We start from the raw sequence: 130,251 nt of genomic DNA on the forward strand, positions 1-130,251 counted from the left end.
CGTGCCTAAGAGGAGCACGTGTCCAAGTTTATCCCTAAGGAGCCAAGAGATAGCCCCCTCCCCTCAATCCTGGGCCGCAGGCTTCCACCCTGTGGCCAAGCACGCAGACGTTGAGTCCCTGGGCTAGCCACAGGCAGAAAGTAGATCCCATGTTCTTCTCCGGCTCTAGAATAGACTGAGCGTAGCCTGTTGAGGCATGTGAAACTCAAGGAGAGAAATTTGCATCAGGCCTGCCTGAAATAGAACACCCATGTGTTTACCGGTGTTATTTTAATAGTGTCCAGGATGGCCCAGATTCTCCGGGAGAAGCCAGGACGGGACCAGTCTGGTGTCCTTCCGAGTTCAGAGAAGAGGCCCCAGGTCTCCCTCCCAGAGCGTCACCGGGGGACAGGGACAGTTAAACAACGGTGCTGTTCTTTTGCCACATTCTGGAGGGGCAGTAGCTGGGAAGGGCACCAGTTGCCCCACTCTCTTCTCCCTGGAGGATTCTGAAGGATTAATTGTGGTATTTGTTAAACACTTACTCTGACCCAAGCACTGTTCTAAGCCCTGCTTTAGGTACAAGTAATCAGGTTGGACACAGTGCCTGTCCCACATGGGGCTCACAGTGTTAATCCCCTTTTTACAGATGAGGTAACTGAAGCACAGTGAAGTGACTTGCCCAAGATCCCACAAGCAGACAGGTGGCAGAGCCGGATCAGAATCCACGTCCTCTGACTCCCGGACCCGCGCTCTTTCCGCTGGGCAATATGACGCAGCTGCAAACCCTGCGTAGATGTAGGGGGACCCGCCCGCAAATTCCAGCGCCTGTGAAAGCCGGTGCCTGCCACCTTTCTCCTGGGCCCCCCGACCCAAACTTCGCTTTCTCAGTGTTTCGATCCTCCGGCCACGTGGCCGGGATTACACTTCCCCACCCTGCTCTTTCCAGATGAAATGTCGGTCAACTGCCTTGTTTCCCTGAACCTGAGAGTCCAATATAACAGAGTTGGACTTGATTCTCTGGCCATTCCTTCTCATTCCCTTTCACCCGTCTTTTGCGCCTCTTGCTCGCGAACCGCGGCGGTCAGTTCTGGGACCCCTTCTTTTCTCCATCTACACCCGCTCCCTTGGGGAGCTAACTCGCTCCCACAGCTACAACCAATTAATCAATCAAAGGTGTTTATTGAGCGCTTATTGTGCGCAGAGTGGGGGAGCACAATACAAGTCCCACTTCTACATGGATGATTCCCAAATCTACCTCCCTAGCTCTGTCCTCTCTCCCCTTCTGTTCTGGTATTTCCTTCTGCCTTCAGGGCATTTCCCAATGAGTTTACAGCTTTGAGCAATAAGGATGTAAGGAGTTGCCCGCCTTCAAGATGGAATTGTTTTGATTTTATGTTTCTATTTTGGGAGGAAGCTGGAGTCGGGCTTCCTGCGTCTCCCCGACATCATCACGGGGTTGTTCGCAGTTGACTCAGGGCAAAAATGTGGCCTCAGTTTCCCCATGAGGAATGTCTTTCTGCCTGGGGGAGACGCTTCCAGGATGATTGGGACTTGAGACGCGGAGGCCTAGCGGATAGAGCACGGGAGTCATAAAGGACCTGAATTCCAATCCCCGCTCCGCCACGTCTGCTGTGTGATCTTGGCAAGTCACTTCACATCTCTGTGCCTCGGTTCCATCATCTATAAAATAATAATAATTATGGTACTTGTGAAGCTCTTACTAGGTGTCAAGCACAGTTCTGAAGACTGTGAACCCTATGTGGGACAGGGACTGTGTCCAACCTGATTATCTTATATCTACCAGGCGCTTAGTACAGTGCCTGAAACATAGTAAGCGCTTAACAAATACCATAAAAACACCGTCTCCATCTCCCTCTCCCCCGCTGCCCCCTCTGCAAGGGATGGAAGGAGCCGATCTAGATATGGGCCGCCCTTACCAATGCCCCTATCGGCCAGAGAGAGAGCTGGACTTGGCCCGTGTGGCCGAGAAAATGGCAAGCGGATCCCAAATGGGCGTAGCCAAATCGTGTTGGGGAATGTACTGGGGAGGGAGACGGGCCCTGCGTGAAAACCCTGATTCTTCCAGTAGAGTTACGTTTCCTTCCTCCCTGACTTTATCGCCTCTTCAAGAGGCAAGAGGAAGCCGCATTTCTGAGCTGCTGTCAATATCGGGAGAGAACTCCTCTGGACTGTAAGCTCGTCGTGGGCAGGGAACTTGTCTGTTTATTACTAAATTGTCCTCTCCCAAATGCTTAGTACGGTGCTCTGTACACAGTAAACGCTCAGTAAATACGACTGAGCTGACTGAGAGGTTGTTGGCTCGCATCTGCAGGTGTGCAGTTAACCACACACCCCTGGACCTAGCAGTGCTCGGTCCTGAGAAGGCCTTGGGGCACAAGGAGGGTGGTAATAGCGATAATAACTGTGGTGTTTGTTAAGCGTTTACTATGTGCCAAGTACTGTACTAAGCACTGGGGGGGGGGATACAAGCAAGTCTGGTCGGACACAGTCCCTGTCCCAAGTGGGGCTCGCCCTCTCGATCCCCATTTTACAGATGAGGGAACTGAGGCCTAGAGAAGTGACTTGACCAGGGTCACACGGAAGACAAGTGGCAGAGCCGGGATTGGAAGCCATGACCTTCTGACTGCCAGGCCCGGACTCTATACTCTGCGCCAAGCCTGGCCTGGACCTAGCTGGGTGCTAGGTTGGCTCAGTCTGCCCTCCCCTGCCCACGAACCAAGTCTATAAAGGGTGAAAGCCAAAATGCAACACTCTCTAGCCTGTTCAGCTCATCTCTAGACCGTAAAATCCTTAGGGCAGGGAACGTGTCTGCTAATTCTGTTTTATTGGACTCTCCCAACTGCTTAGGACAGAGCTCTGCACATAGTAAGCACTCAATAAATACCACAGATTGATTGATTAATCGATCTTAGCCGAACTTTGATTCTCCCAGCCCTCACGATCCCATCCCAGCCAATAGGGGATGTTTTAGTGACCGCCTAACTCCGTCCCAAATTACAGGCCGTTATTAAAACTTTTATGGGATGCCAGCTCTGTCTGAAATAATTGAGTCAAAATAAAGATGACTTTTTGCAATCTCCCGCATTCCATTACATGCTCATTCTGGGGAATGTGGAGGAACGGGAATTAAATGAATGAAATATTTTAATTGAGCTTATTGTGTACTATTGTGTGGAGGCGTGATGGGAGGAACGGAGCTGAAACCTCTGGAAGGAGAAAAGGAGTCATGATTTTCCTTAAGCAAAATAGCTTCTCCAAACAACCGAGAAGCAGCTTGGCCTAGTGTAGAGTGACCGGGCTGAGAGTCAGAAGGGCCTCGGTTCTAACCTGGGCTCTGCCGTTTGACCTTGGACAAGTCACTTGGCTTCTCTGTGCCTCGGCAACTTCTTCTGTAAAATGGGAGCCCCATGGGGGACGTGGATTGTGTCCAACCTGACTAGCTGCACGTAGTAAGTGATTAATAATTACCATATTATTATTATTATTTCCCCAGTGCTTGTTACAGTGCCGGCACAAAGTAAGCACTTAGCAGTTACCTTAAAAAAAAACAACCCTCCCCACTATAGGACTACGTAATGAAAAGAACGAAGGAAAATATCAATCAATCACTTATTGGAACTAACTGACAGCGCTTACTGTATGTTCTTGGGAAATGGATCCATGCAGGAAACTTATAGTAAGGCCAGGTTTTGAAAGTGTTATCCATCAGCAGTAAGAAGAGTAATAGAAGGAAGTAGAAAAGCAATGTTGCCTAATGGGTAGAGCACAGGCTTGGGAGTCAGAAGGATCTGGGTTCTAATCCGGATCTGCCACTGATCTGCTCTGTGACCTGGGGGAAGTCACATTACTTCTCTGTGCCTTGGTTACCTCATCTCTAAAATGGGGATTAATACTGCCAGAGAAGCAGAGAAGCAGCGTGGCTCAGTGGAAAGAGCCACGGGCTTTGGAGTCAGGGCTCATGAGTTGGAATCCCAGTTCTGCCACTTGTCAGCTGTGTGACTGTGGGTAAATCACTTAACTTCTCTGTGCCTCAGTTCCCTCATCTTTAAAATGGGGATTAAGACTGTGAGCCCCACGTGGGACAACCTGATTCCCCTGTGTCTCTCCCAGCGCTTAGAACAGTGCTCGGCACACAGTAAGCGCTTAACAAATACCAAAATATATAAATATAAAATATATATATATACTGCGAGCCCCAAATGGGACAAGGACTGCGTCCAATCTGATCGGCTCGCATCCACCACAGGGCTTAGTATGGTACCTGGCACATAATAAGTGCTTAACAAATACCTTTTATTAAAAAAAAAAATCCTCATAGTTTGGGATTGAAGAGCTGAAGTGCACACTGCTTCTGTGACCTTTTTCTTATTGTTTTCTCCCCAAAAATTCATTTGAGAAGGGTCTCCTTCGCATTCCAGCCTAGATCAGTAGTCCCTAAACCTGTCACCTGGTCCCCCAGTCAGGGCCAATTTAGAGGCTCATACCACTCTTTCTCTGGTTAAGACACATGCATGGAGGGTCCACTTGGTCACAAAGCCCCTTTATGTGCCGAAGCCCACCGAACACAAACCCACACTCTCTCGTGACAGCGAAAGGCTTCTCCCAATCCTGACGCAACAGGCACTAAACTCGGGTTGCGTGTAGAGTCTCGGGTTGGCCTGAGCCCATATCTGGGACGACGTAGAAAAACTCCTAATGACATTTGTTAAGCACTTCCCCGTGCGCCAGGCACTGTACTAAGCGCTGGGATGGATACGAACAAATCGAGTGGGACACAGTCCCTGTCACATGTGGGGCTCACAGTCTCAATTTACAGACGGGGTCTCTGAGGCCCAGAGAAGTGAAGTGAGTTGCCCAAGGTCACGCAGAAGACAAGCAGTGGAGCTGGCATCAGAACCCAGGTCCTTCTGATTCCCAGGCCCACATTTTATCCATTAGACCATTCTGTTCCTCTGCTCTGATTCACCGTACTCATCAATCCCAACAGCCCTTTCCACCAGGGCCAAGCCAATGCCAACGACAAAACAATGCCAGCGATTTTACTGGGGAAGCAGCGAGGCCACCCTAGGCTGCCCGTCCGTGGCCAAAGAGCAAGGAAAGAGTTGGCGACTACTCCCTCCAAAGCTGGCACTGTGCAATCCTCTCCTTAGAGGGTGGATGTTCCCGGCGAAGAATCTCAATTAAAACCTGGCCCGACACACGAAAGGTAGCTCAGAGGACCTGTTTCGCAGGTTTCTCTGGAGGGAAATAATAACAGCGTTACCACTGTCATTTGCGAGCCGATCGAGGAGAGATTTCTGAAAAGAGTTCAGAGGTTTGCCGGAGCTTTCTCCTATCGTTTCTGAAGAGCTATTTCAAGGATTACAGTCTCCTCTCCAGGGGAGAGGGGCTCGATGGTGGAGCAGGAGATGCTATTATCATGCGGTTATCCACAAGAAAACTGTAAGTAACCAGTTCAGATTGCTTTGGGAAAACATGTCGGAAGTGAATGAGCTTAGCGTGAACTGCTGGGAAGGGTGATGGCGTGAAAGAGCCCTGAGTGGGAAAAGACGGAGGAGAAGTATTTTAAAATAGGATTTTGTTTTCTAGCTTGCTTCTGCGGTAAGATTCTTGCTTTAATTAGCAAGGTATTCGTTCCTCCTCTGAACGTTTTGGGAGAACTCCATTTTATCTCCAATTTATTGCTCGTGTTTTTAAAGAAATATGGAATGATCGGGTTTATGAAAAAATGTGAGCTATCTTCTCGGTTTTCATGCAATTCAAACTATTTGAGTAACTTCTGGGGTAGCATGATCTAGAAAAAAGTATGTGATAAAGGCAATCATGGTGTGGACAGAGCTATTTCTCTGAGAAATCAAATCTATCTTTCTACCTGAATGCATGCAAGCTATTCGAGGAAAATGGAAGGCATTTTCAGAAGCACAGGCGATAACTGAATTTCAGTAAAAATACATAGTAATTTTCCCTAGAAAAATCCAGCATCGTTATTGAAAAAAATATAAATGAGGTCGAGAAAGTTTGGGAAACATCTTAGGAGAACAGTGTCTTTGATGGTTAGGGGTTGAATTCTGCTAGCTCATCATCATTCTCTGCTGTCTACTATGGGGATTTAGTTTTTTTGGTTTTTGTTGCTTTTTTGTGGTATTTCTTAAGCTCTTACTGTGTGCCAGGCACTGTTCTAAGGGCTGGGGTAGAAACAAGGTAATCAGATTGGACCCCATCTATGTCCCACATGAGGTTTAAAGTCTTAATCCACATGAGTATAAATTTAAAGCCATTCTATGTACCTACATAATCCTGTGTGTGTGTGTGTGAGAGAGAGAGAGAGAGAGAGAGAGAGAGAAATCTCCATTCTCACAGTCCCAAAGCCACACCAAGACACACAGACTCAGGTACACAAAGTCCACAGCAACTACACACAAGATAGAACATGCACAAGTCAGAGACCTTCGCCCTCCTCCTCCTCCTCCTCTCCCAGCTCCATTCCCCCAGGAGGAAACTCCCTTTCCCTGGATTCTTGTTTGTTGGTATTGGCAGCCCAGACAGCCCATTTTCCTAGGAAATCTGCTTGTAGTGCAAGAATCGGTTTTGTTTGGAAATTAAATTGGGACTTCTGACTGACTGACTGACTGACTGACAGGAAACACGCTCTAATGTGGAGCAACAACAGCTACTGACTCAGTCGATCCTGCCTTTGTTTGTGCGGTGGCAAAGAGAGATGTGGGTACACTAAAAGAGCAGACTCACAAGTTGGCGAGCTCTTTCCTCCTGCCCCGGCCCAGCCTCAACTCATCCTGTTAATCTCTATCTCCTGAGAAACCAGCTCCCAAGCCCTGGGCCCCCCCAAAGTAGATGGCTTCATGCCTACCTCAGTTTACCTCCCTCCCATATAACCTTAGGCAGGCAGGCATCCCTTGCCAGTATCATGTAAAGTGACTGCAATCATCATATCAATCAATCATATTTATTGAATGCTTATTATGTGCAGAGTACTATACTAAGCGCTTGGGAGAGGACCGTAGAACAGAGTTGGTAGATATGTTCCCTGCCCACAGTGAGCTTACAGTCGAGAGGATTTCCAAAGAAATCTAAGCATCTTTAGAGGGATGAAATGATTTTAAATAGTGGTAACCTCCCTTACCAAAATGGGGGAAACCTCTGTGTTAATAAAATACATCAATCCATGGTGTTTACTGAGCACTCACTATGTGCAGAGCACTGTACTAAGCGTTTGTATTGTTGCTCAACAAGATAGTCAACATGTTCTCTGCCCACAGTGAGCTTAAAAGTCTAGAGGAAGAGACAGACATTAAAATAAATAAGTAATTTATAATATATAATGAAATCTCCTGTATTGGGCTCCCGATGAATGATTATTTCACATAAGAATGAATCTGTCTGTTCATATCCTGCAGACTGGTCAATGACAACTCCTTTGAAATACCTCACTAATGAACCTGTGAGAAGAAGGAAAACTATGCATCTCTAAGGAGAAAATGTCATGTACTAACTGTCCATCTGGGATGGAAATTGAAAACCTGGATTTTTTTCAGGACTGATTCATCCTAGTTTAATATTCCGAGAAATATTGATTACCGAAATATGGGAATTTGATTTTCTTTTTTTACCTGATCTTTCAGCTTCGAAGGGACAGCGGGGTTTTGAACAAAAATCCCCTTTGACTCCTAAACTGGACCTAAACTTCCACCGAGATCAAATCCTGGAGGTATTCAGGCTTGAGCTCTTCTTGCCGATTCAGTAATCTGAATTTTCTGTGAACTGCTTTCCTCTATTCCCTCCAGAAAGCTCAGTATATTTTTCTTGCAGCGCTGTCTAGCTGGTAATAGGATCTTGAGAAAGGATGAATTCTGAATTCAAGAATGCACTGAGCACTTGGGACAAGTTAGAAGAATTTTTCCCATGAATAGAGTTTAAACTTATTCTCGACATAACACTAGTAAGACTCAGAGACAAAATCTAGGTTAGGAGAGGACGTTTTTCTCCTGACAACTCTCTGAAACCGGACAGTTTGGGATCACTACGAGCTCATTACGGGCAGGGAATGTAACCGCTAATTCTCTTTTATCTTCTTTCCCAAGTACTTAGTACAATGCTATGCACATGGTAAATGCTGAATAAATACAATTGACTGATTGATCACTTTATGCTTACGAATCGCTGTTCAATGGAGCCATCGGGGCAAAGGATTTCCAGTGGTAGTAGGTACAGTTCATTTTTCTCGCCGTTTTCCAAGATTGAGTCTGCATGTGACAGGAAAGAAGGACACAATCTAGTCCATCAGAAAGTGGAAAGAGCAAAAGGCAACTCCAAAGTTTCCACTAGCCCTGGGGCAGGATGAAAATTCTCCAATTACTAATTACAATGTTGCCCATCAAATGGATCTTTTGTTCCTCAAAACCAGCCACCTGCCTCACTGTGGTGACAAGGCCCCCGTGACAAATGTTTGATTTTTCACAGTGGTAACGGTGAGAATTGATTCTAGTAATGCAGCAAAAAGATCGGATGGTTATTGGAAACTCACTCGATCAATCGTACTTTAGTCACACAGTGGTGTTTTTTTGAGTGCTCACTGCGTTCAGAGCACTGTAGTAAGAGCTTGGGAGAACACACAGTAAATTAAGCCCCACTTTTCCTCATCTCCCACTCCCTTCTGCGTCGCCCCGACTTGCTCCCTTTGCTCTTTCCCCCTCCCAGCCCCAAAGCACATATGTACAGATCTGTAATTTTATTTATCCCTTTGCTCTTCCCCCCTCCCAGCCCCAAAGCACTTAGGTAAATATCTGTAATTTGATTTATTTGTATGGATGTCTGTCTCCCCCAGGCTGTACTGTAAGCTCATTGTGGGCAGGGAATGTCACTATCTATTGTTATACTGTACTTTACCGAGCAGAAGCAGCGTGGCTCAGTGGAAAGACCCCGGGCTTGGGAGTCGGAGGTCATGAGTTCGAATCCCGGCTCTGCCGCTTGTCAGCTGTGTGACTGTGGGCAAGACACTTAACTTCTCTGTGCCTCAGTTACCTCGTCTGGAAAATGGGGATTAACTGTGAGCCTCACACGGGACAACCTGATTACCCTGTATCTCCCCCAGCGCTTGGAACAGTGCTCTGCACATAGTAAGTGCTTAACAAATACCAATATTATTATTATTATTACAGTGTTCCGCACACAGTAAGCGCTCAGTAAATATGATTCAATGAATGAATGAGGTTAGTAGACGGGATTTCTGCCTTCAAAGAGTTTCTAATTGAGAAGCGGCATGGCCTGGATAGTGTACAGGCCTGGAAGTCTGGAGGACCTATTTTCTAATCCCGGCTCTGCCATTTGTCTGCTGCGTGACCTTGGTCAAGTCACTTAACTTCCCTATGCCTTAATTACCTCATCGGTAAAATGGGGATGAAGACTGTGAGCTCTATGTGGGACATGGACTGGGTCCAACCTGATTGTCTTGTATCTACCCCAAGGCTTAGTACGGTGTCTGCCACATAGTAAGCGCTTAACAAATACCATATTTTAAAAAATCTAGCAGGATACCTAGATCAGCATTTCTTGACCAGTGAAATTCCTCCTGCTGTTCCCTGTCTGGGGAGAAGGGTTCTAGAGAAAAACCCAGACTTTTCTGCGTTCCCAATCAATCAATAAATCAGTCAAGGTTATTTATTAAGTGCTTACTATCTGCAGAACACCGTACCAAGTGCTTGCTCCCTTCTACTTAGAATGTGAGCCCAATGTGGGCTAGGGACTGGATCCAATTTGGTTACCATACACCTACACCAGTGCTTTGTACAACATTTGGCGCATAGCACGTGCTTAATAAATACCTTTTTTAAAAAGGGGGATAGGGCATTAGACACTGTGCAGTCAAACTGGGCTGTGAAGGCAGAAGTTTCTAGCTGTTACTGAAAACATAATAATGATTATAATAAATATATCTGTTAAACGCTTAGTATGTGCCAAGCACTGTTCTAAGCACTGGGGTAGATACAAGTTAACGAGGTTGGATAGTATCCCTGGCCCACGGAGGGCTCACACTCTTAATCCCCATTTTGCAGATGCGGACTGTTAGAAACGCACACCTTCTTTGGCAGTAATCCATTTTATTCAGAGATGAAAATAATAATTAGTGCTTCAGCTTGACAAACCAATCTCTTCTGGCAAACTGAAACCAACTATTTCAGAACGGAGGAATGATGGCGATTGGGTCAAAACGCAAGAGAGGATGTTTTCTTTTGGCGGGAAAGAGAAATGCCGTTGCCTGTCCGCCCAGCCCAGCCCCAAGTGAGGGGAAGGATTTGCGGGCACAGTATTTAGAGAACAGCCAACCTGGCTTCTGTCCCAGATGACCTCAGATGTCTGGCCACCACTCCAGTTTTGCTCACTTCTCAGTGCAATTCCCCATTGTTTCCGTGCAAACTCGTCCCAGGAGCAAAATCGTTTTTCGCGATAAAGCACAATGATTCCGATGTCCATGCCGATGCAGCGCTCCTCACAAAGACCTCCACTGTGCTCCTCGCCACCCTCGGCTTGGCCTTTCTCCCGCTTTTTCTCGGGCAGTGACGGTCCCTGAGCCCTGGGCTTGGTGCTTGTTGGGACGGACCCCCGTCCCCACCCGACCCCCCAGAGCCCCACTTACTAATGATGACGGTATTTGTTAAGTCTTCACTATGTGCCGAGCACTGAACTAAGCGCTGGGGGGACACAAGCAAATCGAGTTGGAACCGGGGCCCGTCCCATGTGGGGCTCACAGTCTCCATCCCCCTCTTACAGATAACTGAGGCACAGAGAAGAGAAGTGACTTGCTGAAGGTCACACAGCAGACAAGAGGTGGAGACGGGATTAGAATCCATGACCCTCTGACTCCCGGGCCCGTGTTCCATCTACTACACCATGCTGCTTCTTCCCCTCCAGCTCCTTACCGCTCTGACTTCACCCTTACCGAATCCCGGCTCTCCCACTCGCATCTCGGCTCTCCCGCTCGAATCCCGGCTCTGCCCTTGTCAGCTGTGTGACTGTGGGCAAGTCACTTCACTTCTCTGTGCCTCAGTTCCCTCATCTGTAAAATGGGGATTAAGACTGTGAGCCTCACATGGGACGACCTGATTACCCCGCATCTCCCCCAGCGCTTAGAACAGTGCTCTGCACATAGTAAGCGCTTAACAAATACCAACATTATTATTATCATTATTATTAGGGGCTGGGCAAGACACTGAGAGTTCCTGTTTGACCTTTTTTAACGAAGCAGAGCTGAAGCCCTCGGTCTTCATTATTTGTATTTTTTAGCGGGGGAGGCTCAGTTCTCATCCCAGCTCTGCCACTGGTGTGCTGGGTGACCGTGGGCAAGTCTTTTTGCTTCTCTGAGCCTCAGTCACCTCATCTGCAAGAAGGGGATTAAGACTGTGAGCTCCATGTGGGACATGGTCCATGTCCAACCAGAGTAGCTTGTATCTACCCCCGTGCTTAATACAGTGCTTGATATGCCATAAGTACATAGCAATTTTTTTTTAAAAAAGAGGACATGACGAGCAGATTAAGACCCTCAGTAAATTGTACCTGACCGTGACCTCTGTGGAAGATGGAACCCCAGTTGGAAGGAAAGGAGGTTCACCGATTTGGAAGATTTCATTACGCAAATTTAGGCATACAATTTCTCCTGGAGATGAAGGAGTTCAACCCTTGGGCAGCCATATTTTTCCAGACGTCCCAATTTAATTCACAGTTCGCCAGACACACAGCCCGTCCTTTCTCCAGACAAGAAACTCCAGCTCAGCCAGTGTGGAAACCCAGAAAGATGCGGCAGGATCTTCGATATCATTCCAGGAAGGTGATGTTTTTGGGTAGAACATCTTCCCAGAGGGAACAGTACATCCTGAAATACCCCTCATGGACTCTGTTGGCAGACCCCTCCCTAACTGCTAGGACAAACTGTGCAACTGCGCAGGATATTTTCTCTCCTGCCCTTCCATCAAGAAGCAGCATGGCCTAGTGGAAAGAACACGGGCTTGGCAGTCGGAGGACCCGGGTTCTAATCCCGGCTCCGCCAATTCCTTGCTCGGAGACCTTAATTTCTCTGTGCCTCAGTTCTCCCCCAAACTTAAACTGTGAGCCCCACGCAGGACAGGGGCTGTGTCCAACGTAATTTGTATCAATCCCAGCGCTTAGAACCGTGTTGGACACTTAGTAAGCGCTTCACAAATGTCGTAAAACAAGTGAAAGATAGACACTAGTGGTTACGGACTTCACTGTGGGCAGTGTTGCCTTTGAATTCTATCTTTTGAGATATTTGGAGAAACCCAGAATCCTCAGATTCTAGCCCTAGAAGGGTCCTGGAGGGATGGAGTCAGACGGTTCATTGATTCAGTGGTATTTATTGGGCATTTATTGTGTGCAAAACACTGTACTAAGCACTTGTGAGAGTGTGATAGAGCAGTAACGACACATTCCCTGCCCACAGAGAGCTTACAGTCTAGAGAGCCTAGCCCATCTGGGCAGATGGAGCAGTCAATAATATTGGAGAAGCAGCATGGCCTAGTGGCTAGAGCATGGGCCTGGGAGTCAGAAGGTCAGGAGTTCTAATCCTGACTCCACTACTTATCTGCCATGTAACCTTGGGCAAGTCACTTCTAGACTGTGATCCCCTCTGTGGGCAGGGATCGTCCCTATTTGTTGCTGAATTGTGCTGCCCAAGTGCTCAGTATGGTGCTCTGCACGCAGTAAGCGCTCAATAAATGTGATTGAATTGAATTAACTTCTCTGTGCCTCAGTTCCCTCAAGAGTAAAATGGGGATTAATACTATGAGCGCCACGTGGGACAGGGACTTTATCCAACCCAATTATCTTGTAACTACCTCACTGCTTAGAACAGTGCCTGACACATAATAAGCGCTTAAATATCACAATTGTTATTATTATTATTGACCACTTTTACTCTGAGCAGAACGTTGCTAAGCATTTGAGAGAATACAGTAGCATTAATGGACACAACCTCTGACCGCTAAGAAATGCGGGATGTGTGCACTGTTTTGTTTTTTTTAATGGTATCCGTTAAGCGCTTCCTAAGTGCCAGGCACTGTTGTAAGCGCTGGGGTAGATACAAGCCCTTCTTCCTATCCAATCTAAATTTCTCCAGCTTTTACTATAACCCCATTTCCTTTCGTTCATTCTCTGTCAACCGGGAACCCCGAAAGCCACCAACCTCCCCATCGAAACCCTTCTGTTTTTGGAGACACTTGTAGTCATCACTCAACACTCTCATCCCCAGGTTTGAAACCAAGCCCTAGATTCTTGTATTTTCTTCTTGTACCCAACAAGATTAACTGGGGGGTTTTGAGGTTAATGACTTCAAGAGGAAAAAAGCCTCACATCATCTTTGCCCTAAATCCACACACCTCTTTCAGAACTCTTCCACAAAAAAAGCAATCACTGCATCACCTTCCACTAACACCATCACTCTTGCAATCGTATTTATTGAGCGCTTTACTGTGGGCAGAGCACTGTATTAAATGCTTGGGAAAGTACACTGTAACAATAAATAGACAAATTTCCTGCCCACAGTGAGCTAAAAGAAGATTTATTTCTCCAAATGTGGCCTGCGAGAGTATTCAAGATGGCCCTAGAAAAGGTTTTCTGAAAAGCTTTGGAATGATCTTGAAAAAGAGGGAGGGAGCTGGCTTTTAGAGAAGCCACGGTTAAAGAAATTCAAAGCTGCAAGCAAGATTCTGGCATCTGGGCAAGGAGAGTCAAGATATCTGCAGGACAGAGGTCATGCCCTCTTCGGCTTTCTTTTAACGAGGGCTTAGTACAGTGCTCTGTACACAGTAAGCGCTCAGTAGATATGATCGAATAAATCCTCAGACTGAACCTTTGTCCGAGCCCACTGGACACAGCAGCCCTGGAACGATGGGGCTGTGGGGAGAGGAGGTGGATTTGGAGTCACCTCTACACTCAATCACTGATGATGATGATTCTGATGGCATTCGTTAAGCACTTACTGCGTGTCCAGCACTGTTCTAAGCGCTGGGGTACATACCAGGCTAATCAGGTTGGACAAAGACTCACAGTTTTAATCCCCATTTTACAGATGATAATAATTGTGGGTTTTGTTGAGCACGTATTCTGTGCCAGGCAATATTCTAAGTGACGAGGTAGATGCAAGGCAATCGGGTTGGACACAGTCCCTGTCCCACATGGGGTTCATATTCTTAGTTCCCATTTTCCAGATGAGGTAACTGAGGCCCAAAGAAGTGAAGTGACTTGCCCAAAGTCACACAGCAGCCGACAAGTGGCAGAATCGGGATTAGAACCCAGGTCCTTCTGAGTCCCAGTCCCAGACTCGACCCACTAGACCACGCTGCTTCCCATGAACCCGGATTAGAACCCAGGTCCTTCTGACTCCCGGGCCCGGGCTCGATCCACTAGACCACGCTGCTTCCCATGCTGAATCCCACTGGATTCAGCTCTGCTGGCTCCAGCGGTCAGTTCCATTTCCAGCCCTGCTCGGAGGGTCAGTATGCCCCAGCCAATCCATCCGCACTCCCCCATCTCCCAGGAGGTGGATGAGTAACCGGAACGTCACGGGTTCATTTTTCCAGCGAAGATCAGAGCTGCCGGAGCACCGAGTCAGCTCGTGATCCGGCCACACGCCTTCTTCCCAGAAGGATGCCGCCTAAGAAATGGAATCAAATCCAAGAGGTTGAAGGATGAGTAATGAATCAGAAGGCGGGTCACGACGGTTCCAAGAGATATTCCTGCCGAGGCAGAGGGACCACTTGCAAGGAAGCCCCGTCTCTCGGCCATTGGCTAACAATTTGAGAGAGACGCCAAGGTGTTCCCATCCTGCCAACTCCCCTTTAACTCTCCTCAGGTTTCTGAGGTCAGTGCTCTGGGTGACATTTCCCCAGAATGCAGTGCCGTTACTTCGACGTCACCCTCCTCCTCATCCAGATGTCCTGAGTTCCTTCTGTGTGCAAAGACCTGTGACAGCTGTTCAGGAATTGCCATTGGTTGGTTTCTCATTCTTCTCTGGTCTCCTGCTAGCTCACACCGGTTTCTACTGACGACATTCAGGCTGCCAATCCTCTTTTTTTATGGTATTTATTAAGCGCTCACTATCTGCCGAGCACTGTGGCGCCGGGGCAGATACGAGCTAATCAGGTTGGACGCAGTCCAGGTCCCACACGGGGCTCACAGTCTTCATCCTTACTTTACAGAGGAGGTCACTGAGGCCCGGAGAAGTGAAGTGACTTGCCCAAGAGCACACGGGAGATAAGTGGCAGAGGAGGGATTAGAACCCAGGTCCTTCTGACTCCCAGGCCCGGGTTCTATCCTCTAGGCCACGCCAAGAGTCAAGCATTTGCGTCTTTGCCTGCGCTGATCCAGGACCCCGACGAGAGATGCTCGGGATGAGGGAGAGAGGCAAGAACCGACAGAGACACAGGGCAGAAACTCAAGTTTTCCTCTTGGCACACTCACTGGGCTCTGAGTCTCTGCCCTCTGCCAGCTGTAAGCTCATTTTGGACAGTCAGTCGTATTTATTGAGCGCTTACTATGTGCAGAGCGCTGTACTAGGCGCTTAGGAGAGTACAATATAACAGGCACATTCTCTGCCTACAGCGAGCTTACAGGGAACGTAAATTGCTAATTCTGTTGTACTGTACTCTTCCTAGCGCTTAGTACAGTGCTCTGCAAGTAGCACTCAGTAAATATAAGTGGATTGATTAGTGAAGATGATGGTATTTGCTAAGCGCTTACTGTGTGTCAAGCACTGTGTAAGAGCAGTATTAAAACAGCACAGTGTCATTATGCCTTTCCAGAGAGAGAGATTTCCTTTTCTCCTGATCTGCTACAAGTCTGCTGACCAAATAGACTGGGGTTGGAAAGCCAAGATGCAATCATTTCCCTCTCTCAGTTGCCCAGATACCCAGACGCTTTTTCTTTTTGGAGCGTGGAGGTGATCAAGAATCGCTGCGTGTGAATCAGGAATCTCATCTGATGGTCATTCTTCTCCTCCAGTGAGGATTTCAAGTATGGGAAATGCTGCACCGAAGGTGGAAATAGAATGTTCTTGACCACCCACCTCCCCCCCAGAGGAAATTAGTGTTCCCAGAAGAGTAGAATTTGATGACTTAGATTTCGAGCAATTAATCGGGCTCAAATTAGCTAGACATTTAACAAAACCCAATCCTGCCACAATAATTGGCTCTATTTTACTTACGGCAAGGGATTTAGCAAACCGGTGACCTCGTATATCATAAGCGAAGCAGTGTCATGGGGGAGCTAAATCTACATTTTCCTTAATTTCTGGGTCTTCTTGCTGGCAGTAAGGCTTGGGCAAAGAGAGATCTTATCTCCAGCTTGGTTCTCTCTTTAGTTGAAGGGCGTGGAAGTTGGGGTTCAGCAGGGGCTCGGTTCAACTGGTTTGTCCAAAGCCGACCTATGTTTCCAAGAGGCCCCGCCCCTGATGCCTTCACTGTGGCTGTGATCCGCCCTGATCCCCCCTCCAGACTTGGGAACCGCTTCCAAAGGAAATGCTCCCTTTGAGATGCAGGGCTTCGGGGATGAACCCTGGCACAAAAGCGAAGGCTTTTGTTGGCGATTATGGTATTTCTTAAGTGCTTACCGTGTGCCAGTCACTGTACTAAGCACCGGGGCGGATACGAGCAAATCGGGTTGGACACAATCCCTGTCCCATATGGGGCTCTCAGTCTCAAACCCCATTTTACAGATGAGGGAACTGAGGCACAGAGAAGAGAGGTGATTTGCCCAAGGTCACACAGAAGACGGAGTGGGGATTAGAACCCAGGTCCTTCTGGCTCCCAGGCTCCTGCTCTATCCACTAGGCCGTGCTGGGAAAACTTGCCGAGTTACCAGGGGATCCCATAACCCACCATGCATCGCTTATGGTTGCCATCTGCTCCTCCGCTCAGTGTTTCCGGTGCAGGAGGTTCTAGAAGGGTGGGTTGCATTTAACAGTGTTTGCTAAGTGCTTACTACGTGCCAGACACCATACTAAGCCCTGGGGTCTCGTCTCATGCCGTCGGGTCGTCTCCGACCCATGGCGACACCGCGGGCACGTCTCTCCCAGAAGGCCCCACCTCCATCTGCAATCGTTCCGGTAGCGGATCCAGAGGGTTTTCTTGGTAAAGATCCAAAAGTGGTTCACCACCGCCTCCTTCCGCGCAAATAACCGCGAGTCTCCGCCCTCGACTCTCTCCTGTGCCGCCGCTGCCCAGCACGGGTGAGTTTTGACTTGCAGCGGATTGTCCGCCACTCGCTAGCCATTGCCCAAGCTAGGAATGGAATGGGAAGGCCTCAGCTTGACTCTCCTTCCCATAGTCAAGATTGGTAGAGGACTGGAAACTCTCCAGCTGCCATCCTGAGAGGAGCACTGGGTAGATAAAAGTTGATCGGGTTGGATACAGTCCATGCCCCACTTGGGGCTCACAGACTTAATCCCCATTTTGCAGATGAGGGAACTGAGCCACAGTAAACTCATGAGCAGGGAATGTGTCTATGGTTAGTTGTTACTGTGGGAGCACAGTGCTGTGCACACAGTAAACCCTCAATAAATGCAATTGAAGGAATGAAGTTCAGTCACTTGCCCAAGGTCACACATCGGTGGACAGATGACAGAGCCGGGATCAGAACCCAGGTCCTTCCGACTCCCAGGCCCGTGCTCCGTCCACTAGGCTACGCTGCTTCTCAGCTGCTTGTATTAGTATTCCTCATCTCCAAAATACTTGGGAATTTCCCACCTCAATTTCATATCCTACGTCAGGCTCCAATCAATCGATCAGTCAATCAAGCGTATTTGTTGAGCCTTACTGTGAGCCGGTCATCATCAACGATGGTATTTATTAAGCACTTACTATATGCAGAGCACTGTACTAAGAGGTTGGGAGAGTATAATCCAATAGAGCTGGTAGACGTATCCCCTGACTACAAGGAGATGTGAGTCTAGAGAGAGGAGAAAAGGAGAGAGGAAACTGGTCTGTTCTTAGAGATTCAAGATGAAAAAGAAAATTTTGATTTGGAAATGGGTCCATCTTTCGAAGGAAAACCAAATGGGGGTCAAAATAAGAACCGGCCCCAAGAGTCTTCTCTTTCCACAATTAATAAGGCTCTTGCCAAGCCAAGAGTTCGGATACCCGGGGCCCCGAGCCAAAATATTCCAAGGGGCTGGAAGCGGAGGAGCTTTGGAGAAGCACCACAGCCTAGTGGAAAGAGCATGGGCCTGGGAGTCAGAAGGACTGGGTTCTAATCCGGCCTCCATCACTCATCTGCTGTAATAATAATAGTATTAAGCATGTGCTATGTGCCAAGCACTGTTCTAAACACTGGGGTAGATACAAGTTAATCAGTTTGTCCCAAGTGGGGTTCACAGTCTTAATTCCCCAGATGAGGGAACTGAGGCACAGAGAAGATAAGTGACTTGCCCAAAGTCACACAGCTGATAAGTGGCGGAGCCAGGATTAGAACCCACAACCTCCGACTCCCAAGTCCATGCTCTTTCCACTAAGCCACACTGCTTCTCCTGTAGAACCTAGGGCAGGTCACTTCACTTTTCTGTGTCTGAGTTCCCTCATCCTTCAAACGGAGATTTAGACTCTCAGTCCCATATGGGACAGGGACTGTGCCCAACCTGCCCTACCTCAGTGCTTAGTACAGTGCCTGGAACGTAGTAAGCGCTTAACGAATACCAACAATACTTCACAAAAAACAAGGATTGATCAATCGATGGTTGCCATTCCATCGATATGTCTGGTCCGGGAAACAAGGAGGACTCGTGCGCCTGCTTCTAGTTCTTGGACTGGCAGCAGAAACCCCAGAAGAGGCCTTCTTTGGGCTGTAACGAGCTTCTCTATTTGCAGGCTAGAACACCCCCAGCTGCAAGTGTGTTTTCTGGACGTCCGGATGGTTTGGGGGAGGTGTGCAAAAGGGAGTGTTCCTTGGCACAGCTGGTAGGAGCCGGGCTAAGCTTTCCCCCGCTAAATGTCAGCCTTTTTATAGCCCACGCTCTGCTCCGCTTCCAGTGGAGGGAAATAAATCCCTCATTAAAGACACACTCTGAGACGAATTGCTGAGAAACACAGGGCTATGGTCCTTCCCAGGTGGAGGAACCGAAAGGTGCCATTTTGTTCCCCCGGGGGGGAACCTGAAGGCGCTGAGGTGAGGGAATTTGCTGCAGCTGAGGGAATTCCCTGCAGTGTGGGACGAGGGTCGGCTGCTGGATCTAAAGCGAGGCACGGTTCAAGTGTGGCTAGGAAGATCTCTCCCCCGGGACAGAGGGTAGAACCGGCTCAGAATGACAGAGAGACGTCTTGGAATAAATATTGAGGGGGAAGTAGAAGAGAGGTTGCCGTTTCCTGTTATCCATCCTTCCCCATCCATAGCCCCGGGGGCAAGTCCTAAGAGGGGCCTAGCTGAGGAAGGGAAGAGCCGAAGGAGGAGCAGAGCCAACCGGAATGAAGCAGCATGGCCTAGTGGATAGAGCACGGGCCTTGGATCTAATCCCGGCTTCACCACTTGTCTGTCGCGTGGCCTCGGCGAGTCACTTCACTTCTCAGGGTCTCAGTTCCCTCATCTGTAAAATGGGGATTAAGATTGTGAGCCCCATGTGGGACATGGACCGTGTCCAACCTGATTAGCTAGTAAGGGCTGAACAAATACCACAGTTATTACTATTAATTTTTTATACCCTCCCGAGACATCCGCCGTCCGGGTTGGAGGACATCCTGGGTGGAGGGGAATAAGCAGAACAGGATTCCACCCTTGGTCCAAGCACAGCCGAGGTCACAGTTGGTGGTCATTTTGAGGTGAGCCAGGATGGCCTATTGCTCTGGTGGTTCGGAGCCGCTCAGGAAGATCAACTACTACAAAGCCTGTGTTATTTATGGTATTTGTTAAGCCCTTACTATGTGCCAGGCCCTGTACTGAGCGCTGGGATAGATACAAGCTAGTCGGGACTCCCGCATGGGACTCCCAGGCTTCATCCCCATTTTAAAGATGAGGGAACTGAGGCACAGAAAAGTGAAGTGACTTGCTCAAGGTCACACAGCGGACAAGTGGTGGCGGAAGGATGAGAACGCAGGTCCTTCTGACTCCCACACTGCTTCTGTGGCCCTCCTCCAGTCAGGTTTGAACTCTGTTAATCAGAAAATCCAAATCTCCGATGTGCCTTGGGATCGTCCATTTATAGAGCAGTTCACCAAGGAGGACAAAGTGTCTAACGATTTGTTACTAATTTTAAAAACCCAATTAATTCTCGCACATCCCTGTGAAGTTGAGCTGAGTGGGTGTCATTAGCCTCATTCCGTGGATGAGTAACTAGGAAGACAGAGGTCGGGTGCCTTGCCCAAGGTCACACGGCGAACGCGTGACAGAGATTTGGCTTAGAAAAGAGCTTCCTGTCCATTAGGTGGGAAGTTCCTTGAAGGCAGGGATGATATATTCTGTTTGATGTTGCCCAAACACCAAGTAGAAGTGCTCTGTCCCAGAAAATTTATCTATCACTTGTATTTACTGAGCGTTTTTTCAGTGCAGAGCACCCTTTCACTGCTGTTAGTGCTGTGGCCATACCTGGCTTGCAATTTGATGTCATCTATCTCGCCCCCGACCCCTCGCCCTCGTCCTCATTTTGTCTCTGGCCTGGAATTCCTTCCACTTTCATATCCGATAGACGACCCCCCCCTCAAACCTCCTTTGAAGCCTTTTTAATAGCCCAACTCTTACAGGAGGCCTTCCCTAAGACTTCATTTCCTCGTCTCCCACTCCCTTCTACATGGATTTGTACCCTTTATTCACCCCTCCATCAGCCCTACAGCAAGTCTGTATCTGTAACTTATTTATTTATATGAATGGCTGTCTCCAGCTCTAGATGTTAAGCTCATGTCTGTCAACTTTACTGTACTAAGCGCTTGGGAGAGGACAAAACGATAGAATGAACGGATATGTTCTCTGTCCATAACGAGCTTAAACTCCGAACCGGAATAGGTTTCTTAAAGTAAGACCAAGACTCTTCCACCCATATCCTCCTCACGGTTTCTCCGACTGCCAGCTAAAGCTGTAGGCATCAATCAATCAATCAACTGTATTTCTTGAACACTTACTGGATGCAGGGCACTGTGAATTCAAACCTGCAAATATAATTGTCTAATAACAATGCTCAAATATGCAACTAGAAAGATAAGTCATTTCAAATAACCAGAGATGAATGTGTAGATTTGGGTTTTCCATTCAAAACACACCTCGAACTCAAGACGTGTTTCTTCAGTTTGTGTGTTTCCCCCGAATGATGCCCTGGTGATTAAGCTACTTATATAATTCTAATGCAAGATGCTTCTATCTGGGCCTCAGCCAGGAGAGAAGCAGTGTGGCCTAGTGGATAGAGCACAGGTCTGGGAGTCAGAAGGATGTCGGTTCTAGTCCCTACTCCACCTTTTGTCTGCTGTGTGACCTTGGACAAGTCACTTGGCTTCTCTAGACCTCAGTTATCTCATCTGTAAAAGGGAGAAGCAGACTGTGAACCCCATGCGGGACACGGATTGTGTCCAACCTGATTAGCTTGTACGTATCCCAGCGCTTAATATGGTGCCTGGCACATAGTAAGCGCTTAATAATTATCATAAAATAAAAGTGTCAAGCCCCTTAGGTCCAGTAGAGCTCTTTGGGGTACTCTTTCCTGTCACACACATGATGTTCACCTGACAAAATGCCACGAGGGACAGCGGAACATTTTATTTCCCTGTGGACGGGTCTTGTCCACGAATGCTGGAAACCCGTGCGTGGGAATGGAAAAACACATTAAAGGACAGGGGAGATGGATGTTCTAGTTCCCAAAAGGGAGGGTTTTCAAAGTCCGCCTTATCAGCCACATACATATGATGAGCGTCCTGCCGGGGGGGGGGGGGGGGGGGGGGGGGGGGGGGGGGGGGGGGGGGGGGGGTTCTGCCTAATCGTAGCAAAAAGAACTATACTCTGAAAATATTTAGGAAGCCCTGTTTTAGAAGCCAGTGTCCACGTTGGCTGGAGTAGAGAACACGCCCGCACGCTGAGTATACAGATTAGGATCCGACTAATCACGGACATTCCAGGCCTCGTTCGGAAGGTCAAAACGGCCTGGGAAATGTAGGATGGGCCCTTTCATTTCAGACTATTTTCCAGCTTGCTAAGTCATTTTGCATGGCACGGTGTCAATAGAGCCAATTGATGTGTTGCCATAAATAATGGTATTCTAAGCTGAGATCCATGTTAGGAAGGCAACGGATGAAGTCACTGGAAGACCCCAGGCGATCTTTTTAGGGAATTCTCGGCAGTCTGGAGAGATGTCTGGGGATCGGATAAGGCGAGCTGAGGCGGGAGGGCAGGAATGTAGAGGAGAGACTCGGAATTCCAATCCACATTGGTTTAAGAATGTCAGAAGAGCCATAGCTAGACTCTGACAGCAACAACAGGATATTTGGAGCAACTCTGTAATGAGGACCTCTTAAATCTTTCTCTCCTCAGCAATTATGCGTCTTTTCTTGTCTTATGCCATCAAGTCGCTTCCGACCCATAGCGACACCACGGAAACGTCTCTCCCAGAACGCCCCTCTCTCCATCTGCGATCGTTCTGGTAGTGGATCCACAGAGTTTTCTTGGTAAAAATCCAGAAGTGGTTTACCACCGTCTCCTTCCATGCGGTAAACTTGAGTCTCCCCCCCTCGAATCTCTCCCGTGCCGCTGCTGCCCAGCATGGGTGAGGTTTGACCTGTAGCGGATGGCCTGCCACTCGCTAGCCGCTGCCCAAGCTAGGAATGGACAGGCCTCTGCATCGCTGGTCCCTCCGTAGCCGAGACTGGTAGACGACTGGAAACTCGCCAGGTGAGACCCTGAGAGGGGTACTTATGTACATATCCACAGCGTATTTATTTATATTAATGTCTGCTTCCCCCTCTGGACTGTAAGCTCATCGTGGGCAGGGACTGTGTCTACCAACTCTGTTATATTGTTCGATCGTCCTCTCCTAAGTGCTTAGTACAGTGCTCTGCACACAGTAAGCACTCAAAAAATACCTTTGCCTGATTGATCTTCAATCCATGCTTAGCGATGGATCACCTAACATTCCTAACTTTTCCCCTCTACATCCCTCATTTGCTCTTGGGTAACCCATTAAGATGTTGTACTGTGCTATTCCAAACGCTTAGTACAGTGCTCCTCAGAGAGGAAGCAGTCAGTAAATACCACTGTTGATGATGCTGATGCCGATCATGATGGGGGCTCATCCATCAAGCTGGCCAAACTCTTTGCAAACCTACTGATGTTTTTAGCCCTCATAATAATAATGATGAGCATGATGATGATAGCATTTGTTAAGCGCTGACTATGTACCAAGCCCCATGCCAGGGCTGCGGTAGACACAAGATTGCCAGACCATTCATTAATTCATTCATTCAGTGGTATTTATTGAGCACTTACTGTGTGCAGAGCACTGTACTAAGCACTTGGAAAGTACAATTTGGCAACAGATAGGGACAATCCCTACCCAACAATGGGCTCAGAGTCTAGAAGAGGGGGAGACAGACAACAAAACAAGTAGACAGGCATCAATAGCATCAGAATAAATGAATAGAACTATAGTTATATACACATTATTAATAAAATAAATAGAAAAATAAATATGTACATATATATATATACACCTATATTCAGACCAGACACAGCCCCTGTCCCAAATGGGACTTACAGTTTTTGAGGGAAGGAGGACCCCATTTTACAGATGAGGAAACTTAGGCAAAGAAAAGTCAAGCGAGTCACCCAAGGTCACGCAGCAGGCAAATGTTGGAGCCGGGACTAGAACCCCGTTCTCCAGATTTCCTGTCCTGTGTTCTTTCCATCTGGCCACGCTCGAATAAATTCCATTTGCTAACCACCCACAAATTGGGGAAGGATCAGCAATTAGCCAAATGAAATGGTTTAGGAGCAATCAGTCCATCCCCAACGGTATTTGTTGAGCACTTACTACGTGCGGAGCACTGTACTAAGTGCTTACGACCAGGGCCGTCCACTAAAGTATTGCAGGTCGGGAGAGGTGAATGACTGACCTAATTTAGATAGAACCAGCCTTAAATTTCTTCAAGCGTCATGAAAAATGAAGGATCCTTTTATCTGTATAAAAATAATCTCCCATTTAGAACATATGGGATTAGCCATCCTGAACAAACACCTTATTAGTGCCAGAGTTTACAGTTCACCCTGAAATTAATAATAATGTTGGTATTTGTTAAGCGCTTACTATGTGCAGAGCACTGTTCTAAGCGCTGGGATAAACACAGGGGAATCAGGTTGTCCCACGTGGGGCTCACAGTCTTAATCCCCATTTTACAGATGAGGGAACTGAGGCACAGAGAAGTTAAGTGACTTGCCCACAGTCACACAGCTGACAAGTGGCAGAGCTGGGATTCGAACTCATGAGCCCTGACTCCAAAGCCCGTGCTCTTTCCACTGCGCCACGCTGCTTCTCACTGCGCCACGCTGCTTCTCACTGCGCCACGCTGCTTCTCGGGATCACGAGCTCGATTGCTAACGACACTGTGAGTGCCCCAATCAGCTACTTTGATTTTTTTTTTTAATGAAGACTTCAGTCGACTGCATTTTGAATGAATTTGTCAATAAAAGTATCCTAATTCGGTGCATTGCTCCAAAACAATCACCTCTTAAAATGAAGTCATTTTTCCAGACCTCAGCATTGTAGGTTCAGAACGCTAAACAAAATACTTCACTCACCTAACCTGGTTTTAATTGACGAGGCATTGAGTCAGGAAGGCAGGTAGCTTTTATTCATACTAGTAATCTGATGCTGAAGGGCAAAGATACAGGAAACAAATTAAGGCAACGCATCGGCCAGCAACGGCTGGGCTCGGCAAGCTGTCATTAAAGTTTAAGGCCTCCTTCCAGTTTCGAACGCAAAAGCCGCGCTGCCATTTAGCTTGTAAAAGTGGCTGGTGGGTGTTTTACTGGAGGTCAGGCAGTTTCCGACGAGAGTGGATGAGTTCAGATCTGGCTCCGTGACCTCAGGGGAACATTTCGCATCACTTAAGTCACCCTCTCTAGACTCTAAGCTCTGGCCGCCACATTCAGTGGCTCGAAAGCAGCGTGGCGCAGTGGATAGAGGTCGGGCCTCGGAGTCCGAAGGACCCGAGTTCTACTCCCAGCTCTGCCACTTGTCTGCTGGGTGACCTTGGGCAAGCCTTTACACTTCTCTGGGCCTCAGTTACCTCATCGGTAAAAGGGGGATTAAGGATGTGAGCTCCACGTGGGACGTGGACTGTGTCCGACCTTGTATCCACCCCGGGGTTTAGTACGGTGCCTGGCACATAGGAAGCACTTAGCAAATACCATTAAAAAAATAAATTCCACTCTCTGGACTCACCCCTTGGGGTAAGTCAGAACTGACTGGCTCTGCCATCTGGGGGAAGAGAAGAGTGACTTGAAAGAGGAGGCCTTGGTCCTGGAATCCCGATCTCGCTCATCCAAACGATGGGGGGACTGAATAAAGACCAGGTGGAATTTTCATTTTAACGTTTGGAAAAGTGAGTTCGTGCCTTGTTGGAGGGGAACAAATCCCATCTTATTCAAGGAGTACGTTTCGATCATCCGAGTTTGGACTGATTTTGATTAACTGGCTTTTCCGATGACCTGGTGTCTGGTTTTCCGGAGAGTGCCCCGGCATTTCGCACAGCGTTTGGAACGTACTAAGCGCTTAAAAAAATAACACCATTATCATTCTTCGTATGGTTATTCTTTCTGTCGCATTTGGCGTTTCCCCCTGCATCCTGGTAAAACTAATTCAGCAGCAGAGGGCGGCAGAAGACTGAAGTCACATACAGCAAGGCGCCCTGAAAAACTGAAAGCATTTGCTCCTGATCAGGGCCTCAGCGAAGGAGTAAACCACACCTCTTCTCGTTTATAAGGATAATAATAATAATGTTGGTATTTGTTAAGCGCTTACTATGTACAGAGCGCTGTTCTAAGCGCTGGGGGAGATACAGGGTAATCAGGGTGTCCCACGTGAGGCTCACGGTTAATTGCCATTTTCCAGATGAGGTCACTGAGACACAGAGAAGTGAAGTGACTTGCCCACAGTCACACAGCTGACGAGTGGCAGATGGGGGATTCGAACCCATGACCTCTGCCTCCCAAGCCCAGGCTCCTTCCACTGAGCCACGCTTTAGAGGTTGGGGTTCTTCTGCATTCCAAAACAAAGCCAACGGATCATTTCCAGCACCAGGACTTTCCTTTTCTTTTTCAGGAAAAGTGTGTTTATTCTTCCTTCATCCACCTGACAGTCAGTCGCTCCATCTAAAAGCCGGCCAGCTGTGTAGCTAATAGTAATAATTGTGGTATTTTTTAAGCGCTTACTGTGCTTAGTACCTAGCACTGGGGTGGATATAAGAAAATCAGGTCGGACACCGTCCCCGTCCCAAATGGGGTTCAGTTTCAATCAGTCGGGTTCAGTCTCAATCCCCATTTTACAGATGAGGGAACTGAGGCCCAGAGAAATGAAGTGAGTCGCCCACGGTAATACAGGAGCCGAGTGGCAGAGCCGGGTTTAGAAGTCACGACCGTCTGACTCCCAAACAGGACGGTGCTTTAACCACTTGGCCATGTTGCTTCTCTCAGATACAGCTAATCAGGTTGGACACCATCCCTGTCCCACATGTGGCACACAGTTTTAATCCCCATTTTACGTATGAGGTAACTGAGGCACAGAGATGTCAAGTGACTTGCCCAAGGTTACATCTGAACTAGGCTAGGAATTGGAATGAAGAGAAGGGAGGTAAGAGGAAGAGAGGAAAGGAAAATAGTACAGAGAAAGAAAAGGGAGAGTTTCAGCTGAGTTATCAAGGTTTCCAGAGACTGGTCTGGCCTCAGAATCAGGTTTAGCACAGGCCTGGGAATCGGGGAACCTGAGTTCTAATCCCAGCTCCTCCCCGTCCCTGCTGCGTGACCTGGAGCAAGTCAGTTAACATCTCTGCGCCTCAGTCTCCTCATCTTTAAAATGGGGATTCAATACCTTTTCTCCCTCCTACTTAGACTCCGAGCCCCATGTGAGCCGGGGACTGATTGTCTTGTATTTACCCCGTTGCTCAGTACAGTGCTTGGCACCTAGTAAATGCTTAACGAATACCATTAAAAAAACACAAAAAACAAAACAAAATTTACAGCTCTTCCCACCTCCCCAACCTCCAGAGAGATACTTTGCTCCAACTTGTGTTAAAATAATACACTTCAAGGCTATTTACAACTATGGCTTTGAAAAGTTCTGCAGACAGACTCCGGTGTCTTTTAGGAAGGGTCTATAAAATATTTTTACTGTCAAATGGGCTAGTCGATTTTCCAATGTCCATATGTTAAGATTGGAGCTTGTGTCTGGGAAACTGAGTCAAGTCATTTTTCTTTTGTTTTGTTTCCTTTTGCATGACAGTCCTTTTCATTTCCATTTCCTTTTTGGGCCGGCGTGCAGAAGCACCGGAAAGCCAATTTTCGAGCTTTTATTGCCCTAGAACTCTAGCATTCCTAGATAGGACCTGTCCCTGTTCCCATCAGAAAAGAGTCTCTCTTGTCAAAACAGCCATAACACAATGGGAAAAAAAATTCCCAAATCTGGGCTAATCCTTGGCACTGAGCCTTTCAACCAGGCAGAGCTTTAACTATGAACGCACGTTGTCTCTTTTTAAAATAGTCTAAGGCCCTTTGGAAATTCCAACAGGTTTTCACGCCAAGCTGTGATGATGACTGGGCCTATGAGTAATCAATCCATCGATATGAGCAGAGCACCGTACTAAGCACTTGGGAGAGTCAGATACAATATAGTGGCAGACGAGAGCCCCGCCCTCATGAGGAAATCATAATAATAATGATGATACTTGTTAAGTGTTTTCTATGTGCCAAACACTACTTCAGCACTGGGGTAGATACAAGCTAGTCAGGCTGGATGCAATCCCTGTCCCCCATGGGGCTCACCGTCTTAATCCCGTTTTACAGACGAGGTAACTGAGGCCCGGAGAAGTGAAGTGACTTGCCCAAGGTCACACAGCAGACACGTGGCAGAGTCGGGATTAGAACACGGGTGCCTCTGACTCCCAGGCCCGTGCTCTATCCACTAAGCCACGCTGGAGCTCACATCTAACAGGGGAGCCAGACAGTCATGAAAATATGTTACAGCTAGGGGAAGCAGAAGGGTATAAAGATAAGTATTGATTCATTCAATCGTATTTATCGAGCACTTATCGTGTGCAAAACTCGATTAAACGCTTATGTTTCTGCATAAGTGCTGGGGTTGCGGACTTGGAGGTTGGAGGTGAGTATCAAAGTGCTTGAGGTGTGTGGACCCGAGTTCAAAGGCAATGCAGAATGGAGGGTGAATAAGATGGGGAAGCAGAGAAGTGTCTACCAACTCTCTGAATACTGTACTCTCCCAAGCGTTTACTACAGCACACAACAAGCGCTCGAAAAATTTGACTCCTTGATTGACTGATTGAGAAGCAGCGTGGCTCAGTGGAAAAAGCCCGGGCTTGGGAATCAGAGGTCATGGCTCTGCCACTTGTCAGCTGTGTGACTGTGGGCAAGTCACTTAACTTCTCTGCGCCTCAGTTACCTCATCTGTAAAATGGGGATGAAGACCGTGAGCCTCACGTGGGACCACCTGATTATCCTGTATCTACCCCAGCGCTTAGAACACTGCTCTGCACATAGTAAGCGCTTAACAAATGCCAACATTATTATTATTGATTGGGTAATGAGAGGTTGGTCAGGGAAGGCTTCTTGGAGGAGCTCTGATTTTAGTAGGGTTTTGAAGGTGGGGAGAGGTGATCCATCAGATTCAAAGTTCAGGGAGGTCCTGGACAGAGAGAGGATGTGAGAAAGTGAATGGTGGCCAGAAGGACGAGATGGAGGTGCAGTGAGTAGATTGGCATTAGAGGAGAGAAGTGTGTGGGCTGCCTTGTAGCAGGAAGCCAGTGATCTCGGATAGGAGGGAGCGAGTTGATTTGAATGCTTTAAAACCACTGGTAGAAGTTTCTGTTTAATACCGAGGTGGAAGAGCGATTACCGGAGAGTCTTGACGAGTGGGAAGCAGCCTAGTGAAAGAGGGACAGGAAGCAGGGAGGTCAGAGAGGAGGCTAATGCAGTTGTCGAGGCCGGATGCCTCCAGTGCTTAGACCAGAGTGGTAATCTGGACGGAGAGGAAGGGGTGGATTCTAGAGATATCACGAAGGCAGAGCTGACAGGATTTGTTGACAGACTGAATATGCAGGTCGAATGAGAGATATGAGTCAAGGATGAATCCAAGTTTGGGGGCTTGTGAGGCAGGATGGTGGTGAGGCCTACGGTGACGGCAAAGCTGGGGAGGAGAAGGGGCTTGGGTGAGCGATGAGGAGTTCTTTGGTTAAATGTGAGGTGTCGGTGGGACCCCCGAGGAGAGAAATGTCTTGAAGGCAGGATTCTAGAAGCCGAGGTGCTAATCCCAGGTCCACCACTTGTCTGCTGTGTGACCTCGGGCAAGTCACTCCACTTCTCTGGGCTTCAGTTACCTCACCTCTAAAATGGGGGTTAAGACGGTGTGGCCCATGTGGGACATGGACGATATCCAACCTGATGAGCTATTATCTACTCCAGCGCTTGGTAGAGTGCCCAGCACATAGTAAGGGCTTAACCAATACCATTTTTTTAAAAAAAAAGGTGGAAATGTGAGACTGCAGAGATGGAGAGGGGTCAGGACTGGATTTGGGAATCTTTTTTTTTTTTTATTAATCATCCATGTAGAGTTGATAGTTGAAGCCGTGGGAACGGATGAGTTCTCCAAGGGAGTGGGTGAAAGCAGAGAACAGAGGGAGATCCAGAATGGAGCCCATCATCTTTTTTGCCGTGCTTCATGGTTGTAAAAACACCAAAGTACACCCAGTCCACTCTTCTTCCTAGGAGAACCTCTTAGAAGAGTGACCTCTTTGGAAATAGGATAGTCGCACTCAGTCATTTAAAATGATCTAGATTAGGCAGACCTCAAAATATCCTTTAGCCTCAATTATTTGTAATATTTCACTGCAGCAGTCATTTTGAGGGACTTCACGTGCAATTGAAGCCCAAGTTTATTTCTGGGTTTGAATGATCCGAATCATGTCATCAGGAGTAAATTCAGTCCCCCCCTCCTCTAGCTCTGAAAACTCTTAGTAAAAATATTAAAGCAGAACGTAAAATAAGGCTTTTTATCTGATTGTTCCTTTTCCATCTAAGAAAAAGTAAAGCAACTGGAATGTAATGTTCTCTGCAAAGGTACATACGGAACTCTGAAAGCCATTCAACTTTTTTTTAAAAAAAAAAAAAATCTAGTAGCCAGCCAAACTGAAGGGAAATTAATTTCCTGCTGTTACAAGTCTTTTCATGCCAGCCCAATTCCAGAACTGAAATCAGAGCTTTGCGGTATTAGACTCCCAAAAGCAAACAGAAGAAGACTGTCAATTCCTCTTAACAATAGATGATTCCTCTAAGCAGAATTGGAACTTGCAGGTAGACGTAATACATACTCGAATCTCTTCGGTTTCTGAGCCAAGAACAGTTTCCACTCCTGCTCTTTATCGGGTGAGGAAATGATCTGTATGGCTGTGATACTTTTCATTTATGAACAAAAATAAGTAACTGCTAAGGAAACTGGAGTTAACTTCTGTAGCGGGGTCCAGGTCTCGTGGCTGTGTGATAGCCACGGTTACCAGGGTTTTAAAAAACCTTCAACCCGGTCTAAAGCTTCATGAAGCTCTAGAAGTAGCATGGCCTGGTGGAAAGGGCAGGGACCTGGGAGTCAAAAGACTCGGGTTCTAATCCTGGCTCGGCCACTTGTCTGCTGTGTGACCTTGAGCAAGTCACTTAACTTCTCTGGACCTCAGTTACCTCATTTGTAAAAGGGGGGGGGGGTTCAATGCCTGTTCTCCCTCCTACTTACAATGTTACCCCCGTGTGGCACCCGATAATTTTGTATCTACCTCAATGCTTAGTACAGTGCTTGGCACATAATAAGAGCTTAACAGATACCACAATTATTCTTATTATTTCAAATTCCCGTCCTATTCTGTCCAACAATATGTCAAAATGAATTAATTATGATATCGGTTAAGTGCTTACTATATGTCAAGCACTGTTCTAGGCGCTGGGATAGATACAAGTTAATCGGGTTGGTTAAGGATCCTGTCCCACATGGGGCTCACAGTCTAAGTAGGAAGGAGGAGGATTTAATCCCCATTTTATGGATGGGATAACTGAAGCACAGAGAAGGTAAGCGACCTTGTTTTAAAGTTATTTGTTTAGCTCTTACCGTGTGCCAGGCACTGTACTAAGCGTTGGAGCAGATACAAGGTTGGACACAGTCCCTGTCCCACATGGGGTTTACGGTCTTAATCCGCATTTTACAGACGAGGAAACCGAGGCCCAGAGAAGTGCAGTGACAGCAGACAAGCGGCAGAGCCGGGATTAGACCCCGATCCTTCTGACTCCCAGGCCCGGGCTCTATCAGTTAGGTCACGCTGCTTCTCACTCGTCTGACTCCAGCTTCTAAATCCCTTCTTGAATTTTCTGTCTTGTTGACTTGTTGATGTTGCTGAATACAGGGTTAGATATCTCTGCAAGTGGGATTACCACACCAAAATCTACCAGGCCATTTCAACCAGCACATCAACATTTTTATCAGCCCACCTGCGTTCTCCCATCTCGCTGATGATCAGCTACTGTTGATGACCCGAAAGGAGTAATGAAGACGCTCTCCCACCCACACCCCCTCACTTCCACACGGGCCGCAGACACACACCCTTACTCTTACATACTCAAACTCGCTCTCACCCACTCTCACCAACCCAGGCTTCGTTCCAAAGCACCTGTCAACACTTTGCCCTGGGCCACAGAACCACACCGAGCCACCCAAGGACAGTTGCCCAGTCTGGCCCGCATCCAGCTGTTTTCCTAATGGCATTGTGAGAGCAAAATCTCGGAAGGGACAGATACCCCCAGACAGCCACACCCACTCTGATCCTCATCACCAGGCAATTCATTTTCTTATTCATTCAATCAATCCAATTTATTGAGTGCTTACTGTATTAAGCATTTGGGAGAGTACGACAGAACAGTATAACTTGACACATTCCCTGCCCACAGTGAGTTTATAGTCTAGAGGAAGGTCTTCAGTGACACTCCCCCCCAGCGAGTCGCTTCACTGTGCCTCAGTTACCTCATCTGTAAAATGGGAAGTGACACTGTGAGTCCCATATGGGACAGGGGACTGGGTCCATTCCCGATTTGCTTGTATCCACCCCGGCGCTTAGTACAGTGCCTGGCACATAGTAAACACTTAACAAATACCACAATTATTATTAATACTTACTATGTGCCTGGCATAAGCACTTAACAAATACCACAATTATTATTAGTACTTACTATGTGCCTGGCATATAGTAAGTGCTTAAAAATACCACATAGTAGTAGTAGTAGCAATAATAGTAATAAAAGCCTTAAACTCTCCCAGCCAAGGAGGCATCTGTGTTAATATTAAGGTTTTCGGGATGGGCTTAGAAGTAGCATGGGGCTCCAGAGACACTGATTCAATCTGAATGACCCAATCCCTGCTAACCTTAAGTGTGCTCCAGGCAGATGTAAGCCCCCAAATGAATTTCTCTAAGGAAAACATCCTCACGGAAAAAAAATCCCATCTTCCCATTGTAGACCTGGTCAATTCTTTGTGGCTACTAGTTGATATTTCTGTCCCATCTGTGATGTCTCTTCAGAGAACTTTGGTTCTGAGTTCAGCATACCGGCAAGATGTCAGAGAAAATAATAATGTTGGTATTTGTTAAGCGCTTACTGGGTGCCAAGCACTGTTCTAAGCGCTGGAGTAGATACAAGGTCATTGGGTTGTCCCACTTGGGGCTCACAGTCTTAATCCCCATTTTACAGATGAGGGAACTGAGGCCCAGAGAAGATTTGGCAGCAGCAGCATGGCCTAGGGGAAAGAGCTCAGGCCTGGGAGACAGGGGATCGGGGTTCCAATCCCATCTCTGCTAGAGGCTTGTTGTTTGACTTTAGGCAAGTCACCTCATCTGTAAAACTGGGATTCGGTATCCCTTCTCCTTCCTGCTTAATAATGTTGGAATTTGTTAAGCGCTTACTATGTGCAGAGCACTGTTCTAAGCGCTGGGGTAGACACAGGGGAATCAGGTTGTCCCACGTGGGGCTCACAGTCTTAATCCCCATTTTCCAGATGAGGTCACTGAGGCACAGAGAAGTGAAGTGACTTGCCCACATTCACACAGCTGACAAGTGGCCGAGCCGGGATTCGAACCCATGACCTATGACTCCAAAGCCCGTTCTCTTTCCACTGAGCCACGCTGCTTCTCACTTAAATCACGAGCCCTGTGTGGCACACTTAGAAAAGTGCTTGACACATAGTAAGCGCTTAAACAGTACCACTGTAACAATAACTAAAATCTGAATAGCCCTCTTAGCAACAATAATACATTGCCTAAAGAATTTAAACAGAGAGAAACCCAGATTTAAATCCTCGGGATGTGTAGCTTGAGGATTTCAGGGACAATGATTCCCGAGAATATTTTGAGAAGGAACCCTAAGTCCGCCTCTCTTTTGTCACTAGACTATTTGCAGGATCTAAAATAGTAAGAAAAGGCCCAAAAATGTGTGATCTGGAGAAGACAACTTTAAAGCATTAAATGAAATACAGTGAACGGTTTAGGTGCACTCTGAAGAGAAACTGTTCTGACAAGTTGAACGGTCAGATTGCAGTCGAGATCGACGCAAAGGGTACGGAGAGACCGAGGGAATACAGTATTGTTCCCTGTAGCAAACACGCTACCTTCCGATGATTATGTCATGCGCAGAAAGGAATGAGGAAATTTAGGCCAATATTTACCCAGGGGCTCAAATTTTGGCACTGCTACCAATGCACCAAACCGTGAATTGATAAACTTGGTCACTTAGATTTTTTTTTTTCAGTGGTATTTGTTAAACGCTCACTACGGGCCAGGCACCGTACTGAGCGCTGGAGCAGATACAGGATCGATCAACTGTATTTATTGAGCGCTTACTCTGTGCGCAGGGCCCGATCCCGGGCGAGTACCACACAACAGTATAATAGGCACGCTCCCTGCCCACGGCGAGATTCCGGTCTAGACGGGGAGGCCGACGTTAATATAAACAAATGAATTACAGATGTGTACACAAGTGCCGTGGATATGCAGGGAGCGAGTCAGGCTGACGCAGAAGGGAGTGGAAAAAGAGGAAATGAGGGCTTAGTCAGGGAAGGCCTCGTGGAGGAGATGGGACTTCAACAAGGCTTCAAGGGTGGGGAGAGGAATCGTCAGATCGATATGAGGAGGGAGGGCGTTGCGGGCCGGAGGCGGGATGCGGGTGAGAGGTCGGCAAAGAGATAGACGAGGTGGATGTAGAGTGAGGAAGTTGGCATTAGAGGAGCAAGGCGTGCAGCCTGGGTCGTAGTAGGAGGGTAATAATGTTGGCATTTGTTAAGCGTTTACTATGTGCAGAGCACTGTTCTAAGCGCTGACGTAGATACAAGGTAATCCGGTTGTCTCACGTGAGGCTCACAGTTAATCCCCATTAACTGAGGTAACGGAGGCACAGAGAAGTTTAGTGACTTGCCCTCGGTCACACAGCTGACAGGTGGCAGAGCCGGGATTCGACCCATGACCGTAGGTTGGACTAGTAGATAATCCCGTCGGACACGGTCCCTGTCCCAAAATGGGCCTCACAGTCTCCATCCCCATTTTACAGATGGGGGAACTGAGCCACAGAGCAGTCAAATGGCTTGCCCCAGTCCAGAGAGCGGACCAGCGGAGGAGCCGGGATTTCTTCTCGGGGCTAAATCATTTAAACAGCATAACCGGTCGGTCAGTGGTCTTTATTGAATGCTAAGCAGCGTGGCTCGGTGGAAAGAGCCCGGGCTTGGGAGTCAGAGGTCACGGGTTCTAATCGTGGCTCCGCCGCCTGTCAGCTGTGTGACTTTGGGCAAGTCACTTCACTTCTCGTTGCCTCAGTCACTTCATCTGTCAAATGGGAATTAAGACCGTGAACCCCACGGGGGACAACCTGATCACTTTGTATCCCCCCAGCGCTTAGAACAGTGCTTTGCACATAGTAAGCACTTAACACATGCCACCGTTATTATTAACTTCTCTGGGCCTCAGTTCTCTCATCTGTAAAATGGGGATTAACTGTGAGCCTCACGTGGGACAACTTGATTACCCTGCATCTACCCCAGCGCTTAGAACAGTGCTCTGCACAGAGTAAGCGCTTAACAAATACCAGCATTATTATTATTAAGCGCTTAGTACGTGCCAGGCACTGTATTAAGCGCTGGGGGTGGATACGAGCAAATCCAATGGGACGCAGTCCACGTCCCCATCCTCCAGATGAGGGAACTGAGGCTCAGAGAAGTGAAGCGACTTGCCCAAAAGTCTCAGGGGCAGACCATTGGCAGAGGCGGGATTAGAACCCAGGACCTTCTGACCCCCAGGCCCACGCTCTAGCCCGTGGCTCAGCAGCAAAAACAAAGGCTTGGGAGTCCGAGGTCGTGGGTTCTAATCCCGGCCCTGCCACTTGGCAGCTGTGTGACCTTGGGCAAGTCACTTCTCTGGGCCTCAGTGACCTCATCTGGAAAATGGGGATGAAGACTGGGAGCCTCAGGTGGGACAAGCTGATGAACCTGTATCCTCCCCAGCGCTTAGAACAGTGCTCTGCACATAGTAAGCACTTAGCAAATATCAACATTATTATTGATATAATGGAATGAATGAATGAGTGAATGAGTGAATGGATGAATGGATGAATGAATGAATGAATGAATGAATGAATGCCGGCCGGAAACATGGCAACCCTCCCGCGCGGGGGGAGGTGGGAAAAAAAAAATGTGGAAAAAAAAATGGGAGTGAGGACACGCCGCAAGTCCCTCCTTGGCCGGAAGGGGGCGTGATCCGGGAGGGGCTTATCCGAGAGGGAGGTGGGTGGTGGGCGGGGCTTAAAGGGGCGGGGCGCACTGTGATTGGAGGATCTGGGGAGGGCGTGGCGTGGGCGGGGCTGAGCGGGGAGAGAGCGGACAGTGATTGGCGGGGCTGAGAAAGGGGCGTGGAGTGGGCGGGAGCGTACTGTGATGGGTGGAGCTGGGGAAGGGGCGTGGAGGGGCGGGGCCGATCGGGGTGTGTAGTGAGAGGTGGGTGGTGGGCGGGGCTTATGGAGCGGGAGCGGATTGTCATTGGCGGAGCTGGGGAAGGGGCGTGGGGGGCGGGGCTAAGAGGGGCGTAGAGCGAGAGGTGGGCGGTGGGCGGGGCTTGTAGGGCGAGGGCGGATGGTGATTGGCTGGGCTGAGGAAGGGGCGGGGGGAGTGGGCGGGGCTAGGAGGAGGGGGAGGGAGAGGTGGGCGGGGGGCGGGGCCGAGCGGGGCGGGAGCGGACTGTGATTGGCGGATCCGGGGAGGGGGCGGGGAGAGGGCGGGGCCTACAGGGCGAGGGCGGGAGGTGATTGGCTGGGCTGAGGAGGGGGCGGGGAGGAGCGGGGCGGAAGGGGCGGAGCGAGAATCCGCGGGCGGCGGCGGCGGAGGTGCGGGTGGCGTTGCGGGCGCTGAGCGCGGAGCGGAGCGGAGCCCAGGTGTGCGGGACCGGGGGAGCGGTGCGGTGCGGAGCGGAGCGGTGCGGGGGCTCCGGTCCCGGGGCTGCCCCCCCCCGCAGGCTGGCCGCCGCCGCCGCCCGGAGGTGAGTCCGCCGCCGGCAGAGCGCACCGCGCAGGGTGGGCAGCGCCGCCCAGGGCCGGCCTGGCCGCCCTGCCCCTCTGTGTGTGTGTGTGTGTGTGTGTGTGTGTGTGTCCCCGCGGGGGGCGGGGTAAGGCCCCCCCCCATCCTCCTCCTCCTCCTCCTCCTCCCCCCCGCCCCTCCCCCTCCCTGCCCCTCCCTCCTCTTCCTCCTCTCTTTCCTCCTCCTCTCCCTCCTCCTCTCCCTTTTCTTCCTCTTCCTCCTTCCCTTTCTCCCTCCTCCTCCCCTCTTCTTCCTTCTCCTCCTTTTCTCTCCTTTCTCCTCCCCTCCTCCCTCTTCTCCCTCCTCCTCTCCCTCTCCCCACTCCCTGCTCTTCCTCCTCTCTTTCGTCCTCCCGCTCCTCCTCTCCCTCCTCCTCTCCCTCTTCTTTCTCTTCTCTCCTCCCTCCTCTCCCTCCTCCTCCCCCTCTTCTTCCTTCTCCTCCTTTTCTCTCCTTTCTCCTCTCCCTCCTCTCTTTCCTCCTCCTCCTCCCCTCCCTCCTCCCCCTCCTGCTCTTTTTCCTCCTCTCCCTTTTCTTCCTCTTCTCTCCTTCCTTTTCTCTCTCCTCTTCCCTCCTCTTCTTCCCCCCTCCCTCTTCTTCCCCCCTCCCCTTCCTCCTCCTCCTCTTCCTCCTTTCCCTCTTCTCCCCCCTCCCCCTCTTCTTTCTCTTCTCTCCTCCCTTCTCTCCCTCCTCCTCCCTCTCTTCTTCCTTCTCTTCCTCTTCTCTCCTTCCTCCTCTCCCTCCTCCCTCTTCGACCGCCTCCTCGTCCCCGTTTTCTTCTTCCTCCTCCTCTCCCTCTTTTTCCTCACCTCTCCTTCCTTCTCTCCCTCCTCCTCCTCTTCCTCTTCCTCCTCCTCTCCCTCTTTTTCCTCATCTCTCCTTCCTTCTCTCCCTCCTCCTCCTTTTCCTCTTCCTCCTCCTCTCCCTCTTCCTCCTCATCTCTCCCTCGTCCTCCCCCTCTTCTTCCTTCTCTCCCTCCTCCCTCTTCCTCCTCCTCCCTCTTTTTCCTTCTCTTCCTCTTCTCTTCCCCTTCCTCTTCCTCCTCATCTCACCTCCCTTCTCTCCCTCCTCCTCACCCTCTTCTTCCTTCTCTCCCTCCTCCTCCTTCTTCCTTCTCTTCCTCCTCCTCCCCTTCCTCCTCTCCCTAGTCTTCCTTGTCTCCCTCCTCCTCCTCCTCCTTGCTCTGCCACCCCCCCCCCCCCCCCCGTCTCCTCCTTCCCCCTCCGTCTCCTCCTCTTCCTCCTCCTCCTCCTCCCCCTGGCCTGGCCCTTGCCCAGAAGCGGCGTGGCCCAGAGGGTAGAGCACAGGCCTGGGAGTCAGAAGGGAACCGGGTTCTAATCCACCCAGGGCACCTTGGGCGACTGAGTCGGTGCCTGGCCGCTTCAGTTTCCCCACCTGCACGGCGGGGATCCGGTACCTGCCCTCCCTCCTACTCAGACTCGGAGCCCCACGTGGGACCCGCTGAGTTGGCAGCCACCCCTGCACTTAGTACAGTGCTTGGCACGTAGTAAGCGCATAACACATTCCGCAGCTATCGCGCTCATTGTCGGGGTTGCCCACTGTTGGAATCATTTCTTGCCAAATGGGTGAATGTCCCGAAAGGGGAACCATTTCCCAAACTTGGCCCCTACCAGATTAATAATAATAGTCATGATAATTGTGCTATCTGTTAAGCGCTTACTACGTGCCAGACCTCGTACTAAGCGCAGGGGTTAATACAAGCAGATTGGGCTGGACAACGGTCCCCGTCCCACGTGGGGCTCACCTTCTCCATCCCCATTTTACGGATGAGGTCACTGACGCCCATAGAATAAGAATAATGTTGGTATCTGTTAAGCGCTCACTGTGTGCAGAGCGCTGTTCTGAGCGCTGGGGGAGACGCAGGGGAACCGGGTCGTCCCGCGTGGGGGGCTCCCGGTCTTCATCCCCATTTTCCAGATGAGGTAACTGAGGCCCCGAGAAGTGAAGTGACTTGCCCGCAGTCACGCAGCTGACAAGTGGCAGAGCTGGGATTCGAACTCATGACCCCTGACTCCTAAAGCCCGTGCTCTTTCCACCGAGCCACGCGAAGTGACCCGACTCGCCCGAGGTCACACGGCAGACGAGTGGGGGAGTCGGGACTAGAACCCAGGTCCCCCTGACTCCCGGGCCCGGACTTCAGCCACTAGGCCCCGCCGCTTCTGCCCCCTTGAAGGGTGCGACTTAACCTGGGCAGGGTCGGTGTAAAACGGGGCCCAGAGGCGGCGCCTTTTATTTTACCATTCCTGAGAATGGTAGTGATGATGATGACGGTATCTGTTAAGCGCTTACTATGTGCAAAGCACTGTTCTGAGCCCTGGAAGCCACGGCCTTGCTTTGGAACCCCCTCCGCCGCCTCCCCATTTCCCGTGCTCAGTCCTTGGCTCATCGTAATCGTCTAACAGATGTCTGGCTTTGTCAGGATTATGCCACCGAAGCTGTATTTCCTGAAAGTGCAGGTACGAGTTCGGAGCTCTCTTTGGACCGGTGATTTACACCTGCCGGAAAATCCGGGATAAACTGTGGTCTGGGTGTGCGGATTCTCGCCCGTTGAATTGTTGGCTTTTCCAGAATCTAGGTTAAATCGAAAGATTTCACTCTCGCGTTTGTCCGTGGTTTCGTGTTCGGATCGAAAGTTAACGGGTGCACATCCGTTCGTTCAGTTGCGTTTATTGAGCGCTTACCGTGTGCAGAGCGCTGTGCTGAGCGCTCGGAAAGTACGATTCGGCAACAGATGGGGACGTTCCCTACACAAAACGGGCTCACGGTCTAGAAGGGGGAGACAGGCAAAAAACAAAGCAAGTAGACAGGCATCGTTACCAGAAAAGTAGGGAGCGCTTCACCGATGACTTTTCCTCTAGTAATTGCTCCTTACATTAAAGTCTCGCCACCTCTGTCTGGGTAGGAGAGGATGACGGTATTTATGGGCTTTATGGGCCAAGCACTGTTCATTCAATAGTATTTATTGAGCGCTTACTATGTGCAGAGCGCGCCGTACCAAGTGCTTGGAATGTGCAGTTCGGCAACAGACACCGTCCCTGCCCAATAACAGACTCACAGTCTAATGGCTAGGGTAGATACGAGGTAATTAGATTGTCCCACATGGGGCTCGTAGTCTGCATCCCCATTTTACAGACGAGGTAACCGAGGCCCAGGGAAGTGAAGTGACTTGCCCGAAGGCACACAGCTGATAAGTGGCGGAGCCGGGATTAGAACCCACGACCTCCGACTCCCGAGCCCCGGCTCTTTCCACCGAGTCACCCTGCTTCTCTGCCCTCCCCGGCTAGACTGTAAATTCAGTTTGCGTCTGCTAATTCTCTTGTAGTGAACTCTCCCAAGCGCTTAGAACCGTGCTGGGCACAATAAATGCCATCGATTATGCTTTCGGTGGCCGAAATTCATCAGCTCACAGCCCCGCGGGTCGGACACGTAGCCAAAGAGCGCCTGTCACTAGCCACGGTTTGGGGTTTAAGAAACGGATATTTCACTGTTAGGCAATCTGTCAGATATCCTTCTACGCGATTATCCATTTGAGTGAACACCACGTGCGTAAAGTCAGTAGCCTGAAATGCGTTACCCTAAACTGAAAATATTTCCTAAATGGCTGGTTATCAGGACCAAACCGTGGGGCCAATTTTCCAAGCAGTTCTTCTCCGCTGGGTCGGATCAGGTGGAAAATAAGCCGTGCTCTCCGTCTTCAGAGCAAAATGGGTAAACGGTTGGAAGCATTTTCATCCGAGAGCTAAATTGAAATTCGGAATCAACGGAATATCGTAACCCGTTGCGGATGGCCCGCTGTGAGGTTCTTCTTTTCGCCTTGACGAACACAGTAGATTTTCAGAAACGGCGATGGCTGGATAATTTGATTTGTATCACTTAAGCTTTGTTAGGAAAATTTTGGTGATGTAATTACATGTTGTACGTTTTATTCCCCAAACAACTCGCGTGGCTTGCTATTAAGTGTTGGCGGGATTGACTAAATACCTATTTTGCCACCGGTATAAAAAGACAGCGGTATTAAGTTTGTTTTTGGTCTTTAACTCGGAAGAACTGGGAGTTTTGAATAGTCACTTGGTGATTTTTCAAAAAAGCAAAGCGTGACTTCTAAAATAACGTAGAAACCTGAGTGATTGTAAATCGTGTGTTTGATACCAAGCTCTTGACACTTTCCTTAGGTGTTCTATTTTGGCAAAAAAACCCCAACAGAAACCTGAAAAAAACCCTTAATCTTGCATCTTGAAGAAATAACTCCTATCGAATAAGCTATATCTGAGTGCTTTTCTTCGTAAAGCCTATTTTGCCGGTGTTATCGATTTATGGTTATGGTAGACACTAGGAGAGACGGGATAGATACATTGGAACTCTGGTTATCGTTGGATAAATACACAGATGTCTCTGTCGCATACATTGTACCTGACCATCCATTCAAGGAAATGAAACCCTTTTTTTTCCATTATGTTGAGCTTTCAATTTTCGGACTTGCTTTTGTCCCGGTCGGTTCAATAATTAGTTCTACCATCCTATCCAGACACACCTATCAGGAAGATCCAGAAATGAAGGGCCACCTTTATTTTTTTTTTTTTCAAGTATGTGGGGGGAGAGAGTTTGTGATGCTTATTTTAAGTACTTTAACTGTTTCTAGCTCCGATGCTCTGTAACCTAAATACATGAGTTCGGCGACGGAGACTGATGTTGCCAAAGTTGATTGAGTGACCCAGACAGTTGAAAAGTTGCTTGAAAATTACCTGTCCTAATAAACACTTCTAAGTCCTTTATTGGCCCTCTCAGTCAGAATTACAAGATTATTAGAAAATGGTGGTGATGGGTTGTGTTTTTTTATCCCATCAATGGTATTTAAGTGTTTACTTTGCGCAGAGCACTATATTAAGAGGTTGAGAGACTACAATATGACAAGAGTTGGTAGACACGTTCCTTGCCCACAGTGAGCTTACAGTCTAGGGGTGGAAAAAGACAATTAAAATGACTTCTGGCTATGTATAAAGTGCTGTGGGGCTGAGGAAGGGATTAATATCAAATGCTTAAAGGGGTACAAATGCATTCAATTGTATTTATTGAGCGCTTACCGTGTGCAGAGCACTGTACTAAGCGCTTGGAAAATACAATTCCCAGTGCATCAGTGATGCAGAAGGGAGGCGGAGTAGGGGAAAAGAGGGGATTATCGTAATAGATGTCTTAGAGTTGACTGTCCCTAGGGTCTGATGCTATGCTCCGAATCTAGATTTTAAGCTCCCTGCGGGCAAGGAACGTTTCCACCACTCTGCCGTCTCGTACTTCCCCAAGCGCGTAGTACAGTGCTCTGCAAAACAGTAGGCGCTCAGTGAGTGTCCCTGATCGACTGATAGAATAAATGTGGTTTTAATCGGGCTTTGAAGGTGGGAAGAGTGTTGGTCCGGCCTACGTGGAGAGGGGAAGGAGTTTCAGGTCAGAGGGAGGACGGGGGCGAGGGGTCGGCGGTGGTTTGTTCTGTTCCAGCTCCTCGTGGGCTGGGACCTCGTGTTTCCCTTACGTCTCCCGGCCACTCCAGACTGGAAGCTCGCTGTGGGCAGGGAATGCGTCTACCACCTCTCTTGTACTTTTCCACGCGCTCCGTACGGTGCTCGGGACAAAGGAAGCGCTCAAACAATACGATGGATTACTGGCGTGCAGTCAGTACCGTGGCTGTTACTCGGGTCAGTTAGGGTCCTAAACGTTTCGCGTCTTTGGTTTCCCAGCCAGGGCTAGACGCGAGCAGAGGACGGGGATCAGGGCCAGCGGGTTCAGGGCCTGGTAGTCACTGAACAGAAACCGGAGTAGCGGAAGGAAGGGGTTCCTTGCCCGGAAACCGTGGTCCCCAGATGAGTTCAGACTTGGTCGATGGTGTGTATTGAGCGCTTCCTGTGTGAAGAGCACTGAATTAAGCCCTTGGAAATTTGCAGCACCACAATCAATCATCAATCGATGGTATTTATTGAGCACTTTCTATGAACAGAGCTGCGAACTAAGCGTTCTGGGGGAGTACGGGACAACAGATCGAGCAGACTCGTTCCCTGCTCCTAATGAACTTACACTCTAGAAGGGGAGACCGACAGACATTAATGTGAGTAATGTAAAGTATATACTTTAAAGATATGTAAATCTGAGGAAAGAGAGAGGAGGAGGAGGAAGAAGAGGAGGAAGTGAAAAGGCATTTTCTGGCAAAAACAAATCCCCGTTGCCATTGCGGGCAGAAGTTCCGATCAACCGGTTCCATCCGCCTTTGTCTCGGAGCGGGATCTGGACCAACTCGGCCCAAAACTCGTCTCTAATCTGTAAGGTCTCTGTGGGCAGGGAATGTGCCTATTATACTCTTCCAGTCGATCGATCGTAGTTATCGAACGCTTACTGCCTGCAGAGCACTGTATTAAGCGCTTGGAAAAGTTCAGTACCTCATATTTAATTCGTATTCATTTCAAAGCACACATTCAATCTATCACTGAGTCGGTTCGACATCCCAAACGTGGCTAAAATCCGGCCCCTCCTCTCCGGCCAGTCTGCTACCGCGTTCATCCAAGCACTCGTCCCGTCCCGCCTCGATTCCTCCTTGCCGAGCTCCCTGCCCCCTGTCTCTCCCCACTCCGGTCCATACTTGGCTCTGCCGCCCGGATCGTTTTTCTACGGAAACATTCGGGCCCCGTTTCCCCGCTCCTCAAGAACCAGTGGTTGCCCGTCCACCTCCTCGCTATCGGCTTGAAAAAAATAAACTCGCCCCCTCCTGCCGCACCTGGCTACTCTCCTACGCCAGCCCAGCCCGCACACTTGGCTCCTCTAATGCCAACCTTCTCACGGTACCTCCATCTCCCCTCTCGCCGCCGACCCCTCGCCCACATCCTCCCTCTGGCCTGGGACGCCCTCCCTCTTCCTATCTGACAGAAAATTCCTCCGTCCTCCCCTTCAAAGCTTTATTGAAGGCACATCTCCTCCGAGAGGCCTTCCCTGACAAACCCATTTCCTCTTCCACTCCCTTCTCCATCGCCCCCTCCCAGCCCCACAGCACATATGTCCATATCCATAATTGATTGATTTCTATTACTATCTGTCTCCTCCTCTAGACTGTAAGCTCAGTGTGGGTACAGAATATGTCAGTTTATTATATGATACTCTCCAAGCTCTTAATCGTGCTCTGCCCACAGTAAGCACTCAACAGATACAGTTGATCAATTGATTACAGTGTTCTGCACGCTGTAAGCGCTCAGTAAAAACGATCGATCGATCGAAGGGAAAGGAGAGCGTCGTGGGTTTTCTTGGCCTTCTCGTGTCGAGGTCCCGGGTCAGAGGGCGAGGAAGGGTTGTCCTGAACGTTCTCATTTTTGCAGCGGGTCACTCCGGGACCCTTTTTAATCGCCGCCATCTTACACTCAGGATGCTCGTTTTTAGCCTGCTCACTGTGGTACGATCATTTCGATGGGTCTTTCCGATAGCTTTTATGAAACTCTCTGCAGGAGGGCAGCAGCAGGAACTTGTGGCTTAGAGCCCGGGCCTGGGAGTCAGTTCTCATCCCGGCTCCGTCATTCGTCTGCTCTGGGACCTGGGGGCAAGGCACTGCAGGTCTCCGGGCCTCAGTTACCTCCTCTGGAAAACGGGGATTAAGACTGCGAGCCCCCCGGGGGACAGGGACTGGATCCAACTGGAAAAACGTCAATCCACCCCAGCGCTTAGAACGGTGCTTGACCCATTGGAAGCGCTTAAAAAATGTCATTATCATTACAGTTTCAGTCACTGGTATTTCTTGAGCGCTTACTCCGTGCAGAGCACTTTGCTCAGAGCTTGGGAGAGTACAGGACAACAGAATTAGACACTTTCCTTACTCATAACGAGCTTTCAGTCTAGAGGGGGAAAGCGCATACTGTTAATAATAATTATGGAGGCGTTTTAACACTTACTATATGCCGAGCACTGTACCAAGCCCTGCGATTGGCCCAGTATAAGCAGAGTGGACACAGTCCCTGGCTCCCATGGGGCTCACACTCTAAGCGGGAGGGAGAGGAGGTATATTGAATCCCTATTTTAACAGAGGAGAAATTGAGGCACAGAGAAGTTGTGACTTGCCCGAGGTTTCAAGTCTGGGTTTAGCACTCACATCTGCCTCTCAGATCGTATGGTAAAAGGCTCCTTCTAGACTCATTTTTTTTTAAAAAAAAGGTGGCATTTGTTAAGTGCTTACTATGTGCCGGGCACTGAATTAAGCGCTGGGGTGGACAAAAGCTAATCGAGTTAGAGGCGGTCCATGTCCCAAAATGGGGATCATAGTCTTAATCCCCTTTTTTTTTTTTACAGATGAGGTCACTGAGGCACAGAGCAGTTAAGTGACTTGCCTCAGGTCACACAGCAGACTGGTGGCAGAGCCAGGCGTAGAGCCCAGGTCCTTTTCATTCATTCATTCAACTGTATTTATTGAGCACTTATTTTGTGCAGAGCGTTGTACTGAGCGCTTGGGAGAGTACAGCAGAACAATAAAGAGACACAGTCCCTGCCCACAGTGAGCTGATAGTCCTTCTGACTCCCACTAGGCCATGCTGCTTCAAATGATCTCCAAATTAGTAAGCATTAGAAGATTGGTCTCACTGCAAAGAACTAAGTATAAGAATCTGTCCACCCTCACAAATAAAAATGCTCTAGAAGGGCAGTGGTCTACTGGGGGCAAATACCTATTTAATGTCTATTTAAATATCTCCCCCTGTAGACCATTGCAAGTGAACACCTGTTTTAATATCCATTTAATATCTATTTCCCCCTGTAGCCCATTGGGGGTGAACACCTATTTTAATAGCTCTTTAATATCCCTCTCTAGACCGTAAGTTCCTTGGAGGCAAGGGAACATGTCTACTACCATTCCAGTTTTCAAGTAAAATATTACATCCTCCCAAGCGCCGAGTACAGTGCTCTGCACACAGTAAGCGCTCAGTAAATACCATCGAGTGAATGGATTGCAAATCGTTTAAATGGTCACATAAATCTATTAGAGAGAGGGGCCTTCCTCCCGAGTATCTCGCGGCACTTCCCGAGAAAGAACTGTTTGGGACGCAAAATAGCAGCGAGGTGACAGATACTCTTTATCTGCGTTGACCCCAGAGGACTCGATACTTGGTAGGAACAGCAAATATTAGACCTGTGACACAGCGTGATAACGTGAGTTTGCACCTGAGTCAGGGGAGCAGTGCAGAGATGGCTCCAGATGAGTTTTGCTCTCTTATACCAGCCTCAAAATACGACTCGCTCCCCGTCTTGTCAAACCCAGTGCTGGAAAGAAGCACTGACAAAACTTCATTCATTCATTCAATAGTATCTGTTGAGCACTTACTATGTGCAGAGCACTGTACTAAGCGCTCGGAATGGACAAATCGGTAACAGAGAGACAGTCCCTGCCCTCTGACGGGCTGACGGTCTAATCGGGGGAGACGGACAGACAAGAACAATCCTGGGGCGAGGAGCCCGCGGGGATGAGTCGGCAGTGGAAAGCGAACCCCGCCTGCTGCCTGCCGCGTGACCTTGGCCGGGTCACTTCTCTGGGCCTCAGTTCCCTCATCTGCAAAATGGGGGTTCAGTAACAAATACCAACGTTATTATTACCCGTGCTCCCTCCTACTTAAATGGCGAGCGGCACTTGGGACCGGATTATCTCGTACCTTTCCCGGCGCTTTGGCCAGCGGCACGTGGGACCGGATTATCTCGTACCTTTCCCGGCGCTTAGTCCGGTGCTCGGCAGGTAGTGAGCGCTTAAGAAATAACACGATGATCATTAGTATTTGGATTCCTAGGGGACGTTTCTAAGATGCGTGGAGGCGCGGCCGAAAACAGAGTCCGCACCGTGGGCGTGTCGAAGGAGAAGCGGCGTCGCTTAGTGGAAAAAGCCCGGGTTTGGGAGTCAGAGGTTGCGGGTTCTAATGCCGCCTCTGCCACTTGTCTGCTGCGTGACCTTGGGCAAGTCATTTCACTTCTCTCTCTGGCCTCAGTTACCTCATCTGTAAAATGGGGATGAAGACTTTGAGCCCCCCCCCCCACGTGGGACAGCCTGATTACCCCAGCACTTAGAACAATGCTTGGCACATAGTAAGCGCTTAACAAATACCAACATTATTATTATTATTATTATTATTGTGATCCATGACTGTTTCCGGTGTGTTTGATCCGTGCCGTTTTATGCTGTTGTCTTGGCGTCGCCGTCTTCCCCAAGTTCTTTGGATGGGGTCACCTCTCATTCAGGGATTTCAACTGAGCCCCCACTGTGTGCTAAGCACTGGGGACAAGGATACTGTTCCCGCCCCAGCTCCTGGCACAGAGCTGTACACAGGGTAAGCACTCAGCAAGAGCCACTGATAACCGGCCAGGCTAAATAGCGGTTCAGCTGCTGTCTCTCCAACGTCATTATTTTTATTCCGTGCTCCACCATTTCTACCCTCATCCATTCGCTTTTCTGGCTTTCCGTCCCCTTGTTATAGCTGGTTGCGTCTCATTTTCCTCGGCGGTAAATCATCCGGTCTCCTGTCTCAGCTATAACTCTCTGAGCGGTAGTAATAATGCTATTTATGAAACACTTCCTATGTGCTGAAACACCATGCTAAATGCATTACAAAGTAAACAGATTAGTCCTTGGAGCCTCACCAGGGACTCACAATCTAAACGGGGGTAAACAGAAGCAGGGAAATACCGGAAACAACAATGAATTACAAAATCAACAATCTGTCCTAGCAGTGGAAAAAAAGAAACCAAGTAACTAAACAGTTCATAAAAGACAGGAGTCCTCAACTCCTTCCGGACGCTAAGCCAGGTCTTGGAATCCAAACCTCTTGGAAAAATCAGCGTCCGAGGTCAGTTACTGTGTCTGATTCATTCAGTCGTATTTATTGAGCGCTTACTGTGTGCAGAGCACTGTACTAGGCGCTTGGAAAGTACAGCTGGGCAAGAGACGATCCCTACCCAACAACGGGACCTGTATATTCCCCCCTCCCCCCATTTATGGTATTTGTGAAGCACTTACTACGTGACAGGGACTGTACTAAGCGTTGGAGTAGTCACCAGCTGATCAGGTTGGACACAGTCCATGTCCCACATGGAGGTCAGTCGGTCAATCTTATTTATTGAGCGCTTACTGTGTGCAGAGCACTGTACTGAGCGCTTGGGAGAGCACAATATAACACACTCTCTGCCCCAGGTGACCTTACAGTAGAGAGAGGGAGACAGACATTAATGGAAATAAATTGCATAGTCTCAATCCCCATTTTACAGATGTAACTGAGGCCCGGAAAACTGAAGTGACTTACCCAAGGTCATGCAGCAGACAAATGGCAGAGCTGGGACTAGAACCCAGGCCCGGGCTCTTTCTACCAAGCCACGCTGCTTCTCAATATACTTTGTATAGTATTCTGCCCACAGTAAGCGCTTAATAAATACCCTGTATCTCCCCCAGCGCTTAGAACAGTGCTCGGCACATAGTAAGCGCTTAACAAATACTGACATTATTATTATTAATAAATACTAGTACTTCTGGGAGTGATAGTGATGTTTATCAAGTATTTAATATGTGCAGAACATTTTACCAGGCCCTGGAGAAAAAAGGTGGGTAAAAACGAGATGTGGTACAAACACAAAAGTCACATGATATCAATCAAGGACAAATCATTTAACTTCTCTGTGCCTCAGTTAATCAGTCTGTAAAATGGGGATTAAGATTGTGAGCCTCATGTGGAGCGTATACTATGTCCTTCCTGATTTGCTTGAATCTTCCCAGCACTCAGTACAGTACCTGGCCCAGAGGAAACACTTAACAAATACCATAAAGCAAGGCTGACTGCTTACTGGGTGCAGAACACTGTACTAGGTACTAGGGAAAGTACAGTTGGGTTGGTAGACATGATCCCTGCCCTCAGGGGGGGCAGAGGATCTGGGTTCTAATCCTGATCTGCAACCCGCCCGCTGTGTGACCTTGGACACATTGCTTAACCTCTCTGTTAACCTCTTCTGTAAAATGGGGACTAATGATCCCTGTGGAGGAAAGGGACTGTGTTCAACCGATTATTTTGTATCCGCCCCAGAGCTCAGTACGGTGCCTGGCACATAGTAAGCGCTTAACAGACTATTAAAAAAAAGCTTACAGTCTAGAGGGAATGATAGTCACTAATTATTATCATCATCATTATTTTTCAGTGGTATCTTTTAAGTGCTTACTATGTCCCAGGCACTGTACTCGGCGCTGGGGTTGATACAAGACGATAAGGTTGGACACAATCCATGTCCCACGTGGGGCTCAGTCTTGAAGCCTCATTTGTGGCACAGTGGAAAGAGCCCGGGCTTGGGAGTCATAGGTCATGGGTTCAAATCCCGGCTCTGCCACTTGTCAGCTCTGTGACTGTGGGCGAGTCACTTCACTTCTCTGTGCCTGAGTTCCCTCAACTGTAAAATGGGGATTAACTGTGAGCCTCACGTGGGACAACCTGATTCCCCTGTGTCTACCCCAGCGCTTAGAACAGTGCTCTGCACCGAGTAAGCGCTTAACAAATACCAACAGTATTATTTTTACAGAAAAAGTAACTGAGGCCCAGAGAAGTTAAGCAACTTGCCCAGCTTGCGCAGCAGGCATGGGGCAGAGTTGGGATGAGAACCCGGGTCTTCCGACTCCCAGGCATGTGCTCTTAATAATAATGATGGCATTTGTTAAGCGCTAACTATGGGAAGAGCACCGTTCTGAGCGCTCTTTCTACAAGCATGCTGCTCTTCATAATTAGGTACTAATATTGTTGCTTCATCAATACAGTTAGGTCTACCCTCCTTCCCTTCTACCTCCCTCGCCCCCGACTCGTTCTTCACCATCACCACGTTCTCTCCTCTCCGCTTTTCCAAAAAATCTCCCCTTCCCTTTGTCGGTGGATATTTAGGGTTGTGAACAAATTCAAGAGCCTCTCACTTCATCGGGCTTTTTGGACGATATGCCTAATGAAAATAGGAGCCTTTATTTAGAACTAAAAGTATGACCGAGAAAGTATTACGTGAGGAGATTCCTTTGGGGGCTGGGTTGTAATTTTTTTTTTGAAAAAGGAAGGATTCTTTTGCGGATATTGGGTATCTTGGAGGGAGTTAAATATTTCAGCGGCTTCACGGTGTGCTATCAGCTTTCGTAAATTTTCTCCGGAGTGATCATTTAAGTAAGCATTGTTCAATACGGTAGCTTATAATAACAATAGTGCTTAAGAATAATTATGCTGAACGTAAGTGTCTGTTCCTCTTTATAGAAACATTATCCCTTTCCTGAAATTCTCTGAGGCTCATAGGGTACTTGTTGACCTTCAGATAACATGAAAAATAGCCTGAAGCTCTGCGCTCCGTACCAAGCCTTACTCTTGTCTTTTTTACAAGTGCCGTATGGTCTGAAACTCTAAAATAGAAAGTGAATCCAGAGTGAGCAAATTGTATGACATTTCAAAGTTTATATGGGATAGTGAGAGGTCATTGTGTTCCTTGGATAACTGGTTCAGAAGTTGGCTGGCTCCGTTCTGGGAATAGATCACAGACCTGCGTGAGAAGCAGCGTGGCCTAGTGGACAGGGTTCGGGCCTGAGAGTCGGAAGGACCTGGGATCGAATCCCGACTCCACCATTTGTCTGCTGGGTGACTGTAGGCCAGTCACTTCACTTCTCTGGGCCTCAGTCGACTCATCCGTAAAATGGGGATTAAGTCCGTGAGCCCCACGTGGGACATGGACTGCGTCCGACTGGATTATCTTTTATCTACCCCAGCGCTTGGAACAGTACCTGGCTCATTATTAGCACTTAAATGCCACAATCATTATTATTATTTACTAAATATTCCTGTAGACTGTAAGCTCGTTGTGGGAAGCGAACGTATGTACCCACACTGTTGCGTTGTACTCCCCCAGGCACTGTGCTCTGCACACAGTAAGCGCTCAGTAAATATCACTGATAGGGTAAGTCACTTCATTTCTTTTGTGCCTCAGTCTCCTCAACTGTAAAAGGGGATTTAGATCCTGCTGCCTCCTACTTAGGCTGCGAGCCCCCTGTGGGACAGGGGCTGTGTCCGGCCTGATTAACTCATCTCGACCCCAAGGCTTAGAAGCGTGCAAGACACTTAGTAAGGCACGTAACAGATACCGTGATTATCATTATTATCGTTCTGCCTGGGCCAAATCCAAGCCAAAACTCATCTCGGTGGCCTGGCGATTTCTTAATGTCTTTGGCATTTCTGTGAAGTTGTGTGACTGATGAGGTAGGGTTGGACTCTTAACCACAGGAAATGTGATGCCTCTTTGCTTGACCATGTGACTTCTCAAGGGCCTTACTAGGTTGGTTTATCCTTCTTAGGGGTGAAGAGGAGGATGGTTTCCCCGATTTTCCCTCCGCCCCTCAACTCCTTTCCATCCCAATCAATCGGCTGGATTTCTTGAGCGCTTACTACATGCAGGACACTGAACTGAGCGCTTGGGAGAGTACAACATAGAGTCGGTAGGCACGTTCTTTGCCCACAGTGAGTTTTTAGGGTGTAGATGCTAATCTACCATCTACAGGCAGATTCCCTTCCCACAAGGTAGAGCCATTTGTTTAGGATTATCCTCCCCCAAAAATATTTGTATATACCCTATTTAGCACACCTTTTTGGATGTTGTTGTTTTAGATAAGCTGTGTGGTCCAGTGAATAGAGCACGGGCCTGAAGTCGGAAGGACGGAAGGAGCCCCGGCTTGGGAGTCATAGGTTATGGGTTCTAATCTTGGCTGCGCCACTTGTCAGCTGTGTGACTCTGGGCAAGTCACTTCACTTCTCTGGGCCTCAGTTACCTCATCTGTAAAATGTGGATTAAGACTGTGAGCCCCATGTGGGACAACCTGATTACTTTGTATCTTCCCCAGCGCTTAGAACAGTGCTTAGCACATAGTAAGCGCTTAACAAATACCAGCATTATTATTAAGGACTTGGGTTCTAATCCTGGCTCTGCCACTTGTCTGCTATGTGGAGGGGGGTGGTGTGCGTATTCATATATATATACACATGCACATACACATCTATATATGTATATATAGTCACATTAGCTGTGCCAAGACATTCTTGAGAAACATCATCTGCGATAATTAGCTTTTTAATGGAGTTTTTTTATTTTCCATCCACATATATCTTCGTAAAATAGCCCACTTTTAATCAAAGGGAGAAAAATGTTTCTAACTCGGAATAGACTTTGTTCTTCAGCTCCAGAAGATTAAGTGGGGACTGATTACAGGCATATTGTGTAAACACCAGCTTCTTTAAGTAGGAGGTTCTTGGAATGCAGACAGTTTTCATAAAGGAACCGGCTAGGCTTAATCTCTTAGAAGCATTTCCACAGTAAAAGTCACATGGCATGACCATAGCAATATTCAGAGTGTCCCCTCTCTGGCCCTGCCGTTTATACGGTGACGTCGACAGCAGTTTTCCTTTGCGAGTGATGACCGAGAGTGTTGAGGATTTTCTTTTTACCCACTTTGCAATCAGTGGTATTTTTTGGAGCCCTTCCTGTGCACAGAACCCGGTACCGAGCGGTTGGGAGAGTACAGTATAACAGAGCCGGTAGACACGTTCCCTTTCAGCCAACAGTTTATCTTCAGTAATAACCAGTGAGCATATCACAGCAAATTAAATTGAACTATTTCCTGGCATTGTTTTAGCCTCCTAATAGATATTGTTTGTTTATCAGCAAGTCCAGCGCGGAGTGGGATTGTAGGCTGGAACTCTGCGTCAAATAGAGCGGCTTTTCATTGTCCCAGAGTGTTGCTCAGTGTCTTTGAAGACTTAAATCTCCGGAAAGTTTATGAGCCAATCCTCCCACCTCCCCCCCGGTTGCAGATGTTAAAGGGCAAAGGTGAGGGCCGATTCTCAAGTCTGGATTTCCGTGTATTCGTGGGCATTTGTGGAGCCCCCATTGTTCAGCATTTATACTAATTGTGCTATTTGTGAAGTGCTTACTATGTGCGGGACACTGTACTACGCCCTGGAGTGGATACAAGCACATCGGGTTGGACACAGTCCCTGTCCCACGCGGGGCTCACAGTCGCAACCCCCGTTTTACAGATGCAGTATTTGAAGCAAAGAGAAGTGAAGCGACTTGGCCATGGTCAAGCGCAGCAGACAAGTGGCGGAGGGGGGGGATTAGATTAATAATCTTATCTAAATTGAGGCTTAATACTGTCCTAATCAGGGACATACACCCCAAAAGTATGAGAGTCTTAGTGTGGATAATAAAGTAATCCAGTTCTCAAATGGGAAGCAGCGTAGCCTAGGGAAAAGAGCACAAACCTAGGATTCAAAAACCTGGGTTCTAATCCCAGCTCTGTCACTTTTTATTTTTACATGGTATTTAAGCGCTTACTATATGCCAAGCACTGCTCTAAGCACTGGGGTAGGTACAGGTTTATCAGGTTGAACACAGTCTCTGTCCCACATGGGGCTTATAGTCCAAGTAGGGGGGAGTAGGATTTAATCCCCATTTTACAATTGTGGCGGCACGGAGAGGTTAAGCGACTTGTCCGGGGTCACTCAGCAAGCGGTTGGCAGAGGCGGGATTAGGACCCAGGTCCTCTGACTCCCAGGTCCGTGTTCTTTCCACCAGGCCATGCTGCTGCTCCTGATTTATTAGCATTCCCCTGCTTAATTGGAAGCTTCTTGTGGGCGGGGAAGGTGTCTACTTTCTCGTCCGTACTCTCCCAGGTGCGTAGTACACTGCTCTGCACAGAGTAAGCGCTCAATAAATACTATTGATTGATACACTGGCCTGAACAAAACAAGTCCAGGGGAGTATAGAGATTTAGCATCCATAAATACTGTCGACTGATTGATTCCCTCTAGGCGGTAAACTCATGGGCAGGGCGTGTGTCTGTAATATTGTGTGGTACTCTCAAAGCGCTTAGTTCAGCGCCCTGCACGTAGTAAGCACTCCGTAAGCACGATTGATTGGGCCTTGTAAAAATCCTCCCCCACCAGAAGCAAATGCTCCAACCTTTGGAGATGAGGAGGGCATTTCTAAGGGCTCAGTTTTCAACAAGCCACAGCACGAAACACGGAGTGGGTTATAAAGGAAGCCATAGAGTTCCTGAATTCTTCCAGTCAGGCAGCTCAGGAAATGGGGCAATTGGCCATCCTTGTAGGGACCAGATTGTTTTAAGACACAATTTAAAGATAGTTGTTTAAAAATAAATACTCGGTAAAGGCACCTTATTGAATAGAGGCGTTGTCTTTGATCCGATAAGTCATTTTACAGCTAGGCAACTGGAAACTGGAGGCAGTGAGCTCTGGTAAATTCATGGGGGTATGTGTTGTGAGTCACGCTTGTTGAAAAAACTAAATAGTCCTTTTTTTTTTTTTAAGCACCTACTGTGTGCCGGGCACTGTACTGAATGCTGGAGTAGAAGCAGATCAGATGGGACACAGGCCGTGTTCCACACTGGGCTCGCAGTCTTAATCCCCATTTTACAGATGAGGTAACTGAGGCCCAGGGACTAATGATGATGGTATGTGTTAAGCGCGTACTACGTGCTAAGCACTGTTGTAAGCGCTGGGATAAATACAAGGTTATCAGGTTGTCCCACGTGGGGCTCGCGGTCTTAAGCCCCGTTTTACAGATCAGGCAATCGAGGCACAGAGAGGAGAAGCGACTTGCCCAAAGTCACACAGCCGACAAGTGACGGAGCGGGGATTAGAACCCACGAGCTCTGACTCCCAAGCCCGTGCTCTTTCCACTAAGCCACGCTGCTTCTCGAGGGAAGTTAAATGACTTGCCCAAGGTTACACAGCAAACGAGTGGCGGAGCCACGATTAGAACCCACGTCCCTTCTGACTCCCGGGTCCAGTGCTCTTTCCAGTAGGCTACTCTGCTTCTCTATTTTGTGCTGCTAGTTGCTTTTCATAAACTGACTTATCGTTGAGCCCCCTGACATGCAGTGTTGGCTTGAAGTGAGTTGATAAAGCAGCTCCAATATTTGATTTAAAATTAATCTTCCTGTTGGAAAAAAAAAAAATGGGTGAAGATGTTTCTTCTGGTTGTGTGCTTGCCTGAATTTGGCACCCACTTCATTTAGAAATCCCTTGATCTTCGTCCAGGGGTGTCAGTGTTAAGCAGACACAAGATCTTGTTGTGTCAAGTTATCCTGGGACTGGATGAGGAAATTGAAATTCTTTCTCTCAGCCCCAGGGATTCTGAAGCTGATGGGTTTTGAGTAGCAGTACTAGTATTTACTAAGCTCTCACTATATGCAGAACACTGTTCTGAGTGATGGAGGGAAATACGCAGGTAGGGATTTGTCATCGTCACTGTCCTTGGGGGCACACAATCTAACAAACAGCCTCAGCGAGCGATAAAAATCTCGAATCAGCCTTTGGATTGAGCGAGTGGAGGAGAGATTTCATTTTATTTTATTCTTTTCCATTTCTTCTCGAAATGCCCCAATGGGGTTAACAATAATAATAATAATAATGTTGGTATTTGTTAAGCGCCTACTATGTGCAGAGCACTGTTCTAAGCGCTGGGGGAGATACAGGGTCATCGGGTTGTCCCACGTGAGGCTCACAGTTAATCCCCATTTGACAGATGAGGTAACTGAGGCACAGAGAAGTGAAGTGACTCGCCCACAGTCACACAGCTGACAAGTGGCAGAGCCGGGAGTCGAACCCATGACCTCTGACTCCGAAGCCCAGGCTCTTTTCACTGAGCCACGCTGCTTCAAAAAACGGATTCTGTCTGAGGAGCTGGGCAGGGGTGAAGAAGCTGCTGGACTTGGTACTTAACTTCTCTGTGCCCCAGTTTCTCCATCTGTAAAATGGAATACAACATGTCCCTCTTCCTGTTTAGACTGTGAGTCCTGTGTGGGGCAGGAACTGTGTCCAAACTGATTATCTTGTGTCTACCCAGTACGGTGCTAGACACATAGTAAGTGCTTAATAAAAAAAATTATTATTATTTCTTGTTCTGCCTAAACGATGAGTCGCCTCCTCCTTTTACTGCTATTATATTATACCTCTTTGTGGTATTAGGTGCTTACTAAGTGTTGAGCACTTTCCCAGGAACCTGGATAGATACGAGATAGTCAGGCTGGACACAGTCGCTGTCCCACATGAGGGTCATAGTGTAAGTTGGAGGAAGGAGGACTGAATCCCCATTTTACAGGTGAGGCAACCAAAACGCAAAGAAGTTAAGTGGTTTGCCCAAGATCACACAGCAGGCAACTGGCAGAGCTGGGATTAGAACCCAGGCCTGTCTCCTACCCACTAGGTCACACTGCTTCTCTGTGTATATTTATGTATCTCTGTTAGATTATACCAACTCTGCTGTGCTCTCCCAAGCGCTCTGTGCAGTGTTCTGCACACAGTAAGAGCTCAGTAAATACCTCTGATCGACTGCTGTCCTCATATGGGGTATTTCATTTCCTAATTCCCTCTAGGAATTGGGTAGGGGAAGAAAAGCCTCTGAGTAGCTGCTCATGAGCCGCTCTGGAAATTTCGAAGGGCAGGGGGCAGAAAGGGAGGTTGACACTACAGCCCAGATCAGTCTTTTGGTTTCCGTCGACTCCAGTCATCCACCTGACTCTCATCACAGCGAAAAACCGAGAGTTGACTTCTGTTTTATCTACAGAATCAAGTTGAACGTTTTACCAAGCTTGCGATTTTCATTTCTCAGCATTTCTGTGCCAACTACCCACTTATGTATTCACAGCCACCCGTAACACTCGTAAAAATATCTTTCTGTCCTTTAAGTTGAGCGCAAAAGCGTGTCCGTGACCCCTTTTCCTTCATTCTCCTCTCATTCAATTATTTTAGTCTTTGTCTCCCCTCCTAGACGGTAATAGACCTAAACTCGGGGGTCATGTCTACAGACTGCATTCTTCGAATAAATACTATTAATATTATTTTTAAATTTACTCATTCACTCATTCAGTCGTATTTATTGAGCGCTTACCGTTTGCAGAACACTATACTAAGTGCTTGGGAGAATACAATATGACGAGACACATTCCCTGCCCACCACCAGCTTACAGTCTAGAGGGGGAGGCAGGCATTTATATAAACACTTACAGATAGGTACTAATGAGCAGCTCAAGTCAGTAAAAAGTATTGCCAAAGTATAAATGCTTTTCTGCTTTGCTCTATCTAGAGGTGAAAAAGTCATTTAGAATTTCTCGTTTCCTCTGGCACTTAACCAATATTTCTTACGTTTTTTAGGTTACTCAGCAATAATTATGAACTCCCGATTACGTGCTCTGGGTGGGAGAATCAATAACATTCGAACCTCAGAGCTGCCGAAAGAGAAAACTCGGTCTGAGATTGTCTGTAGAATCCACTTCCTGGATGGATCTGTACAGAGCTTCAAAATCAACGTAAGTGGAGATCGTATTCTTTTTCTTGACTGAAAGTGCCGAGGATTCAGCCATATGAAGATGACTAGAATGGAGGCCTCTTTGGATACTAATGCTTAGTAAAGTGCTTGGCACAGAGTAGGAGCTTAACAAATACCATAAAAAAAAGAGGGGGGACCAGGCAGGAAGAAAGTGAGAAGTGAAATTTGGTCCTGTGTTAGAGTTGGGGTGGATTGGAGACCTTTTCACCCAGGAGAGAAAACAGAAGAGACTCTTCACTCATCCTCTTCTATCTGTACTCTTCCATTTGTCTGTACATCATCATCAGTGGTATTTACTGAGCACTCGCTCTGTGCGGAATGATGTACTGAGCGCTCACTGATTCTTAGCTTACCTGTGATGATGGTCTGTTTATTGTTGTATTGTACTCTTCCAAGCACTTAGTACAATGCTCTACACACAGTAAGCGCTAAATAAATAGGATCGACTGATGATGGAAGATGGTATTTGTTAAGTACTTAGGTGTCAAGCAGCCTTCTAAGTGCTGGGGTATCTGCAAGATAATCAAGATAATCATTCTGTTGTGTTGTGCTCTCCCAAAGGCTTAGTGCAGATACAAGATAATCAGGTTGGACACAGTCCAGGTCCCACATTGGGCTTACCCTGTTAATCCTCATTTTACAGATGAGGGAACTGAGGCCCAGAGAAGTGAATTGACTTGCCCAATTTCACACAGTGGCAAGTGGAAGAGCCGGGATTAGAAGCCACATCTTTCTGATTCCCAGGCCCGTGCTCTGTCCACTAGGCCGTGTGCTCGTTCCTTTTTGTCTGCCCATTTGAGGTTAGGCTCTTGGAGGTTGGGGCTTGCATTTAACCCAGCCTCTGGGAATACTCTTTAGTAGCCAATGGCCACTGTGTTGTGTTGGAAAAAAAGAATCCCTCTGGGATCTTTATGGCCACGGTGCTCCGGAGTCATTACAGCTACTGTCATCACCCAAGATACCCGGGCTATGACTGGGATTATACAAGGCAGCCAAAAAAGAGACCCTGCCTCCAGGCAAGGAGTAAGCCTTTATTTTGGCAGCCAGGGGCTTGCCACATTTTGTCCGTGGCTGTGGGACGCAGCCCACAATTTGGGGAAAAAGTCAGCTGGACCCAGCACTTCATAAGCTCCTCTAGACTGCAAGCTTGATGGGGATGGGGAAATTTGTCTGCCAGTCCAATCGATCGTTCGTATTTATTGAGGGCTACTATGTGAAGAATACTGTACTAAGCACTTGGGAGAGCACAATACAACAGAATGAGCAGACATATTCCCCGCCCATAATGAGCGTAAGGTCTAGAGACTGTACTAAGTGCTGGGGTGAATACAAGCACATTGGGTTGGACACAGTCCCTGTCCCACATGGGGCTCCCAGTCTTAATCCCCATTTTGCAGATGAGGGAACTGAAGCATGGAGAAGTGAAGTGACTTGCCCAAGGTCACACAGCAGACCGGGGGGGGGATCCAATGTCTCTCGGTCCCTCACGGTCCATTTGATTCTTCCCTTTCCCCCCAAATCCTCTGCTCCCTCTTCCCCTTCTTTCTCCCCTTTCAGTCGCTCTACCCCGTTTCCTCCTTCTCTGTTTTTCTCTGTCCCCCAACGAACAATTCCCAACCAGGTCCCTCTGAACCACTCCCAGCAAGCTCCTCCTCTTCCTGTTTCTCCCTGGGTAATTCCCTCTGCCCCTTCCCTACAGAGGAAATCAATCAGTTGTATTTATTGATCGCTTACTGTGTGCAGAGCACTGTACGGAAGACCTGGGAAAGTGCAATAGAACAGAGTTGGTAGGCACTGTTACCTTCCCACAAGGAACTTGCAGTCTAGAGCGGGAGACGGACATTAAAACCGATAAATAAAAAAATTACACACATGTACATACGTGCTGTGGGCTGAGGGAGGGGTGAATAAAGGGGGCAAATCCAAGTGCAATGGTGACGCAGAAGGGAGTGGGAGAAAAGGAAATGAGGGTTTAGTCAGGGAAGGCCTTTTGGAGGAGATGGGCCTTAAGGCTTCGAAGAAACCGCAGTGGACTTCCAGGGAATATGGAAAAAGCCAAAATGCCACCCTGGGCAGTGTGGTTTTAAAGAGTGGCTGGGAAGGTGCCCGGAGAGAGTCTGGTTTAGTAGAGAAGCGCTAGCTTCTGGAAGAATAGAGAAGAAAAATTCAGTCGTATTCATTGAGCACTTACTGTGTGCAGAACACTGTACTCAGCGCTTGGAGTGTACAGTTCGGCAACAGATAGAGTCAGTCCCTGCCCAACAACGGACTTGCAGTCTGAAAGAGGAAAAATGGTACCTAAGCCGTTGTGGGCAGGGATTGTCTCTCTGTTACGGAATTGTATTTTCCAAGTGCTTAGTACAGTGCTCCGCACACAGTAAACGCTCAATAAATACGAATGAATGAATATAGCAGTTTTCTTTTTCAAAGGTGTTTTTTCTTGTCAGTTATCCATTTGTTTTCACATCAGTAGTAATAATAATAATTATGGTGTTTGTTAAGCACTTACAAAGTGCCAAGCACTGTTCTAAGCGTGAGGGTAGGTACAAGATAATTGGGTTGGACACAGTCCCTGTGTCCCACACGGGACTCAGTCTTAATCCCTGTTTTGCAGATGAGGGAACTGAGGCCCAGAGAAGTGAGATGACATGCCCAAGATCACACAGCAGACATGTAGGATTGACTGGCTTGGTCAAAGGCCAACTCACTGTTGGTCAGGCAGAAAGAAAACCACACATTTCCTGCTTATTTCGGTGTGGAGCCCTCGGAGTGTTTCTTAATTCCAGCCCCACCCTCCTCCTTTTAAAGGCTATTCGATGCTGTCATCCTTTCAGAGGCCACGACTCTATGAGCGCTTAGCAGTTTTATGACGTAGAAGTTACTAGAAGAACTGAGTTGGAGAGAATGAGAGCCAACATATTTGGATCGGTGACAAATTCCTTGTACCAGTCTCTCGGAGAGAATCTGACCTTGGTGATAACCAGGTTTAGATCGAGGAGATTTCCATTTAAAGAGCCCAGGCACTGTTGTTGTTGTTCATTTCTCGGGCCTGGGAGTCAGAAGGACCTGGGTTCTAATCCCGGCTCTGCCACTCGTCTGCTGGGTGACCTTGGGCAAGTCGCTTCACCTCTCTGGGCCTCAGTTACCTCATCTGTAAAATGGGGATTAAGACTGAGTCCTATGTGGGACAGGGACTTTGTCCAACTCGATTAACTATACTTCAGTGCTTACTACAGTGCCTGGCACATAGTAATCTCTTGACAAGTACCATTTCAGGAAAAAAAAGAAAGAAGATGCCAATCTGGCCTGAAATTGCCAGGTGCCTGAAGCCAGGGATAGATTATCTATATATATATATATATATAGATGGATATAGATCTACATCCATATATATCTATATATATATAGATATAGATATCTATCCCTGGCTCAGTATATGTATATATATTGTCTGTCTCCCCATCTAGGTTGTAACTGTGATCAGGCAACACGTTCGCCAACTCTGTTGAACTGTCCTCTCTCAAGCGCCTAGTACAGTGCTCTACCCCCAGTAAAGACTCAATAAATACTGTTGATTGATCCAGGTGATAGCTCAAGTTCTGTCTTCCAGCTCTACGACTCTAATAGTGATGATAATTCTGAATGCAGTGAACCTGTAGAAATGCACCTTGTGGATAACTCCGGTTGGGGTGATGTTCAAAGTGGGAGCCTTTTCATCCAGCTTCCAGCACCCCGCGTCTCTTTCTCCTCCCCCCCACCAACTCATCCACCCTTTCCCAATTCTTTGATCTCAGCTCAGTATGTCCACTTGCCCACTGCCAAGCTCTTAGGCGTTTAATCAAACATATGTATCAAGTGCTTAGTGTGTGCAGAGCACTCTACTAAGCACTTGGGACAGTACTATAAAATGGAGTTGGTAGACTCGTTCCCTGCACACACAAACTTACGGTCTAGACATCCTCGGCCCCGGTGGGGTGGATTCTTATTCCTGCACCTAAATGACTTTTCCCCATTCTTGGAGAGCTTTTAGAAGCTAATTGTGTCAGCCCAAGTCTGACAGGGAAATGAGGTCACGCTAAGGCGACTGGATTCTCTGAACAGATTTTCACTTCTTGGAACCAGATACAGGATGTATGTAGCAGGAGGAAAAGTGCTTATGAGTTTTAAAACTCATTTTAGAGCTTTCATTTTGCCTGATTTTCTTTATGAGACCTAAAGAAAACACCCAAGCCAACTCCACACATTTCCTGGAATGGCCAGAGGTGATTATCGGTGAACACCGATCCTTTTTTTAATCTTATTTGTATGCAGGCCTTCCAGGAATTCAGTGATCGGATATTTTCAAGGTTGCTCAAATTAGTTTTCTAGCATCAGGAGCCCCGGGTCTATCGTCTCTTATCCCTTAACATGTCTGCTTTGCAGATGGCTTTTCCAGAAGGTATTTTAATAAATTTCAGTAGTATTCAGCGTTGACTCATACATATATTCTTTGCTCTAGAAACAAGACACTGGTCAAGTTCTGCTGGATATGGTCTACAACCATTTAGCTGTAACAGAGAAAGAATATTTCGGTTTACAACATGGCGAAGATTCATTAGATTCCCCCGTAAGTACAACGCCTTAAGATTTACTTGTTCTATTTCTAGTTTGGGGGTTTTTTTTTGATAAATGCAAAATCTCTGATTTTTCTCATCCCACAGAGATGGCTAGAGTCAAGTAAACCAATCAGGAAACAGCTTAAAGGTTGGTAAAGTGTGACTTCAGAGATGAACAACTTGCTAGGGTTTGGGGGTTTTTTTAAACTAGAATTAGTAATGCTCTCCTGATACCAGATACAGAGTGCCAACCTCTCATTTTGATTTTAGTAGTAGAAAAGGGGCAGGGTTGTAACGGGGCTGATGAGAGTGAGGAGGGGACAGGCGTCAATCAATCAATGGTATTTATGGAGCGCTTATTATGTGCAGAGCACTGTACTAAGCACTTCGGAGAGTACTATTAGCATACCATATCGAGTTTACAAACCTGGTTCTAATCCCGGCTCCTCCATTTGTCTGCTGTGTGACCTTGGGCAAGTCACTTAACTTCCCTGTGCCTCAGTTACCTCATCTGTAAAATGAGGATTAGGACCGTGAGGCCCATGTGGGACAACCTGATTACCCTGTATCTAGCCCGGCGCTTAGAACAGTGCTTGACACATAGTAAGCGCTAACAAATACTATAATTATTATTACGAGCCGCCATTTTGGGTCTTTTCAGCCCAGACTAGATAATCTGAGGTTCCCTAAGGGACCTTGGAAAAGCAAAGTCGGGTGTTCAGATTAAACAGCGCTGCGGGGGACGGGGGAGCACGATGCCTATTTAGATACATGCAGTTTCTGCAGAATTAATTATCCATGCCGGGAATTTACCTTGACATTGGAGCTGAGCCCCAAAGCCTAAATTAAGGCCCTCATCTGTGCAATTAAAATAAGCGGAGCCAGTGAATTTGGATTTTATTTTCACAAAGCATCCCCAAATTGCAGGGCCACACACCTTTTTGTGAACTTGTTCTAAATATACTTCTTTAAAAGCGTCTCCTCTGTGAGGGAGAGGGAAATTGCAGTGTGCTTTTTTCAGCAGGACTGTCAAAACTATGAAAGGGGTTAAATGATCCTTTAAGTGCAGTCGCATAAACAGAAGATTCTGCTTTCTCATCTGCTTATCTTGAGGAAGCTCTTCCAAATTAACCTCCACGCTCGCGGTGAAAGAAATTTCTAATACCCTTTTAAAAATCTCATAGGAGGCTTCCCCTGTATCCTGCATTTCCGAGTGCGTTTTTTTATTCCCGATCCCAATACACTGCAGCAGGAACAAACCAGGTAATTGGATGATTTATGCTCGCTTAGAACGTAAAAACTGTTTCTCATAGAACGACACCCTTGCTCTTTTTAGTGTCACGGAGCCTGATTATGTAAGAATGACATTTAAGCACCCGAAGTTATCACCAGGAGAAAGTCGGATGGGTTGAAGCCTGTACATTTCCATAGCGAAAAGTGCTGAAAGGGTTGAATTTCAGATAGAAAGGGTCCGTGAATGGATGTCACAGATCTAGGGGGGACCTGAGTGGCCAGGGACCGCCCTCGTAGAGAACGGACCCTGAGGCTCCGTTGACTTTAAAGCCGATCAACGTGGCTTGGTGTGACGGCGTCTCACCCCGCTGCCATCTTACTCTGTGCAGAGCGCTTTACTAAGTGCTGAGGAGAGTACAATACAAAAACGTAACAGGCACCTTCCCTGCCCACAACGAGCTTGGAGTTTGTCACAACCGATAAAATCCCCCAAGTAATTGGAGGCTCTCTCAGTTTGGTAATACCTATGAAGGCATGCCTTGATGCCGGAAGGTAAATCCCCCTCTGCAGTAATGAAGAATGCTTTTGAATCCATCGGTGGATTTACTGAGCGCTTACTGTGTGCAGAGCACTATGCTAAGCGCTTGGGAGAGACTCAGTCCCTGCTCACAGCAAGCTTGCAGTGTAGAGCATACAGCAGTTGATCGCTATGCAGTTCACTTCAGTCGTATTTAATAATAATAATAATAATAATGTTGGTATTTGTTAAGCGCTTACTATGTGCCGAGCACTGTTCTAAGCGCTGGGGTAGACACAGAGGAATCAGGTTGTCCCACGTGGGGCTCACAGTCTTAAGCCCCATTTTACAGATGAGGGAACTGAGGCACAGAGAAGTGAAGTGACTCGCCCACAGTCACACAGCCGACAAGTGGCAGATCTGGGATTCGAACTCATGAGCCCTGACTCCAAAGCGCTTACTGTGTGCGGAGTACTGTACTGAGTGCCTGGGAGGGTACAATACAAAAATAAATGGACACATTTCCTGCCCACAACGAGCTCGCACTTTAGAGCTTATAGTAGTTTATCACTATGATCAACTCCCCCAAATAATAGGAGGCTTTGTTAATTTGGTAATGTCATCGTGCCCTGTGAAAGCATGCCTTGATGCTGGAAGAAAAAGCTCCCTCTGTAGTAACTGAAGAATGCTTTAGAATAACCCTGATTTCCCACCGGACCGCAACGTCTGGCACAGTCTAAGAGGTGGAAGGGACATAGTCTTGAGATGTAGGATGCCAAAGAATCGGTCAGTAGGTCTACTGTATTTATTGAGCGCTCTCTGTGGGCGGAGCACGCGCTAAGTGCTTGGGAGAGTACAATGTAACAGACACATTCCCTGCCCACAACAAGCACAAGTGCTGTGGGGCTGGGAGTGGGGATGAGTAAAAGGAGCAAGTCAGGGCGATGCAAAGGGAGTAGAAGAGGAATGGAGGGGCTGGAATATAGTGGAAATAAGTTGAGAAGCAGTGTGACCCAGTGGATAGAGCACGGGCCTGGGAGTCAGAAGGACCTGGGCTCTAATCCTGGCTCAGCCACTTGTCTCCTGGGTGACCTTGGGCATGTCACTTCATTTCTCCGTGGCTCAGTTACCTCATCTGTAAAATGGGGATAAAGACTGTAAACCTCATGTGGGAAATGGACTCCGTCCAACCTGATTAGCGGGTATCTACCCCTGTGCTTACTACAGTTCCTGGCCCAAAGTAAGCGCTTAACAAGTGCCATTTTAAAAAAACAAAGCAAAAAAAAAAAAAGATTAACATCTGATCTCCCCTGCACGTTGTTTGCATCCTTAGAGGTTCTGGGTGGGCTTCCTGAAAGAGAGAGCAAGTAGTAGATAGGGACGTTCCAGAAATATGGGGAGAAATATGTGTGTGTGTATGTGTGTTTGCATATTTTATATGAATTATATGAACGACCAACCTGTAACGGAGTGCTGAGTGGACACTGGTTTTGCTCTTTGGACAAAAGGTTCTTAGGGTTATCTTTGTTTAAAGACTTTAAACTTTCCTGTGTCGATTTCAATTGGAGTAAGAGCTGTGTTCAAATTTGTTGTTCTAGGCATTTGTATTTTCTGCAACTGAAGCTGGATATCTGTGAAGGAAGGTAATGAGAAATACTTGATTTATTTTACTGAAGAATCACTAGACTGAAGAACAAATAAGTAGGGCAGCTCTTTCAGCTGCAGCTGGGAAACCTAGTAGAAACCTCCAAGGCAGCAACCTCAAAATGTCATTTTGAACTTTGGAGGCATCTCTTTGGATATGGGGAATCCTTATGGAAATGGCCCTTCACAGGGCCAGGTATTCATTCATTCAATCCTGTTTGTTGAGCGCTTACCTTGTGCAGAGCACTGTTGTAAGCGCTTGTTCTTGTCACCCCTTTGGCTGGCTGGGAGTCAGCGTGGGGGTGACAGCACAGACTGTCACCAAAGACATCAATGGTATTTAGTGAGCGCTTACCACAGGCAGAGCCCCGTACTAAGCACGTGGGAGAGTACAGTGTAACAGAGTTGGTAGGGATGTTCCTTGCCACAGTGAGCTTACAATCTGGAGACATCCCCTCAACCCTTGCAGAGAGTGTGGCGCCCACTGTCAGAGTCTGGAAATGACCAGCTCAAGATGGCAGGAGATGTATCTCCTGACCGTGGGGCCCCTTCTGGACATCTCTGATCAGCTGACAGTGGGCGCTACACTCTCTGCAAGCGTTGAGGGGATGTCTCCAGACAGTTTCCTGACTCTGAGTTAGGATTACGTTCCTACGGCAACCACCGCTAGGCCGACTTTTTTGTTGAATCTCCTCAGTGTCAATGTAATGGAAGGTTCTTGTTTTCAAAATGCATTTGTTTTTAGAGCTCTAAATTCTTGACCGTGAAAAACTTTCCGGTGTATTTGTTGCAATGTGAAAGCACTCATTTATGGTGGAGAATTTATTGTCAGAGTCCCTTTTTGCGATTCAGGATGTGGGCAAACCCTTGATAGACCGTCATTCAGTCAATCAGTGGTGTTTATTGAGCTGTTACTGTGTGCAGAACACTGTACTAAGTGCTTAGGAGAGTACAGTATAATAGAGTTGGCAGACACGATTACTACCCACAATGAACTAACAGCCTAGAAGATCCGTGATGCATTTGTCGTGATGTAGTGATATCTTACTTGATTAAGAGATACTTTTTTTTTGTATCTTCCAGGTTAACATGCCCTCTTAACTCTGCAGTTGTTCTTGCCTCCTATGCAGTTCAGTGTAAGTAGCTAAACCTTTTCTTCCTGACAAGATCTTTTGAAATGGTTTCTGCGCAAGGCTGGTTCCCACTATCTGAATTCCGCCACTGCTGTCATCTCCCCTTCTTCCCCAACCATCGCCGTTTTGAACGCGCCTTTGGCTTCCGCCCGCAGGAGTGGTTCTGGGGGGATTAAATGGGGATTAAGTTCTCCTCGCTCCTACCTAGTCTGTGAGCCCCCCGTGGGACAGGGACTGTGTCCAATCTGATAACTTTGGATCTAACCCAGTGCTTGCAACGGTCTTCGGCACATAATAAGCCCTTGACAAATACCGTAATAGTGACAAATGGAGTCTGGACCAGGATTTGGAAATATGAGAGGCGGCGAGGGGAGAAAGAAGGCCGAAGGAGGGTGAGTTGGAGAGAGGGCGGAGGAACCCACATTTTCGATCGCTAGTCTAGGAACTGGGACCGAGACCCCTTCCCCTAGACTGTAAACTCCTGTGGGCAGAGAACGTCTGTAACCACTCTGTTAGATTGTTCTCTCCCAAGCCTTAGCACTCTGCACTCAGTAAACACTCAGTAATAATACTTCTGGTATTTGTTAAGCGCTTACCGTGTGCCAGGCACTGTTCTAAGCGCCGGAGAGGACTCAAACAAATCGGCGTGGACACAGTCCCTGCCCCGCATAGGGCTCACAGTCTTAATCCCCATTTTAGATGAGGAAACTGAGGCGCAGAGAAGTTGAGACTTGCCCAAGCTCACACAGCAGACAAGTGGCAGAGCCGGACTAGAACCCGGGTCCTTCTGTGACTTCTGGGCCCATGCTCTATCCACTAGGCTACAGTGCTTCTCAGCACTTACCATCGATTAATTCATTGTACTTTACTCTCCCAAGTATTTAGTACGGTGCTCCACGCACAGTAATCGCTCAGTAAATACCATTGTTGATGCTGCTGCTGCTGCTGCTCTCAAGATTTACTCATATTGAGGCTCTAAGAATATAATCCAGTGACGAGCACAAATGGTCTTCCCGTTCTGGAAAGGCCTTGAGGAGGCCCTCTGTGGAAAATTTTAGGAGCCAGGTCTGAGACGGAAAGAGAAACTGCTCCTGAGATAGGAAAGGAAACTAGTCTCCACCTAGTACAGTGCTTTGAATGTAGTAAGTGTCGTAATGCTATTAGTACTACTCTCCTGTCAGTGATTTCACTGATATCACAGGACTGGCTAGGATTGGATTATAAATATCCTGCACTCATCCTTCTTGATTTTAGTCCCACCCAGAAACATTTCGAATATAGAATTCTTCTTTTTATGGGCAGGCGGGGCTTGAAATTTCTGGGACTGAAGTAAGACCTCTTTTCAAACAAAAACTCCTCGCCATTGGCTTTAAAGCACTTAAAGCACTTGCCCCCTCGTACCTCATCTCTCTACTCTTCTACTACAACCCAGCCTGCACATTTTGTTCCTCTAATGCTGACCTTTTCAGTGTACCTCCATCTCGTCTGTCTAGCCGCCGACCTCTCGCCCACATCCTACCTCTGGCCTAGAATGCCCTCCCTCCTCATATCTGACAGATAATCGTTCTCCCTTACTTCCAAACCTTATCGAAGGCACAACGCCTCCAAGAAGCCTTCCATGACTAAGCCCTCCTCTCCTCTTCCCCCACTCTCTTCTGCCCCACTCTTACTTGCTCTTTCATTCACCCACCCTCCCATCCCACAGCACATAGGTATATATTTGTATATGTAATTTATTTATAGTAATGTCTGTCTCCCACTCTAGACTCTGAGCTCATTGTGGGCAGAAATGTGTCTGTTGTTATATTGCACTCTCCCAAGTGCTTGTACAGTGCTTTGCACACTGTAAGCATGCAGTAAATACGATTGAATGATTGAATGAACCTCTTTTCACTGAGAGAGTTCATGTTTTGGGGGAAGGTGGAGTTTAGAACTTTTGTGGTAAATGGTGCCCTTCACTGGCTTTTTTTGTGTATGTATGTGTGTGTGTGTGGCATCTCACTGTCTTTTGTGTGTGTGTGGCATCTAAGTGCTTACTCTGTACCAGGCACTCTACTAAACACTGGGGTAAATCCAAATTAATCAGGTAGGACTTAAGTGGCAGAGCCAGAATTAGAACAGGAAGCAGCATCGCCTACTGGATAGAGTAGCAAGGGCCTGGGAATCAGGGCGACCTGGATTCTAATTCTGGCTCCGCCACTGGTCTGCCGATCTGTGGCCTTGGGCAAGTCCCTTAACTTCTCCGTGCCTCATTTACCTCATCCGTAGAAGATTGCGAGCCCCACGTGGGACTGTGTAAAACTTGATTAGCTTGTGTCTAACCTAGTGCTTGTGACAGTGCCTGGCACCTAGTAAGTACTTAACAAGTACCATAAAAAACAACGACAAACAAAACCAAAGCCAGCTCCTTCCCTATTTCCAGGCCCGGACTCAATCCAGGAGGCACACTGCTTTTCTTCCTCGGGGCAAGAATGCTCTTGGATTTGTGTTGATCTTGTAGCTCTGTAGAAAGAGCACGGGCTTGGGAGTCAGAGGTCATGGGTTCGACTCCCGGCTCTGCCACTTGTCAGCTGTGTGACTGTGGGCAAGTCACTTAACTTCTCTGTGCCTCAGTTCCCTCATCTGTAAAGTGGGGATTAACTGTGAGCCTCACGTGGGACAACCTGATTATCCTGTATCTACCCCGGTGCTTAGAACAGTGCTCTGCACATAGTAAACGCTTAACAAATACCAACGTTATATTTAGAGAAGCAGCGTGGCGCAGTGGAAAGAGCACGGGCTTGGGAGTCGGAGGTCATGGATTCGAATCCAGGCTCCGCCGCTTGTCAGCTGTGTGACTGTGGGCAAGTCACTTAATTCTCTGTGCCTCAGTTCCCTCATCTGTAAAATGGGGATTAAGACTGTGAGCCTCATGTGGGACAACCCGATGATCCTGTATCTACCCCAGTGCTTAGAACAGTTCTCTGCATATAGTAAGCGCTTAACAAATACCAACATCATTATTATTAACATCTAGTCTGTATGAATTACAGCACAGAAGAATGAATGGAGTCTACTCTAAAGCCAGGTTTCTTGTAGAGAGAGAGGGCGCGTGCCTTAACCACACCCAAAGAATAACCAGTATTCGTCGTCATCTTCATGTTTTTTTATGTGAGGGAAGTTTGGCAGCTCAGGAGTTAATGTTTTTATTTAGATTTTTTTTCTTTTCCCTGACCTGTTCATAGAAAAGCTTGGACATGCGTTTGGAAAAAGTTAATGTTTGACAGGTGTTATTCTGGTTCAAAAGCTTGGCAATAAAAACAAAGCTTTGTTTCGGGATTATTCTGCTTTAATAACGAGTGTTGAATTTACAATCCTCAAGGTTTTGAGAAAGGAGTTGAAATGACCAGTGCTAGTCTGTCCCTATATGCCCTCCTAGCGAAGCTCAGTTCTGAGGCCGTGGGCAGAGATGATAATTGTGGTGTCGGTTCAAGCCGGGCACTGTACTAAGCGCTGGGATGGATATAAGCAAATCGAGTTGGATCCAGTCCCTGTCCCACATGACGCTCACAGTCTCAATCTCCATTTTACAGATGAGGGAACTGAGACAGAGAAGTGAAGTGATTTACCCAAGCCACACAGCAGACAAGTGGCAAAGCTGGGATCAGAACCCAGGCCCTCATTGTTATTATTAATAGTATTTATTGAGCGCTTACTATGTGCAGAGCACTGTACTAAGCGCTTGGAATGTACAAGTCGGTAACAGATAGAGACAATCCCTGTCCTTTGACGGGCTCACAGTCTAATCGGGGGAGACAGACAAAAACAATAGCAAGTTCTGAGATTTCAGGACGGGCCATCCCCGAGGAGAAATTGATTATAAACGCTAATGGTTGGTGAGGCAGCATGCGCACACGCCTTTCCGCCACGTGCAACGAGCGAGGAGGCGTGAAGTGCTCGCGAAGGGTTTTGAGCCACAGCTGTGGATTAGGCCGTGGTCAACTGAGGCGAGGCCTCCGCTTTCATCCTATCGTTGATCGTGGCGGTTCCCCCTCCGTTCCTTCACTCCTACCGAAGGCGGGAGGTGCCGGTGGCCAGAGTTGGGAAAGGGCGACATTGTCAGGGGCAGCTGCAGAGGCAAGAAGATGACTTCGGGGGACTTAGAGAAGTAGCACGGCCTGATGGAAAGTTCGTCGTATTTATTGATCGCTTACTGGGTGCAGAGCACTGTACTAAGCGCTTGGGAGAGGACAGTACAACAGACACATTCGCTGCCCACGACGAGCTTACCGTCTAGACGGGCCTGACGCTTTTAGGACCTGGATTCCACTTCCGGCTCCGCCACCCGTCCGCTGTGTGACCTTAGCCGAGTCGCTTCACTTCTCTGTGGCTCAGTTACCTCATCTGGAAGATGGAGATTAAGACTGTGAGCCCCTTGTGGGATGTGAACTGGGGCCAATCTGATGAGCTTGTATCTACTTGGTACAGTGCTTGACACATAGGGCAGGTTTAACAAATACCACTGTTATTAAGAAACAACGGCACCCTGGTGCAGTGAGACGGCTCTTTTGGCGGAGGAAGAAGTGTCCCTGTGGGAGGGCTGGCTGACTCCCAAGAAACTCAGTTTTTAATTAGAGGTACCTTTAGGGTCTGACATAAGAAGCAGAGAGAATATCGTCTGGAAACTCAGTCACTCAATCCGTTTGGCACCTCCTGCCTTACCTGACCGGTCTACTACAGTCCAGCCTGTATACTTCACTCCCCCAGCACCAGCTTGCTCACTGGGCCCCGATCGCATCCATCTCACTGCCGACCGCTCTCCCACCTCTTCGCTCTGACCTGTTCCCTCCCCATTCTCGTGCACCGGACCACCACCGTCCCCACCTTCAAAGACCATTATCATCATCATCGAGGTCACATCTGCTCCAAGAGAAGCAGCACGGTGCAGTGGATAGAGCACGGGCCTGGGAGTCAGGAGGTCATGGGTTCGAATCCCGGTTCTGCCCCTTGTCGGCGGTGTGACCTTGGGCAAGTCACTTCTCTGGGCCTAGTTCCCTCACCTGTAAAATGGGGATTAAGACTGCGAGCCCCACGTGGGACAACCTGATTACCTTGTATCTCCCCCAGTGCTTAGAACAGTCCTTGGCACATAGTAAGCACTTAAATGTCACTTCACTTCTCTGTGCCCCAGTTACCTCATCTGTAAAATGGGGACTAAGACTATAAGCCTCACGTGGGACAACCTGATTACCCTGTATCTACCCCAGCGCTTAGAACAGTGCTCTGCACATAGTAAGCGCTGAAATACCAACATTATTATTATTATTATCCACCCCGATTTAAGCCCAGTTCCTTGTCTCCTTCCTTCTCCATGGTCTGCACGCCTGGATCTGTGACCTTGGGCATTTGGTATTTGCCCCACCCGCAGCACCGCGGCACTTCACGTGCATATCTATAAATTATATTATAAATTATTCATATTAATGTCTGTCTCCCCCTCTAGACCGTAAGCTCGTTGTGGACAGGGGTGGTGTCTGCTAATTCTGTAGTGCTCTACTCTCCCAAGGGCTTCGTAAAGTGCTCTGCACACAGTAAGCGCTCAACAAATACTACTAACTGACTGGAAACCCCTCTGGGCCTTGATGCCATAGGGTGGGAAAAGGCTCCAGCGTGTTCATTGGCTGAAGTTGTAGTATTGTGTTTGGCACCTCATTCTGTTTGGGATTTTTCTCCTCTTAAAACTTTCATCAGGGTTTTATCAGAGCACTTCTTATGCAATACTCTGTGCTTAGGTAGAGATTTTACCCGTAAATGTAATCGTCGGACAAGGTGATCCTCCCCTCAAAATGGATCAGAGAAGCAGCGTGGTCTAGTTGACAGAATCCGGGCCTGGGAGTCAGAGGAGCTGGGTTCAAATTCCGGATCCACGACTTGTCTGCTGCGTGGCTTCGGGCGAGCCACTTCACTTCTCTGGACCTCCAGTTACCTCATCTGTGAAAGGGGGATTGGGACTCGGAGCCCCACACGGGACAGGGACTGTGTCCAACTGGGTTATCTCGTGTCTATCCCAGTGCTTAGAACAGCGCATGGCACATAGTACCACTTAAATGCCACAGTTGTTGCTCTCAATGGCCAAGATGTTTTTCTTTAGCCTTTTCTACTTCAGGAGTGCAAAACACGGTGTTATTTTGAGGTGTCCCTAGTTTGTGATTTCTCTCTTTTTGCACACGTTGCTTCCAAAACTGCATTTTCAGTCATTTGAAACAGCTGTCACTACTCAGGATATCTGACAAGAGAAGCAAGGGCAATTTTTGTGTGTCTTTTAAGCACTTCAAGCGCTTATTCTGTACCTAACACTGTTCCCAGCGCTGGGATACAAGTTAAATAGGTCGGACACAGTCCGTGACCCACAGAGGGCTTACAGTCCAAGGAGGAGGGCAAAGAGGTATTTTAATTCCCATTTTACAATTCAGGAAACTGAGGCACAGAGAAGTTAAGTGACTTGCCTAAGTTCACACAGCAAACCATTGGCAGTGCAGGAACCCAGGAGCTCTGACTCCCAGGCCCGTTTTCTTTCCATTAGGCCAAGCTGCTTCTCTTAAAAAATAGAATTGAGTAAACTGTTCATTGTTACATAGAGAAGCCAGCTTTGTTTCTGGTAATCTTACTTGGCCTTCTAAGTATTATCTTCTGATATTTAATTTGATTTCTAGTGATTTTTGACTTTGTTGACTAATTGTTGTTTTCTTTTGCTCTCTTAATAGCTCATCTTGGAGACTATAACTCTTCTGTACATCTTTCAGGATATCTTTCCAGTAGTCATTTTATTCCAGAACAGAATAAGGACTTCGTTACTAAAGTAGAATCACTACATGAACAACACAGGTAATAACATACATCGCCGTTCTCATTTTTACAAGTTCGATTTGGTAGGGTTTGTGTTTTGTATCAAAATTTGCTCTCTGGGTTCCTGTCAACCTTTTTGCTCATGAAGAAAAGATTGGGGGCGTGTTTGTAATTTAAGATTTCAGAGGTCTTCTAATAATAATAATAATTATGGTATTTGTTAAGTTCTTATGTGATAAACTCTGGGGTAGATACAAGGTAAGCGCTTAGTACTGTGCTCTGCACATAGGCACCCAATAAATACTATTAAATGAATAAATCAAGACAGTTATTGCCTGCTTACTGTAGTTAGGCTCTCACTTATAGCATCATAGCCTTAACTTTGATTCTTTCACAAACCCTTTGATGAACCTAATGCCCGAGAGCTAAATTCTGAGAGCAGTTTATTCAAGGATAGTTAAATGAATATTTTTTTTCTTTTTAATAATGGCCACAACTCTCTTAAGCACCTAACCGTAAGAGCTAGGAACATGAACCATAAAAATCCATCGGTCCTATTTGCCCTATTTATTATTATCAATAATAATGGTATTAAGCACTTACTAATGTGTCAAACACTGTTCTCAGCGCTAAGGTAGATACAGAGTAATCGGGTTGTCCCACGTGGGGCTCACAGTCTTAATCCCCATTATACAGATGAGCTAACTGAGGCACAGAGAAGGTAAGTGACTTATCCAAAGTCACACAGCTGACAAGTGGCGGAGCTGGGATTAGAACCCATAACTGAGTCCCAAGCCCGTGTTCCTTCCACTAAGCCCGGCTTATTTATTTACTGAGCGCTTACTAAGGCATCAGCTTTTACATTCTGAATCTTTCTGACCAGCTGATGTAGAGTAATAAAGAGTTCTCGCTCTCGCAGGATTTTGATCTTGCCGCGGGTAGCAATAATTTATAACCAATGTGCAGTCTTGCATCGTCTGCCCTGTAACTTTATTCCCCGGGTTTCCGGCGTGATTCGAAAAAGTCTCCCAGTCATCCCTGCCTGACTGCGTCGCTCCGGGCCAAGGACCCTGGTTGCCCAGTTAAGGTCTGAAGTGACTGGTTCCTACTGGATTTAGCCGGTTCTGGTCTCCGAGTCCCAAGGGAGGGAAAGAGGCAGGGAGGAAGGAGAGAGGGGTCCTACCTTTGCCGGTCTGACCTCCCGCTGGCCTAGCCGCTCTGCGTGCGTTTTTTTTTAGGGAATCTGTAGCGTCGACTTTCTCCTACGCCTCAGAGTCAGTCAGTGGTATTTATCGAGCGCTTACTGTGTGCAGGGCACTGTACGAAGCACTTGAAAGAGTACCAACAATATAACACATTCTGTGTCCACAGTGAGCTTACGGTGTAGAAGGGGAGACAGACGACGACAGCATAAGTAAATCAATTATGGCTATGTTCATAAGTTCTGTGGGGCAAGTGGGAGGGATGAATGAAGGGAGGAAGTCAGGGTGACACAGAAGGGAGTGAAAGCAAAAGGAAAAGTCAGGGAAGGCCTCTTGGAGGAGATAATAATGTTGGTATTTGGTAAAGCGCTTACTGCGTGCAGAGCACTGTTCTAAGCGCTGGGGTAGATACAGGGTCATCAGGTTGTCCCACGTGAGGCTCACAGTCTTCATCCCCATTTTCCAGGCGAGGTGACTGAGGCACGGAGAAGTTAAGCGACTGGCCCACAGTCACGCAGCTGACAAGTGGCCGAGCTGGGACTCGAACCCGTGACCTCTGACTCCCAAGCCTGGGCTTTTTCCACTGAGCCACGCTGCTTCTCTGAAGGAGATGGACCTTCAGAAGGGCTTTGAAACTGGGGGAGGGTAATTGTCGGATATGAGGAGAGAAGGGCGTTACGGGTCAGAGGTCGGATGTGGGCGAGATAGACGAGGTGGAGGTACAGTGAGAAGGTTGGCGTTAAAGAAGCCAAGTGTGAGGATTGTAATAGGAGAACAGCGAGGTGAGGTAGGAGGGGGCAAGGGGATTGACTGCTTTAAAGCTGATGATGAGGTTCTGTTTGACGTGGAGGTGGATAGGCGACCACTGGAGGTTCTTGAGGAATAAAGAAAGGCGAACCGAATGTTTTTGTAGAAAACCCATGCAGACTTTGGGAAGCTATCACTTCTTGCCTTTTTAGAGCTATTCCGATAATTAGTCCCAGAAAATCCCAGGTCCAAGGATTAAGCACTAACCATGTGCCAAGCACTGGGACAGAAAATAGATAAGAATATAGGCCTCAATCCCTGTCCCAGCTGAGAATCAGCGTATCCGTTGGATAGCGCGCAAACATGGGAGGCAGAAGGACCTGAGTTCTAATCCCAGCTCTGCCATTTGTCTGCTGTGTTACCTTGGGCAAGTCACTTAATCTCTCTGTACCTGTTACCTCAGATGTATAATGGGGATTAAGATATAATGGGGATGAAGACCGTAAACCCCAAATGGGACAACCTGATGAACTTGCATCTATTCCAGCGTTCAGTACGGAGCCCTGGCACATGGTAACCACCTAACAAACAAATAACTATGAAACAGAAAGGTGGGGAGGGAGAATGGGTCTCTCTTGCCCATTTTTACGGATAAAGAAAACGAGGCTCAGAAAAGTTAAGTGACTTGACCATGGAGCTGGGATTAGAATCCAGACCTCCTGACTGGTGAGCTTCCAGCATGCTTAGAACAGTGCTTGGTACACAGTAAGAGCTTAACAAATGCCATCGTCAACATCATCATCACCACCACAAACAGGTTGATCTCAGTATTTGTTGACTGCATTTCTGCTCAGTAGAAAGTACCTGGAATTTATCCACTGTCATGTGTTCTAAAGTAGTCTCCCATCATTCCATGGCATATTTATTTTATTGATTCCCACTCCTGTCTTTTAGCAGACCCTGCAATTTTTCTACCATTTATCAATCATATTTATTGAGCGCTTACTGTGTGCAGGGCACTGTACTAAGCATCGGGGAGAGTACATTACAGCAGAGTTGGTAGACACATTCTACCAACAGTCTAGAGGACTGTACCCTGTACCATTGAAAGAAGGGGTGGCAAATATTTATATTAAAGTTTGTATTTTTCCATGTTTTATACCTAAAGGACTACTGCGATAAACATAAAACCAAAATAGACCTTTGCAGGTTAACCCCTCCCACCCACCAAGTTTTTGTTCCCTTTACTTGCCTCTCTGTTCACAGAAGTTTTCAAAAGAGCATGAAGTCAATGAAAAACGAGTACCATCTAGGAGGAAATTTTCTTTTTAAAATTTGGCCCAAATGTCAGATTGTTAGGAAGAAGTTCCAGTGAAACTATGTGTCGTTTGTAGGTTGGCATTTGTAAAGAGCAGAGTTTTCCATGGTTTCAGGTCTTTAGCCACGTGACCTATAGCGGAAAGCAGAATTTGAGGGGGGAACCAATACTGAAGAAAATTCTTTGGTGGCCAACTCAGTAAACAGTTTAAATAGCAAGTGGGTTTTGGTAAATGGTACGTTTCGCCTTTTTTCTGTGCGATTCCTTCCTAAAACTGCAGTATTTTAGTGTGAAATTTTCTCTTTTGAAACAGGTTTAAAATTTGCAACTGAGAGTGTATCTACGTTGGGTTGAGGAAGGAAAAAAAAATGTTAATATCAGATTTTACTCTTTGGGAATTTGCCATATTGAAATTAAGGTTGTTGCTTTTTATTATGAAAGGAAACTTTGTTCAGTTGACCAGGCTGTTTCTTTTGATTAGCTTTGATCTAGAGAGCTCATGTTGAGGTTATTGGCTTTCTATTTTTGCCATTTTTTAACCTGTGAAGCAATTTGTATTACATGGTTTTCTTTTTTTTCTGCTTTTCAGTGGTCTCAAGCAGTCAGAAGCCGAATCCTGCTATATCAATATCGCCCGTACACTAGACTTTTATGGAGTTGAATTGCACAGTGGTAGAGTATGTTTGCTTTGTCACGTTTTTGGTTAGAAAAATATAAATGAGCTAAGATGGAGTTTCCTTTTACTAAGGAACCGTTCTCTTCCAAGTTGGGGGGCTTCATATTAACACATCCTAAAAAAGTTTTGTGGGCTTTTTTTTGAAATTGGATTTTTGGAGATTGCAAATATTTTGGTTCCTACTGGTTATTTTGGAAACATGGTGGGCCATTTGGAGAAACTTAACTTCCTGACTAAACCACAACTTATTGACTGTAAAAGGTAGTATAAAGCTAGCCCTTGTTACTAAAAACACAGGCGATTGCCCTCTTTTGAGGGGGTTGCTGTGGCTAAGACTGTTGGAAACTGTGCTGTGAGAACCCTGAAATATCTACTCTTCTAGCCACAGTGCCCTTCAGCTTTTATTGCACTTAGCATTTATCCTTGTCATTTTTTATGCTGATTTTGTGTGTGTGTGTGTGGTTCTGTAATTCATGTGTCTGTCGCCAGCCCTCTCCCCCTTTTATTTTGAAATCGTGAACCCTTTGAGGACCAGGTACCCCCATCTACTTCTCCGCACCAAAGTGTTCTTTCTCAACGCTTAGTACAGTGGTTTGCACACAGTAATAATAATAATGATGATGATGGTATTTAAGTGCTTAGCCTGTGTGAAGCAGTGTTCTAAGCACTGGGGTAGGTAGATCGAAGCTGATCAGTTTGGACACCGTCCCCGTTTCACGTGGGGTTCACAGTCTTCATCCTCATTTTACAGATGAGGCGGAGTGACTTGCCTAAGGTCACACAGCAGACAAGTGGTGGAGCCGGAATTAGAACGCAGGTCCTTCAGGCTCCCGGGCCCATGGTCTATCCACTGGGCAACACTGCTTCTAGGCAGTACTGTTTATTCTTTAATATTATCATTGGCTATGCTAGCTGCCAATATTTTGCTCTTCCACGCTTCATTTATTCTCTAGCCGTTGGCAAAAAATCTGTCTAGGGAGGAGTCTTTCTCTTGATCTTGGCATCTTCTGGCAATGCCCTAGTTGGGGATTTTTGCCCTTCACACTTTGAACAATCCTGGTTATGGTGGGAAGGGCTCAGTGTGTTGGTTGAACCAAGAGGAACCTCTTTTAGCTTCCGCCATTATGAGGCCATTGTTGATCTCCACAGAACTCTTCATAGGATCGGCATCCCCAGGCCTCCACCTTTGAGAAACAGCATGGCCTAGTGGATAGAGCAAGGGCCTGGAAGTCAGAAGGACCTGGGTTCCAATCCTGGTTCTGCCACTTCTCTGGGCCTCCCTTCCCTCATCCAGCAAATGGGGATTAACACTGTGAATCCCATGTGGAGCCTGAATTGGATTCAACCTGATTATCTTGTATCTACTCCAGCGCTTAGTACGGTGCCCATAGTTAGCGCTTCACAAATGCCATTAGCAACAGCAGTTGCCTCCTTTGGGCTCTGAGACCCTCTCCTCTGGCATCCTTCAAGACTGTTGATCTTTTATCAGTCATTCAATAAATCAATCATTCAATCGATTGTATTTCTTGAGCGCTTACTATGTGCAGAACATTGTACTAAGCTCATCTGTCTCTAGAATGGATTGCGACCATTGGGAATGAGCTCTTTGCCTTGAATCCATCAGTGGTATTTATTGAGCACTTACTGTGTGCAGAACACTGAACTGAGCATTCGGGGAAAGTCCAGCACGATATTCATTCAATAGTATTTATTGAGCGCTTACTCTGTGCAGAGCACTGTACTAAGCGCTTGGAATATACAAATCGGTAACAGAGACAGTCCCTGCCCTTTGACGGGCTTACGGTCTAATCGGGGGAGGCGGGCGGACAAGAACAATAGCAATAAATAGAATCAAGATAAATAAAATAGAAACAATAGGGTAGGTAAACACGTTCCCTGCCAACAAGAAGGGATTAAGACTATGAGCCCCATGTAGGACATTGAGTGTGTCCAGTCTGATTACCTTGTATCTACCCCAGTGCTTAGAACAGTGTCTATCACATAGCAAGCCCTTAACAAATACCATAAAAAAAAAAACTTACTCCTCCCCCTCCTTTTCCTCCCTGCCTCGTGACGAGATTCTTCCCTTGGATTTTGAATCGAGTCCTCCATCTTTCTTCCCCAGCTTTTCCTAGCCATTTTGCCTAATCCCAAAAGTCAGCACTAATCCCAGCTCGACCACTTGCTTGCTGTGTGACCCTGGGCAAGTCACTTAACTTCTTTGCCTCAGTTTCCTCAACTGTAAAATGGGGATTCAATACTTGTAGTCTGCCCTACTTAGACTGTGGAGCTCCAGGTGGGACAGGGACTGTGTCAGACTTAATTAATTTGTACCTACCCCAGCTCTTAGAATAGTGTTTGACACATAGCACTTAACAAATACTATAAAAAAACAAACCACCACACCCCATTTACCATCCTAGTTACTGCCTGGGACTGTAAGCCTCTAGACCGAAAGCTGGTTGTGGGCAGGGAATGTGTCTAAAAACTCTGTTCAATTGTACTCTCCCAAGCGCTTAGTACAATGCTCTGTACACAGTAAGCGCTAGTGCCTGGCGCATGGTAAACCATTAAATACCATAAAAAAACCACGACTGATTGGCCTAGAATTTCTAAGGTCTATGACAGGTGTGACGACCGCTTGCATATCTTAGGAGGTCAGTCCTCAAACATCAGGAGTTTTAACAGTTCAGGGTCCCTAGCATTTTTCTCATCACGTGGGCATATTTCTAAGCTAGAGCACCCCGCGATTACATGGTCAAAATGGTCAGTAGTATTTGTTAAACGCTTACTATGTGCCAAGCACTGTTCTAAGCACTGGCGTAGATGCAAGGTAATCAGGTTGTCCCACGTGGGGCTCACAGTCTTCCTCCTCATTTTACAGATGAGGTAACTGAGGCACAGAGAAGTTAAGTGACTTAACCACAGTCACACAGCTGACAGATAGCGGGGCCAGGATTAGAACCCACCACCTTCGACTCCCAAGCCCGCCCTCTTTCCACCAAGCCACGCTGCTTCTCTGCTTTTGAATGTATGTGGATCTCAAGACATTCTGTGCCTAATCTCAGTTGCGGTGATACGAAGGACATCGGATACTTAAACACAGCCTGTGCAGACATTTCGTGTTTTAAAAAAGGAATGAAAGCATTTTAGTAGCCAATTTAAGGAAGCAAAATACAACAGGAAGATGGTGGCATTTAACGCAGACTTTCATGCCATTCCACTATGCGGTAATACGGGATGACTCAAAGAGCATAGTATAAAATCCTGTTAAAATTGTGGATTTTACCTTCTCTAGTCTTAATCCTAAAATAGTTACACAATCTTTTTTTTTTTTTTAAAGAAAATAATGGTATTTGTTAAGCGCTTACTCTGTTCCATCATCATTAGGGGTATTTATTGAGCACCTACTGAGTGCCAAGTACTGTACAGAGTGCCTGGGTGAGCACAACAGAAGCAAGATATATTATGATCACTACCCTTTGGGATCTTAATTAATGATATCTGTTGAGCGCTTACTCTGCTAATTGAGATTCAGAGTCCAGAGTCTTAGCCATTAGCGTTGTCTGAGTCATCCGAGTCGCTTACTGCTCCATTTCAAAGCGATGAGTTTTTCTCTGATGTCTCCAATTCCCCACAGGGCTTGGCCTTCAAGTAGGCCAACACAAAGATGCACAACTTGTGTGGTTTGTGTCCAGGCCTGGGGCTGAGCAGGCTGGGTATTGCTAAGTCTTCATTTCAGTTCGGGGTACTGCATCTGAGTCACAGAAACCCAAATCTCGCATACGCCTTCTTGAAGGGAAATGTTTCTCATTATGGTTTGGATTAAACCAATCCCCTTCTCCCCCTAAAATCTGATATAATAATAATAATGTTGGTATTTGTTAAGCGCTTACTATGTGCAGAACACTGTTCTAAGCGCTGGGGTAGATACAGGGTCATCAGGTCATCCCACGTGAGGCTCACGGTTAATCCCCGTTTCACAGATGAGGTAACCGAGGCACGGAGAAGTGAAGTGACTTGCCCACAGTCACACAGCTGACAAGTGGCAGAGCCGGGATTCGAACTCATGATCTCTGACTCCCAAGCCCATGCTCTTTCCACCGAGCCACGCTGCATCTCTGATATCTCAGATTGGGAGGGAAAAAACCTTCTCTCTACATCCCATTGTTCACGCTTCTTTTTGGATCAACTTTTCTCCTGTGCTTTAGAAAGTTACCCTGGATTTTTTTTTTCTTTCTGACTCCTATGTACTTCCCCTCCCGCCCTCACCACCACTTGCTTTCCTTCCCCAAGTGGAGATCTTGCAAGTTGAGGTGACACTTAGACACACCCCTAGTTAGGGACAGACAGGCAGGCGAAGGAGCAGCAAGGTCTGGTGGAAAGAACCCGGGCCTTGGAGTCAGAGGACTTGTTGGCTGTGACACCTCGAGCAAGTCACTTCACTTGGTGGCTTAGTGGAAGGAGCCCGGGCTTGGGAGTCACAGGTCATGGGCGCTAATCCTGGCTCCACCACTTGTCAGTTGTGTGACTTTGAGTAAGTCACTTCACTTCTCTGGGCCTCAGTTACCTCATCTGGAAAATGGGGTTTAAGACCGCGAGCCCCACGTGGGACAACCTGATTACCTTGTATCCACCCCGGCGTTTAGAACGGTGCTTGGCACACGGTAAGAGCTTAACAAATACCATTATCGTTATTATTATTCCTCGATTGTAAAATGAGGATTAAATCCTGTTCCACTCTGTTTAGACTGTGAGCCCCATGTGGGACCGGGACTGCTGACAACCCCAGTGCTTAGAACAGTGCTTGATACATAGCAAATGCTTGACAAATGCTGTTTTTTAAAAAGGCCCTTCACAGGGGACAGAATGAATGTCCTCAGCTCCGTGATACTTGAGTACAATCAGTCGATCAGTGGTATTTATTGAGCACTTGCTGTGTGCAGAGCACTGTACTAAGTCCTTGGGAAGGGACAAGAAACCATCCCTGTCTTCCAGAAGCTTAAGCAGCGTGGCTCAGTGGAAGGAGCCCGGGCTTGGGAGTCAGAGGTCATGGGTTTGACTCCCGGCTCTGCCACTTGTCAGCTGTGTGACTGTGGGCGAGTCCCTTCACTTCTCTGTGCCTCAGTGACCTCATCTGTAAAATGGGGATTAAGACTGTGAGCCTCATGTGGGACAACCTGATTGAGAACAGTGCTCTGCACGTAGTAAGCGCTTAACAAATACCAACATTATTAAATGGGAAACAGATATTAAACCAAATGGGGAAGCAGTATAGCCTAGGGGAAAGAGCACAGGCCTGGAAATCAGAGGACCTGGGATCTAGTCCCGGCTTTGCCACTTGTCTGCTGTGTGACCTTGGGCATGTGACCTAACTTCTCTGTGCCTCAGTTATCTCCTTTAGACAGTGAGTCAGTCCCATGAGGGACAAGGGACTGTGTCCAACCTGATTATCTCGTACCTACCCTAGCACTTAGTACAGTGCTTTGCACATAATAAGCCCTTAACAAGTACCGTAAAAACAATGATCAGACCCAGTTGTATTTATTGAGCACTTAACTGTGTGCAGAGCACTGTACTAAAACTCCTGTTCTGAGACTAGCCTTTGTTTTTCGGTACTAAAATGAGTTCTGGAAGCAGCGTGGACTCAAAGCGGTCTTGTACGAGTCAAACTGCACTTTACTTTTATAGGAACAGCTGCCAGAAAATCAGAAAGGTTTTTCACCTTTCCTGGGGAAAATTTGGAGAAGTTTCTCGCATTTAAGTACTTCATTTATGTGGAACGTCTGTTTTTGATATGCGTTAGGAGGGGGGAAAAAGAATTAAAAACCCAAACTCACCTCCCCCGTAGTTCAGATCTCTTTAGAAGGCAGGGAAGAGAAAGGGCAGGATGGGAATTCTCAGGGGTGGGGCTGCCTGCGTAGACAGCACTGGTGAGGCCAGAGTATACCCATCTCTCCTTTTAATGGTATTTGTTAAGCGCTTAGTATGTGCCAGGCACTGTGCTAAGTACTGGGATGGATACAAGAAAATCAAATTGGACATGGTCCCTGTCTCCCAAATGGGTCTCATAGTCTTAAACCCCGTTTTCCAGTTGAGGAAACCGAGGCAGAGAGAAATGAAGTGACTTGCCCCGGGTCACGCAGCAGCAGACAAGTGGTGGAGCCACGATTAGAACCCAGGTCCTTCCAACTTGCAGGCTCTCTCCACTAGACCACGCTGCTTGCGTAAAATTACCTCCACAACCCACACCTTCCGAAATAGCGATTGACAGCCCTTTTTTGAAATGTCCACAACACCAAGGATAATCTCCTTTTATGAAATCCCACCAGTCCCAATCTCCTGATTGTCACAGATCTATCGTACTCTCCCAAGCTCTTTAGTATAGTGCTTTGTACCCGGTGAGCGCTCGATAAATATGATTGAATAAATGAATGACTGTTAAAAATCTGAGCCTTTGGCAGGGCTGTGAGGAAGGTAAGGATTTAGCCGAGGGCGCCCTCTAGAGGGTCACCAAAGCAAGCGGCAGAGCCGGGATTAGAACCCAAGACCTCTGACTCTCAAGCCCGGGCTCTTTCCACTGAGCCACGCTGCTTCTTTAGGTGCCCAGCACTGTGCGGAGCGCTGGGGTAGATACAGGGTGATCAGGTTGTCCCTCGTGGAGCTCACGGTTTTTAACCCCCATTTCATAGATGAGGTAACTGAGGCACTGAGAAGTTAAGTGACTTGCCCAAAGTCACACAGCTGACAGGTGGCGGAGCCTGGATTAGAACCCATGACCTCTGACTCCTAAACCCGGGCTCTTTCCAGTAAGTGCTTAACAGACACTAGGAGAGAAATAATAATAATTGCCACCTCGTCAATGGAGTTTTCCCCCTTTGAAATGTGCTTATTGTGTATACGTATGTGTGACCCTGGGCGAGTCACTTGACTTCTTAGGGCCTCAGTTTCCTCAACTGTAAAAAGGAGATGAAATACCTGTTCTCCCTCCCTTTTAGTCTTTGAGCCCTATACAGGGACTCTGTCTAATCTGATGCTACTGCATCTATCCCAATGCTTAGCACGTAATACTTGACAAATACCAGTTAATATTATCATTAGCAGGAGTCGAGACTGCTTTTAGTGGATTTTTACTTCTAAAACATGTTCTTTTTTTGCAGGATCTACATAATTTAGACCTGATGATTGGAATTGCTTCAGGCGGCATCGCGGTGTACCGAAAATTTATTTGCACAAGTTTCTATCCTTGGTAAAGTCTTTCCATTTCTGATTATTTTATCAGTGTTTGAACATGGCACAGGAGCCCTTCCTCCTCATGATCGTCATCAGTGGTATTTATGGAGCGCTTAACTGAGTGCAGAACACTGTACTAAGTGCTTGGAAGAGTACACTGTAACAGAGTTAATAATAATAATGTTGGTGTTTGTTAAGCGCTTACTATGTGCAGAGCACTGTTCTAAGCGCTGGGGGAGATACAGGGTAATCGGGTTGTCCCACGTGAGGCTCACAGTTAATCCCCATTTTACAGATGAGGTAACCGAGGCACAGAGAAGTGAAGTGACTTGCCCACAGTCACACAGCTGACAAGTGGCAGAGCCGGGAGTCGAACCCGTGACCTCTGACTCCGAAGCCCGGGCTCTTTCCACTGAGCCACGACATGGACCCAGTCCGCTGTGGACCCCATGTGGGACGGGGACTGTGTCCAGCCTGATTATCTTGTATCTACCCCAGTGCATAGAACAATGCTTGGCACACTGTAAGTGCTTTACAGATACCATTAAAAAAAGGTTACAGTCTAGAGGGGGAGACGGACATTAGTATAAATGAATGTTACAGTGTATAATTTCTAGATATGTATGTGAATGCCGTGGGGCTGAGGGAAGGACAGATGTCAGATGCCCAAAGATCACAGATCCAAGTGCATAGATGCTTCAGAACGGAAAGGGAGTCGAAGGAACGAGAGCTTAATCACGGGAGACCTCTTGGAGGAGGCGTCACCTTAATGAGGCCCTTCCCAGCCAAATGATGGGTTTGGAAATCAGAACCTGGAAGGCCTGGTCTTGATTGAGTCAAGGGTTTCGTGAGGCCCAGGCCCCCGCTTGCTGCTGTGAGAAGTCTCGGGTTCCTTTAACACTGAGAACCACGTTTAAGCTTTGCGCTTTTCTGCTGCTTCCCCGATTTAAGCGGAGGAGGAGGAGCAAGGAGACAGATCCTAATGGAGGAGTGACCATCCGCCTTCTGGAAGTGAACGGAGGTGACTGGCGACCTTCGTCTTGGTCATTAGACTTGTGCCGTCTCCTTTAAGGGACACGGCGGCAGGGTTAGGAGAAACCTGAAACTCCACAGCTTGGCTTATTGTACGATAGCTCAGCCTAGAGGAATTCATTCATCAATAGTATTTATTGAGCGCTTACTATGTGCAGAGCACCGTACTAAGCGCTTGGAATGTACAATTCGGCAACAGATGGAGATAATCCCTGCCCATCGATGGGCCTCCAGTGTAATCGGAATCACAGCCGTGGCAAGGACCGAGAGGATTCGGGGTAGCTCAGTCAGGAAAAAATAAACCCGGGGAGCTTCGGGGCTTTCTCATCCCCCCTCCCAACCCTGTCTGCCGTCTGCATCCCAGACAGAGCGAGTCTGAAATAGATTTATACCCCCGTCCTCTCACCCCTCTCCAGAACGTGCACGTGGGATCTCAAGATTAGTCGATCGATGTTGTTTATTGAGCGCTGACCCTGTGCAGAGCATTATAGTAAGTCCTTGGGGGAGTACAACAGAACAGAGTTGGTGGGCACATTTCCCTGCCCACAAGGAGCTTTACAATCTAGAGGGGGAAGCAGGCATGAATAGAAATAAATGACGGATGTGGACCTTGGTTCTGTGGGGCTGAGAGAGGAGTGAAAATGGGCAGGAAATCGGAATGACGCAGAAGCGAGTGGGAGAAGAGGAAAGGAGGACCCAGGGAAGGCCTATAACCTGGACTGGGCTGGGCTGGAGATGTACAAGGTGGAAAGGAAAGAAGTGCCTACAGAAACCCAGTTGTGTAAACATTTCCGTCGCCTCCTTTGTGAGGCGGTGGTGAGCTCCCACCCTAGGCTTCCATGTTGTCGTCGTTATTGTGTTAAGGGCTTGCTATGTGTCAGCCACTGTTCGGAGTGCTGGGGTAGATAAAGGTTAATCAGATTGGGCACGGTCCCCATCCCACATGAGGCTCAAAGTCTAAGTAGGAGGGAAAACGTGCATTTAATCCCCGTTGGCGAGTTGAGGAAACCGAGACGCGGGGGAGTGAAGCGACTTGCCCAGGGTCACATAGCGAACAGTCGGCGGAGCCGGGATTAGAACCCCGGTCCTCTGACTCCCAGGCCCGCGCTCTTTCCACCAAGCTACCACGTTGCTTCCACATTGGTGGGAATCGCTCGGTGCGGGCGTGACATACCGGTGGAAGTTTGAAGGCTTTCAGAAACTTTGTATTTTTTTTAAAATGGTATTTGTTAAGCACAGTACTAAGCGCTGGACCAGATACAAAGGAAACAGGTTGAACACAGTCCGTGTCCCACATGGGGCTCAGAATCTTCATCCCCATTTTCCAGATGAGGTAACTGAGGCCCAGAGACTTGCCCAAGGTGACACAGCAGACAAGTGGCGAGCTGGGATTAGAACCCAGGTCCTTCTGACTTCCAGGCCTGGGCTCTTTCCACTAGGCCCCGCTGCTGAGACTAAAATGATTTCTCACCCAGTCAGAGAAAGGCAGAGTTGACAGAAAAGTTTGGGTGCATGTGAGTTTGGAACAGGAACCTCTATGCAAAGCAACTCCACTGGGAAGATGAAACAGTCTGTTTTGCCACTATTGTTCATAATTCTCTTCTTTTTTAGGGTGAATATTCTAAAGATCTCTTTCAAGAGGAAGAAGTTTTTTATACAGCAACGGCAAAAACACGTGAGTCTTCCACATTTCCTCTGCTTTATCCCCCTTTTACGCCGCAGAGCTTCACGCTTCTTCAGGAAGGCGGTCCGTTCTAGAAGAAACTTGTTTGGGCAGGCAGCAGCCTCTGCCAGATTCGAGCCGGGAAAATGGTATCATGGAGGCCAATTTCCCTCTGCAGGATTGATCCCGCCCCGGGTGTATCTTTGGATATGGAGTACCTCTTTCATTCATTCATTTGGTCGTATTTATTGAGCGCTCACTGCATGCAGAGCACTGTACTAAGCGCTTGCAAAGTACAGTTCAGCAACAAATAGAGACAATCCCTACCCAACAACGGGCTCACAGTTGAGAAGCAGGGAGACAGACAGCAAATCACGTTTCGTGGTTGCCGTTGCCAGAGAGGTGGAACCTCAAAATAACAGTCAATCCATCGTATGTCTTTGATTCATTCAATCGTATTTATTGAGCGCTTTCTGGGTACAGGGCACTGTACTAAGCACTTGGGAGAGTACAATACAACAGAGTTGGCAGACATGTTCCATGCCCACAACGAGATTACAGTCTAGAGTGAGGGTAATTAACAAGGATTGGTGGTAGCTGAAAACGGTTTTAACGGCGGGGTTATGGGGGTCAGATTTTTGACAGCAAGAGGTCCCCTAGTTCGACATCAGATTTTAATTTGGGTCTCTAGCCCGACCTGCTGACCGGGGACTTGAAATGTCAGTTAAAACTGCTGCAGAATGTACTCTGAACATAATAAGCGCTCAATAAATACCAGCCTAAATCCGTTATGCGTCTCTGTTTTTCAGAACGAGTCCAGGGAGCACATAGTCGCCTTCAATATGCTAAATTACAGATCTTGCAAAAATCTGTGGAAATCTTGTGTGGAACATCATACGTTTTTCCAGATAAAGAAATCACTACCTCATGAAAAGAAGATCTTAACCCATTACTGGACACTGGGCTCTAGAAATCCAACCAAGTGAGTACTGTTTTGTAGCACTACAAAAGATCTGTTTTGTTGAATTTGATTTGTCTGCAGGTGTACCGGCTATTCCTGTGATCTGATCCTGTTGCTTCTTCTACCTCGGTAGCCTTGCGTTGTCAAGCAAACATTCCCTAATTCCTAAATCAGTTTCTAGCCAAAACAGATAGTGAAAACGCAAGAAATCGTGGTGGAACTCTTTGTATGTAATAGACATTTTAGTGTGCGTATATTTTTCCACATGTGCATGTAAAAGTGGTGCAGATGTTTGTCGCCTCCAGCTAATGTCTCTCAGCACTGTATGAGGGAAGTTTTGTCAGAAGTGGAAAGAGTGCGCAATATCTGCTCTTTCTAAAACCTAATTGCCAAATGGTGTGTGACCCCCTCCTTCCCAGCATTTACACTGGCGGAGCAAGGGAGAGCAACAGTAAGACAAGGAAAGATACCATTTTCTTTAGAGGGAATCATCTGAGATGGGGGCCGGAGGGCGGTCATAAAGGGGAAGACTTTAGTGCAAAAATCCACCGTAGAAATAACTAGACATCGATCTCCATTTCCTAGGGGAAGAAACTGGGTGGGGTGAGGAATGTTGTTTGCCTTTGCCGAAGAACCCCGGCCACCTGCCTGCCGTGTAATCATGGGCAAATCACTTAACGTCTCTGTGCCTCGGTTTTCTCCTCTGTAAAATGGGGAGTCAGTACTTGTTCTCCCTTCTGCTTAGATGTAAGCCCGATGAGAGACATTATCATGTACCTATCTCAGCATTTAGTACAGTTCTTTCCCAGAGAAAGCGCTTAACGAGTACTATTAGTAGTATTATTTTTATCGTAACCAAAATGTATCTTCAGTATTGCTATTTGCATAAATGATACATCTCAGAGTGAGTCTATGTGTGTTTGTATTTGGCCTTCCGACTTATTGAAGACGGTAAAATATGTAAGTATTCGGATAGGCCAGAAAACCCCACAGTTTCAGCCCCGTTTCGCAAATGCACGGACTCTCTTTTTTGCTATCATGACTGTTATCTGTAGTTGTATTTTTGTGGGGGTTTTTAATTATGGTATTTAAGCCCTTATGTGCCAGGTACTGCACTAAGGACTGGGGTAGACCCAAGCTAATTAGGTTGGACAGAGTCCGTGTCCCACTTGAGGCTCACAGAATTAACTCCCATTTGACAGATGAGGTCACTGAGGCCCAGAAAAGTGAGGTGACTTGCCTGAGGTCACCCCGCAGACAAGTGGCGGAGCCGGGACTAGGTCCCAGGTCCTTCTGACCCGTGCTCTATCCACTAGGCCACACTACTTCTCTCTGTTTTTGACTTCACCTCACAGGCCACGCTGCTTCTCTAGGTTTATTCCTTTGCATCTTCGCCTCGAGATCTTGTAGGGCCTCAGCTTAGACAGAGCAGCTCCTTGCCAGATGACGGTATGCTTTGCTAGCTTAGCGGTGGCGGCCTGCTCCGGTGCTTCCTCTGGGATGCCTCCTGGCCTGAGACTTTGCTTCACTGTAGTTTTTAAACAGTTCCTCCGTTTTCACGTGTGTCTCAAGCCTCAGTGAAGAATGTGGGCGTGTGGCTGTTTTCCAGGTCCGTAAACAACCAGTACTGCAGGAAGGTGATCGGTGGGATGATATGGACCCCCACACTGAAGAGATCTTTATCAGTGGAACATTTGGAAACCAAAAGCCTTCCGTCTCGTTCTCCTCCCATTACTCCCAACTGGTAAGTACGTTGTCCTGCCTTCCAAATATTGAGGGGATTTCTTCTCTTAGAGGCCGAGCTTTATCAGTCAGACAGTCTGTGGTATTTATTGAGCACTCACTGTGTGCAGCGCATTGTACTTAGCACTTAGGAGAATAGAGTACGACAGAATTAGCGGATGTGTTTCCTTGTCCATAGTGAGCTGACGGTCTAGAGGGGGAGGCGGACGTTAATGTAAATTAGTGTTGTAAATATAAGAAAATAATTTAGGGTATTTGTGCCAGGCACTCTACTAAACAGTGGGGTGTATACAAGCTAATCACGTGGGGGACGGTCCATGTCCCCATTTTTGCAGACGAGTGACTTACTGCACTTTCTTTAGAACCGGCACTGTTTTAAACGTTGGGGTAGATAGAACGTAATCAGGTTGGAAACAGGTTGGAACTGAGGCACCTTGAAGTGAAGTGACTTGCCCAAGGTCACACCACAGACAAGTGGCAGAGCCGGGATTGAAACTCGGATCCTTCTGACTCCCAGGCCGGTGCTCTAGCCACAAGATCAATTTATTATCCGGCTTTTGGGAGTGGAGGACGGAGAGAGGTGTTGAGGGAGTCTTTTTCTTTGGCAAATCTTTATTGGATTGAGAGGATCACTTTTTCAAGGTGTTGGCTAATTATATTAGCGGGAACATTCAGCCATGCCGTGGAGTACGCTTAAATGGTCGATAACGGGTTTTTACAACAGTAAGGTTTTTAAGAAGGGCCTTTAGGGGCGTGCCAGCTCCCCGCTCTCGAACAAGCTGTAAAAGGAAATGGTGGAGGAACAAGGCCTAAGCGGGCATTCCCGATGCCAATCCAGCTGGCGCTCCAGGGTGGGAGGAGACGGGCATCTGAGCCTGGGTGAACTCACAGTCTGGTTCCTCGGTGCCCCCACCCATACACATTGGAGCGCTTAGCACAGTGTGCTGCTCCATCCCTCCTCCCTCGCTCTTTCCCTCCTCCCTTGCTCTCTCCCTCTCTCTCCTTCTCTCTCCTTCTCTCCCTCCTCCCTCACTTCCCTCCCTTCTCCTCCTCCCTCAGCCCCCTGCCTCCCGGCCTCTCGTGTTTTCCTGCAGGCGGAGCCCTAGATTACGGCACGAAATCCGAAAGCCACGTCACTCGTCTGCCGACAACCTCGCGAACGAAATGACATACATCACCGAAACAGAAGACGTCTTTTATACATACAAGGGCTCTCCCTCTTCGAAGGACAGCGATCCCGAAATTTCCCAGAACCGCAGTCCTCCCACGCAGTAAGAATTCGCCCGTTCATTCCGTCGCCGTTGGCATGCAGTGGTTTTTGTTCAGCCCCAAGGACTAGGCCACGCTGCTTCTCCTTTGCGAGTTGGAGGACTTAATGTCGCTTCTCTTCCACTTCTCTATTATGCGCTGGGCACTGGACATTATGTCCGCCAGGCCAGGTTGGTGACCGGGAAGCATGTGGCTTTCTGGAAGAGAAAGGCTTACTATTAATAGCTTGCTATTGCTTGGCCAGATCTTTTCCTAGTCCATTAAATGCTGTTTACATTTTGAAAAGCCATTAACTCTTGAAACCTGGTTTCTAAAATTACCCTTCTCACGGGTTGCCGGGGAGGAGAAAGAAGCACGCGCCCTCCTGTTCAGGAAGTGTTTTGCTGGAAGGATGGTTTGACTCTAGACTGAGAGCTCATTGTGGGCAGGGAATGTGTCTACCGACTCTGTTGCATCGTAGTCTCCCAGGCGCTTAGTACCGTGCTCTGCACACAGTGAGCGCTCGATCGATTGATTTGAATGATCAAAGAGGAAACGCAACTGCGTATTCTTTGAGTGGGGTACGGTCCAGGAAATGAATTTGCTGAGCCTTACTCTAGACTGTAAACTTCTTATGGGCAGGGAGCGTATCTGTATTACCTTACTCTTCTAATAATAGAATAGTAATATTCTACTACTATTATAGTACAGGGAAGGTACTAGACTCTCCCAAGGGCTTTAGTACAGTACTCTGCACACAGTAAGTGCTCGATAAATACTATCGATTGCTGAATCAATCAATAGTATTACACTCTCTCCCTTTCTGCTCCTTCTCATTGAGGTACTTCAGGTTTTTCGAGTTATGGTTGGAGTTGAAGCAAGCCACAGCGACTAAAAATGATACGCATAAAACCATTCCCGAGTGTCGTTGTGGGCAGGGAATGAGTCTGTTGCTAGTTATATTTTACTCACTCAAGCGCTTAGTACAGTGCTTTGCACAATAGTAAGCACTCAATAAATAGGAATGAATGAGCACTTGCCAGGCACCGTTCTAAACGTTGGAGTTAGATACAAGGTAATCAGGGTGGACACAGTGTCTGCCCACATGAGGCTCCCACTCTTAATCCCCTTTTTACAGATGAGGTAACAGGCCCAGAGAAGTCCCCCAAGGTCACACGGCAGATTAGTGGTGGAGCCAGGATTAGAACCCTGGTCCTTCTGACTCCCAGGCCTGTGCTCTATCCACTAGGCCTCAATGCCTATTGAGCGAGTGAACTGGAGGCTGTCCCAAGACGTGAAAATAACGTGCTGGCAGTTTCATTTGCAAGGCTAAACTCTCTCCAAATAGTAGTGGGGATATTTAAGCCCTTATCGCATGTCAAGCACTGTTCTAAGCTTTGGGGTAAAAATACTATTTATGGTATTTGTTAAGCACTTCTTGTGCACCAAGCAGTGTTCTAAGCTCTGTAGGGTAGATACAAGGTAATCAGGTTGGACACAGTCCTTATCCCACGTGGAGCTCACAGTCTTAATCCCCATTTTACAGATGAGGAAACTGAGACCCCCGAGAAGTGAAGTACCTTGCCCAAGATTACACAGCAGGCAAGTGGCGGAATCGGGATTAGAACCCAGGTCTTCGGACTCCCAGGCCCGGGCTCTTTCCCCTAGGCCGCACTGCTTCTACCAGTTAGTCGATTTAACAGGAGTTATAGCATCTTTCTTCCTCATACCATTCACAGAGCAGGCAAAATGAGAGCATTAACCCTAAGAAATCTACCCACAAAGCCTAGAAAGTTGTTTAATCCAGAAGATATTCCATGCCCACGCCAGTTACTTTTCATACTCACTACCTCAGGGTCACCAAATGGTGCGAAGTCTTTAGTTCTCAGAGCGCCGACCGTTTCGGCTGTAGAATTATTGTCCAGCATCACCGATCGGCCCTTTGTGTTATTAATGCTTCTAATTCAAACCGACATCCTTCACGCAACGTGGGGTGACCGGTTTCACTGAGGAACTCAACTTTGCAGCTAACGGCCGAAACAATCGAAGAACGGAGGCAGATGCGGGAATCCCGCCACGGACTAAATGGGAATGAGCCTTCCAGGTGTGCCCACAATAGCAACTTCCAGCCTACAAGGACAGAGTCCACTTGTGCAGGTGTTTCCTTTCATTGGACTTCCCAGGGGAACATATCTGGCAAAGTTTATTATTGCCCTTTCCGCGGCTGTTCCGTTGAGATCAGTCCCTAGAATAGTAACGTTTGGAGGCATGTGGCTTTGTTCAGCTCGCCCGGAGACCGAAAGGGGGTCCTCGAGCCGATGAATGAGAGAGCCGGTGAATCCTACAGAGCTGGCAGGTTAGCCGACGCTCCTGCAGCCTGCCGGGGCTTTTTTAAGCAATCCCATGGCAAGTTTATTGTCTCTGTCCATCGGACCCGCACTTCTCGAGGAAAAACTGGGTTGGTTGTTTTGGTGAGTGTTTCCACGGGAGCTTTTGCAGTTGCAGTGTAGTAGAAGGCTCTGTCGTGACGTGCAGAAGGGATTGGGCGGGGAACCTGTCCGCTAATTCTGTCGGGTTCTCCTAAGTGCTTAGTGCAGTGCTGTGCGCATAAGGGCTCAATAAATACCACAGACTGATTGAAGAGAGTCAAGCGATCCGTCGAACTGTTTTGCTTTGTGACCTTGCCAGAGTCGACCCGGGTAACGTTGAGGGGTTCTTTTAAGCTTCTCAAGAATCTGATCTTGTGTGTTTATAGCATCTTTCTCCTTCTTGGATCCTAAACAGGTTAAGAGCAGAAGGACCCCACTTTGGTGGTGATTTCAGTTTTTCCCACGTCCGTCCGTTGCACGGGGTGGCGTGTTTCTGCTGGGGATCGAGGATGAGATGATCGGTTGTATTTCGGTGTGCTCTTGATAAGGAATCTGGTGCTGTGGGATCGAATGAGTTTTGGACTGCTGACATTCGCTGTCTTTTCTAGCTTTGGAAAACTGCTATTTGTGAATGTCATTCTAGGTACAGTTGGTTTTCTAAAAAGCACACAGCTTCAAGGCATAATTTTAAGACCAAAAATAGCACTAAGGACAGAACATTTCAGATGGGGCTTGTTCAAATAAAAGTGAAATGCCCAGATTTTCATATCTCACGTATCCTTCAAATCACTTGAATCCTCGTCTTCTAAACGACGTTTATGTCCTTAGTGCCTAAAATATTCTGCTGAATTTGTTTACACGTTGTTTACCAGCTCAAATAGCATCTCCCAGCCTTTAGTCAGGAACTTTTTTTTTTTTTTTAACAATAATTCATCTTGTACTGTCATCGTTTTGCAGGAGAATTTCTTTTTTGCTAGTTTTGGATCTTAGAAGCAAATGATTTCACAAATATTTTGAGCCACTTTCAAACTGGGACTATATAAAAAGCTATTTACATTTGATTTCACAGTTAATGCTGGATTTGCGCCCTTTATCCCTCTAGACTGTAAGCTTATTGTGGGCAGGGAACATGTCTCCTAACTCTCTTGTAATGTACACTCCCAAGTGCCTAATACAGTTCCCTCTGTACGTAGTAAACACTCAGTAAATACTATTGACCGATTTCCCTCCCCCACAGCCCTCATGTACCTATCCGTAATTTATTTATAGTATTGTCTATCTCTCCTTCTAGGCTATCAGCTCCTTGTGGGCAGGGAACGTGTCTACCCATTCTATTTTACTCTCCCAAGCATTTAGTACAGTGGTTTGCACACCGTAAGCGCTCAATAAATCCAAAGCAGCAGCATGGCATAGTGGATAGAGCATGGGTCCGGGAGTCAGAAGGACCCGGGTTCTTAATTCCACTCCACTTTTATTTTTAATCTTTTTATGGCATTTGTTAAGCACCTACTACGTGCCAGGCGATCAGGTTGGAAACAGTTCACGTCCTTCATAGGGCCCACAGACTTAATCCCCATTTTGCAGATGAGGTAACTAAGGCACAGAGAAGAGAAGTGACTTGCCCAAGGTCACACACCGGACAAGTGGCGGAGCCGACATTAGAACCCAGATCCTTCTGCCTCCCAGGCCTGTGCTCTATCCACTAGGCCATACAGCTTTTCACTTCTCACTCACTTGCCACTTGTCTGCTGTGTAACCTTGGGCAAGCCTCTTAACTTTTCTGTGCCCGTTACTTCATCTGTGAGCCCCATGTGGGGCAGGGACTTTGTCCAACCTGATTAGCTTGTATCTACCCCAGTGCTCATTACGGTGCCTGGCACATAGCGCTTAACAAATACCACAGTTTTTATTATTATTATTCGTCTGTCTCCAGGCTTCCTCTGCTACTGTGTGCTCCGCTCCTGAAGTCGCTTCCATTTCAAACCCTCCACTAGTCAAGGAATTAAGTTCTACTACGGCGCAGTGGGGGAGAATTCTAGGGGAAGCAGTTTTAAATATCCACACCTGAATGACATGCAAAGACTAGGGTAGGATTGAATTGGAATGATACATTTTTCCTATCTTTTTTTTTTCTCTCCAGGTCACCTGAACAAGAATCGCCAAAGTGAGTTTTCTTTATCCGCTCATACCCTCTACTGTTCAAACTAAGACATTAAGATGATCAGTAACATTTTAGTGAAATCAGAGCATTCCTTAGGCTTTTCTAATTCCCACCTGTGTTTTTTCCCAGTGTTTGGTACAGTGTTCTGGCTTAATGCCATAAATGTGATAATATGATGGGCCTGGGCATCAGAAGGACCCGGGTTCTTATCCTACTTCCACCACTTGTCCTCTGTGTGACCTTGGGCGAGTGACTTAACTTCTTTGTGCCTCAGTTACCTCATCTGTAAAATGAGGATTAAGGCAGTGATCAGTGTGTCCAACCTGATTAGCTCGTATCTGACCCTGCGCTTAGTACGGTGCCTGGCACATGGGAAGTGCTTAATAAATGTCATTAAAAAAACGACAAAAAACCCGCTTTTACACCCATGAAACCAACTTCTTTAAAGGAAACCAATGGGAATCTTGGTCTCTGGAGAGCAGGGCTCCCTCATTTTGAAGGGAATGGCTCAGCTCTGTGCGATCGAATGTGGGTAAAGGGTGTGCAAATAGGCAGAGAGTCAGTCTGATCTGTCTTCTCTACCTCAGTTACCTCATCTGTAAAATGGGGATTAAGACCGTGAGCCCCACGTGGGACAAACTGATAACCTTGTATCTATCCCAGTGCTTGAAACAGTGCTTGGCACATATAAGCGCTTAACAAATACCGTCATTATTATTATCTGGCTAAGATCCGCATTTTCCCACAAAGTTCTTCAGGGCTGAGAGCACACCCTCTTTGAAACGTAATAATAATAATGTTGGTATTTCTTAAGCGCTTACTATGTGCAGAGCCCTGTTCTAAGCGCTGGGGTGGACACAAGGGAATCAGGTTGTCCCACGTGGGGCTCACAGTCTTCATCCCCATTTTACAGATGAGGTAACTGAGGCACAGAGAAGTTAAGTGAGTTGCCCACAGTCACACAGCTGACGTGATACTTGATTCTCTAGAAAATGTTTCCTAAATGTTTAAACTAGACTGTAAGCTTGTTGCGGGCAGGGAATGTATCCGATTATTGTTGTACTCTCCCAAGCGCTTAGTACAGTGCTCTGCACACAGTAAGCGCTCAGTCAATCCGATTGAACGAGTGAATGATAAACACTGTAAAAATCAGCTGCCGAATCTCTCAGTGATCCGACTTGCTCGCCTTGTCTAATGCCTTAGCAGATCAAGAAGCAACATCGGTCAGTCAGTCGTACTTACTGAGCGCTTACTGGTGCAGATGACTGTACTAAGCGCTCAGGGGCGGACAATATGCTAGGCGCATTCCCTGCCCTCAGCGAGCTCAGAGTCTAGAGGGGGAGAGCAGCGAAGACTGGAGAGCAGGCTGCCCGGGCGTCGGCTCAGACGCTCATCCGTTTACAGACATCCGTCTCTTCCTTCCCGCCTCTGCCGCAGGAATCCGTCGGAAAACAGTACAGCACCGAATTATCTGACCCAGACGTCGTCCACGTCTCCGAATGGAGTCAAGCAGGAGCCGGGCTGCTCACTGGAAGGGGTGGACCAGCGGTTTCTGGAAGCCTACCACCATGTTACCACAGGGTGCTTGAGAGAGGACTCCAGTCAGTACTACTGTGACAAGGTGATTTGGCCTTCCAAGGGGTCGCCCGAGAAACTTTGAAGGGCCAGCCGGAGCGACGCGACTCTTTATAGGTGTATCAGATGGGCAGCTCCTCTAATAATTATCATCATCAATAATAATGATGGTATTTGCTCAGCGTTTACTATGTGCCAGGCACCGTATTAAGTGCTGGGGTAGATAGAAGCAAATCGGGTTGGACGCAGTCCCTGTCCCACGTGGGGCTCACAGTCTCGATCTCCATTTTACAGGTGAAGGAACTGAGGCACAGAGAACTGAAGTGACTTGCCCAAGGGCACAGCAGACAAATGGCACAGCCCGGATTAGAACCCATGATCTTGGGACTCCCAGGCCCGGGCTGTATCCACTCTGCCTTGCTGCTCCTCCGGCCCGTTAGCTCAAAACGGGCAGGGAACGCGTCTGTTAATTCTGCTGTATGGAACTCTCGAGAAGCAGCACTGCTTAGTGGGTAGAGCGTGGGCCTGGAAGTCGGAAGGATTCTGGGTTCTAATCCCCACTCTGCCACTTGCCTGCTGCGTAACTTTGGGCAAGTCAGTTCATTTCTCCTTGCCTCAGTTCTCTCGTCTGTAAAATGGGGGTTAAGACTTTGAGCCCCAGGTGGGATAGGGATTGGGTCCGACCCAATTTGCTTGTATCTACCCAAGCGCTCAGAACAGTGCCTGGCACGTAGTAAGTGCTTAAATACCGCAATTATGATTACTCTCCCAAGCTCTTAGTATAGTCCTCTTGCACATGGTTTGCGCTCAGTAAATAGTCACTGATTTTATCCGACGGATAATTACTTCTCCGACATCCAGTTACTCACCCCCGATTCAGAGCCTTATTGAAGGCCCATCTGCTCCGAGAGGGCTTCCCTGTCTAAGCCCTCCTTTCCTCTTCTCCCACTCCCTTCTGAGTCAAGCTGACTTGCTCCCTTTATTCATCCCCCCCTTCCCAGCCCCAAAGCATTTATATAAATATCTATAATTTATTTACATTAATGTCGGTCTCCCCCTCTAGACTCTAAGCTCATTGTGGGCAAGGAATGTATCTACCAACTCTTTCATATCGTACTCTCCCAAGTGTTTAGTACAGTGTTCTGTACACAGTAAGCCCTCAATAAATACCAGTGATCGATTCCTACTAAATGAAATTGCGAGAGAAACCGTGTTGGAGCCCGGAGAGGGGAAAAGCTTGGAAGAGACCATCTTTGAGAAACAGCGTGGCCTAATGGAAATGATACAGGGTCGGGAGTCAGGAGACCTGGGTTTGAATCCGGGCAGTTGGAGCACTTGCCTGCTGTGTGACCTTGGGCGAGTCACTTAACTTCTGTGTGTCCCTGTTTCCTCCTCTGTGAAATGGAGATGAAACACCTGTTCTCCCTCCCCTTTAGATTGTACACCCAAGTGGAGCCGGGACTGTCTTTGCTGATTATATTGTATCTACCCTAGCCCAGTGCTTGGCACAGAGTAAGCGCCTAACAGATACCATTATCGTTGTTTCAGAACGACCAGGGTGATGGAAGTTTACTCTTGGTGCGCATTATGCCAGATGAAGAAGGAAAATTCGGATTCAATCTAAAGGTAAAGTGTGTGGGAGCGACTTTGGGTGTCAGAGCTCTCGGTGAATTGGCAAGGAGAGTCACATTCTCCCGGCTAGCGTGTGGGCAAGCCGGGGGCAGGGGAGGCTCCTCCCCAGGGCCCCGGACTGGGCTTCTGTGCAGCTGGGCCCTGGGCAGTCCCTGTCTTTGGTCATGCTCCTGCTCCCTCAGGAGCCCTGGGGGTGTCTCTGGTCCAGTCTCTGACCCCTTTACGGGCTGTCAGTCAATCAGTCGTATTTATCGACTGCTTGTTGTGTGCAGAGCACTGTACTAAGCACTTTGGAAAGAACAGTATAACAGTATAACAGACACGTTCCCTGCCCATAGCGAGCTTACGGTCTAGAGTAGAGAGGAGAAAGCCGAGAACCGTGGCTATCCCAGTGGGGAGACAGCAGTGGTGATGCTGCCTGGATTCAGGTGGACTCACCCCCTAAAAGGCAAGAAGCCACTTTGTGGGTGGTTCACACTCACCCATTACCACATTAATTCAATCATCTTATCCCACCTGATTACTCTTAAGTCTCCCTGCTGATTTCCCTGCCTCCTGTCTCTCCTTACTCCAATCCATACTTCACTCTGCTATCTGGATCATTTTTCTACCAAACTGTTCAGTCCCCGTTTCCCCTCTCCTCAAAAACCTCCCGTGGTTGCCCACCCACCTCCGAATCAAACAGAGACTCCTTACCATCGGCTTTAAAGCACTCCATCACTTTGCCCCCCTCCTATCTCACCTCATTACTCTCCTACTATAAGCCAGCCCACACACTTTGCTCCTCTAATGCCAAACTTCTCCCTGTATCACTTCTATCTCACCACCGTTCTCTCGCCCACGTCCCACCTCTGGCCCGGAACGCCCTCCGTCCTCATACCCGACAGACGATTTACTCTCTCCCAACCCTTCAAAACCTTATTGAAGGCCCATCTCCTCCAAGAGGCCTTCCCTGACTAAGCCCTCCTTCCCTCTTCTCCCACTCCCTTCTGCCTCACCCTGCCATATTCCCTTTATTCATTCCCTGTCCCAGCCCCACAGCACTTACGTACGTGTCGGTAAATTACTTCTATTAATGTCTGTCTCCTCCTTTAGACTGTAAGCTTGTTTTATACAGGAAATATGTCTGTTATTATAGTATAGTCTTCCAAGCGCTTAGTACAGTGCTCTGCGCACAGTGAGCACTCAATAAATACGATTGATTTGACTGACTGGCAGACTGACCCATCCCGAGGGAGAGCTGGGCAGTGGATCCGTAGTGGTCCCCAGGCGTAACCTGCGGACCTGGAGGTCTGCTGTGGGACCTTGGTCAAGTCACTTAACTTTTCTGGGCCCCAGCTTCCTCATCTGTAAAATGGGGATTACTGTCCACCCCAAGTGGGATGTGGTCTGTGTCCAAACTGATTATCTTGTTTCTACACCAGTGCCTAGTACAGTGTCCGACACCTAGTGAGCACCTAACAAATACCATTTATATAAAAATGATGGAATAATAATAATAATAATAATGATGGTATTTGTTAAGCATTTACTATGTGCCAAGCACTATTCTAAGCGCTGGGGGAGGTACAAGGGGAATCAGGTTGTCCCACACAGGCTCACAGTCTTAATCCCCATTTTACAGATGAGGTAACTGAGGCACATAGAGGAGTTAAGTGACTTGCCCAGAGTCAGCTGATAAGTGGCAGAGCCAGGATTAGAATCCACGACCTCTAACTCCCAAGCCCGGGCTCTTTCCACTAAGCCACGCTGCTTCTCAGCATGGAAAGGGGGGCCGGTGAATAGGACAGGAAAGATGAGGAGAAATAGGGAGTCTCCTATACCTCTCTAGCAAACGCGAAATTGAATTGAACAATGTAAGACTGGACTAGAAGCAGAGAAAAGGATTCTAAAGTGATGGGCCACTTGCTCCCAGTTGCACGGTTAAATCTTGGCAGTGTTCTCTCTGTGGATATTTTCGTCACCCCCTTGGGGAATGAGCCTTTTAATAGTCATTTCAACACCTTAGCGTATATCTGAAAGGGGTCAAAAGGCGAAATTGATGGGCACCAGGATACCCAGAGAGCGACCAGAAGACGTAGGTATTTAATTATCTGACTGAGGATGCTTATCTCACGACCTGAATTTTTTGTTCCCATGAAACGTTAGTCATCCTTCCTTTCGCGTCACTTGCAGGGCGGCATCGATCAGAAAATGCCTCTGGTTGTATCAAGAATAAGTCCCGAGTCACCTGTGAGTAAATATTATCTTCCTGACTGACTTTGAATCAAAACATAATTGCTTTTTTCTGGCCGGCGGGGGGGGGGGGGGGCGGTCATCATTATTCCTGTGATGTTTGGTGGGTTCTTGGATTGCTAGGCAGTTCTAGAAATTTAGTGAGAGGAGAAAGGACAGACAGAAATACTCAAATGTACTGAGGTATCCAAAAGCAGCAGCACTCACCTGCTCTCTTGAAGAGTTCATCTGCTCACATACATATCCGTAATTTCTTTTAATGCCTGTCTCCCTCTGTAGATCCTAACAGGGAACAGGTCTACCAACTCTGTTTCATTGTACTCTCCCAAGCGCTCAGTACAGTTGGCTTCAATTCCCATCTTCGCAGGTGACACTCAGTAATACCTCTCCAGCCCTGACCTTTCTCCCAACTTCCGATCTCGCATTGTCTCTGGCCTCCAAGACAACGCCACTTGAGTGTCCCGCTGGCACCTCAGACTTGCCACGTCCATAACTGAGTGATTCATCTTCCCGCCTGAACTCTCTCCTCCCAACTTTCCCTTCTCTGTCTGACAGCACCATCTTTCTGGCCCCAAAACCCCACGTTCTTGGGGTTATCCCGACCCTCTCCCCACCCCACAATTTGTTTTCAAGTTCCAAGTCAAGCCACTGCTAAGTGCCGCTGGGTCTTCCTTTTCAACATGTCCTGCCAGTCAGTCAGTCGTATTTATTGAGCCCTTGCTGTGTGCAAAGCACTGTACTGAGCGCTTGGGAGAGTACAATATAACAATATACAGACGCATTCCCTGCCCAAGGTGACCTTACAGCGTAGCTTGTAGCTGAATGGCTTCATCTAGTTCTCTCTGCCTGGGCTGTAACTACCTTGGGCCAAGCTCTCGCCACACCAAACTGCTCTCTCAGCCTCCTCGCTAGTCTCCCTGCCTTCAGCCTCTCCCCCGTCTAGTCTGTTCTGCGCACCTTCTTCGTGGATCCTCATCTGGAACTGCCCTCTTCTCTCATTTTCCCCATCCCCCAAACCATCCAGTGGTTTCCCATTTCCCTCCGCATCAAGCAAAAATTCTTCAGGACCGCCTTGAAGGCCCGCTCTCGCCATCTCATTTATTAGCCGTCTCAACCCACTTCTCAGCTGTTCGCTCTTTCCGTGCTTCCTCCGCCCCGTTGGCTCACGCTGCTCGACCGGCTGGGAGTTCTCTTCTTCTTTCCCCAATCCCACGGTTCCGAGTTCACCGGGATTTGAGAGAGCGGTTGCCGTCGTTGCCACGTTAACGCTTTTTCTTTCACCTCGGAACAGGCGGATAAATGCATTCCCAAGCTGATTGAGGGTGACCAAATTGTGCTGATCAATGGTCGGGACATCTCCGAGCACACCCACGATCAAGTGGTGATGTTTATAAAAGCCAGCAGAGGGTCACACACCAGAGAGCTCGCCCTGTTGATCAGGAGGAAAGGTGACCACATTCAACTTGTGATTTCCCAAAGATGGACCTCCATCAAACAGCCTGTATTTAACTTGTCACTTGGTTTGTGACCTAATTGTACCTGTAATATTTCGATTCCTCTGCACTTTGAAACGATTGGAACCTAATAATAATAACTGTGGTACTTGTTACGCTAAGCACTGTTTAAAGCTCTGAGATAGATACAAGCGAATGGGGTTGGAGACGGTCCCTGTCCCACCTGGGGCTCACGGTCTTCATCCCCATTTTACAGATGAGGAAACTGAGGCCCAGAGAAGTGGAATGACTTGCCCGAGGTCACTCAGCAGACAGGTGGCGGAGCTGGAATTAGAACCCGGGGCCTTCCGATTCCCAAACCCGTGTTCCGTCCGTTAAGCCACGCTGTTTCTAATCCGTAGAGCTGAAAGAGGCCGTAGTCTCTTCTGGTCCGTTATGTATCAAGTAAACACCGTCCATCTGGGAAGCAGTTAGCGTACTAAAATGTCCATCCCGGCCCTCCGTTAACAGATCGCGACTTAGATGAACGTCATTCCGAGGTGGCCTTTACCACGCTTGCGACGTGTTCGAATTTCTGTCTTTTCAGTGGTCAAGTCATTTGCCGCAGCCAAACCGGAAGACGAGACAGACGGTCAGCTTTTTCCGGAAGCCGATGTCCCTTTGTGTTCGGAGGCGGGGGCCACGTTAGAGGAGTCTATAGAGCAGTTGAAGAACGGTCTAGAGAGTGGGACTGTGCTGATTCAGTTTGAGGTAAGGGGGATCTTTGCGGTGATCGATGGCCTCCTTTCACCTGACGTGCGGCCGGGACGGGGCTGGCCTGCCAGCCAGTCGGTGGCATTTATTCACTTGAGAAAGTACAGCAGAGTTGGTAGACATGTTCCGTGACCACGAGGAGCTCCAAGAGGAAAAGAGAGTAGAGGCCATTTTAAAAATGACGAGCTAACCCCGCAGTCTCACCTTCCTTTCAGATCTGTAGTGGCCATTGGCTTGTGTTCCAAATTAGATATTTTCCTCCTTTTTTTTTTTTTTTTTTTTAAAGAACAAAGAGAGCGAGGTTTTAGAGAGGGGATTAAGCAGGATTCCTCTGGCAAGAAGAGCCAGGAGATTTTCCAAAAGGTATTTTTACCATCGTGACCTTTTAAAACATTCCACAGCAATGAGCACATCTTATAATCGTTCACTCACCTGCAGGCCTGCTACGCTGCCAAGCTTAATCACGGTCAGGAAGCCGCAGGAAGCTTCCGCCCTCTTCCATTCTCCTTTTCAGGGCTTTCTGGCCGATCGCTCCTGGTTTTGCACCCCCTCGTCCTCGCTGAGTTAAGTCGGCTCTGTGGAACTCGAGCAGAAGGCAGGTAGAGAGCAAAGAGGGTGGGAAGCAGGAACCTCGGTTTTTTACCTGGTCTGATTTGTTAGCTCACCAGCCATTAAGAACCCCCCACCTCCACCCCCTGGCACACCAAGGACAAGTTTAACTCAGGGGTCCAACTCCCACCTCAGCACCATCAGTTTTCCTCAAAAAGCCAGAAGGTCCTTTGACTGCTGAAGGCTCTCCCTCTCTCCTCTCGTTCTTCTCTGTCTTCAAACTACGTCGCCCTTGATGGCAAACATCCCTCAGTTTCAAACAGATGATTCAGTCGCTGTTTTGGCTATTTTGAAAGTGAGTTTCGGGACGAGTAAAGGCAGGTCAAACGTTCAGAGAAAGTGCCGGAATTACCGTAGGTCACGTTGAGCATGGAAAAATTATCCTTCACAAATAGACTCCATCCCCGAGGATTCACTGATTTCAGTGGTGTTCCAGTTCCGCCTTTCAGGACGTACAGGTTGAAGGACTTGTCTCCCTGTTAAAATTGTGTCTAATAGATTGTAAGAGCTCTGTGGTAACCGGAAGGGGAAAGGAGGTGGCGATTTAAATGATCACTGATATCATTGCGGAAATAGCCCGGGAATTGCATTTCTTTAAATTATCAGAAGAGGCTGGCTGGTCACAGAGGTCTTAGGTGGTTCCTACTTGAATATATGCTAGCCATCAATGCAGTTACGTTTAAAACACAAAGCTACCGTTCTCTGGGCATGTATTACGAGGACCGTTGTTTCAGTGTAGCCGAAGAAAAAATTTCATCCAACAGTGATGTTATTTATTGAGCACTTACTGTGAGCACTGTACTAAGCACTTGGGAGAATACAATATAGCTGAGTTGATAAACACGTTCCCTGCCCACAAGGAACTTAGTCTAGAGTCTTCAGTGCGACTCTCCGTTTCCGGATATCCGTGTTTTATTCTGATCAGAAGCTGGATGTATATCCCTGTTCTGCTTTCTCAGGCTGAAGATTCCACCCATGATTTTTAAGATCCTATTTGCACCGGAAATATCGGCCGCCTTGGATAAGAAACCTCACCTTTCCAAGCCTGCGTTTCGGCCATTTGAGGCAAATATTTCTTAGCTCGCCCTTTTGACTCCTATTTGTTTTGCAGCAACTTTACCGAAAGAAGCCAGGATTGGGGATCACATTTGCAAAACTCTCTCAAAATATGGACAAAAACAGATATAAAGATGTGCTGCCTTGTAAGTATTCATTGTTCGTCCCCTCTCCTCTCCATGTTTTTGCCTACTGGAATCAATCTTCCGAAATGGCTGCTACGTATGTAGGACTCCAATTATTCAGAAGCGTCTGTCGTTATGGTGGTGGTCTGCTTGATAATAGTAATACATGTGGTATTTGTAGGCACTTACTGTGTGCAAAGCACTGTACTAGAGAAACAGCATGGCTCAGTGGAAAGAGCACGGGCTTTGGAGTCAGAGGTCATGAGTTCGAATCCCAGCTCGGCCACTTGTCAGCTGTGTGACTGTGGGCAAGTCTGTTAACTTCTCTGTGCCTCAGTTACCTCATCTGCAAAATGGGGATTAAGACTGTGAGCCCCACGTGGGACAACCTGATTCCCCTGTGTCTACCCCAGCGCTTAGAACAGTGCTCTGCACATAGTAAGCGCTTAACAAATACCAACATTATTATTACTAAGCACTGGGATATATATTCACTAAGCAAATCAGACACAGCCCCTGTCCCACATGGGGTTCACAGGCCAAAAGGGAGAGAGAACAGGTGTTTTATCCCCATTTTACACATGAGGGAACTGAGGCCCAGGGAAGTTTGTGGCTTGACCTAGGTCACATAGGAGGCATGTGGCAGAGCTGGGATTTGAACCCAGGTCCCCCGACTCCCCGGCCTGTGCTTGCTCCATTATTCCAAGCTGCCATTTCTATTTAGGGAAGTAGATGGTTGTCTGCTACATCAACTGCCGGTATTCTGGGGTTGGGCAAGAATCAGGGTCTTGAAGGAAAGCAGCAAACAAATCGGCCTTCCACGGGGCAGACGGGCAAAATGGAGTCAGTCCATCTACTGGCATTCCGTTCTCCAATACACCCGGCAGCAGCAGTGCCCAGCGCTTACAAGAGTGCCTGGCACATAGTAAGCGCGTAACAAATACCTGTAATTATTTTATAACGAGAAGCGGCGTGGCCAAGTAGAAAGAGCACAGGTCCGAGAGTCGGAGGATTCGAGAGTCGGAGGACCTAGGTTCTAATCCCAGCTCTGCCAACCGCCGGCTGGGTGATCTTGGATAAATCATTTCACTTCTGTCTGCCTCGGTTTCCTCAGATGTAAAATGGGGGTTCAGTGCTTGTTCTCCCTCAGTCAATCAGTGGTAGCCCCAAAGCACTACGTACGTATCTGTAATTTTATTCATCCCTTTGCTCTTTCCCCCTTTAAGCCCCAAAGCACTTAGGTACAAGTCTGTAATTTTATTTACTTGTATCGATGTCTGTCTCCCCCACTCCAGACTGTGAATGCCTTGTGGCCAGGGAATGTCACTGTTTATTGTTGCACTGTATTTTCCCAAGGGCTTTCCCAAGTGTACTCTGTGTGCTCTGCACACGGTGAGCGCTCAATAAATATGATCGAATGAATAAACAAATGCGGAGTAGAATACAACAGAGCTGGTGGACACGTTCCCTTCCCTTACTGCTTAGACTGTACTCCCTATTTGGGACAGGGACTGTGTCCAACCTGACTGACCTGTATCCAACCCCAGTGCTTAGAACAGTGCTTAACGCAGAGGAAGCGCTTAACAAACACCATAAAAGAAGAAGAAGAATCATAGCCACTTATCCAAACCCTGCCTTTTAAGGAGAAGCCGTGTGGGGTTCTGGGAGTCAGAAGGACCTCGGTTCTAATCCTGGCTCCGCCACTCGTCGGCTGGGTGATCTAGGGCAAGTCACTTCACTTCTCCGGGCCTCAGTTCCCTCATCTGTAAAATAGAGATTAAGACTGCGAGCCCTAGGTGGGACAGGGACTGCATCCAACCTGATTACCTTGTATCTACCCCAGCACTTAGAACAGGGTTTGGCACATAGTAAGCACTTAAATACCATGTTAAAAAAAGAATCGAGACCTGTATATCGCGAGTGAATTTGCCTCTTGCTAACTCAGAGTCGCCGAACAAACTCATCTCTTCTCCACAGATGATAGCACCCGGATAGTGCTACGGGGAAACGAAGATTACATTAACGCTAACTACGTCAATGTAAGTCATTTTTTAGTCCTCTGTCTTTCTGGACCCAGTCATTTCATGCATCCTTATAATCATTTCTCTTGTCCCCAGAAAAACTTGGCACTAGATCCGTTTCGTACAGTCTTTTTCCTCCTGAGCTATCAGCAGCCTCTTAACTGACTTCCTCTTTCACTGAAAATTTGCCAACTCAGCCTGCGTAAATCGCTTACTCTCGGGAAGTACATTAGCTCTTCCGATCCACAAGATATCACAGAGTAAATTTACCAGTTTATGCAAATGCTGTCAGGAAGTAAGACCTCCCAATTTAATGAACACTCATCAGAGAATCCAGGTAGGGTAGCTTTGTCCTAAAATTGGTCATTTTCTTGCCCGAAGATGTTTACACTCTGAATTGTTTGGTTCACCGGACTGGCAGTCGGGAGACTTGGGTTCTAATCCCGGTTTAGCCTTTTGCCTGCTGTGTGACTTTGGGCAAGTCACTTGACTTCTCTGTGCACTAGTTTCTGCAGCAGTGATCTGACAAGTAAATATCTCCCCCTCCCTCTTAGTCTAGGATCCCCCCTTGTGAAACCGTCCGATCTAATCGAATCGACTGTGAGCTTAGCACAGTCCTTGGCACCCCAGCGCTTAGAACACTGCTCGGCACATAGTAAGCGCTTAACAAATACCAACATTATGACTACACCGTAAGTGCTTAATAAATATTACTATGGTATTTGTTAAGCGCTTACTGTGTGCCAAGCACTGTTCTAAGCTCTGGGGTAGATACAGTTCCCTCATCTGTAAAATGGGGATGAAGACTGTGAGCCTCACGTGGGACAACCCGATTCCCCCGTATCTCCCCCAGCGCTTAGAACAGTGCTGGGCACATAGTAAGCGCTTAACAAATACCGACATTATGACTACACCATAAGTGCTTAATAAATATTACTATGGTATTTGTTAAGCGCTTACTGTGTGCCAAGCACTGTTCTAAGCTCTGGGGTAGATACAGTTCCCTCATCTGTAAAATGGGGATGAAGACTGTGAGCCTCACGTGGGACAACCCGATTCCCCCGTATCTCCCCCAGCGCTTAGAACAGTGCTCGGCACATAGTAAGCGCTTAACAAATACCGACATTATTATTATTATTATTACAAGGTAATGAGGTTGTCCCCCGTAGGGCTCACAGTCTTCATCCCCATTTTACAGATGAGGGAACTGAGGCACAGAGAAGTTAAACGGCTTGCCCAAGGTCACGCAGCAGACAGGTGGTGGAGGGAGGATTAGAACCCACGTCCTCCGACTCCCAAGCCCGGGCTCTTGCCGCTAAGCCACGCCGCTTCTCTAATTCCACAGTCGTAATTCTCTGCGGATCGGTTTTACGCTCAAATGAGAAGCCCAATTCCTTTAACTCGATCTGCGAGAGAGTTCTGAAGGAGGAAGGAGTTGAGCTGCGAAAGCAGAGAAATGTAGGTTTTTGAGGTGCTTAGAAAGAGCACCGGAGGACTTAGTAAGTGCTTAACGCATGCCACAGTTATTATTATTGACTTCATGAAAACCAAATAATATCCTGCCAGTGGAGTATCTTTTCATTGATTTTTTTTTTTCTCCCTCCCAATAGATGGAGATTCCATCAGCCAGCATTGTCAACAGATACATTGCCACCCAAGGGCCTCTGCCCCACACCTGTGCCCATTTTTGGCAGGTAGTCTGGGATCACAGATTATCGCTGATCATCATGTTGACGACGCTTACGGAGCGAGGGCGGGTAAGTGTCTCCGTGACCCTCCCGGAGAGGACAGCGAAAGATCGGATGATGGAAAGCAAGATATTTGCAAATAGTTATCGGCCCTGTGACCCTGTGGAAGTCGCTTAAGTTCTCTGCGTGCCTCTGTGTCCTCATCTGTAAAATGGGGATTTAGTACCCTGGTCTCTTACTTGGACCAGGGGGCCCCAGGTGGGATAGGGATCCTGTCCTATCCGACTATTTTGTATCTACCCCACGCTTTATACGGTGCCTCTTATGTAGTAAATGCTTAACAAATACCCCCAAATCTGCAAACCCATAACAGTTTCATCCATCGTGGTCACCACGACCAACCAGTCCCCTTCCTATTAGCGCCGGCTTCCTTCTCCTTCTCTCCCCTTTGTTCTCCCTTCCCCGTGTCCCTGCTGGATCACCTGACTGCGAGTAGTCAAACACCCGGCAGCCTCCACCAGCCCGTGAAAAATCAGCAAGCCGAGCCCACGGGCATATGCGCCTGTCTTTTCGGCTGAGCGCAGCCGCGGCTGTTTACGGCCGAAAGCCCCTGGTTATGTTCAAAACGTTGTTTTCAAGCCGTTGGTGTGGATCGCTCGTGTGAGGGGAGGGAAGGCGAGTCGCTGCTTCTGTCAGGTTTTGGCATACGCCCTTTGGTGTCGCACCTGGTGCAAAATGGCCAGCTCCACGTTTCCGAATATAGAGATGTGTTGTTGTCATCGTGGTAACCGGATCATCATCATCACAGTGGTTGTAGTACTTGTTAAGTGCTTACCAAATTTTTCTCCCCTATGGGACAGGGGCTGTGGCTGGTCTAGGTAACTCTGGTACCTACCCCAGAGCTTGGAACAGTGTTTGACACATAGTAAGTGCTCAACGTATCGCATTAAATACTGACTTGAGGAAAGATTTGGGGTTGAGCCAGGAGTTCCCGTGGAAGCCACACCCTGCAGCTCTCCTGGCATTTCAACGGTGTCTCTCCGTGCTTCTGGGTTCTGTGGGTCCTTGGATGAAATATCCGGAAGAAGCGTCTGAGGCTTTTCAATCGGCGGGCCTCGAGGTTGGCGCTTTAAGGCCCAAACCGAGTAAAGCAACCAAATGAGGACGAAGTAAGACATTTGATAGTATTCGGCATAAATGAGGATTTTTTAAAAAAAAGGTCTAATACCCGATAGCTTTTTTTTCCCTCGCTCACACAAGAGCTCTTTGAGACATGAGCTCTCGTTTTTAATATGGCTAAATGATGAAATGGCAAGATTGTACCAGCTGGTGAAACCCAACTGTTGATTTGGAAGATGACGGGCCTCATTCCCGTTTCCGACTCGAGTATCTAAAAAAGCTAGAAGGAAGGCTCCCTCTCCCGGGCGAGAGACTCGGGACCCACCCCGGCAGTTGTGCAACCCTCATTTAAGCAATTATCTTTCTGATGATAATAACAATAATTGTAGTATTTGTTAAGCGCTTACTATGTGCCAGACACTGTACAGAGCTCTGGGGTCGACCCAAGCTAATCAGGTTGGACACAGTCCCTGTCCCACGTGGGGCTCACATTCTGGGGTCCTTAGGTTTCTCTAACAATAATAATTAATAATGATGATAATAGTATTTGTTAATGCTCCAAATCACAGAGGCTGTGCACACCCTGAAATGATGCCTGAAGGTAACCATTGCCGCATTAAAAAAGATCAGTAGATCAACGGGTAGAACGTGGGCTTGGAAGTTAGAAGGATCTGGATTCTAATCCCTCCCCTCCACTTATCTGCTGTGTGATCTGGGGCAAGTCACTTTGCTTCTCTGTGCCTCAGTTACTTCATCTGTAAAATAGAGATCATTCATTCAATCATATTGAGTGCTCACTGTGGGCAGAGCACCCTACTAAATGCTTGGGGGAGTACAGTATAACAATAAACAGACACATTCCCTGCCCACAACGAGTTTACATTGTAGATTAAGACTGTAAGCCCCATGTGGGACAGGGACTGTGTACAAGCTCTTTGATCTCGTATCTACCCCGGTGCTTAATACGGTGTCCGGCACACACGGTAAGCGCTTGACAGATACGACCATTTTTATTATTATCGATGATGAACCCTAGAATGCAGTTAATTTAGCGGCATTGACCACGTCTGTGTCAGGTGGCATTTGCTGACAGAGTGCCGAGAAGCAGCAGACGTGGCCTAGTAGAAAGAGCACAGCCCTGGGAGTCAGAGGATTTGGGCCCCGATCCCAGTTCTTCCACTTGCCTGCTGGGTGACCACGGGCTAGTCATTTGACTTCTCTGTGCCTCCATTTCCTCATCTGTAAAATGGGGGTTCAGCGCCTGTTCGCCTTCCTGCTTAGACCACGAGCCCCACGTGGGACAGGGACCGTAGTCCACCCGGATCACCTTGCCTCTCCCTTAGCGCCGAGAACAGTGCTTGGCGCACAGTAAACGTTTAACAAATGCCACGATTATTATTCATTCAGAATGGGTCCAGCTTCAGTGGCACGGGCCTGCGAGGTTGTCCGAATTCAATCTGGCAGTTTGATCCCTGGGAAGGTAGTCTCTGCCTCTAAACATTTTGCCTGCTGTGGATGGGGTTGGATTCACTTAGGCAAATTAGCTTGTTTGCATTTGTTCCTCATCAGTGAACTGCCAGTCCGGCCATCTTTAATCTATTCAAGTGCCGTGACAACAGTCAAATCGGGGGAAATCCCACCGAGAGACCCTTAATGAAAATCTGTTTAATCTCTTGACTTCCTGCAACGCACAGCAAAGGACGGCCTCCCTTTCCATCGGGATCCGAACACTTACGCTGGCTGTAATTTATTCGTTCGGATCCCTGTTGACCGTAAGCTCCTTGCGGACCACGTCTGTTAGTTCTGTTGTACGGTGCTCTCCCGGGCGCTTAGCCCGGTGCTCTGCCCCCAGTAGGTGCTCCGTAGATGTCACTGATCGATCGATTGCCGGGAAGTGTTAGGAAGCAGAAGTGATGGGAGGATTCGAGAGGTTTCTGAGAGGAGCCGTCTCTGACGGGTTTAGTCAGCGACTCCGTTGTGCCGGGGACGTCATCCCCAACTTGGCGATGGCGTAATGAATCGGTGGGATTTATTGAGCGCTTACTACGTGCAGACCGCCGAGCGCTTGGGAGAGTAAAATACAACAGAAGTAGCAGACACGTTCCCCGCCCGTAACCTTCGAGTGCCCGGGATTATGGTTGGAGGTTTAGCCAAGCTGCGCGGAATTAGAAGAGAAGGCAGAGCCCCGTCGCGACAGCCCCGAATAAGCCAGAAGGTGCAGAGAAGCAGGCGGAAGCTTAAAACCGGATTCGCGCTTGAGACTTGCTCCTTCTGTCGTTTTGCAGACCAAGTGTCACCAGTACTGGCCAGATCCTCCCGACGTCTTGGAATATGGCAATTTTCGCATCAAGTGTCAGTCGGAGGACTGCACCATCGCCTACGTTTTCCGGGAAATGCTGGTCACAAATATCGAGGTGAGCCCCCGACCGCTCACGTCACATCCGGGAAAGCGATGGCGGGCCCTGGGTTTGGTTCTGTCCAGTTGAGGCGACTGTCACCGGGAGCAGAGGAGTCAGCGCTGGCCAGCCAGGGACCTCTTCCCCCTGATGTCCCTAGATCCCTCAGACGTAGTCCGACCCCTCCCCCGGGCCTGGAGGCTGTGATTGTAATCAGTCAGTCGATCGTATTTATTGAGCGCTTGCCGTGTGCAAAGCTCTGTACTAAGCGCTTGGGAGAGTCCAGTAGAACAATAGAGAATAATGATGGTGTCTGTTAAGCGCTTACTGTGTGCCAGGCACTGGTCTAAGCGCTGGGGCGGATACAAGGTAATCAGGTTGCCCCACGTGGGGCTCACAGTCCTAATCCCCATTTCACAGACGAGGGAACTGAGGCACAGAGAAGTCAAGTGACTTGCCTGAAGTCACACAGCTGACAAGTGGTGGAGCAGGAATTAGAACCCACGACCTCTGACTCCCAAGCCCAGGCTCTTTCCAAGCAGCATGGCCTAGTGGCTAGGGCCCGGGCCTGGGAGTCAGAAGGACCTGGGTTCTAATTCCGCCTCCACCACGTGTCTGCTGTGTGTCCTTGGGCAGGTCACGGAGCTTCTCTGGGTCCCAGTCACCTCGTCTGTAAAATGAGGATTAAGACCGTGAACCCCCCGGTGGGACTTGGACTGTGTCAAGCTGATTTGTCTGCCTCTACCCCAGCATCTAGTACAGTGCCTGGAATATAGTTAGCCTCTAACAAAAATCGGTAAAAACATTGAGATATTTAAGTGCTTACTCTGTGCTAAGCACTGTTCTAAGCTCAGGGGTAGATACGAGATCATCAGGTCCCACCTGGGGCTCACAGTTGAAGTAGGAGGGAGGACAAATATATCGAATACCCAGTTTGCAGATGAGGTGACTGAGGCACAGAGAAGTGCAGTGACTTACCCATGGTCACACAGCAGACAAGTGGCAGATCCGGGATTAGAACCCGGGTCCTTGGACACCCAAGCCCGGGGCTCTTTCCACTAGGCCGGGCTGCTTCCTGAAAAAGGGACCTGCAATAGCGACAGGCGTTTCTTCTACTTAGAGGACTATTCCGCCGACGCTCTGGCTCCGGAAATCAGCCGTGTCTTTCCCCCTCCACCCCCTCAGACAGGGGAAGAGCACACGGTTACTCACCTCCAGTACGTGGCCTGGCCCGACCACGGAGTTCCTGACGATTCCTCGGACTTCTTGGAATTCGTGACCTGCATGAGGCCAAAAAGGGTGGAGAAGGAGCCTGTCTTGGTCCACTGCAGGTAGGTGGTCGGAGACAAGCTCTTTTTTCTCTTGCCGGGTGGGGGGAAACGTGACAGAAAAAACAAACAGGAAGCCCTGGCCCAAATAAAATCCACAGGTTTGCCCTGAATCCAAAAGTCTCCCAATTCTGTTGTACTCCTCCAAGCGCTTAATAGAGTGCTCTGTACGCAGTGGGCGCTCAGTAAATATAATTGAATGAATGAATACAATGCTCTGCACCCAGTAAGTGCTCAATAAATGCCACTGATTGATTGATTGTGGTAATTCCGGAAGCCTCAAAATCTAACCCTCTTCTACCAGCCGTGATCCCTACCTTCACATAATATGTACCTCATTAGAAGAAATGGAATTTGCACCTAATTTAGTGCTCGATACCTCAAGCGAGTCAGATGCTCCGTCCTGCCATCCCCTCCGCGTCTTGGCAATCCTTCTTATAATAATGATGACAATTGCGGTATTTAAGTGCTTACTACGTGCCAGGCACTGTATTAAGCACTGGGGTGGATACAAGCAAATCGGGTTGACCACCCAAATAGAGCTCACAATCTCAATCCCCATTTTACAGATAATAATAATAATAATAATAATAATGTTGGTATTTGTTAAGCGCTTACTATGTGCAGAGCACTGTCCGAAGCGCTGGGGTAGACACAGGGGAATCAGGTTGTCCCACGTGGGGCTCCCAGTCTTCATCCCCATTTTACAGATGAGGTAACCGAGGCACAGAGAAGTGAAGTGACTTGCCCAAGGTCACCCAGCAGACAGGTGGCGGAGCTGGGATTCGAACTCATGACCTCTGACTCCAAAGCCCATGCTCTTTCCACTGAGCCACGCTGAACTGAGGTTCAGAGAAGTGAAATGACTTACCCATGGTCACCCAGCAGACAGGTGGCGGAGCTGGGATTGAAACCCAGGTCCTTCTGACTCTCAGACCCGTTTCTGTCCACTAGGCCATGCTCCTTTTGCTAATTTGTCAACAATTCATTTATGACTCACATCTATTATAGCTATTTTCTTATACACGCCCCCCCCCCCCCCCCCCCCCCCAGAATTAGACTATAAGCTCCTGAAGACAAGCGTCACATCTTTTACTTTGTTGAGTCCCCCAAGTACAGAAGGCACTCAATACTGCGGATTCTGATGCGTTTGATAAGACGTATCGAATAATCTATTAAATACCATCAGATCTATGACAGCTACTTTCATTGATTTGTATTTCGCAAAAACGTAGTCAATTCATTAAATACGATCGGTTCTCAGTCTGCTGTTCGGCAGCATGCGTAGAGTGGAAGCCGGACCCATCTCATCCTTTTGCCCCTCTGCTCTTTTCGTTTCGAAGCGCTGGAATAGGCCGAACGGGCGTATTGGTCACTATGGAAACCGCTATGTGTTTAATCGAAAGGAATCAACCTGTCTATCCCCTGGACATTGTTCGAAAGATGCGAGACCAGAGAGCGATGATGGTGCAGACCTCAGTAAGTCGAAACCCCGGGGGAGCGAATTCCAACCGAACTCGGAACTCTACGCTGAGCACTGAAACCCACTATAAAGGGTCGGAGTGTTTTTTTGTTTTACATCATCTGTTAAGCGCTTGCTGTATGCCAGACACCATAAGCACTGGGGTGGGTACAAATTAGTCGGTTTGGACACGGTCCACATGGAGCTCGCGATTTTAATCCCCATTTTCCAGCCGAGATAACTCAGGCACAGGGAAGGAAAGCGATTTGCCCACGGTCACACAGCTGACAGTTGGCGGAGCTGGGATTAGAACCCAGATCCTTCTCTCTCCCGGGTTTATGGTCTATCCACTAGGCCACACTGCTGGCAGAGAATGACTTTTCTCTGTTAGCCCAGGGTGTGAGCCATAGTCTCGGTCACCAGCGAGATACCACGTCCTTGTCCTTTTGAGGCAAGCCGGGATGCAAAATAGGAAGCCACTCTGGGTGATAGAGGGTTGGTTTGCCGCACACACCAAAACCTGACTTCCCTTTAAAACATTTTAATAACTGTGGTATTTGTTAAGCATTTACTATACGCCAAGGACTGAACTAAGCGCTGAGGTTGATACAAGATAACAAGATTGGACAGAGTCCTTGTCCCACATGGGGCGCTCGGTCTAGAGGAGAGAGACGACGAGTATGATCCCCATTTATCAGATGAGGAAACTAAGGCCCAGAGACATGACTTGCTCAAGGTCCCAAAGAAGTAGAGTGGCAGAGGTGGAATTTGAACCCAGCTCTTCTGACTCCCAAGCATTGTACTAAGCACTGGAGTGGATAAAAGCTAATCGGTTGGACACGGTCCCTATCCAACATGGGGCTCACAGGCTTAATCCCCATTTTTCAGATGAGGGAACCAAGCCCCGCTGCTGGCCTTATTTCCACCCACCGGGCAGCACTCCCCATCGGTTTTTCTCTTAAACTTTACGGAATCGTGGGCTGGGCATGAAATTCATCCCCTGGCATGGTCGTCGGCAGTTTCCCGTGGCCCTGGAAGGGAGCTAATTTTGCCTCTGCCTCCTTCTCTTCCCCGGGAGCAAAATCTGCATAGAGAGAGATTCCCCGATCTTTAATCCAGTGTCGTTGGGCCGATGTTCTGTTCAGTCAATCAGTTTGTCACTTAATGGTATTTATTGAGCGCTTACTGTAAGCTCATCCTCTGGACTGTTAACGCATTGTGGGCAGGGAACGTGTCTACCACTCTGTTGTATTATACTCTCCCAAGTGCTTAGTACGGTGCTCTGCACACCATAAGCACTCAATAAATACCACTGATCATGATCCTGATTCATTCAGTAGTATTTTTTGAGCACTTACTATATGCAGAGCACTGTACTAAGCGCTTGGAATACAATTCGGCAGCAGATAGAGACAGTCCCTGCCCAGTGACGGGCTCACTGATGCTCTTCTTAGAGAAAGAGTTGATTTTGTAGTTGCTTAAGAGACTCCGCCCCGACAGAATAAGAAGCATTCTCGCTGGGTGAGTTTAGACAAGTCACTTCGTTTCTTTCTGCCTCAGTTACCTCATCTTCTTGGGGAAGCAGCGTGGCTCAGTGGAAAGAGCCCGGGCTTTGGAGTCAGAGGTCATGGGTTCGACTCCCGGCTCTGCCACTTTCAGCTGTGTGACTGTGGGCGAGTCACTTCACTTCTCTGTGCCTCAGTTACCTCATCTGTAAAATGGGGATTAACTGTGAGCCTCACGTGGGACGACCTGATTACCCTGTAGCTACCCCACCGCTTAAAACAGTGCTCTGCACATAGTAAGCGCTTAATAAATACCAACATTATTATTATCTCTAAAATTGGGACTAATACTATGAGCCCCACGTGGGACACTAATCTAACCTGATTGGCTTGAGTCGACCCCAGTGCTTAGGACAGTGCCTGGCACATAGTAAACACTTAACAAATACCGTTAAAAGAATTATATTTTTGGAAAGCTTGGTTTCCCAGGATTTCTCCTAATATTTCTCTCTCTCTCTCCTCCTCTCTCTCTCTCTCTCTCGGTCTTCTCCAGAGCCAGTACAAGTTTGTGTGTGAAGCTATCCTTCGTGTTTACAAAGATGGCTTGGGTCGACCTCTGGATCCCAGTTAGTACGACTGTGAAAACATTAACTTCTCTTTCTCAAGGAGATGAGCTGGAAAGGCAAAGAACTGCAACTGGAAACAGCAAGAGCGAGCCCTAAGGGGTGTTCGGAAGAGAATGAGCACATTTGAGCTCCGGCACTTTAAATTTCTGTAGAAATTGAATTGTGTATATAGGAAATATGTAGATATGTATATGTGTGTGTGCAGTTGTGTATAGCATCCATTATGCACATATATATGGACAGAAATAATCAAAGGAATTGTAGAACATATCCTGATCTTGTAATGCCTTAAAAGACTTTTCCCTTTAGACATTTCCTCTGCCCCTGTCTCCCCGATCTGGCAGAAGACAAACCGGTTGAATTGCTAAGTCCCCAGGGACGAAGGACCACTGGATATTTTGGATATATCAGGCGTTCTCTGAGAGTAGAATACCAAGGGCTATACCTTCAGTTACCTCTGGGAAGAGCTGGGGAAATCCAGAACTCACTCTTTATACTCTTGTCTTGAAGTCTACCCACCTAATCTTGCAACTGAACGTCCAGCCAGATTGGTTTAGCTCGCTGCTGAAGTACCGTGGCCTATTTCATTAGCTCCCCTGTACCATCGCTTGACTGGTTCGCGGCCAATCTTATCTGGGTAGTGGGGAAATGGGGTTTCAAACACCCTCACCTGTCTTCATTTCTTCCACTTGCCCTGGGTGAGACTTAAAATGTGCCGACCAGATTCTTCGTTTGGCTGATGAATTTAAAGCCCAGAATCGGACGGTTAGTTTTCTCCATTTTTTTTTTTTTTTTAAGTGTTTATTCGTTCCAAGAAGTTGGTTGGGGCCAAGGAGGCTCATGCCTGCTTGATCATCTGACTGTCTTACTTGTATATGCAAAACTGGTTTAAATCCAGGACGGGGAAACATCTACTACTGAATCAACGAAAATGTTTTGCTGCTAGTTCAAGCTGTTCAACTCGCAAGACTGTCGAAATTGGTTTGGAGATAAGCTAAAAGATAGTCACTCTCTGACCCGTTTTCAAGACTTTCTGCAGGAAGGGTCAGTGGGTGAGAGCGTGTGCGTCTGTGTTTCGGGTTTCTCCACTCGCTTCAGATTCAGTCGAGTTACAGACTTCTGTATATAAGCCAAAGGTGTGTGCTTTTATCCATTCTAATAACGGTCTCAGTTTCATTTCAAAGGGGAGAATCAGACTATTTGAACAGCAACACCACCATTTTGGCATTGTTTCCAAACCCCTTATGCTCTTAGATTGCCCTCCCTAATTCTGCCGTAAATAATATTTTGATTATAGTTTTTTAATGTGTTCTAGACTCACATAAAAATTCTCCTTTTTCAGGAAAGGAGTTAGAAAAGCCATCTGGGAGATGAGGTGTATTAGGCAGCAGTTTATACCTTATAAGAAAGGAAGCTAGCTAATTATTTCTTCAGAGATGCACACCTCCTTTGGAGAAAATGTGTACACGTTGGATGATTGTACTGCAAGGCACGTAGAGGCTGTTTCTTCTTAACATCGTGCAAATTCTGGACCAACTGAACGGTTTCCTCCGAGCTAGGGGACCGCTTGGAGGGTCGGTGCTGAAGCCAGATGTTTAGCGATGTTTCAGCTGCTCCTTCGCAACCCGGCTCTTCGAGGCAGGTGGTTGAGGAGGGGGGCGAGAATGTTTCAAGATGGCAGGATCACCATCAGGCAGGACTTCACCCGGGGCTGGGGCCCGGGAACAGTCAGTTTCTCCCGTTTACACGACCCCCATAAAGGTCAGAGTAGGGGGGGACGGGGGCGTTTATATCAGATGAGGTTTCTAGAGGTCTAAGAGATGCGATGGAGTGGAAGGAGTTGGAAGGGCTGGGGTACTGCTGGATTTTTACCTCGCACCATGTCAAGTTATGGCGTTCCCAAGAAGCGTTAGTTAGCCGAGGGGCAGGCAGGGGGTAGAACTAACCGGATGCTGGTCGATGCTCTGATGGTACTTCTCTACCCTGCCGGTTCTAGGTGAGAAGCTGGAAATCACTAAAATAACTGGCATGGTGACAGGGAGAGACGTATATCTGGAAATCGAGCGCGCCGCTAGATATAAAGGATGGTAGAGAGTCTTTTATTGGCTCTGTTTTGACTGACCTTCTTATTGATCATTTTTCAATTGAGTTTGCTTCTTGGTAGATAGTAACAATTTGAGAGTTGAGAGGCTTCTTGAGGTAAAGTTATGTAACTTGTAGAGAAACAAACCGAACTTCATAGGCTAAAGCTGGACCGTGCACTCCCCAGATTACTTCTGAGACCCTGGATGCCATTAACAGAGAAAGTGGCATTCCCCGAATGCACTTGTTTTTGTTTTTACACAGTGCCATCAACCTGAGTACTGTAGTCTCTTCAGGAAAGACTCCTTTAAAATAGAGTTCATTTGCAGCTCACAGGGAAGATGGGGAAGTTCAGGACTTTGTGAAACACTGTAGCAGCAGAGAATGAGAGAGAGATCTCGCATGAATGTAGACTCACTAAATCAACCCTGTGGATGTATGAGGGGAAAGGCTTGTAACTAAAAGCTTTGGGCTGAGTTAAAGGTTGCTGACCAGGGTGTTGAGTTGCAATATATTTTAGTGAAAATGTGGATGGTTCTTACCATGCACGTTTCGATTGCAGAATTAAAGTAGAAGTGACCAGGCCGTTGTGGCAGGGGGATGGAATTTCCATTATAAAGTTTTCTTATTTTATTAGAAAAGTGTTTGGCAGAGGGACCTCTTGCGTCAAAGACCACCATTCCACGGGACGGATAGGTCGAAGCTCCGATTTATTTGTAACGATACCTGTCCCGGGACGGTCTGACCGAGGAAAGAAATTTCTCTTTGTCAAATAAACTTATCGAAGAAAACCAGAGCTTTAGTTTAACGGAAGGCCAGAGGGGATTGGGCTCTCACTGAACTCGATTCTCCCGTTTGGGGAAGGGTTAATCCCCTCTGGAGTCCCTGCGGTGATTGACGATTGGGGGAGAGGCTAAGGAAGGAGGTTGCCATTTTGAATTTCCCGAATTAGTCCCCCACTCCTAGATAGGAAGAGGGAAGCCAGAAACAAGTGCCAAATTGGCTAATTCTTTTGACTGGTTCCAAGACAAAAGGAAACCCCTCCCAGGGTTCTGGGCCCTCTATTTTGTTTGATTGGTTCCTTCTTTTCAAGCACAAGAAAATGAATGCATCAAGAGACTAACCTTCAGAAATGACCGGAAGGTTGTCATTTATTTCACTGGTTTCCCTACAACTTGGGCCGAGATGGAAACTCGAAATGTTCTGGCTCCCTCCTCCGTGTCTCCCTCAAGGCCTAAATTGTTCAAACGATTTCTTCTCGCTGCCCTACGCTACACCTGTTCAAACATGAAAGTGAGCTGCAATCTGCATTAGGATGAGACTCAACTGCTTAAGTGGGTCGGATCCAAATTCTGAAGTTGGCGTGACCCAGATTCCCAGATTTTCTTTCCACGTATCGGTTCTCAAGGTGAATTTCTGAACTTCCGCCACAGAACGTCGGGCGAGAGGGAAAGCAGAGGGTTTTTAATCCAGAGCTTTATGATCCCTTTGAGGATGCAAACGTACTTACAGGGAGTCAGGGCTTGGTCTCGGCACACAAGATCGGGGTTTTCGGAAGGAGGAGTGTCGGGGCAGATGTCCGCTCTAATTGCTCCCTGGATATATTTTTACAATTTGGAGGAGTTTCGGGGTCTTCCAAAAGCAGACCTAAAGTCGGGTGAACTGCAGATGCCAATCTGGGCTCGTTCTGTTACTCGTTGTAAACATCATGGCTGCCGCTCTGGAGATTTTTTCACTGACAATGCAAAAAAAAATGAGTATAACAGGAACAGTTTCTAGGGTGGGGGAAAAGATCATTTTGTATTCCTGAAGCCTGTCTTTTAAATCATCCGATTGTAAATTGATGTTAATATTTCAGAGCTTAATTTATTTAAAATGTAGACACATTTCTTCCTCAAATGAATGTAACAGTTTCCTTTTTTTTTATTTTTGTAGGATCGGATGTCGGTTCAATGATGTTATCAATATAATTTCCTCGGTAATGGAACTGCTTTGAGTACGATTGACTCTTTCTTTGTGTCCCCGTTCGCATTTGTTGATTAATGTCTGTGGGTTAAATAAAACATTCTTTTTTGGTATAGTTTTACCTTCCTCTGATTTGAGAGACTAGGGATCACTGGTTGTATGGGGAAGCCTGGATTTCTTTTTCTTCTTTTTGTCAAGCAACCAGTCGTATTTATTGAGAGCTTAGCGTGTGCAGATCAGTGTACTAAGCTTTGGGGAGGGTACAGTATAACAGAGTTGATGGCCATATTCCCTGTCCACAATTCTGAGACACCAACGGAAGTGGTTTTTGGCCACCACCCAAAACTTCCAAATGTGTCATTTTTTGCAGTTGTGCAGCTCTTAAAAGCCACGAATGTACTACTACTAATAATAATAATGGTATTAGTTAAGTGCTTACTATGTGCCAAACACCGTATTAAGTCCTGGAGTAGATGAGAGGTAATAATTATGGTATTTGTTAAGCACTTACTCTGTGCCAAGCACTGTTGTAAGCGCTGGGGTAGATACAGATTAATCAGATTGGACACAGTTCCTGTCCTATGTGGGGCTCACAAGTCTTCATCCCCATTTTACAGATGAGGCAACTGAGGCACAGAAAAGTGAACGACTTGTCCAAGGTCATACAGCAGACATTTGGCAAAGATGGGATTAGAACTCAAGTCCTTTTGACCTCCGGCCAACGCTCTATCCATTAGGCCAGTCGATGGTATTTATTAAGCGCTTACTATATGCAGACCACTGGTCTAAAATTTGTGCGAGAGAACAGTGCAATAGGCTTGGGAGAAATGATCCCTGTCCTCAAAGAGCTTTCTTTTTTGGCCGAGTTGGGTGGGAAGAATTGTTGACAATTGTACATAAGGCATTCGGTTTAAAGTGATTAGAGATTCTCCTAGCTATGCCCCAATTCATCAATCATATTCATTGAGCCGCTCTATCAGTCGATCAGTGGTATTTACTGAGCGCTTACTGAGTTAAAAGCACTGGACTTGGGAGAGTACAGTATAACTTCTCTGTGCCTCAGTTACCTCATCTGTGAAAATGGGGATTAAAAAAAAAAAAGTGAGCCCCACATGGGACAATTTGACTACTACTGTACTAAGGGCTGGAGGGGAGTACAGTATAACAGAGTTGGTTGACACATTTTCTGTCCACACCAATGCTTTGGGAAGTGGCCTAGTGGGTAGAGCACAGGCCTGGGAGTCAGAAGGACCTGATTCTAATCCCAGCTCCATCACGTGTCTGCTGTGTGACCTTGGGCAAGTCATTTTGCTTCTCCCTCAGTGACCTCATCTGTAAAATGGGGATGAAGACCGTGAGCCCCATGTGGGATAGGGACTGTGTCCACCCTGATTAGCTTGTATCTACCCCGGCGCTTAGTCGTATAGCTTAACAAATAGCATCGTCATCAAGCTCACAGCCTCAATCTCCCTTCATGTTTCTGGCTCATGTGGGTTCCCCACCCAGTCCCTGACCTAGGTGGGTTCCCATCACCCCCACACTCCCATCCCTCTCTCCGCTCCCTGAGGACAAGGCGATTTCTCCTTCCAGCATTTTTATTTCCACAGTAATCCGGAGATCGACTCTTACCACTTACCAGCCTGGTCAGTCTGCAACTCTGAATCTGTGGGGTTTTGCTGAAGAACTGCTTTAAAATCACCAAGTTGACCAAACTCATTTTTCCCTAAGGAAGAACAGCAATTACCCTGGATGTTTGCTCTCCTGAAATCCAATTAGCCTCCCCCGAAAATGAAGCTTTTAAATGGCGAGTATCCTGGGGTCCTGCCGCTATCGGGAGTTGATGACCAATCCCACCTCAGGCGGGAGTGATGAAGGGGGGACTGATTTCTTTGAGGAAAATGCGTGGGAGTCGAGTTTGGTTTTTTGAAAAAACTTTCCGGACTCCCGTCTTTCCCATCTCATAGTTCGTTGTGAGCTGGGACCGTGTCTGCCAACTCTTCTGTATTGTAGTCTCCCAAACACTTAGTAATAATAATAATAATGTTGGTATTTGGTAAGCGCTTACTATGAGCTGAGCACTGTTCTAAGCACTGGGGTAGATACAGGGTAATCAGGCTGTCCCACGTGAGACTCACAGTTGATTCCCATTTTACAGATGAGGGAACTGAGGCCCAGAGAAGTTAAGTGACTTGCCCACAGTCACACAGCTGACAAGTGGCAGAGCCGGGATTGAGTATATAGCTCTGCACACAGTAAGCGCTCAATAAATACCATTTAATGATTGATCATAGCTCCAGTCCGGACTTCCTCTCCACCTTTCGACTTTCTTCCATGATCCTTCCCACCCCGCTCAGATCTTAGTCTGATTTTCATCCTGCAGCAGTAGGGCCTAATGGAAAGAGCACTAGCCTGAGAGTCAGAGGACCTGGGTTCTAATCCCAGCTCTGCCCCATGTCTGCTGTGTGATCTTGAGCAAGTCACTTCACTTCTCAGGGCTTCGGTTCCCTCATCTGCAAAAGGGGGATGAAGACGGTGAGCCCCATTTGGGACAGGGACTCTGTCCAACCTGATTACCTCCTATCTACCCCAGCGCTTAGTATGCCACTTAACACATAGTAACACAAAGTCACAAACAGTAACACATAGTAACAAATACCATTAAAAAAAAAAAGAGACAATGCCTTCGGCAGCAAGAGTGATTTTGAAAATTAATGACTAGAAAGCAGCAGAAAAAGCAAACTCCCCTAAACCAGTCAACACCTCTAGACAGTGTAAGTTGCTGCATAGTAAATGCTTTGACTTCCTGCTCACTAAAGCATTTCCAATTATGTCTGGAAAATCCTCAGAAATAGCAGCTTCAAACTAGGCAACAATAACAAAAAAAAAAAAATCAATCTCCCCAAGCAAGCAAATACACCTGAACATAATATCCTGTCAGTTTTGACACAGCTCTCTGTTAAATAATTGAAAAAGTATTCCGAGAAGCTGACGGCATGGAGACGGTGTGTGTGTGTGTGAATGGGGTGCCCTAAAAATCAAATCCTTCCAGACCGCCTAGCTTTGCAGACAGAATTAAAAATTAGAGGGCCACAGGGTCTACGTGGAGATGTTAAGAAGATATTTGATTCAGCATTTCAGGGAATGGTGCTTCCAAAATGACCTCGGTTTGGTTAGAAGAAGAGTAGCGCGGCATCGGTTGAAACCCGGTCAAAGCCTAAATTAATCAGTGGTATTTATTGAGGGCTTACTATAGGCAGAGCACCGTACGGAGCGTTTGGGAGACTACAGTACCGCAGAATTAGCAGACACGTTCCCTGCCCTTAATGAACCTAAACCGGTCAGATTTCCGGTTGGTGAATTGCAGAGCGAAGTTAGGGGCCGTTTCCACGCAGGATAAAGTTGACGCCCGTGGGACCGAACCTTCAGTCAACGAACAGAAGGTCTGCGATTGACGGTTTGGTGGTGTTGACTCAAGTCCATCTGGGTGAGATCTGGACAGAAAGGTTCGTCGTCTGAGATCTTATACCTTGGGGGAAGTCTCTGGCTGGTGACTGACAGGTGCCGAACCCCTTCCCCTACCCCTCCAAAACCATCTAGAATAAGAAATTTCAAAGCAAAGAGTTAAATTCCAGTGTAGTTAGGTTCTTTTGAAATAGAAAAGAGAAATAATGCATGTTATGGCTCTTTTCATCTGGGATTTGTAATTTAAATTTAAATTTAGACACTGAAATGGGGGTTAGCCCTTTATCTTTCCACTGGGCCATTGTGTTTCCCGGTTATGTGCATATGGGAAGAGAAGCAGCGTGGTTCAGTGGAAAGAGCCCGGGCTTCGGAGTCGGTGGTCTTGAGTTCGAATCCCGGCTCTGCCACTTGTCAGCTGTGTGACTGTGGGCGAGTCACTTCACTTCTCTGTGCCTCAGTTACCTCATCCGTAAAATGGGGATTCACTGTGAGCCTCACGTGGGACGACCTGATTACCCTGTATCTACCCCAGCGCTTAGAACAGTGCTCTGCACATAGCAAGCGCTTAACAAATGCCAACATTATTGGCAATTTATATTAATGTCTGTCTCCCCCTCTAGACTGTAAGCTTCTTGTGAGAAGAGAACATGTCTTCCAACTCTTACATTTTACTTTTTGAAGTGTTTGGTAACGGTGTGCTGCACAATAAGCACTCAATAAATATGATTTTCTTAAATGGCATTTTTTAAGTGCTCCCTATGTGACAGGCACTGTTCTAAGCACTGTGATAGATTTAAGCCCTGGGGTAGATAGTGTGTGTCCCACACGGGACTCACAATCTCAATCCCCATTTTACTGATGAGGGAACTGAGGCCTAGAGGAAGTGAAGTGACTTACCCAAGGTCACCCAGCCAATACGAGAAGCAGCGTGGCTCAGGGGAAAGAGCCCGGGCTTGGGAGCCAGAGGTCATGGGTTCGAATCCCGGCTCGGCCACTTAGCAGCTGTGTGACTGTGGGCAAGTCACTTCACTTCTCTGGGCCTCGGTTCCCTCATCTGTAAAATGGGGATTAACTGTGAGCCCCACGTGGGACAACCTGATGACCCTGTTTCTCCTCCAGCGCTTAGACCAGTGCTCTGCACATAGTAAGCGCTTAGCAAATACCAACATTATTATTATCATTATTATTAAGTGGCCAAGCTGGAACTAGAATTCATGTCCTTCTGATTCCCAGGCCCATGTTCTGTCCACAGAGCCACACTGCTACCCAAGCCAATCAATTTGTCACGGATCAATCGATGTTTCTTTTTCAGCAAGACACAACAGAGCTTTCTGAATTCCGGGTGATCTACCCGAGAAGAGAGCAGGAGGCCTGACAGATCCGCTTCTGATCTTGGGAACTGGATCCAGGGCTAGAACTGCAGTATCGTTCTAGAATTTTCCCCTTCCTGACAAGTCCCGCCAGCCGGCAGACGATCCTGGGGGAATCGCCCGCCGTGGGGAGAATAATCGTGGCTTCATTTGTCAGGGTAAACGGATTTCTCTCAGGCCGCCGGGAGTGTGATCTTTGAATCAGAGCGATGGCAGCAGTCCCGCTAATTAGTGGCTTGCCGTAGATTAGCATTTAAGAATTCATCAAGGAATAATTAATATGCTAATTGAGGGTGTATTTCATTGGTCTTCATTTCCATAAAAGCGGAGCTTGAAGTTCAATGTTGTCGCTTTGCTAGAACGATTAGAGCTTTCCAGTGCCAGCGGCCTTCTTCAGGAGAGGGCAGGACGTCTCAAGTGAAGTTGGCTCTTGGCCCGGGTGGGGAAACGCCAGGCCGATCTGGGTGGGGAGACTAGACTCCCTTCAGCAGTTCGAGATGGGCCGAGAGGCCTCTTCTCGAGGTGGAAACGGGGTAGTGGATAGAGCACGGGCCTGGGAGACGGAAGGTCTTGGGTTCCAATCCCAGATCCACCACTTGTCTGCTCTGTGACCTAGGGAAAGTCATTTCACTTCTCTGGGCCTCAGTTACCTCGTCTGGAAGATAATAATAATGGTGGTATCTGTTAAGCGCTTACTATGTGCCAAGCACTGTTCTAAGCGCTGGGGTAGACACAGGGGAATCAGGTTGTCCCACGTGGGGCTCACAGTCTTAATCCCCATTTTACAGATGAGGGAACTGAGGCACAGAGAAGTGAAGTGACTTGCCCAAAGTCACACAGCTGACAAGTGGCCGAGCCGGGATTCGAACCCATGAACTCTGACTCCAAGGCCCGTGCTCTTTCCACTGAGCCACGCTGCTTCTGGGGATTGAGACCGTGAGCCCCACGTGGGACATGGGCCGTGTCCAACCCCATTTGCTTGTATCCACCCCAGGGCTTACTACAGTGCCTGGCACACAGTAAGCGCTTACCAAATACCACCGTTATTATTATTCTACTCTCCAACCCGCTTCCCCTTCTCCTGTCTCTGTTCTCCCTTCTTGGCTGGGCTCTCTGATCAATCAGTCAAATCAATCAGAGAATCGATCAATGGTATTTATTAAGCATTTACTGTGGACAGAGCCCCATACGAAGCGTTTGGGAGAGTACAATATAACAGAATTAGCGGACGTGTTCCCAGCCCACAGCGAGCAGAGAAGCCGCTTGGCCTAATGAAAAGAGCTCATCATCTGGAAGCGGGAGACATGAATTGTGATCCCAATTTCTCCACTTCCTTAGGCAAGTCACTGAACCTCTCTGCCCCTCAATCTCCTCATCAGGAAAATGGATATTAAATACCTGTTCTCCCGCTCCGTTAGGTTGCGAGATGGAGACTGTGTCTGATCTGATTATCCTGTGTCTATTCCAGTCCCCAAATCTAAGTTGGCGGAAGTATTGAATCCCCCTTTTATGCATAAGGAAACTGAAGCACAGAGAAATCAAGACACTTGCCCGAAGTTACAGAGCAGCCTAGTGATGGAACTGGAATTAGAAGCCAGGTCCTGGGTTCTTTCCACTAGGCCAAGCCGCTGCTTATATCTCTAGGCTGTAAGCTCGTTGTGGGTAGGCAACATGCCTACCAACTCTGTTGTACTCTCCCAAGCATTTAGTACAGTGCTCTGCACACAGTAAGCTCTTAATAAATACCATTGATGATATCCTCTCTCTAGAATGCAAGCTCACTGTGGGCGGGGAACGTGTCTACGTGTCTATCGGCTCTGTTATATTGAACCCTCCCAAGCGCTTAGTACAATGCCCTGCACACCGTAAGCACTCAATAAATAGGATTGATTGATTTCGGGTCCCTAAGATTGTAAACTCCTTTAAGAGGGGAGCGCCGTGCTTTTCCTTTACTTCCACTTAGTGAAGAGACCAAGGCAAGTGACAGCCCAAATGACTAGCAACTGAATCAGCCCCCAGACTGAATTGAAGTGCCCAGTTTTGGGGGCTGGAATCAATCAATCGTATTTATTAAGCACTTATGGTGTCCAGTACACTGTACTAAGCACTTGGGACAGTTCAATGTAATAATAAAACAGAGTCGTTAGACACGTCTAAAGGGAGAAGAAAGGGCTGGATAACAGAAGCCAGTTTGGGGGCAAAAGTCAGGAAACCATGTGTCTGTATTCCCTTCAGTTACCGAGGGTGGGGGGGCGAGGGGGGACCCATAGGGAAACTGAGGCTGCTCCCGCATTCTAGTGATCTTAACAATAATAATAATGATAAAAAATAACAATAATCGTGATGTTTGGTAATCACTTCCTGAACACCACCAGCAGGCCACAGTGCAGAACTGTATATAAGCGATTTTGCAGCGGGGAAAGAAATCGGATCAGTGTGCTGGTGGCTGCTGCAGGGATGCCTGTTTGTTTGTACTGATGTCTGTCTCCCCCGGCTCTAGACTGTGAGCTTGTTGTGGGTAGGGATTGTCTCTCTCTATTGCTGCACTGAACTTCTCCCAAGCGCTTAGGACAGTGCTCTGCACACGGTAAGCGCTCAGTAAATATGTTTATGAATTAATGAATGTATGAACACAAGATCAATCCAACAATTGATCACTGGCACTGACTGAGCACTTACCATGTGCAGAGCACTGTCGTAAGTGCTTGGAAGAGTATAATACAATAGAGTTGGTAAAAAAAAAAAACCGGGGGGAGAAAGCTAAGATTCTTGGAGACTTGAAAGCTTTCTTCTGACGATTCGTGCCTTGGTGATCTTCTTTATCATCCCCGGCATCTATTGAGCATTTATTTATTCCTCCTTCGAATGGGGGAGGTGGGTTGATTCAAACCGAAGAACGGGATGAACAGAGATGCCGATGATAAAAGCGAAGGAGGTGAATAAATCAAGAACCAATGAGCAGATCTAGCCAGGAAGGTTAAGATATCTGTAGGAACTCGGCCGGAGCTGCCAGCAGATGAAAGCAGGGTTCGGTTCAGGGCGCGTGGTTCTGTGGTGGCTCTAATCGGTTCCCTGAAATGACCTGCAAATTCCCTTTCGTTCTTGCTCCACCTTCTGCTGTTCAGGTAAGTCAATTGGCCCCAGAGGAATTGCGTCTAGGATGGGGGAGAGACAGAACGGACCAAGGAGATCAATCCTTGTTCTCCATCCCATCTTGCCCCTAGGATCGCTATACGATTCTTCTCTCGTCCATCCCGCCCTCCCCTTTTATATCCGATAGACGATCACTCCCCCCACCACCTTCAAAGTCTTAGTGAAGGCACGTCTCCTCCAAGAGGTCTTCCCCGATTAAGCCCTCTTTTCCTCTTCTCCCACTCCCTTCTGAGTTGCCTTTGCAGTTGGATCTTCACTCTATACTCACCCCACCCTCAGCCCTACGGCGCTCCTGTACATATCCTGTATGTACAGGATATGTACATATCCTGTACATATCCTGTACATATCTGTGCCTCAGTTCCCTCATCTGTAAAATGGGGATTAAGACTGTGAGCCCCACGTGGGACAACCTGATTCCCCTGTGTTTACCCCAGCGCTTAGAACAGTGCTCGGCACATAGTAAGCGCTTAACAAATACCAACATTATTATATCCGCAATTAATTTATATTAACGTATGTCTCCCTCTGTAGACTGTAAACTCGTTGCGGGCAGGGAACATGCTACCAAATCTGTTGTATCGTCCTCTCACAGGTGTTTAGTACAATTCTCTGCAGGCAGCAAGCACTCAATAAGTACAAATGACTGAATGGTCCCTCGGACTACCCCACCATGATACCGGCTCCGCTTCTGTCAAGTTTCTCTCCCCCCTCCTCTCAGAAGGAAGCATTGCGGCCTAATGGTTAGAGCACGGGCCTGGGAGTCAAAAGGACCTCAGTCCTAATCCCGGCTTCGTCACTTGTCTGCTGGGTGACCTTGGACAAGTCACTTCACTTCTCTCTGCTTCAGTTACCTCATCTTTAAACCGGGATTGATTTTTGAGCTCCATCCGGGACAGGGGCTGTGTCCAAGCTAATTAGCCTGTATCTGCCCCAGTGCTTAGTACAGTGCCTGGCACAGAATAAACGCTTAATAAAAATACCACTGAAAAACAAATACCATTTTTAAAAAATACCATAAAAACCCAAAAAAGTTACTATTCTTCTCTCAGGGTAGGGGGAGTCGCCATTCTGC

The 130,251-nt window shown here is 47.6% G+C and overlaps 1 protein-coding gene across 1 annotated transcript; it reads left to right on the forward strand.

Annotated features, from left to right (window-relative positions):
• The first annotated feature begins 36,653 nt into the window (after positions 1 to 36,653).
• PTPN3 (protein tyrosine phosphatase non-receptor type 3) lies at positions 36,654 to 121,306 on the forward strand. The gene is made up of 27 exons (XM_029053768.2): positions 36,654 to 36,809; positions 57,086 to 57,240; positions 61,759 to 61,866; positions 61,961 to 62,003; positions 63,040 to 63,118; positions 65,204 to 65,248; positions 66,333 to 66,385; positions 73,126 to 73,246; positions 77,064 to 77,151; positions 84,311 to 84,399; positions 87,027 to 87,090; positions 87,888 to 88,060; positions 89,649 to 89,783; positions 90,877 to 91,053; positions 95,540 to 95,563; positions 96,998 to 97,181; positions 98,684 to 98,761; positions 100,943 to 100,999; positions 102,294 to 102,450; positions 103,043 to 103,206; positions 104,930 to 105,020; positions 106,977 to 107,038; positions 108,631 to 108,777; positions 112,113 to 112,241; positions 113,409 to 113,554; positions 114,895 to 115,030; positions 117,072 to 121,306. The coding sequence occupies exons 2-27, from the start codon at positions 57,103 to 57,105 to the stop codon at positions 117,147 to 117,149; spliced, it is 2,766 nt and encodes a 921-aa protein (XP_028909601.1). The 5' UTR covers positions 36,654 to 36,809; positions 57,086 to 57,102; the 3' UTR covers positions 117,150 to 121,306.
• Positions 121,307 to 130,251: the final 8,945 nt, after the last annotated feature.

Source organism: Ornithorhynchus anatinus, chromosome X3, assembly GCF_004115215.2.
Source record: "Ornithorhynchus anatinus isolate Pmale09 chromosome X3, mOrnAna1.pri.v4, whole genome shotgun sequence".
NCBI lineage: Eukaryota > Metazoa > Chordata > Mammalia > Monotremata > Ornithorhynchidae > Ornithorhynchus > Ornithorhynchus anatinus.

Excerpts from the sequence above, each read along its gene's own strand:
- PTPN3 (XM_029053768.2), top strand. The coding sequence starts at position 57,103 with ATGAACTCCCGATTACGTGCTCTGGGTGGGAGAATCAATAACATTCGA. Across the intron at positions 101,000-102,293 it reads GAATAAGTCCCGAGTCACCT|GCGGATAAATGCATTCCCAA; the intron begins GTGAGTAAATAT and ends ACCTCGGAACAG. Across the intron at positions 107,039-108,630 it reads TTAACGCTAACTACGTCAAT|ATGGAGATTCCATCAGCCAG; the intron begins GTAAGTCATTTT and ends CCCTCCCAATAG.